Source organism: Buteo buteo, chromosome 4 (genome assembly GCF_964188355.1).
Source record: "Buteo buteo chromosome 4, bButBut1.hap1.1, whole genome shotgun sequence".
Taxonomy (NCBI): Eukaryota; Metazoa; Chordata; class Aves; order Accipitriformes; family Accipitridae; genus Buteo; species Buteo buteo.
In genome coordinates this window covers 15,955,413-16,077,946 of record NC_134174.1, presented here as the reverse complement: position 1 = coordinate 16,077,946, position 122,534 = coordinate 15,955,413, and the positions used below count along the sequence as shown (strand labels likewise).

Here is a 122,534-nt window from a genome sequence, read left to right as displayed (position 1 = left end):
CCCCTTGTCTCTGCCGCTCCTTCCTCCTCAGGGGGAGGACTCCTCACTCCTCCCCTGCTCCACCGTGGGGTCTCTCCCACGGGACACAGTCCTCCGTGAACTTCTCCAACATGAATCCTTCCCCCGGGCTGCAGTTCTTCACGAACTGCTCCAATGTGGGTCCTTCCGCGGGCTGCAGTCCTTCAGTCACAGGCTGCCCCAGCGCGGGCTTCCCCAGGGAGCAGCGGCCATCTTGGGGGGCATCCACCCACCACACAAACCCAAACCACTTGTATGTGGAGTTAATGGGGCCAAATAAAGCCAGGAACCCAGAATGTGCTTAGGAGGGTAAATCTGCTTTCCTTGGAGTACTTTCCCTTCATTTTTCTGTGGAAGGTCAGCGGGGATACAGCAGAACACCCTGGGCAGCTGTGGGTGACAACAACCAGTAGGAGCAAATGGATGAAGCACTTCTCCAGTCTGGGTATTTGTTGGTGTCTCAAAATCTGTAGCAGAGCCAAACAGCTGTGGAAATGTTGCTATGTGCAAGGAAAGAGCAGGGCATGTCAAGGGAGGAGAGTTATTTGTGGCTCCCCAGGCTGGTCATTGCTTTGCACTCCCACCTGGAGGGCAACCTTCATCAGGGGGATGCCAGTTCCATGGTTTTTTGCCGCTTATTATTCAGGTATAATAAATCACCACTAGAAAAATATATCTAAAAGCTCACCATAGCTATCCTGACAATGTACAAAGTAAAAAGGAGGGCTATATCTCAAGCCCTGAGGAACCGTTGTTACTGACACAAGTCGGGAAAGACTATTCATGAGGACTGTGGTAAGGGAACAGGCCCCTTTGGGAGGGCGTCCAGAGCACCTACGAGTTCAGCTTCACCATACAGCTGTACTGATCTAACAGTTCTCCACTGCTGGTGCTCTAGCTTCAGCCTTTGTCCACATACCTGGCATCAATACTGCTATGTCTCTGATCCCATGCAGCATGGCACCAATGGGCACAGTCCCATGGCATCTGGACACAGCAGCCAGAGCTGGGTACTGGTGATGGGGTTTGTCAGTACCCCCAGGCTCGATAAAGGGTGAAGCATGCTTAGGGTTCGTCCAGGAGGTCTAGTTGGGAGTGAAGAAGAGGGAGAGGGGCCAGACACAGCCCTGGAGACCAGGCTGCAACGCCTTGTGGAGGTTGGAAGCTCTTTTGCTTCCTTTTTCTCTTATGTGTCTTCAGTTGTTTCTTCCTGAGCATATTCCTTTTCTTTTTTTTTACTTGCTAGTCCCCTCTGCTGTGTTTTCATGCGCAATAATGATTTTTTTCTCTTGAATTTAGGGAGAATAATTATTTCTGATTAATAGGCCAGTAAAGCAATGAAAAGTGAAAAATTTCAAGCACTTTTGCTTATTGATGTGAGAAGGTTCCTAGAAACAGCCTTGTCCAGTTGTACTGCATGAACTCACTGATTCTGAGTAAACTAACATGAGATTGCAACAAGGTATGTGACAGACTCCTCATCCTGCCATTCGTACTGCCAGCTTGGAAATGTCAAGACCTTAGGAAATAACATGAAACATTCTATCTTGAATAGCACTTTGAAAATCACACTGAGATTTTGAAACAAATCCGCTCTGTCTTTTTTGTCTTTACTGTTGATTACTACTATCAGCAACTCTGTGCCTGCCAGGGAGAGAATATTCAAGCTGAAACTGCATTTCTTGCTTGTGGTGGAAAACCCAAAGACTTCAAACACCTGACTTGCACACAAAAGGTGAAGGGCACCATGGAGTGCTGTGACTGTTAGAAAATGAAGAAGCTTCTCATAAATTATAAATAGACTTTACATCCTTCTGAAACGTGGAAAAGCTCTTTTAAACAGTTATTAAATACATCTAAAAAGTAGCCGTTTGCTCCAGGATGCAAGATATGGAGGAGCAGCCAGCCAGTGGGATGCGGAGGCAAGGAGGCTGGGGGACGGGGTGGCCTCCCTCTCCCCCTGCCCCTGAACTCCTCAGCATATTCCTCTGCTGTCCTTAGCTCTCTCCTGATCAGATATGTCAGATAAAATGCTTCTTTTTATTGTAAGCTTATACTTCATTCTGTTTTTATTATTCAGTGCTACATTCTCCCAACGCATAGGAAACAAAAAAATGCACCGTGTTTGTCTTTGAGAAATTATACTTTAAGCATAAGACACGCTTGAAGAAATGAGAGGAGAAACAAAAGAGGAGAGAGAGAAACATAATAAGATGGTTTTGTTTTTCAGAACATTAGATTTCATTTATGATTTTGGCCAGTTCTTTATGGATGGGATTCATCTCAGTACACTTTAGTTGCTTAAAATACAGGCATCTGTCCTAAGATAGGGAACTGGGCCACCCATAACCAAAGGAAAGCAGCAGATACCTCCAAAGGGGGATTTATCCCTTTAAGTAAGGTACGTGTCCAAAGAAGGTGGTAGGATGGACCCTGTAGGGATCCCTGTCTTTCTCCATTGACTCTAAAGGAAGCCCAGGTGATTTGCTTAGATTAAGTACTTACTTTTCACATGGCAAGAATAATCCCAACCATAAATAATTTTACTTCCTACTGAAACTTTAAAGAAAACTGGATTTAAATTTTTTTTTTTCTTATGTTTTTCACATTTCCATTACAGGGGAAAAAGTCCATATACCCAAAGAGACATTTTTATTCCGAATGTCCATCACAGGGAAAGGTGTACCTATATGGGCTGGTGCCAACTGCCTGTCAGCCAGTATCTCGGGGCCAGGCTCTAAAGCGTGGCTGGTGCCTCTGCTCCTGCCCTCTTCCCTCACTGCTGTGAGGTCTGTGAAGGGAATATATGCTGAAGTGCTAGCAATTCCTGTCCTTTGTGTGTATTACGGATATGCCTTGGGCCTAAGAAATGACAACCACAGGACCTGTGATGACTTGAAATAGCACGCACCAGTGCTATCTACCCTCCAGCCAGCATGGGACGAGTGATGCATTATAAATCCAGATCCTTTACCAGTGGAGAGATTAAAGAAGCAAGAAAGAAGTTTCTTAATCCCTGCCTCAAGCGGTTTAAAACCTCCTTCTTGCTTGGGGTCCTACATAAATCAAAACACAGGACTGTCTATATTCTGCAAATAAATCTTCCTTGATATTTACTTCTCACATAACTTCTCTGTAACAAAATCTGAATTCCCTACCAAATATGGTAATAAAACGTCAACCATTCTATAATTTAGTAGCATCATAATAATAATAGTTTCTTCAGTTATATGTCACTCTTTTAGAGAGCACTTGACATACTGCTTACACATAAAAATTAAAATTAATATCTTAATATAACATCTAGTCTTTTATTTCTTAATATTGAAACCACTAAATATAAACCATCTGTACAATAGTTAATCATGCATGAATACAAACCAAATGCAGATTAAATTAGCCTGAAAAAAAGTCTCACACAAGTAATTTCTGCATGCACTTGAGGAAAATAATTTCAAAAAATGTAAGTATATGAATTATTTCTGCTAGAGTGAACAATCATAGTAATGGCAGAGGACACTTAGTACTGAGCATTGTAATAGGATTGAAGAACATGTATTTTTTTTTTTTTTAAAGAATAGGAACTACCAAAAGAAAAGTGATGATTAGTTTATAAAACATATTTTGCACATATAGAAAACCTTCTGTTTGAGGGTGTGATGATGCTTTACAGACAATCATGAATTAAGCCTTACAAGCAGTCAGAGGAGAACTGGTAACAAACACATCACAACTAAAAATGTGCATCCAAGACAACCTGCCATTCTGAAAACTGGAATCAAAGTGCCACAGGTTTCAACAAAGACACCAAAAAACAGTGGCCAGTTCTGTGCATGAGCTGGTGAGCGCCATTTTGGAGCTGCTCCATCACCACGTTTCCTGTGACTGCACTGTACCCCACACACCACCCTGCCCCGTGCTTGCTGCTGTGGGCAGTTACAGGCAAAGCTTGTGCTGAAATGCAAAGCTGTGACTCAAGTTGCCATGTTGTCTTTAGCTTTAAATTGGAAAAAACCTAGTGCTCACAGCAGTGATCCAGAGCTTGAGCTAATTTGAGGCCGACTCAATACATCCCCATGGGTGGACACAGCTTTCAGGTAGGCATCTTTACAGTGACCTCAAAACCTCAAATCAGCCCTTCCACATCATTTGCACCCCTACTGTAAGGAGGAGTCCTTTCTAGCCCATGTTCAGATAAACCAGTGCCACCAGACTTCTGATGTTAAGTAACTGTAAAGACTTTGACGTTTGGTTGCAAACCAGACCAACTGAACAGTTGTTTAATCAAACAAGTAAAGAGTTGTTTGCCAGCACTTTAAGAATCCCAGTCTTCTCTTTTCAGTGGCATGAACTTTTTCTGCCATGAACTTAACCTGTCACAATTTTCTTTTACTGTGCATATTTGCTAATGCCAGAAGCCCCGGCAGAAAGACTTCACAAATCAAGCCTTTGGCAGGTTGCAGGCTGGGTCTCATTCACACCTACACCTCGGTGCCTCGGGGGACATGCTGTCTTCTCCAGCTGAAGCACACAGGTATGTCTTTGCTTGCTTCCCTCAGTCAGTTGTGTTCATTTCCAGCTGAAACACTTGGCTGTCTGAAACCCAGGTAAGACCTCTTCAGTATTTAATTTTCCTGCTAAGCCGGGATGTCGGGGTTTTGCTGGTCCTTGTTCCTCTGTTAAAGGGAGTCATGTTTAAAGATTATCATTGGTATTGAATATCACAGTGTTAGACAGGGTAGGGACTGGGACGTGCACCTACCAAGATTATTCTTACCGTAGATACCTATATTTCACTACAGTGCTGTCACAGTGGTTGCAAGCTTAAGTCATCTCTGAGTCTGTCCATTATTCTGACAGAGCACAAAATTTTAAGTCCAACACAGCAGGAATTTTTTTGCTCAGTTTTGCCTCAGACATGGGCTCTGCTGCCAGCTCGCTCTGTAGCCAGACAGCCAGGCGCAGCTGCATGTATGATTGCCGGCATCGTCTGCCCGTCACACGCCAGGCTCTCTGCGGTCGTGGCAGGTGAAAGGAGCTGAAGCAGCATGAAAGGCTGGTGACCCTTGATAGCTTTCCCTATCTGTGGTTGCCAAAACAGCCATCTAGGTTATGGCTGTTATGTCATGTGCTGTATAGAGCTGCATGAATCAAGCCTACGTGGAGCCTGTAACATCTGAAACACTTTGAATGCTTTTGCGTATGTTCCCCCTACTCTGGGGGGTGGTATTTCATCTAGCTCATTCAGCACAGCGACAGCTGTATGAAGGCGAGGAACAAGAACAGAGCCAGGAAGCGGCACTTTGGGCTGCTCACACAGGGATGCCGCAGCAGCTGGAGCTGCATCAGGGCGCGCTGGCCCTGCTGGTGCCCGCAGATGGAGGAGGTGGAAGGTGCAAAGGTGGGGGGCAGACTGTGATTTGGGAGCTCTACTTTGTGGCAGGATGATGGGTTTTCTTTTATACCCATGGCTGCCTTCTGTTTTTCCAACAGAGGTTTTGTGTTGGCAAGCCTTAGTTTCCTCCAGGTGAGTAGGAAGAGGAAGGATGTGAAGTAAATGCCACAGTGAACATCCCTTGGGTTCACACAGATTCCCCTGTACGAGTATTTTGCGTTGATACTGACATTACCTGTTTTTCTTCACCGCACTTTAAGATGTGGTTATAATCTTGTTTCTGCCAAAATTCATAGCACCTGTCAGGCATTTCTCAGTGGCATCTTCATTAGGACCTCAGTTGCTGTTTTAAGTTAATGAAAAAAACCAAGAACCTCCAGAGAAGGAGTTAGATCTCTGCAAACAGCCCTGCTGAATCTAGTTAGGATTAAATAGCTTTTATGTGAATACTACAATATATTTGCTGATAGCATTCTGGTTTTATTTTATACTAAGTGTGAATATGTTTTCACAGTCTTCTCCAAAAGCCCTTGTGAGGTGTCCCTCTGCTTTCATCCCCGTTCCAGTGCCAAAATTTCCCTCATGAGAAATTTTCACTAGAACAAAATCAAAGCCAGGATTTCCTTTTAATCTTTATATTTTTATTATGACTCTGACACTTTATTAAAGGCTAGTTCTGGGCAAGCCTACCCATAAGGGGTGCCTTGGTGAGACAAAGTGCTGAGTGACCCACCAGTTCTTCTCTTGCAGTGGTACCAGTTTGAATTTCACAGGGAGATATGAGGCTGGAGCTGGCCATCCTGTTACACCTCAGTAAGTACAGTTACAGTTACTCAGGCCAATTTTGAAATATTATCATGTGATTTACATATTTCTTCAAGATTTTGTTAGAGTGCTTCTTTCAAGTATGCTATTAAGACACATGTGACAGTGAGTCCTTATTCCCCACTCTCCTGCCTAGGAGTCCTGAGTGGTAAGAAACCTTTAAGTACAAAGAAAAGATACATGTTGTAATTGGTTCTGAATCAGGTCCTGAAAGGGGCAATCAATATCTGCTAATGAATAATGAGTGTGTATCTACATAAATAAAGAAGAGCAGGCTAGCCAAACTTAATGCATTGCTTTATACCTAAAGAGTCAAGTGTCACTCACAATCTGAAGTATTGCCTGAGCCATAGACTGAAATCTGGCTGTAAAATACTGTATTTTTACTGTTGTAATTGCATTACTGTTTCTAGTGTTCTGTGGGATCTTCATGTATTGATTGTTGTTTTTTTTTAACTGCACTTTTTATAACAAGTTGAGCCAAGTAAAGCTGAACAGATAAAGCCTCCAAGGTACCCATTCCTGTTCAGGGTTTCAGGACAGAACTTGTTTAAAAGGACAAGCCCTCTAAGGGAAGTCTTAACATAATGAGGAAAATATTTAAAGTTGTTTCAGGCAAAATAAACAAAAAGATCCTGCAATTATTTAGCAAATTCAGAATTATTCTGTTTAATTATTAATGACCCTTCCATCGGTCTGAATGAAGGGTTCTGGGACTAGACCAAGGGGTTCATTGCAAATCATCAGAAAACCTGAGGGATCCCTGATGTCAATCCTGGTCTCAGCTCCACCATTATCACTTGGAAATCAACAGCAATCAGCAGAATTAATGCAAATCTTGCTCTGCTCACAGAGACAATTGAAATACCTATGATTCTGCAGCAGGAGTGCTGGCTATGGGTATGCCAGGATAGGAAGTGTAATAAATTATTGCTCATAGCAGATTGCCATGTTTACTGGGCACTAATGTGCTGAGAATTTAAATTTTAACATAGATTTGCAATATGCTAGCTATACTTTTTGTAATGATTTTGCAGCAGGTGTGTTCATTACCAAAGCTCTTCAAGATTCTACTGAATGGTATTATTAAGGACAAAAGGAGTACAGGCAAAGGATAATTTACTTTTCTGCTGATGTTGGGATTTAACTGATTTTTTCTGGAGGATACTGCTGGGTATACAAAACAATTTAATCTCTCTTTGATATTCTTTTGCGCTCAGTGCTGATAAGACTCCAGCATGCACAGGATGACTGCAATGCTGGGTCCTGCTACCCAGCCACTGGGGACCTCCTCCTGGGCCGCAGCAAGCAGTTAACAGCCTCGTCAACATGTGGAATGAACAGCCCTCAGAAGTACTGCATTATAGGCTACCTAGAGGTTGGTTTGCTCTTTCTTTTTTAATAAACTGAACTCTGCTTACAAACAATATTCTCATCTGTCTAAGGAATTTTCCCAGACTACGAAGTTTCCATTGGAGTTGTCTGAAATATCATCAGACAGTGTGACATAAGTCTGGTGGAAAGCTATGCCTTATTGCAGCACATATGGAGGGTTTGGCAGCAAACAGCCTCCACAGTGATGCATAACTTTTCAAGAAGGAGAAACATCCATGAGATGCAAATAAGCACAGGGATTTCTGAAGGAGCTTTGCTCTGTGAGTCCTTTCCCCACTCATGCCTCAGAGGTTCCAGTTTGCATGTAGGTGAGTGCAGGACGAGTGTGGTCCTGCAGGCTGTAGGCACTGCCTTGATAGACCTTCGTTGGAGGACATTCCTACAGTGTTGAGACCTGAGGCAGCCTGTTAAGAGATTCACACCACGTCCTCTCATGTCTTCTGATCTAAGACCAATGTTGACAAAAGCAGGAAGCCATCTCTGGCAGAGAGAAAACTTAATGGTGTAGTCCAGTCTTTGGCCATGTGGATGGGTAGGCAGATCCAAAACGTGGGTGATCAGAGGGATCGCTCTCATTCCCTGGCCACAGTGATGGGGGCTATGGGAGACCAGTGAGCATGCGGGAGCCACACCAGGCAGAAACAGGAATTCCCTGTTGCACGTCCTGGAGGACTTGGCCCTGCTGAGGCCATAAATTGTTGCAAATAGAAGTATTTTCACTAAATACCAGCTTACACTGAAGAGGAAGTTAATAAAATACAGCATAATTTATAAACAATTGAAAATAATTACAGTTTATGACCTTCTGGCAAAATGGTGTGACACATTTGCAGAGTAAAGCTCTGCCATGCTGAGATGGCACCAAGCACTTCTCCAAGTTACATATTGCAACCATGGTTTTCTGCAAAATGTAAATACCTCTTTCCTCTTCTGAAATAGCCTGAGTCTTGGCACTGCTTGGTAGATGGGCATGAAGACCCATGTCAGAGACATTATCTTTCTGGCCCTCAGCTAGATGATAGCCTTTTATTTTTGCTTTTTAAGAGGAGGTCAAAGAGCAATAAAAAATTAATATTTTCACTTGCCTATACTTACCCTTTCAATTATGTAAATACACACTCATGAAAAGGAACAGCTGTTCTGCAATAATCCTTGTGATTTAATGCTGCTTCAACGTTGCCTTGACCCCTGGTGACTGTGTCCTGAAGAGGGTGAGAACTACAAATTCTGCTGCTTTGCAGAGCTCAAGAGATAGAGGCTTATGCTCTGACAATGTGTTCTGCTTTATCAGCTCAACTTAAATATGTGTGTCACCTATAGTATATCAGAGTCCCACTCAACTCAGTTCTCTTTCTCACTAGCACATTTTGAATGCTTTGCTGGAGGCAGGCCAGGAAGCTTTGGATCTTGCATCTTGCAAAGCAAAGTTCTTCCTCCCTCAGTTCCCCTCCTGATGACCTGTGTCAGGCATCATGACAAGAGCAAACCTTATTTGTGAAAGTGTGTGTTAGTCAACACAGCAAGCTGCCAAGAGCCAAGACTTGGCTGGGATGTCTTAGAGAAAATTCAGTTTGGAAAAAAATTGGAGTTCAACTGCTTGGTGTTTGAAAAGAAGCACTGCAAATCATTTTCAGTCTTTTATGTGTCATTATTTCTAGATGTAGGTTAAATGGTTTTTAGCCCTGTGATTGGATTTACTACTTCCACATTTGTTGAAAGGAAAAGAAAGACGACTCAGTATTGAGGAGAGTATAAAGCTGCACACTTCAGAGGCAAATGGGATCTGCCAGATTTGTCTTATGTGGACATGTACATGCTTGTCCTTTGGGGCACAAAAAGATTTTTATGGAGCAAACTTAAACATAAGTTGACTGAGTATCATATTGTATGCATCTATATAAACCAGAGAGTGGGTGTGCGCAGTCCTTCCAAATGCTTTGATAACCTGAGCTCTCCTTACCAAAGCTTTGTGAAATGAGGTGACAGAGTATTTTTTGTATTTCTGTCTCATCTTCTAAATTGTACTTTCGTACACTTGTCAAGCGTATACGAAGTGTGGTATAGAATGACTGAATATAAATGTTGTGGTTTAACCCCAGCTGGCAACTAAGCACCATGCAGCCGCTCACTCACTCCCCCCCCACCCAGTGGGATGGGGGAGAGAATCAGGAAAAAAAAGTGAAACTCATGGGTTGATATAAGAACAGTTTAATAGAACAGAAAGGAAGAAACTAATAATGATAATAATAATAACAATAATAAAATGACAATAATAATAAAACAATTGGAATATACAAAACAAGTGATGCACAATGCAATTGCTCACCACTCGCTGACCGATGCCCAGTTAGTTCCCAAGCAGTCATCCCTCCAGGCCAACTCCCCCCAGTTTATACACTGGGCATGATGTCATATGGTATGGAATATTCCTTTGGCCAGTTTGGGTCAGCTGTCCTGGCTGTATCCCCTCCCAAATTCTTGTGCCCCTCCAGCCTTCTTGCTGCCTGGGCATAAGAAGCTGAAAAATCCTTGACTTAGTATAAACACTACTTAGCTACAACTGAAAACATCAGTGTGTTATCAACATTCTTCTCATACTGAATCCAAAAAATGGCACTATACCAGCTACTAGAAAGAAAATTAACTCTATCCCAGCCAAAACCAGGTCAATAATATATATTTATCGTAACATTTAAAAGACATGAATTGTACCATACCTGTAAATCTGTATCTCTTTATGTATTTAAATATGAATAATTCCCAGGTGATTTCATAATACACAGATGTGCAAACCATTCCTAATACTTCTCCATAGATCCTGAGCGTGCTGAGTGGGGTGCCTCTCCACCCATCCCCTGCTGGGTCGTTTCCAGCCCAGCTCCTGCCACTGACTTACACTTTCTGTTTTCAGCAGCATCCCTGCCAGCCTCCCAGCCATGGACGCCATGGAGCCATGTGCCTCCTCTTTCAGCTCCCTCTTGGGTGCTGTGTCATCCCCTCTTCTCCCTGCCAGCATTCCTGCCAGCCAGGCACACAGCTTGGGCATCACCTTCCACTTTGGCTTATCTCTGAGTCCTTGCACTCAGGCTCTGCCCAAATCTCGTAGAGTCTGTCTGCATAGTGCAGCCACCCCTCCCCACCCAGGGCAACCCCTGGCACAACCACTGCTGTATGCTTCCTTGTGGCCCTGCCGGCTGCGATCGCATGTTGCTTGGACTTGTCTGCATGACTCAGCACGGGTCAACTCCCAGCCCAGCATGTTAACCTTGTCACCTGTCCTTATGTCTCCCAGTCAATGCCCCTCCTCACTTTCAAAGCCGTTTTGCAGACAAAGGCCTCTCATTCCGCATTGAGATATGGCTAATCATTGCCACCTTCATCTTCTGTTTATCACATTTTCAAACAAGACCCTTTCATCCTATTGACATCCTGATTTTCCTCCTTTGCGTTGTTTTTAAACTTTTCCAGTTTCCCTATGCCTACAAAAGGCACTGACAGTAGTTGGGGTGGAGGTGTCAGCCCAGACCACCTACTTACATTGTGCCTGGATCCAGCCTTGCCTTCCATTTGTACAACAGCAACTGTCTGCTGCTCCTGGCTGGGTCTCCAACCTGCTAGAAAATGTGCAAAAGAGAAATTAAAAAGATGTATAAATGATTTAGTGAGTGTTCCTCTTCAAGGCTTCTTCAGATCTTCAAAGGTCCAGTCCTCTCTTGTATTCCCAGTGCCTCCTCACTGCTGTCTCTTGCTGAAAGTTTCTACAGCCTTTGAGACATGAATAAAAGCTCAACTTTTAAAAAATAGATTTCTCCCAAGAAACTCTTGCAAAACAAACCCTCTGGCAGCTAAACCCAGAATCAACACCTTAACATATTTCTTTGCTCTTACTGAGATCTCTTCTCCACAACTGAAAAAGTGTATTTTTTATAGAGTACCTGGGGCAAACCAAGGCCAACATTTACTATATGCATGCTTTGTGCATATGACGATTTTCTTGGGCTTGTCCCTTATATATGAAAGCCTGGGTGATTACAAGCACAGGCACCCAAAGCAACATGACAGGTTCCAGTCTTGCAATGGCATAAATACATGTATATCCACTGGATCTTTAGAGAAGAGACCAAATTCATCTTTTATTCTGCTCGTTTTGTTTTCTAGGCCGAACAGAAGTGCTTTCTCTGTGATTCCAGATACCCATATAATCCCTACACACAGCACAACAGTCACATGGTTGAAAATGTTATCACAACTTTTGAGCCCGATAGGAAAAAGAAGTGGTGGCAGTCAGAAAATGGTAAGTTTCTTTGAGAAAATATTACTGCAAAATCTTACTGTGAGATTTATTTATGTATTTGGCATTCACCATGTTGCCTTCATGAAGAGATGAAACAAAACCGCATCTATTCTTTGATTCAGTAATACTAAGTGATTTAAATCTATTTGTGTGTAGCAATAAGGACTTCAGAAATTCTATTTTTCTACAGACAAATTTTAAGCACAGTATCTCTAAGAGCTGGCCAGCGGACCTGTGGCAGTGCTGTGTTATGCATGGTGGCCATGTATTTTTCACAGGGTGTCTGCTTTTCAGGGAAATGTGATTTGTGGCAAAAAGTACATTTGCCTATAGATGCATAAAGACAGAGTGGGTAAAACACAAGTATCCATTTTTAAAAAATAGTGCTTGCAGTGTAAAGCACTAATAATTTAGGAAATAATTAAATAAAGGCTGGCTATCAGTACCCTTATTGCCACATGTTAATTTTGTCACAAGCTTCTCTGTAGTCGTTTTTCACTGGTGTCATAGAATCATAGAATAGTTTGGGTTGGAAGGGACCTTTAAAGCTCATCTAGTCCAACCCCCCCCCAAGCAGGGACAACTTCAACTAGATCAGGTTGCTCAGAGCCCCGTCCAGCCTGACCTTGAATGTTCCCAGGGATGGGGCATCTACCACCTCTCTGGGCAACCTGTTCCAGTGTTTCACCACCCTCATTGTAAAAAATTTCTTCCCTATATCCAGTCTGAATCTACCCCCTTTTAATTTAAAACCATTACCCCTTGTCCTGTCACTACAGGCCCTACTAAAACTTTGTCCCCATCTTTCTTACAAGCCCCCTCTAAGTACTGAAAGGCTGCAATAAGGTCGCCCCAGAGCCTTTGCTTCTCCAGGCTGAACAACCTCAACTCTTTCAGCCTTTCTTCATAGGAGAGGTGTTCCATCCCTCTGATCATTTTTGTGGCCCTCCTCTGGACTTGCTCCAACAGGTCCATGTCTTTCCTCTGCTGAGGACCCCAGAGCTGGATGCAGTACTCCAGGTGGGGTCTCACCAGAGCAGAGTAGAGGGACAGAATCACCTCCCTTGACCTGCTGGCCACCCTCCTTTTGATGCAGCCCAGAATACAGTTGGCTTCCTGGGCTGCAAGCGCACATTGTCAGCTCATGTCTAGCTTTTCATCCAACAGTACCCCCAAGTCCTCCTCTGCAGGGCTGCTCTCGATCCCTTCATCCCCCAGCCTGTATTGATACCAGGGGTTGCTCCGACCCACGTGCAGGATCTTGCACTTGGCCTTGCTGAACCACATGAGGTTCACATGGGCCCACTTCTCGAGTTTGTCCAGGTCCCTCTGGATGGCATCCCATCCGTCAGGCATGTCAACCACACCACTCAGCTTGGTGTCATCTGCAAATTTGCTGAGGGTGTACTCATCCCACAGTCTATGTCACTAATGAAGATATTATCCTTACAGCTTCTCTGTGAAGGCATGCTAGAAAGAATTACTCTATCTTATTTGACATATGGTGAATATGTAAAAAATATTTGACTGGTTGAAAATTAAGGCATAGAAAAATTAAGATAATATGTTACCCCTATTTTGGGTATCCAACTAAAACTTCATAAGCCTTGTTTTCTTATGGAGTTTAGCAAGGAACTGTCACCAGTTTTGGACGCTACTGCCAATAAAGCAGTGGGCCAGCTGTTAGAGTATCTTTTCTTGCTCTCCCCGTCTTTCTTCTGGGATGAGATCTCATGCACAGCCTGGTCAGCAGGAGCTCTGGGATGCTGCATGCAGATGTGAACAATGGGGATATCAGCTGAGCTCCTGCAACTCTCTACAGAGAATGTGTGAATTGGGGGGGGGGGGGGGGTGTTCCATACTTGTTGCAATTTTGGAAGATGCCTGGTGCAATAGCTCTGCTCATGACAAATTTCAGGTCTGGGAATATAGAAGGGTTTAACAGATCTGTTTAGCATGAAGAAAAGCCCATATTTTTATTGAGTTTTGTTTTTCCTTAGAAATAAGCAAAAAATTTGGATGGATTTTAAAAAAAATCTATCTGGATACAGGAAGATATAAATCCAGAACCTTACCATCACCATCACCTACAGTCTGAATGATCTGAACAGGACCTTTAACCATCTCCTGCAGTCTCAGTGACATGCAACATTGCCAGTGCCAGTGCTGGAAAGGCAGTGCATCTCATTACCCCCAAGAGAATGATCCAGCTGCATACCAAGTTTGTGCACAGGGGATGCCCTAAAGAGCACAGCTACTGTGCTGGAAAAGCCTCTTGAAATTCCCCACGGGAAAGCTGTCTCAGCAACCCCTCCAATGTGCGCATTGTGCTCTTCATTTTCATTCTCTTTTCAGGCATTGACCATGTCAGCATTAGATTGGACCTAGAAACTTTATTCCAGTTCAGCCATCTTATCCTGACTTTTAAGGTACATCTTTTACCAGAGCTTTTATGTAATGTTATACACTAATTACTTAACCACAGGAATAAATCTGCTTAGAGAGGCAGTGAAAGCTCCATCTTTAGAGGTTTGTAAGAACAGGTTAGATAAACACCTGTCAAGTATGGTTAAGTTATAGTTGATCCTGCCTTAGGGGAGGAGGACAGACTGAATAGCTTCCTATTCATGTGCCTTCTGGTCCTATTTTCTATAAATCTGAGAATTAAAGCTGAAAAAAATTAAATTGCAAAATTAATCCCTAAAAATTTAGGACATCTCTGAACTGCAGTTGCTCTTTCAAATTTAGTTCAGCCTTCTCATGCATATCCATTATGATCCAGATAGTTACAAATTTTTTTTCTACAAAATTCCTACATCGTTATGGTAAACTTCCTTACTTGGAAAGTAATCTTGTATCTATATGGAAGGTTACCCTTCCCTTTTGCTAAAGAGTGGTTGAAACGAAGAATCTGGCTTTTTCAGGGAATCACATAACCAGCACAGTAGCCCTGTAGTGAGCCTACAGGCTCCCAAATACAGAATTTTAATTGGCAGCTGTTGGCATCCCCCAAACAGGAGTGTCAATAAAACAATCCCCGAGATGTCTTATCAATGCCTGGTTAAGGAATTCTTGAAATAATGTTTCTTGCAGACATTTCGGCCTGCAGCAATGCTGGTTGAGCGCTCCACTGACTTTGGTCAGACCTGGAAAGCATTTAGGTATTTTGCACAGGACTGTGCAGCTTCTTTTCCCAACATCTCTTCTGGTCCAGCAAAAAGCGTGGGAGACATCATTTGTGATTCAAGATATTCAGACATCGAGCCCTCCACTGAAGGCGAGGTATTACCAAGTGTTTGTGTTTGTATGAGTTCAGATCATATGTGGCTATTTTTCTGGAGCTGAAGGTCTCTCGTCTGTATCCATCAGATCCACTTGCACAGATTCTGAGACATGAAGTGCTATTGACTTTACTGAAGTAAGAGGGAAAGACAAACACTGTATTTCACCCTCAGTTTCACACCCAAATGAATTCATAAAACAACTTGTACAAAACCTTCTAGTGCTCTTTCCTGGTTTCCAAATTCACATGGAAGTCCCCCTCATAAGAGATCTTGACTCTCCGTCACCCTCTACCGCTAAAGGCAGGGGCCTGTCCTTTGATCCCTTTGGTAGGTGCTCATCCCATCTCTACATCACTCTAGGGCACTGATTTTCCTTCCTCCTGACACATCAATCCACCAAAAGGTCTTTTTGCCTTGCTCAGCCAAGGCCAGGTTGAAAGGGTGAGAGCGCTTGCTGAATCAGGGCAACAGCCTTGTTCTTTTCTTTTATGGGATCAGTAAAGTGGCATTAGTAACTAATGGGTCTCAGGTGACAGTCTTTATATCCAAAAAGAATAGCTTCAGTGATCTAGAGAGCTGTATTAATTTGTTTTGCAGGTTGTTTTAAAAGCTTTGGATCCCAGCTTTGAAATAGAAAATCCATATGTGCCATATATACAAGGTATGGACAGTACAGGTTTTCTCCAGAGATACTTTGCTGTTGTTGCTTATTTTGTACACTGAAAGGGTCAACAGCTCAGCTGGTATAAATCAATGATGTTGAAAATTAGGTACCTAAAGATCTTAGGGAGATATCTGTATTAATAAATAAAATGGGCCAATCTTGTTCTCCAGCCCTGAGGGCAAATGGCACAGCTCTGCAGAGCTCATCCATGCAGCTAAACTGTCTTTTCTTCTGGGATCAGGTGGCCCAGTCCACAATGATTTTTGGGAGCAGTCCCAGAGGTGTACATGAACCCACAAAGGCAGTGGCTGGGAAAATACAGGTTGGCCCCAGCCAGAGCCATACCAAGGAGGGTGCTAATGCTTACGCAGCTGTGTGCCAGGAGTGGGCTCATGCCCTGGCACTGTACGGGTTACTGGTCTCGGCCAATATCAGATCATTTTCACTATTTCTTCAGTATGGGGGAATTCTTGGATAGCTGATCCAAGCTGAAGATTTTACACTGTTCATTTTTGAGTGAACTTGGGCTCTCAATTTCTCTTCTTTCCTTCCAGAGCTCATTACATTGACAAACCTAAGGATCAATTTTACTAAACTCCACACCCTTGGGGATGCTCTGCTTGGAAGAAGGCACAGTGATCCCCTCGAGAAGTACTACTACGCTGTCTATGAGATGGTTGTGCGGGGCAGCTGCTTTTGCAATGGCCACGCCAGCCAGTGTGATCCCTTGCAGAATCTGCGGGGAGATGTTTTCCATCAGTCTGGGATGGTGCGTCATTCATGCTGTCTCCAACAAAGGCAGTCCCTACCTGGTATTTTGGGGAAAGGAAGAGATGGAGGGAGGGAGAGCAAGGAAGATCTCTGATGATCTTTGGATTGACCATTTGCAACTCCAAGTTGTAAAATGTTTCAATACAGCTTCTTCCTATAAAATCCTGGTCTGGATTGCTCAGAAGCTGTCTCTTTGTTGGCACTACTGTGGTGTTTCAAAAGCAACTGGGACAAGACATGTTGATAATAGCAGCAAAATACCAGAGCTGTAATGGTGCAAATGTAATGCAGTAAGTAGCCTGTGGTGTGTGCAGACTTGAATGGCCACTTGTTGGGTGCATTCCACACTCCAGCTGGGCTCCGGGCTCTGCAGCAGGAGAGGAGGCATTGGCACGAAGAATAGCTGATAATGCAAAGCTAACCCATGAAAAATGGATTATTAAAAAATTCAGGAACATGATTGCGAATTCTTTCGCTCTGGGAACAAGAGGGTTTTTTCTCCTGGAAAATGTGTATCTCAGTATAGAGACATGTAGGGAGAGAGAGAGAGAACTTAAAAAGTTGAAGTCTCCTTTGATATCTCTAGAAGTACTTTTTCTAAATGTTGCTCGGTGGTTTTAAAACTATTTGGTTAAAGTTTTCAGGCATTCTCCAGACCTTCTACTCAAATAACTGAGAATTATGTCAGCTGAGGGAGCCAGAGAGCTTTGAATTATCCTGATCTTGCTGGCATACTTCGAGCACGTATCTCCTCTCCTCTCCTCTCCTCTCCTCTCCTCTCCTCTCCTCTCCTCTCCTCTCCTCTCCTCTCCTCTCCTCTCCTCTCCTCTCCTCTCCTCTCCTCTCCTCTCCTCTCCTCTCCTCTCCTCTCCTCTCCTCTCCTCTCCTCTCCTCTCCTCTCCTCTCCTCTCCTCTCCTCTCCTCTCCTCTCCTCTCCTCTCCTCTCCTCTCCTCTCCTCTCCTCTCCTCTCCTCTCCTCTCCTCTCCTCTCCTCTCCTCTCCTGTCACCTTACCTCCTTTCTGTTCTCACCACATTGCAGGTCCACGGGAGATGTATCTGCCACCATAACACTGAAGGTTTGTCTTGTGAAAGATGTAAAGATTTCTACAATGATGCTCCCTGGAGGCCAGCTGAAGGGACACAAGATAATGCTTGCAAACGTAATTCAAACGTATTATTTTCCTTTTTAATAGCTGGGGGGTGGGTGTAGCACAACCCCAGCCCAATGCATAATGGGATAGCTGGGTTTCTGGGAGGGAGATTTTCCATGCCTCATCTAGAAAAATAGATGGATATCCATCGGTGCTGTGTTGCCCTACAAGAAGGAGAGCTGTTTTATGTTCTTATTTTTCATAAAGAGAAAAAAATAATAAAGAGAGGAAAAAGCAACTAATGCAAAAAAGATCATTCATTGGTTTGCATAGGGTATTTCTTGTGAATGAAAGAAGAATTTTGACAAGGCTAAATTAATTATTTCTGCAAGGCTAAATTATTTATTTCCACAATAATGAGTAATGTAGGATATACAAGAATAATGTATTAGGATCTGTAACAAATATTCAGCTAGATCTTTCTTCAGTGGAGCAGTGTTCCCCACTGTGTATCAGGCACACTCACCTGCATGGGCACTTTTCCAAGTGTCAGGCCCAGTTCTGTCTTAAGTCTCCAATATTTCCCCCAGCTGTAAAGCACAAGGCCTGGGAAGCTATAATCTTGCTGGCGTACTGAAATCCTACAAGTAACAAGTAACCCTGTGTTAACGGTAGGCAGCAATGGTGGCAAGACCACAATAATAGGAGTTGTGGTGCAGAATACCCCACTGTTTGTTTTGTTTTCAGGGTGTAACTGCAACGGCCACTCTGGCAGATGCCACTTTGACATGGCTGTGTACCAGGCCAGTGGCGGGGTCAGCGGTGGTGTTTGTGAGGACTGTCGGGACAACACCATGGGGCAACACTGTGAGCAGTGCAAACGTTTCTTTTACCAGGATCCACTCAAAGTCATCTCAGATTCTCAGGCATGCCTCCGTAAGCTTCTCTTTTTTAGCTTCTGTAAGAGTGACTCAAAACAGGGTGGTTCTAGTTCTCTTTGCTCTGAATCCTATGGCATCCCCATGCTTAAACATTCATACAGTTGTAAAAATGTTACCAAACCTGTAATATCCAAACTGCCTTATAAAGTAGCTGCATGACAGCATCCTTGAACCAGCATTGTACAAAGAGCTGCATATTCCAACTCATTGCTAAACTGAGCTTAGAAATCCAGCAGGGCTACCATCTTTCTTGAACAACATCAATATAAATGTGGTTTAACCCAGCCAGCAGCCAAGCACTATTCAGCCGCTCGCTCACTTCCCCCCTATTCAGTGGGAAGGGGGAGAGAATCGGGAAAAAAAAAAGTAAAACTTGTGGGTTGAGATAAGAACAGTTTAATAGAACAGAAAGGAAGAAACTAATAACAATAATAATAGGATTGGAATATACAAGTGATGCACAGTGCAATTGCTCACCACCCACCAACTGACACCCAGTTAGTTCACAAGTGGCGGTGCCCCGCACCCACTCCCCCCAGTTTATATATACTAGATGTGATGTCACATGGTATGGAATACCCTGTTGGCCAGTTTGGGTCAGCTGCCCTGGCTGTGTCCCCTCCCAACTTCCTGTGCCCCTCCAGTCTTCTTGCTAGCTGGGCATTGGAAGCTGAAAAATCCTTGACTTAGTCTAAACATTACTTAGCAACAACTGAAAACATCAGTGTGTTATCAACATTCTTCTCATACTGAACCCAAAACATAGCACTGTACCAGCTACTAGGAAGACAATTAACTCTATCCCAGCTGAAACCAGGACAATAAATATGAATAGCAGTAGTGCTGTTGCTTCTGTGATAGTCAGGGATTACAGAAGAGGTGTGAAATGAAGCCAGAAGTAGTAACTTTTGCTAGATACCTGCCATATGCAAGAAAAATAGTCTTTCAGGCATAAAAGCCTTTCTTCTGAAAGATGAGCTAAATTCAGTACTAACATAGAATGGGAAAAATGCTCTGAGTATAATTTAATTGTAGTAATTGTTTGACATGAGAAGTCCTTAAGGAGCCAAGGGGTGATTACCCAGGGGAGTGGTGTGGTAGATGTCAGCTCTGCTGTGAGAATTGGGTAGTGCCTTAGGGAAAAACAGAATGCATCATGAAGGCAGTGTCCCATGCTGAATCCATTGCTTCCAGTAAATAATTCAGCCGTGACCAACTCAGATGAGACCTGAGGAGGTGGCTCATGTGTGGTATCCCTGCAACCCTACAGCTTTCACGAAAGCATGGGGCCCACTCCTCCCCAGGTACTCTGGAGAGGGTAGGGAATGGATGACTGATGCCTATTTCTACCCAAAGCAAAGGTGTATTTCTACCACAGTGAAGACTGTAACTCTCCTCCAGAGAAAAAGCACATCTTGGAAACATTCTCATAATATTTCTTCACAGTGGCTGTGCATTAACTGTAAAGCATCCAACACAGCAAGCACAGATGAATGTCTCTCATCTTTACAAGAATCCTGAATTTGTGCCTACCAGAAGCTCTATAATTGTGTTTTCATGCTTATATCTAAATGTGCTTTTTTATGTGTCTCCTTGACCATGCCTGTAGCCTGCAACTGTGACCCAGAAGGTACCTTGCACAACGGCGTGTGCGAGAGCCACACAGATCCTGCTCTGGGAACAGTCGCAGGCCGGTGCCCTTGCAAGGAGAATGTGGAGGGTGTCCGCTGTGACAAGTGCAGGGAGAACTACTACGGGCTGAGCAGCAGTGACCCTCTGGGCTGCCAGCGTATGTAAACCACCTCTTTTATTCTTCTTTCCAAAGCATTTTTAAGAGATGGAGGTAGTTGAATGCACACGCTAATGCACTATCTGCTTCACAAAATACCCAGTTTATAATTTAATGTCAATGTAATTTAATGTTCCTAGTGCAGCATCTGAAACTGAAAAGGTGCAAAATCACTTGCAGAATACATAGTATACTATAATAGATCAGTCTGTTGTTAATAGAAGGATTGTTAAATATGCAATTTAATTGAAAAGGGAGATTAAAAGACATGAAAAGTATTTTAGCATCAAAATCAGCATAAGGGTGAACAAAAAGCCACAGACGGGCTGTTAGGATAGTTGGACTCTGCACTGCTCGGTGGAGCGTCAAGATGGCAGGAGCTGCTGCCTTGCCATAAGAGCTTCCAGCCAGCCGTTACTCTGAGAGTGGCTTGCTGAAAAACACATCCCGCCCCTACTCAGGTGCACTGTGGGTTCGTGAGCACGTTATGCCCACAGCGTGGTACGCAGCAACATGCAAGGACTGTGCAGTGCGGACCAGCACACAGCACACGGCAAACCACTGCGCCAGACTTCTGCCAGTGCCCCTGCTCCCCCGGAGAGGAGGGGGGGTCACCCACCGAGGAAACGGTCCATTCCTCAAGGGCGGCCTGAGGGCTGCAGGGTGCCAGGGCACCTCCATCTACAGTCGAGTATCTGTCCAGAGGACAGAGAGTGCCTGTCATGCTGATGCCACATCTAAAGCAAACGTTAGCCCCGCTGCCATTACTGGGGCCTGCAGAGGTAACTGTGCGTTTCTCTCCCTGCAGCCTGCAACTGTGATCCCTCCGGCAGTTTGCCCTTCTCTGTCTGTGATCCTGCCACAGGAGACTGCCTCTGCCAGCGGTTCGCCACGGGGCAACGCTGTGAAAAATGCGTTGTACGTACTCAGTTTTTGTTATTACTTCTGCGTGCGGTTTTGGAAGTCTTCTCTCCCATCTCCCGCCTTTTCATTGCCAGAAAAGTAAACAATTAGTCAAAATTCAAAATTACTTCACAGCTGTATGCACCCATTTTGCATTGACACATCTGGATCTTTTTAACTGCTTGCAAACATTTGTGCAATCGAATTGCACTAGGAGGAGCACTTCCAGGAAGGAAAGGAAATGCAAAATCGTGTTCTCAGGCCATCTTTGCTGTTTACAGAGCAACTTGCTTGCACAAGTGAGTAAATACCTGGCTCTTCTTGCAGTGGCTGAGCACCCGTGCAATATGGTAAGAGAAGCAATCCCCCATGGCCAAGCACAGGCAGCAGGACAGTAGTGCTCTAGAGCATTATTCACCCAGGGGAGTAAGTTCTGATGTGCTTTACATATTTAAATATTTGCCGTAAAAAATCTTTTACTTTATTTTTATCCCAGGTAGGATACTGGGGTCTTGGTAGCAGTTTGTATGGCTGTTCTCCTTGTGACTGTGATATTGGTGGATCCCAGAATAACTTGTAAGTTAATGTCCTTCAAGTTCTTTCTTGGTTTTAATTTTTATAAACTTTTAGGCTAGATTTTCTGATTAGGTTAATAAAGTCTCAGTACAAATGGGAAAATAGACTGTGGATGTAATTTCATCATATACAAACAGTGTAAAGTCGGGTTGGGATTTTGGAAATTTATTTGTGATAAGGGGATTTTCCTTTTTCCTCTGAAGCCAACTTTGAATCAGCTTGAGCCAAGTTTTGTTTAATATAAAATATAAACTGCATGGCTTGAGAGAACCAGAGGCCCTAATATTAATAGAAATGAGAGGTGAGATTTTTAACTTAGCTTCCTACATCTGCTTTAAAAGCTGGAAATATCTTAATTTTTTTCTGACGTACTGGCTCCTATTCAAAATCTATAATTTTAGAAGCAATCTTGGTTCCAATTGGGCTCCTCCAGAAGTCTGTTGGGCAGGGGTCTTCACTACTGCTGTTAGACTTCAGACATAGGAGTACATCGTCCAATGCTGTAGAGCAGCTCCTTGTGAGCAGGTAAATCAAAGCTAGTAATCATCTGATGTATTAAATAAGAGTGTATATGAAAACTACCATATCACATCAAATCAAAGGTCCTTCTGATCTCATGTCCTTCCTCCAAAATTGCAGGTGACAGATGCTTAAGGATAGTGATAGATACAGTAACAGATATAGAAACAGATAGAAGAAATGGCTACAGGAATAGATAGTAATGGATGCTCAGGAAACAAAAGGATCTGTGCTTCAGGTATGGAATGGACAAAGACAAAGCATCTCATGTCTCCTAAGTGATGAAAAAGTAGCACTGAATAAATTCAGCATCAGAAACAGAGGGGTGGGTGGTAGGAAGAAGTTTAATAGGGGAGGCTATCCGACAATGGAAGAAACGAAGCGAAGCTGAAACAACGGTGGAGTTGAGCTGCTCTCGTGCTGTGAGGACCCAGCCATGCCACACTCTGACATCCTCCCTTTACCAACTCTTACCCTAGGTGCTCACCGAAGGACGGTCAGTGCAACTGTCTTCCCAACATTGTGAGCCGCCAGTGTAACGAGCCAGCCCCAGGCTACTTCTTCTTACCCCTGGATTATTATATTTATGAAGCTGAGCATGCAAAGCCCCTTTCTGGCTCTGCACCCTTGGTACGTAGTTGGCTTTTTAGGTGTCATACTGAGAGGGGATTCATGCAGTGGTGGCACAGGAGCCGAGGCTGAGGAGAGGAGCCCTTGTTCAGAGAACAGCTGGAGCAGCTCTTTAGCAGGAAAATACAAAGCAGGTCCCTTGACCGTCCTCCGTTCATCCTTGTTGTTCATGGACATGACTATCCCATAACTGTGGCTGTTACCAAGGGACAGTCGCTACAGCACGGTGTGACCTGCAAAGCTCTGCTTGCTGCTCCTCAAGTGCAGGCTGGTCTAGCATGAATTAGAGAAATTAATTTAATTATTTAAATTAGAGGAAAGTGTGTGACTTGCCAACAACTATCACGAACTATGATATTTCTGGGAATCTCCAACAGGGGAAGAATCAAATTCCTCCCTGGTCCATTGGATGCATTCTTGCTGCCTTATATAATGGCACTGATTGTAGCCCAATTTCCTCAAGAATTTGGCATCCATCTGTAATGTTTTTAGAAAAATTAATTTTATTTTTTTTTCCCCCTCAACATGGGGGTAGTTGTTCCCCATGCAGAGTACAAGTCTGGAATGCATCCCTTCTGCTGCCTATGGTTTTGCTAACATTTCTTCTCTGATGTGTTGTCCAGAAGCTATAGAGAAGGAATAATAAAAAAATGTTTATTTGCAGGTCACATCCGCAAATATTTAGCTATAATCACAACCAGTAATCATCCTTCAGTCCAATAATGAAATGGAAAACAGATGTCTGGGACATAGCTTATGAGAGGAAGTGCAAGTTAATTTTAAGGGAGTGCGGGGAAAGGGTGTCCAGCAGCTGCTGGGCCATAGTTTAGAGTTTCACCCAGCAGAGAATAGAGATTGTTTTAAGAATGTGGATTTTCATTTAGCTCCTTACATACCCCTGCTGCCCCTCTCTCATTCCTTCATAGGTTAAACCAAGCACTCTTCCAAGGTGTGACATCTACTTCCAGAAGCAAGGCTATGAGTTCATGATTGAAAATGGAAAGATTGTGTTAAACAGGAGCAAGAAACGAAGTGTAAGAAAATCTGGACTGAAACAGGTAAATTGGTACTTGAATAATTACTTAAGATTACACCAAATACTAAAATTTTATTTTGCAACAGAGGGCAAGGAAATGTCTGAGCACGTGGGATTTGCAGTCCTAGATGTTACAATCCTGACACAAATGAAATCATTTTTTCTGCTACAAAGTTGGGCTGGACATTTTACAATTCACACCGACAGGTTTGCTCTGCTATGTCCAGTGCCACTGTAAACTCAGGTTCAATGAATTGTTTAGAAGAGAAGACTCCCCATGAGAGGTAATATCTTTTTTTGTTGTTGTTTTGCTTGCAAGATATTTCTAACATTTTCCATTTTCCAACAAGTTTACCAGGACATTAACATGCTACCTACTGCATTTAAATGCTGTCAGCTTTGTCACTGTAAGTATTGATATTTATTTAGCTTATAATGAAAAGTCCAGCCATGTATGAAATCAAACTTCAACTGTTTAAGGTTTGTAGTGTGAAATCTTGGAGATACCAAATATACAGAGATGGATGGATTATTCTAGTCCCTCACATTGCTGTTGTTGCAAAGCTATCGCAAACTTTTCTTTATATGTGACCCTAAACATCCTACATTTGCAACAGTTCTCAGATTGCCAATCTCAAGCTTGTTCAGAAAATGAGGCTGACTGGTGGCCGAAATAAGTAAACAACATGGCAAAAATACTTCCTTTCTTTTTTCTGAGTTTGTTTTTTTGTAATTTGACTGTGTGTTGTTGAAAATGTCAGCAGGGTGCAATGCAATTTGGACAGGACTCGGCTGTGACGGTGGTTTTCCGACAGCCCAGCGCCAGTCGGTCTGTCACATGGACAGGACCTGGCTTCACCCGCGTTCCCAGCGGAGCTGGGCTGAGATTTACCATCAACAACGTTCCCTTTGCTATGGACTTTGATATCACGATTCGCTATGAGCCTGAGGTACTTGTGATGTCTTGTGTGTCTTGTGATGTGATAGATGCAGGCTCTATTTTGTTAATAATAGCATGCAGCAACTTGTCCCACTCTTTATATTTAAAATTAAAATTTTTTGCCTTTTCATCCTTACCAGCCAAGTATCATGCCCTCCACTGATCCCCTTAACCCTTTCCACTGAAACCTGAAAAATCAGCACTACAAGTGTTTTCTAAGCATCAGCCAAGATTTCACCATCAGGAGTTCGTCTTTTGGTACCTTTGCTTGGACTGGACTTCTGTTCACAAATAAGACACATGCAAAATGCAGCTCCTTGTAGATGGGCATCCTGTATTTCTAGCTGGGATTTTCTGGGCAGGAAAATGTGCACAGGCAGGAGTGATCTGAGTAGATATTTATCCAGGGCTTTTGCAGACATCCAGCTTCTCAGTTGCTCCAGCTGGGTTCTGAGATGTGTGAAATTTGTACGGAAATAGCCAAAATCTTATTTTTTGCCTGGACAAAATTTCTCAGTGATGAAGACATGTCTAGGCAAATCTGTTAACCCAAATCTGGTTAAACCAAAGTCCACATGCATGTCTTCAAAAACACAGGCAAGTGTTTTATTGGTAGCAGTATTTGTACATGCGTTGCTCTTCCACTTTGCAGCTCCCTGGGACAATCCCACCACTCAAGATCCTCCTTCCATCTATTGTATTCTGTTCTCTTACTGTCATTCTGAGGCAAACAAAACTCCCAGTGTCTTAAAACATGAGAAAAATTTTTGCAGTGAGCTGGTTTGATGTAGCTTTTTCCTCCTAAGGATTAGATTAAACAGTTGGATTTTAAAGACTTTTATTAAAAAGTCTTTTATGTTTTTTATCCCTTATTGGATGTGAGAGCAGGCAGATAATGAAGAATATCTCCAGGACCACAGTGTGCTAAGAAAGGAAACTACTCCAATGACTTTAACAGAGCTGTTCCCATTTGCACCAGCTGAGGTCCCATTTCTGTCTCTGCTCTTCAATTGGCCATTGCAAATACAATGCCTTTTTCACAAATAACATTATTTTTTTAGTCCTGTAAAGAACAAAGAGAAAATCTGTTTTGTCACTGCAGTGTGCAATCATTCAGATGGCTTTCATTAACCCCGGCAAAGAGAAAGTGGGTTTTTCAGATATGGAAAATTACCATAATTTTTGTCCTTTGTTTATAGTCCTTGGAAGACTGGCTAGCAAGTGTTGCCATCCAACCCACCAGTATTTTGTCAAGTCAACGCTGCAAAAACAAGGACCTTTCACAGGAGCCACAGGCATTGCCTCTCCCAGCTACAAAGAGGTCTGACTATTCCTGTCCTTTCGCCTGTAGATTTTCTGTGTACAAATCTTTTACTGAAGCACTGCAGAACGATAAATGTGTGGAAAAGTGGGAATATTAGAAACACATGTATGGTCTTTCCTGTTGCTGTCACACCACAATACCACATAGCCTCTAAGGAAGAGTCCAATGCTCTAGTCCTCAGCCTGGCAAAGATTTGCCCAAGCCAGGAGAGCAGCCTGAAATCCTGCTGGGGTTCATTGTTGCTTTGGCAAAGATCCAGCTGCAGCTATTTCAGTACAGAAAGGAAATATTGACTTAAAGTCACTGTCCTAGCCTATTTTCAAAACCAGCTTTTCAGCTTGGACCTATGTAAAGAATAGAGAGGACCCAAGAGTATGTGACCAAAATGTTGATCAAACAGGGACAGGAAAGGACAAATATGAACAGTGAGTTGCAAACTCCTTTGCTTGAAGTAGTAAAACCTGCCACTTTCAGTTTAATCTCACCAGCTTTAAATTGCACTTGGTGAATCATCCAGGCAGAAGGCATGCAGCTTTCCCAAAGCCTGCAAACAGTGGGGCTGGGTGTGCTCCCCACAGCAGTAGGGCTTGCTCGCGGCTGCAGGCTTTAGGATGCAGGCACAGAGGGGAGGGAGAGCTTACAGCATCCTGTAAACTTGCCTTGTCCTGACTCCTGGCTATAACTGTGCTTTATTTCTGCTAAACAGGATTGCAGTTCTGCAAACTCCAGTTTGCCTGGAGCCGGGAACAGAGTATTCTGTGGATGTGTATTTTTCTCAGCCCTCTGCCTCTGACCCAAAGGCAAAATCGTTCATCTTGATTGACTCAGTGAGTAGTTCTGTCACAATTCCCTTCAGGCTGTATTTATACCAGTGTGATTTTTTTTTTTTACACAGACTTACTCAAAATGTTTTAAAATCATTTATAGAGTGTTTTAATAGAAATTCAGGGAAGTATGCTTCTGCTTACCTCCATTGGCACTGTGTTTGCATGTTTTTGTATGGAATGACAGAATTGTATCTGTTTTAATTTTCATGGAGTAATACCATAATAGCTCATCAAGTCATACTTGTTGCATACATTAATAGTCAGAGTATGTCTGTTGCTCATCTATTATGAGCACACTCCACATATGCTGACAAGATGCTGTGGTTAGGGATGTAAATTCATGGAGTTCTTCATCACTTAGGTTTTTTAAAAATCTCTATAATTTGTCTGAATCTAATTTAAAAAACATAGATGTATTTAAAGATGACTTTGGAAAAGTAAAATTAGTTCTGTACTTTCCCGGGAATTGGATCCAGACATTTCCCAAGTTTCCACCAAGTCATGAACTGGGTGTTAGTTTTGGGTCTCTCTCTTGAGAAAAATATTTTTAAGTCCATTCCTCTAATTACTTCTGTAGAACTGGACGTGACAAGTGCTGGCCATACTTGGACATAGAACCTTCAGCTGATTTTTCTTTATCTCGGTAATACAAGTAAAAATTTTGGCCAGATACTGCTTTTGGAGTCATCAACATGGCACCTCTTAGAAGCAAAAACAGTTCTGAGTGTGTATCTGAGGTCTCATTATAATCTGACTCTTTTATACACAGTCCCTTTTATTTGAAGAACTCAGGGAATGTCTAGACCTTCAGAATAAATGTGAATGTAGAAGACTGAGCAGCACAACAGCAGATTTGGAAACACAGTGCTCCAGGCCTCTGTCCTTGCAATGCAGAGCACAGCAAGAGAATGTGGGAAATTCTGGTTTTCAGTATATCTAAGCAAAAATATTTTCTTTTCCCTCTTAACGCCAAAGCTTGGACTTATTCCCAGAATCAGCTCCGTGGAGAACTTATGCAGTGAAAAGGATTTAGATGAGTACCAGAAGTATCACTGTATTGAAATTGCATCAGAAGTTGGACCTCACGTCCTGCCCGAAGCGTGCGCACGGCTCATAGTGAGCATGTCAGCCCGTATTCACAATGGAGCTGTTGGTAAGGAGCAACCTGCACAGGCAGCTCTTTTGGACAGTTACTGGTCTTCCCTTGAGGTTGTAGGATATGTTGACTGGAGAGCTCTCAGCCCATGGTGGTGTAGGTAAGTAAAGCCAATCAGCATGTGGTATGTATAGACATGCAGGATACGTCCTGCTGAACCCTGAGTGCACTGCAAACACCTTTTGGTTGCACGGCTCTCAGAGTCCATCACACCTGATGAGCTTCATGGAGCAGCATGACAGGTACCATGGCAGTGCTCGTGTGTTTTCTGAAGAGAATTTAAATCAGATGCAGCTTCACCAGATGGCCAAAGCAGTAACTTTCCTACTTTTCTGGCTGCTGTAAAATGACAGAGGGTTTTTTAAGCCCTCTCCCTGGATGCTGCAGGCCAGCTGGATGCCCTGGCAGGACTCCAGGCATGATGGCACACAAGCTGATGTCCTGGAAGAGATTCACCAAGAAAACCTCAGTGGTGTCCCAGCAAAAGGGCAGTGGCAGGTGGGGTTTAAAGCCCTAGGCAGTCTCCTGGCCCCACTGTGGAAAGGGCAGCTGGGCTTGGTGCCTCAGGAGACTTCCCTGGTGTTGGGCACCAAGAAATGGAGCTTCTCTGCACTTCTAGAAATAGGAGGGGCCTTTCTGGACAACTTTGGTGGCCAGCTTATTTCAGGGAGCTTTGCCTCCAATGGACCTGATAGCATCTTCTTGGTTTGGGCTACTTTTAGAAGGACCACTGCCTCACTCACATATCATATGATGTGGTCACAGCTGTGCAGCCACAGACCCCCCTCATTTAGGTTTATGCTGTGCTGACTCCCCATTAGCCCAATTCCCATAGTGATGGGATTCTCCCAATGAAACATGGCACTTTGGCTTTCTAGTGCCAGCATCTGAGCATCCTGGACAAACACCTTCTGTGAGTTAGCAGACCAGCTTCACTAAACAAGTTAGTCCAATGTGTCCAGAAAGCAGCAAACAATACACATGTGCAGGCTAAGTACTGCTTGCAGGTTATGTCCAATGCTGCAGCTAGACATAGATTTATATCAAACCCTCCCAGACTTCAGGATATCTCCATTTTTTATCTACATTTTGCTATGCCCTCTTCTGTCCTATCCCGAATATGTGCTGAAGGCTGTGGCCTGAATGTGACAGCTCCAACACTGAAACTTGTGCTGGTGCTTGATACACCATCACCATCAACGCTACAGCATCAAATAATCCAAGCCATGGCCATCAGTGGTTAGTGAACCCCTGATGAGAATAATCAAGCTCTTTCCTTCCTACTTTTAAGTGTAAAACCTGCAAGTCTACTACAGCAGTCACACTCTCTTATAACCAAACCTGTTTTGATTTTCTTTCCCCTTGGCAGCATGTAAGTGCAATTCCCAAGGGTCGCTGAATGCCAGCTGCAGTAAACTGGGGGGCCAGTGTCCATGCAAAGCTAACGTCGTGGGACGCTGCTGTGACACCTGCTCTGCGGGCAGCTACGGCTTTGGCTTCCACGGCTGCTATGGTGAGTACGTGGCAGCCAGCACCAGCACCAGTACCAGTATCTGGCTCTTCATGCATACCCCAACTTTTTAGGGCTTTGAATCCATGATTATGTGGGAAGCAACATAAAAAATGTTTCCACGAATAATGAATTTTCCGTCCCTGCTGCTCACACTGCCTTAGAGCAATGTCAGCAATGAGCAGTGTTGGTGGGAATATGTTTAGGACACAGCTTTGCTTTTGGTGTTTTCCAGCATGCGAGTGCCACCCACAAGGCTCGCTGAGCACACTGTGTGACCAGGTGACAGGGCAGTGCTCCTGCCGCCGGGAGGTGGATGGTCAGCGCTGCAGCCGATGTCTGGCTGGGTATTTTGGATTTCCCCACTGCCGTCCTTGCTCTTGTAACGGCTATGCAGAGCTTTGTGACCCTGTGACCGGAGTGTGCCTGAACTGCCACGGGTTTACAGCTGGAAGCCACTGTGAAAGGTAAGTTGATGGGCAGCGCTGCAAAGCTCACCTAAACACTGGTGCTCTCTGAAACACACGTGTAGCTGGGGGCCCACCTACATCCCCATGAATGCATCAATGACCTTAACTGGAAACACATGCCAAAACCCAGGATTAAACTGGGCTTAGCTGCTGAATGGCAGGTACCTATTTGTTTGGCAAATGCATGTGGCAATGTGAGTGTAATGCCTGTGGAAGGACTGCAGGCATGGCATGCATGCAGCATTGCAGCAGGCTCCCTGCAAGAAGGCATTTGAGACATCGGTGCCATGGCACGATGTGCTTGGAGACACGTGTAAGCACTGTGTATGAGATACACTGACTCCTGCCAGCTTTTAAATTGCCAAAAGGCTAACCTTGTGCTGAATACTCATTTTAATACCTGCAATTATCTCTGAGGAGCTTAAATAAACATGTACTGTTTGATGGTTCGTATTATTTCCATATGACCAGCAAATGACTTTTCCCATGTGTTCCAGCTCCGTTCAAAACAGTGCTCCTCTTTTTTATTCTATACACTGGCAGCAGTATCAGAGTTCAACATGGACATCAGAATTAAATTCGTTAGCTGTTTAGTTTAGTTTGGCTGGATTGTACCTTGTCATTCACTTTTAAGAGGATTTCCCCAGGAAACCTATTGAGCTTTTCTTGCAGTGCTTTTGGACAATACAGCCTTTGGCTATTGTGCTTGTAGGTGGCAAATAGATTAAAAAAGGGAGACTGAAATACTTGTTGCCCTATGCCTCTGCAGGAGCTCCAGACCCCAGGGTGAGGGTAATCGAATAGCCAAGACTTTTAGCCTGGCTTGTATACATATAGAGAATTGTGTTCCCATTTGCCATAGTAAAGCAGATCGAAGGCTGAGGATGCTTCAGAAGCCACTGCATTGCCGCAGCTGCAAGGCCACAGGGGGCCGGAACGCAGAGGCAGTGGTGGTGGGCAGAGTGGTGGGGGTGGCTGAGCCTCCAAGGAGCCCCCAAAGCCCCCCAGCTTTCTGGGTAACAGCACAGCCACCACTGCCTCGAAACAGCTGTCACCCTGGGTTTGCAAAATGTGTCAGACAGAGCATGGCTGATTTCAATAAGCATGCTGCATCTAAAATATGCAATATTCTCTGAGTGTTCTGAATGAATCATTGCTTTTTTGCCCATGCCAGGACTTTCTAATGTCATGCCAACCACTCCTTCTGTGTACGTATGGAAATAGATGAATATATGTAGTGGTAGGTGAATATACAGAATTTTTACACGGCAGCTTTTAGCTGTCTATGCAAAACATGTGTGATACATCATATGTATATATGATCATTTAGATTAAAATTGTTCCAGAGTAGGTGAAAGTTTTCAGACTTTCCTTGAAAAGAAAACATACGGGTTTTTTTCTTTTTGCTCCAGATTTTGGAAATGCATCTCCAATTTTCCATTTTAGAACACCTTTGAAGCTTGATATATCTGTACCAATTAATGGGGACAGCATTACAATGACCTGGAATGTTAGATTAATTATACATGCACATAAATTGGTTCACCTGCAGGGACTGAAAGGAGCACTTGACAATTTCTCCTGCTTTGTGCTGACTGCTTTGACAGGTGCATGGATGGCTATTATGGAAACCCTCTGAACGGAGAACCCTGCCGCCCATGCATGTGCCCAGGGGCACCTACAAGCAATAGGTATTTTGCACGTTCCTGTTACCAGGACCCCCAGTCTGCACAATTAGTCTGCAATTGTCTCGAGGGATATTCAGGTATGAAGCAAAATAAGGACTGGGTTTTATTCTATTAAAATTAATGTAAGAGAGAAAAAATACTATCCTCTGCCCATCATCTGTTCAGAAGTGACAAGTGAGGTAATGGTAATAAAATAGGTAAGAAAAGTTAACACTCAAATTTACTGAAATTAGGTGGGGAAGTCCTGATGGAGAAAAGAGGGAATTGTGCAACTACTGTTTGAAAAAGGGATTCACCTATGTGGATACAGTGAAGCCATTAAATAATCTGATGGCATTCTCTGGAAACCTCCTCCTTTGCAGGGGCACTACATTAACCTGGTGGAGAGAGGAGGGGAGAACTGCAGTTGCTCATTACCTCTGAAAAACAAATGTTGGAAGCCCAAATTGGAGAGAACAGAGCATCAAAGAGAGCTGATAAGATTTCCTAATCAGAGAAAATCTTTCTTAGTATAGAGGAATCTTGCTTTGATGTTATGCCCAAAAGTGACTGTTTCACCATTCAAATGGTCACTTTAGAAATGAGCTTTCCATTCTCAGCTGTCTCAAATGCAGATATTTTTGCAGCAAACTGGTGCCTTGTTTCCTACGATCCTGTTGACTTAGCTTGAATATCTGCAGAGAAAACTGAATGGGCTGAATGGTGAATGATTTTCCTCCCCCTGGGCATTAGAAAGATCTCCAGTGATGGAAGCAAACCCTAATGGGAAACACTGCCAAAAACTAAACCAGTGCTGTCATTTTTACTTAGGTCAGGTTCCTTTATAAGTCAAGAGCAGTTTTGCTTGAGTAACTGCTGTAGGGCTAAAATGATCCCTGTTGGTACTCACCTAGGGGACTTCTGTCCTCACAAACCACCACAATCCTCGGTTCTGGACTTTCTTCCTCCTGTTCCTGCCCAGCAAGGCTCTTGGTCACCTCCATGCCACCAGGCTCATTTCCTCAGACATTGTGAAAGGCTCTGGTCCTGAGGACCACAGCGAAGGAGCAGAGTCCTTGGTTGAGGATGAGCCAGTGGATGAGGTCCCAGCAACACCAGCTTGCCCAGAAAGGTTTCTGAGATGCAGAGGGGTAGCACCCCAATAAGGGTGGGCATTGGGATGGCATGCAGAAGTAATTGCAATGCCAGCAAGCAAGGACAGAGTGTCCCAGAGCTCATCTGACCTGGGGATCCTCCACTGGGTTAGGGAAAGGAGGGCAGGTCTGCAGGGCTCTGGGTTGCTCCGGGAAAGAGCACCCCCCACCTTCCTGTGCTGCTGTCGGGGTGAAGGCCCCAGGGAAAATCCTGCAAATATGGCCAACTCTGACTACTGCCATTGAAAGGACTGCCGGAAAAAGATGTTTGGATGTTTTCTCAGAGGGTACCTATTTACTCCTACTGAGAGGATTTCCTTGGCAAAAACTACTTGGGATGAGGAGAGTGCATTTCCATCAGATTTCAGTGTGGGAGATGTAATTTAAGCTGATCGTAGGATTAAAGGGCAACAGTCTCAAACAGGTGGATATTTTCCCTTGGAAATGTGCATTTGAAGAGACAGTCTGAATCTTTTAACAGTATTATTGGAAGTTACATGTTTCACTTGAATTCCCATCAGCCAGCAAATATTTTTACCTTCCTCTCCAACAGGCAATCGGTGTGACGAGTGTCCTAGTGGGTTCTACAAAAACCCAGGCAGCCCTGGGCTTGACTGTGCACCATGTCCCTGCAATAACAACATTGATGTGACAGACCCTGAGTCCTGTAACAGGGTCACTGGGGAATGCACCAAGTGCTTACACAACACCCATGGAGCAAACTGCCAGTTCTGCAAACCAGGGTATTTTGGCTCAGCCCTTGATCAAAGCTGTCAAAGTAAGCAAGCAATAGCACTGTAACTGAGTAACACTACCAAGAAAAGTTTTAAATAAGTTAGGCTATAAGGAGAGGTTAGCCCTTGGAGGGACAGTAAAACTAAAGCAGATCAATGGAGCAAAATATGAGAATACCAAATATATTTCTATCCAGTGATGCAAATAAATGTTAACATGGCATCTATTGAATTCTTTGTCATCCAAGTCTCACTAAATCTCATACTGAATATCACTCCTAGGACATACTCATTTGTGAAATGAAATCAGTACCTCCTGTTAGAAAAATAAATATGCATTCAGCCCATTCAGGAAGGAATCAAAAGTAAAGGAATCAAAGATAATTGTTTATCCATGTTGCTGGCTGATGCCAACTAAGCAATGCTCAGTTAACCAGATGGTCCCTTGCTGAGCTCCCTGCCTTACCAGTTGTTTTCATTAAGTGGCTAGAATAAAACTATTCAGGCAATTTAATAGATTCCATGAGGACACTGTCAATAACTCAGCACTTTTAACAGAAAGGCAGGAGTGTAAGAAAAAGCAAGGCATAAGTTTCTTCCCAACACTTCTCAAAGACTATTTTCACAAATGTGCCTGATCGAGGGTCTAGTTTCTACAGGCCAGACAATTATAGGTATTTTCAATAAACTTTTTTTCTGGGAACATCTAAAATACAGTTCAAGCCCATTCCTTGTTCATTCTTGGAAGATTAGAAATGTCTGTTAGAAATGGTTAAGCAAGGACTTTTGGCTCCTCACAAGCAAGGTTTCTTATCTTACTTGGCTTACTGGGGTTTCCCACGCTGGATAGTGCCTAGTGTAAATCAGCTTCTCCTTACCCAGCATATTTAACATTTCATTCTAATAAGATTCAAAATTCACTACGCCTTCGTTTTTTGTGCCTGTATTAAAAGTACTGAACGTTCCCAGTAAGCTTGCTCAAAGCGATATATAAACTATTATAGAAAGATAGGTAAACTGTATGAAATTAAAAATGTGTTCAAGATTACTGGAAGTAAACCTACAGCATGGGCTTTGTATACAGCTCTGATTGTCCATCAGCTGTCTATATTATCGTCTGATGTACTTATGGTCCTTCTTTTTCCAGGGTGCACATGCAATCCGGCAGGTGTTTGCCCTGCCATATGCCCAGGGGGGGATGCAGCCTGTCTGTGTGACCCAGCCACGGGAGCTTGCCCTTGCCTGCCCAACGTGGTGGGCGTGACATGCAACCAGTGTGCCTCTGGCTACTGGGACCTGGCTAGTGGAAAAGGATGTCAGATCTGTGACTGTGATCCAAAAAACTCCCAAAGCAACCTGTGCAACCAGGCAAGAAAATTCCTCTGCTTTCTAGGAACCAGGGTGGTGGTGTTTTGGTATGGCATGGTGGGGACTCTCTTATAAATGAGGGTAGTTTTTTGTCGTGCTCCCTGAAAACAAGAAGTCTTTGGAATTTTGCAGTTGGTGCGATGACACTTTGAGTCCTTATATCAAACTTGCTGTTCTAATAATGTGGCTCTACTTGTAAGCGATTTCTCTTTCCCTGTGTGTTTCTTTGCCAAGGGGATCTTAGAAATACTTTGTAAGAAAATATCACATAGGAAAAAGCTGCCTTGTAAGTATATGTATAGGGAAGAAGGAAGTCCAGAGTCTTACGAGTATTTTTTTTAAGTGTTTATTTTCATAAAGTAGCAGCTATGCCCATTACATTAATCATGCCTCATCTATCAGAGTGCTAGACTACCTTTTCTCATCTTTAATTCCTGTGCACTTTTTAGAGCTAGAATGTAGAAAAAATAAATCAGCGTTTCAGAATATAGAGGTAAAATTGTGGTCCCATGGACTCACAGCAATTTTGCTATTGACTTCAGAGCACCAGGAGCTTATCCCAAGCTCTTGCTGATGTGCTTTCACGTTTTCCTTTCAATATGCTTTCTATTTGTTCTAGTTTATTTAATGGATTTATTATTTTTCCTAGCAAATGTAGCTCTTAACCTCAAAGAACTACTACTGCTTTTCTGAGCTGTACCAGTTATCAGAGCTGTAATTCCCTGCAGTTTAATTTAATAGCTGAATTCCAAAATAAATTTTCTAGGGCAATGTGCATAATGTACCCTTGAGGTTTTCAGTTACATATCATGTAGTTAAAAGTTGAAATCTTACGATGAGTACTTTGCTGCAGCAAAAATGAGAAATTAATCTGTTTTGCAAAGGAAAAAAATCCTCTCTGAGATCATAGTCACAGGATGAGTTCTCAAAGAGCATCTATAGACTGGAACATACAAAATCTTTCATATTAGTCAAGTAAAGCCACCTCTCAAAGTCCATTTTGTTTTCACAACCTTGAGGAAGATGGGAAAGGTGGGACAATACTGTACAAACCATGGTGTTCAAAGACTGCATGCAAGCACTATCACTGCAGTCCCCATGCAGCCATATGACATAAGTCACAGGGAGAAAAAGAAACTCAGTAAATAACGTATCTCCAGCCATATGACTCTGCAGGAAGTTATTTAATCCTAACTGTCTTTGCAGCTTACAGGCCAGTGCCCTTGTAAGCTAGGTTACAGCGGAAGGTGTTGCGATGAATGTGAGGAAAATTACTTTGGCAATCCCCAGACACATTGCATTTGTAAGTATTACTAAGTGGGGACAACTGGATTAGAAACTGCCTCAGAAGAAACGTTTACCTTTTATATTCATAGGGGAGATGGGACATACATCTAGAGAAGCAGGCTTTCATATATTTGTGTGTATGAGATGGACAAAAGTGTTTATATTATTTATCTATATTGTTCCTTATATGGTTATGATGGGACCATGGAAGTTAGAGATGAAGAGCCATTAGCCAGGCAGTCCACTTTGCTCTAAAACTCAAACACCTGTTTACTTCTTTTGTCTTGAAATGCACAATTGTACCTTTTGCATGCGTTAATCCCATGGAAAAGGAACAACTGAATGTAACTTGCTGTCCCTTTCTTGCAGCATGCAAGTGTAACCTGGAGGGAACCAGCCAGCCCAAGTGTGACAAAGCCACCGGCGCGTGTAACTGCCGTGCTGGTGTCACCGGCCGGTTCTGCGACCAGTGCGGCCGTGGCTTTGAGAAAGACTTTCCCTCTTGCCGTCAGTGTCATCTTTGTTTTGATCAGTGGGACACTGAAATTACTGCCCTCACTCAGACTGTTCAGGAGTTAATGAGGTTTGCTGCAAATCTTGAAGACAAAGGAGGACGAATGCCCAGCTGTGACATGCGCTTCAAAGCCTTTGCAGATGCCATTTCTGAAATTGAAAGAATTTTGAGACATCCTGTTCTTTCACTGAAGGCCCTCTCAGGCATCAAGGATTTTCAGGGCTATGTTCAGTAAGGGCTCGGCTGCTCCTGAAAAAATCCCTTGACTGAGAAAGCAGTCTTCCCCTGGGCTCCACCAGCCATCCCTATACATCACGTCCCACTTCTGATCAGCACACAGATGCTGGAATACTAAGTCACTGTTTTCAGTACATCTGTGAACAAAATAATCTTTATAGATATTATCTGTCACCCACAGGCATATACTTAAATGCTGGAATTTTCCAGTTCATTCTAAGGGTTTTCTTAATAAGCCATTACAAGTAAATGTTTCTGCTTATTTAGAAATTTATCTCTTGTCCTCTAAAATATTGTGTATCTCAGCTCTAGTTTAAGAATTATCCAGTCTGACTTCTGCATAACTGCCATTTCCCTTTCAGACAAGAAGTTGCACAAATGGATCCCCTTCACAGTACACTGTATGAGTTTCCTGACCTTAACCAGAACATAGAAGACATTGGGGAAGAAGCTGACCTAGTGTATGAACTTCTACAACAGAAAATACATCTGCATCAAAGCTTTCATTACTTGAATCTCAAAGGTAAGGCAACCAGCAATTAATTGAAATAGGTGAACATTTTCCATGAAATTTCAGATTTTTTTTCTTACCATCGAACCATACAATATTTCAGAGATCCCTAGATTTTAGTTTCCCATGGTAGTGCAAAAATGTAAATACTAACAACATTTTATACTGACTTTCCAAACTCCCTTTTTTCTTAAAAAGACATGATTTCTAGCATCCTAAATTTCAGATGCATGTGCCAGGGTCACTCCAGTCAGAAGTCTCATGAATCCTGATGTTTACATCAGGATTTAAAAGCCACCCAGTTTCACAGTGTAGGCTCACAGCTCATACAGTAGTACAGCAAAGGACTTTCTCCCCACTTCTGACTCCTCTTGCTCTTAGCAATACTTAAAGAATGCTGTACAGCCATGGTTTGTTTAATTAAAGCAGAGAGTCATAGTGCAACTTCTTAGTGTTCCCATGGGAAAATACATGACTTTATGTGGTAAGGAGCTAGCTCTCCATCATCAAAAAATGTGAAGTCAGAACTGAGTTCCTTGGCATTTTTGAAAGAATTATGCTGTCTGTGCTTGAGCTAAGTATAGTATCCATCAGCTGCTAATAGCAGTAATGACAATGTCACAGACTGGTTCCTGGAGAAAGACAGGGATGCATCAGTCAGAGATCTTGAACAGATGCTAGATCATCCACAGTGGCAGGAGATTGTCATCAGTATGCTCTCCAAAGAGATAGCTGCCAAGATATGAACCCCAGAAGATAAGATGCGCACCACAGAAGACACAAGCTACAGGCAATGCGCTCCCATTTACAGCTCCTCTGTGTCTTATTTGGGTGAGAAAAAGATTGGCCCAGACAAGATGGAAAAAAAAGAAGGAAAAGTCAACAGAATACAAAGCTGAGGGAAAGGAAGAGGGGAAAAGAGGGATTAATTAAGATTTAGGGCTCCCCTGCCCTGTTGTACTTGGCAGTGCCCCCAGGGCCGGCTCTTCCGCTCAGGTCCCTGCGCGAGCAGTCAGCACAGCTCTCCCAGGCTCCGCTTCCCAACTCAGCTGAGTCTTGTGCAGACTCTGAGAAAGGCAGGAAGGCAAAGAAACAATAAATCCCAGGGAGGTCAGTGGATGCACAGCTGAAGCATCCATGGTGCTCTCTGGTCACGTTCCAAACCCGCTTCGTCTTTTGGCCTCAGGAGAGGGATAAACAGCCCTATAAAAAGTACACGGGGGTGTGGGGAGGGGAAGACCTTGAATTTAAGCTGAATTTCTGGTCAGGGCCACAAATACTCATTGGTCCTGCTACCAAGCATCTAAGAGCACAGAAATAACATTTCCATCAAGATAACCAGCTTCTCCAAAATCCAGGAGAAAGCCTGGCTCCCTTACCCCATCTTCCTTTCTGGACCAGCGGCACGTCCTAGGTATGGCTCTGTCTGCTTTTTCCTCTCTCATTTTTGCTGGGGTAGAGCAGGATATGGCCACGTACACCATCTGGGACACATTTGGTACTTGTGTTCTAGACACATGTGGGGAATGGGCTCCCACCTGCCTCTCTTTGCCAAGGATCAGGACTTGGAGGCTTCCTCACAGGCACACATACAGCCGGCTGACCTGGAAATGTCAGTATCTAATAATGAATTAAAATCACTGGAAAAAACAAGATACAAGTGTCCTTAAAACAATGTTTGCAGTTTATGAGATCTCATTAAATTATGGCTTTCCAGCCTTGGCCCCTGGCTTTGCAGCCTCTGTGGTATGGTAATGCAGTGAGTACAGCTTTCTGGGCTGTAAATCAAGCCTGTGCTAAGACTCTGTGTTTAATGTAAAGGAACTTGGAAGCTCTACAGCTCCATCACAAACCAAGCACGAAAAACGCATTTGGGCCACTTAATGGAGAGCTGAACCACTGTAAAATATTCCTGTGATGGAACTGTTGCAGAGAAAACAGTCTCTGGCTTAGATGCGGAGTTACAGCAGCCTCTTGCCAGGTATTTTGTATTAGGAGCTAACTTTAAACTACATTGTTTCCAAGAGCTACAAGGTAAAATAAATAGCCCTGGTTTCACACGATAACTAAACATTGTTCAACTTCAAGCAAGGCCAAGGACTTTAGAGGCTGATTCAAAGCATGCAGGACTTGATGAGTGACTTATCATTGACTTCAACTAGTAACTGAGTCAGTTACCAGCACAAAGAGGGATGTTAATCAATGACCTCTAATGCTTTTTCACTGCTGACACATCAGTTCTGGTTCATTGCACATACTTCTGCCTGGGGATCTGGGGTCAACTTTGGGTTCTCTGGAGACCTGGGAAGCCTCAACAGCAGCAGCTTTAAATTATGTGTTTTGCAAAAGGCCTGAGTCCTTTCCTTAGTCTATTAATCTGCAAAAATTGTAATATTCTCCAACCTTTTTGAGTCTGGTTAAGAGAAAGCTTACACTAAGCAAACAAGAAAGACTCTTGCTGGAAAGTAATTTTTGCCTGGCCTACAAGCTTTACATGGAAATGCTTTTTTTTTTTTTTTAATGCATCAACCCTGAAACTGGATTTTCCAGAGCCAAAGAAAACTCATAAATTCCCATTTGTAATCTAAATTTTGGCCCCAGTTCAGCAGACATTTAACTTTTGGGTGCTATGCTGAACAGACAGCACAAATGCTTTCCTGACTCACAGAGAGCTGATCATTTCATAGGGTTTACAACTGGCAGAAACAGTTCTCCTGCCTAAACTGCAAAACAGCATAAATGGCAGGAACTTAATCAAATCAACAACAGCAGCAATGCATGAGCTACTGATAAATGCAGATCAACAGCAGTTTTTGTCATTAACGGGATCCCCTTTATACTTTTATATCTTCAATTGGCTTTTCATACACCTTGGACTCCGAAGAATGAGATGGGTTTCATTGTATTTGCATCTATTTTAGCAGGTTTTATGAGTATCAATAACTATTCCTGTTTGGCAACTGGCTAAGTAAAGGATTAAAAAGCTTGACTGAGGAAATGACAGCTCCTGTCCCTCCCTGCTGTCCCGAATCAAACACCAGTGACAACAAACAGAATCACCTGTCACTCACTATTTGTCCAGAATTCACGTAAATACATGAATTAAATGCAATGCAAATACAGTCAGTACTAAATCCTATTTCTGTTGCTACAGATGTCATCAGCAACATTAGGAAACACTCTGAAGTATCATTGCTGGCAGAACAGAAGACCAGTGGGACAATCCCTATTGTAAGATACTCAGAGTACACCAGGAACCACGCACTTGCTATGTTGGGCCATCAGGCCTTCAAAGCAAGCAATGTGCTGGAACAGCTCAAGGTGATCAAGATCCCTGACATTCAAAACTTGAATGAAAAGGTAGGTGCTGTGAATTTTGAATGGGAGCTGAACAAAAATCTCTTTTTTGATGCTGTTGGTAGGTTTTATTCTAAAAGGGTGCTTACATGCATTTTTAAATCTGGAAAATGGCACTTCCGTGGCACAGACATGCAGTCACATCAGAAACAGCTGCACTTTTCAGCTGTGGTTACTACCACCCTTCTGGAAGCCATTGCTCCCAGGGCAGACCCAGCACAAGGAACTGTTTAAGCACTCACTAGTCGTAAGAGAACATCAGTGTAAATTCAGAAAGATTAACCCCAACCTCCTCCATCAGTAACTTAATCTAAGCAGAGCAACTTTGCCCTGGAGTGGATGGGGAGTGCTCACATATCCTTTGCATCACCCATGGGAGAGGAAGGGGTTTCTGTCCTTGTGCAGGGCAGCAATGAATACCTGATAGTACCTTCAGCCAGCCCTGCCAGATCTGGAAGAGATCATCCATCTAGGCCTTTAGCCTCAACATCTGTGTCAAACTATATGGAGGGCTAGACATGGTACCATGTTGTGTGAGAGGTGATCTGGATCCATTAGAACAAGCCATTGACCCATGAGCTGGATATGGCCAGGGGTCAGTTTCAGCCCTTTTGCCATAGAGAAGTGAAGCAAGGTCTTAGTGCAACCCACAGAGCCCAACAAATGGCTGCTGCAAGGATGCTTAGAGCCATGGGCTGCCATGGCATCCTTCAAGCCAGGGGCGGGGGACCTATAACTGGCAGCGATATCCATCTTTGGAGAGACCGAGACCACCATCTCTTTGGGAAAAATCCCATCCAATGTTCAATGTTCATATGATGTCAAACATCTTCCTCCCCCCAGGAGTGTATCTCAGGCCCCCAGAGGAGTCCTGACATAAGCATCTTCCTTATTGCAGATCTGTGGTGTGCCAGGACACCAGCCCTGTATCACAGCAGCCTGCGGGGGAGCTTTGTGCTGGGACAGTCACGGACTCAGGCAGTGTGGCGGCCCAAACTGCAGCGGAGCTCTCCCTCTCTCCACTGATGCCTTCAGAAAAGCTGAGGAGACTGCTGTGTTGCTAAATAACTTGACTACTCAGCTACGGGAACCTGAGAATCAGGTGCTGTATATCAAACCTACATTTGTTCAGTGAAATGGATGGAGGATGAGATTTGGGAGGTCACAAATCTACAAAAACTCACCTGCTCCTTGGACAAAGAGCAGTCACATAGTGATGGACCCTGTCCCAACATCATAGACCTATCACGGTTCAGTAATGGGAGTATTACGTGCCAGTCCCACCAAGAGACTGTGGCTCTAGCTATGCCTTCCTCTTCTGCACAGCTGCCAAGATCTCATGGGTCATGGTACCCTGTGCCTATGGAAGTTAGTGGCATCAGGCTAGTATTGCCTATATTTTTATGGGGAAAGATTCAAATGGCACCATCTGTCAGTGGCCTGAGTACGGCCCATGCTTATTGCAATGGGATTACTGCTGTACATAGCGTTAAGCTCTATTTATACAACTTCATATTACTCTTATGTTTGTCGTTAAATAATTTTTACAAATAATTTCAAGACAAAGCTTTTCTACCCCCAGTGATGTTTAGAAGGGCATCAAGTAGTCGGCTGTACTGCACAGTAGCAGTGAAAAATAACTCAAGCGAAGTCTGGCCAATACAACATGTGCCAAGGAAGCAAAATGGACAAATCCCAAAACACCAGTAAAGACAGTTTGTTCTTATTAACAACCAGAGATGATGCCTGTTACAGTTATAGGCAAAACACATTTTCCAACAGAAATGTCATTCTGCTGTGGCTTTGTCCTGTCCCTGCAGGGTGCCTGGGCATCGATTTCCTCTTTATAAAATGCACGCGACACACTGCATCACAGCTAACGGGTTTAGAAATGAGCAATCGGGGCACATGGCTGGAGCCCCAGGACACAGAGGGGCAGCAGCAAAAGGCATCTGCCGAGGCGGTGAGCGCCAGGCTGCCGGGACATTGCCTTTGGCACTCACAAGCCTCAGGCACCTCTGTGATGAGTGAAGTATTTTGAGATGTTTCGGAAGCAAACACATCACCATTTTTCTTGTTGCATGGTGAAACAGCAAATCTCTTCCCTCCACGGACTGCAGAGAGGCAGTACCCGTGCATCTCCTTAAAGCAAAGCATAGCCCCCAGCAAAGCAAAATACTGTTGGAATTCAATGACGAATCTAAAGGTCTCATTTAAATTACCAAGAATACTAATTTAATGGCAAAATGTAACTTTGAAGACAAGCCTTAAACTCTACCTTCCTTATTTGTGTCCTCTAAAGTGTATTTTTAACAGCCAGTCCAACATGAAAAGGCATATGAAATTATGTGCCTTTTCTGTACTGAATCTGATCACTGACGTGCTGCAGTACTGCAATAGAAAATAACAGTCAGCACCTTCTTTTAGAAACAGAAGGGGCTGTGGTTTAGCAGTGGTTGCAGAGAGAAAAAATGCTTGATTTAGGCTTTTTTCTGAGGCTAGAGGAAGGCCATGATGTAGCAACTTCTAGAGTTCCCCAAAGGGGTCTCCTACTACTTTTCAAAGCCACACCAAGTGATTCCAGCTGAGGCTTGGATCAAAATTATTTTTGTGTCAGAGCTCAACTTGCCAAGCAATGATAGATAACGTCCAGAAAATGGCACTGCTATTTCTAATAATATTTCCAGGTTGAAAGCATTAGAAAAATGGCAGAAGACAGTAAGTTGAAAGGCTCACAATTTAACGGGCAACTGGCGAGAGCTAAGAATCAAATTGAAGTTGACAGAGAGATCACTAAGGAGTTCATCCAAAAAGTGAAAGACTTCTTGTTAGGTAAATATGCAAAGTTCTTTTTGACTCATTTTTAATATATATTCCAATATAATATAGCATAATAGACAGCCAGAAAATGATTTAGCTGTATACACATGAAATTTCTTGTCTATCTGCTGATCTGTGCAATCTTTTTCAATCACTTTTTTCCTAGTGCTTCTTTCTCCCAGATGACAGTACTTTGTATTAATTTTCTAATAGATCTGTTATGTTCTGACTGTCATCTTTTATTAATGTGCTTAATTTGAAGCATGCAAGTAATTCTGTCAGTTCCTGGTTTATCTGAGCAAAGGACTACTAATATAATTTCATACAATATATAATGACCAGGCATGTCCAATGCATCCTCAAATTGTTATTCCACCCCCTTTTTCCAGGCCCATAAATAGAGGCTCTCCGTAGGGAGCGTGGGAATTAGGACACATACCACTCCATCATCTCCGTAAAGCTGTAACTCAAGGAATCAAAGGATTCTGGTAGAACTTCACAGCTCTCATAAAAAATAACAAACCAACCATATATACCCTAAAACATTTTCCACCCTCGCGATTGCAGAAAAATGCTGTAAGAAATGCACCCTAAGTTTTTTTTTACCAGAGTTCAAACGCGGTAGGATTTTTTAATCTCTTGAATGTAGCTGATCTCATAAGTTTCTAAGCATTGCATGTTGGCAGTCCTTTGGCATTCATACCTCTACATCCAAATGGGAGCAAGGGCAGAGGACAGAGGACTTCCTTTGTTTGGGAACATTTAAGTTATTTTATTGAATTGGAAGAAAAACTCCATTTAAGTCCTTACAATTCTCATATCTTTATTTGATAGCAATTGAAAATTCCACCTTTGACTCTTCTTTTGTTTCTTAGTAGACATATGGCATTTACTAACAATTATAAAAGCCTTTTTTCATTCATTTTTGCTTTGTAAATTGAAGTTTAAGAACAGTAACAGCTGAGTACAGTTACATTAAATCTGCTGTACTCTACATTGACGTGAATGGTAATTTTAGACGAATATATTTCTACAGAAAATAGCTCTCAGGAATGCACTACTGTTTGCACAGTAAACGTCTTCTATTTAATTCTGGGTGAGTTACTTCAGAGCATTAGCACAAACATTTAATATGTTTCAACTGTTTTATCCCCCAAGGTCTTGTCTATAAAGGGAAGTGATGATGAGACTTCACAAGGCATTTACAAGACTTCACAATACTCTTAACTCTGGGTGCCTGTGCCTCTTAGCAAAGAACTAGGACGAGCTCATTTGTAAGGGGAGTTGTCAAAATACATTTTTTCTACTGTAAATTCCCATCCTATCTGAGTCTGACCCAAGTTCCCTCTTTAGGTCAGCCTTTCTCATTAACTAGTGAAGGAACCACTTTCTCAATATTGTGGCGACTCCAGGGAAGGGATTACACCCACCAGCAGGCTTGGAAAGCTCCATTCACACCCTAGTCTCTCCAGCACCTCTTTGATCTGGGGGCTAACGGAGAAATGGGCTCTGACACATCTAGCTGTGCTGTGCACCGATTTAAAACCTTCTGCAGGCTCAGTTCTACATCAGAATTTTAATAACCCAGTTCAAAGTGGGTTCAAATCCTCATTTTAGCCAGTTCTGACAACACTAACAGCAGTACCTGGAAGCATAATATTAAATTACAAAATGTTGGAGATAATTCTCTTACCCCCTTGCTGTGCTTGTCAGCTTTATTCTCCCACATAACTCAAAGGGTACGCAGCTGTAATGATAATTTACATTTCACTGGGAGGAAAGAGCCGCTTCAGGATGCCCTCAGCTCCATTTCTGTTGCAGATGAGAGCGTGCCTCCAGAAGACATTGAGAAGGTGGCAAACTACGTTCTGCAAATAAACCTTCCCATGACTCCACAAGAGCTCACGGGCATGCTTGGCAAAATCGGGAGCATTACGAACCACTGTGAAAAGTACAAACTGAATGCAAGTAAGAGAAACAGAAAAAGGGAGGAAGCTCGGACACTGCTGGTGGAGGCACAAGAAGCCGAGTGAGTAGGGTATTCTCCTACTGATGTGCCACTCCAGCTGGGGTGGCACTGTGCACGGTAGGACTGCTCCATACCTCAGGCAGTATCTTAGTAACACTGGAGGGAAAGTTCAGCTGATGGCAGATTTCAGCTTGCCATTTCCACAGGGCCTCTTCAGCAGGAACAAGCCATGGCCACTCAGGCTGCAGGAGCCGACGTGCTGCAAGGAGGCAGCTCCCGCCAGCGCTTGGCTCCTCTGCCTGCTGAGTCACAGAGGCCAAAACAGCTACTTCCACATTGGACCCAGTGGAGCGTTACATCTGGTTCACTGGGAGGTTTAAATATGGGTGAGACAGAACCAACAAGAATTGGGGAGGGAGAAAATACATTCACCCATGCATCTTCCTTACTAGCAGTGCACCACCAGGCAGCCTGCAGCATCCAGGCTCACCTTTAATACAGCAGCTCATGTGCTCCCACACAAAGTCCCTTACTGAGGTTTTGCTTTGCCAACTTATGAACCACAATTTTAACGGCTGTTGTTGGATTTGAGGGAGTATTTCTGCATGTGAGCATGGGTGCATTTGAAATGTCTTCTTGCTTTGCTCTCCATGCCATGATACTACACACACTTCTATTTTTCCACTACAGCAAAGCAGCTAGAGCTCTTCCACCTGTGGATGAAATCAATAATAAACTAAAAAATGTTGTGAAGTCCCAAGGACACTCCAAAAACACCTTCATAAAGTTAAATGAAGAGATACGAGGCATCAGAACACAAATCTCACAGGTATCTTGCTGTAAATCTTTCCATTTATTTACTAAATACATTTTAGAAAAAAAGATACTTAATCTCAAAGTTTCCTTAGTGTGAACTTAAATAAATAAAACCAGAATGTGGTGCAGATATGACACTGATTCCATAATATTTAAGGGTCTCTTCTCCTTGATCAGTTGACATTAATCTCCCTCATTACCATGCTCTGCAAGCTGGATGGACGTTGCATAAGAAACCACAGCTTTCAATTGCTCTGTTTTAGGCTGAGAACCAAATGAACAAGACAAATGACAAACTAAAGGACTTGTCAGCAAAACAGTCCGAGATGGAAGATGAAATTGCCACATTGCAGGCAAAAATGCTGATGAACAAGAATCAAGCTACAAAGGCAAGAGCACGGGCAGAAGCAGCACACAAGCGAGCCCAGAATATTGATAATGTAAGCCCTTCTGTCACATGTTAAGGGAAAAAAGATTCCCTCCATGTTTAAAAGTATTTTTGATTCAGAAGTGTAATTGTGTTACACTGCTCTCCTCAAAACTGTTAATGTTTTTCTTATGCCATGCAGTGTAAAATGTCGCAGGTTACGAATAATTTCTTTTTTATTTTAAGGCTTCTGGCAAATAACACTTCTGTTTGCTTGAATGAAAGAAAACATACACATTTCTCTGGCTACTCTGTGACATTTTTCCTTGCACTGTGTGTAAGTCTCATAGTCACCATGGGCACCAGTAAACACAACAGAACAAATCACAAAACCAGATATTAAAATACGTGAGTGATGGAAGCAGCCTGGCCATTCATCCCATGCCATTCTCCTTCAGAGAAAATTGCTGTGGGAGTTACTTGTAGTTTTTGGTTGGCTGGATGCTTTTCAGTAGCTCCAATTTTTGAGAATGCACCTAGAAATTTGCTAAATTGCTAGGAGAAACCAAGCACCCACCGCACAAGCTTGGAACATGACCAAGCTTCCAGGTTATAAGAAACTCAGTTGAAATCTAAACTGCAGCCTCAACAGCAACCTACATCAGCGGAGAATGGATTAGCCAGTAAATATTACTACAGCCAAAAATGTAAAAACGCCAATGTTGCTACAGATAATTCATTAAATTTTAATTAAGCCTCAAGGCAAAATGAAATTTACAGAAAAGCCCTATCAAAAGAAGTAAAAAAAGCATAAGCTTTAAAAATCTTAAATCATATTTTCTTTACATCCTCACCACCCCTTTAGATTGCTCCACTGGCAGTTTGTTTTAATTGATTTCTATCAGGTTTTGCAAAGCATTATTTGATGTACACCCATTATGGATCGGTTTTTTTTGTTTTTTTTTTAAGATTTAAGAGAATGAGAGATTTAAAGTTTGGTTCAAAGAGGATATTTAAAAAAAGTATAAAAATCTCCTTCGGTATGTCAGATTAATTATGAGATGCTCTTAAACTAAGTAATGGCATTTTGTTACAGGAATTTGCCGACATTAAAAGAAAGTACACAATTCTTCAAGAAAAGCTAAAAGCCCAAGGACCTCCAAAAGTAACACTAGAAAAAGTAAAGCAGCTGAAAGAAGCAGCAGAAAAACTGGCTGAAGAGACTGAAAAAAAAATTAAAAGAATAACAGGTGGTGTTCTTACCTCCATAGTGAGCGGTGAAAATTGTGACAGTCATGAATTAAACTGAAGTCCTTGCCCACAGACACTAACAGACTAGGTTAACCTGAAATCAGGTTTAAAACAATTTTACTGGTGAAAATCCCTGCTTGAAGCTACTCAAACAGTTTAAAAGTAGCTGAATTTATTTGGCTTATGTACTTTTTCTGACATGAATTGGTTGCTATAAGCAGAGTTTAAGAAGTGTCCACATAGGGACTTGCAGTGATTTGATTCAGACAGTTTAAAAACAGGACAAGTGCAAAACCTGCATAAAACTTCGCTGCAGATTTAGCTGGAAGCCTCGATTTGTGCACTTGCTTTGGGCATTTGGACCTTAAATCTTCCCTCTGTACTCTGTTTTTTCTTACATTACTGAGTGATGGCTTGTGTTACAGAGCTGCAGGGTAGCTGTTTTCCATCAGTCCATACTTGTTCCCCTTCAGACATTATCTCTGAGCAATGGCAGAACAAACCAGGCACAAATACTGGCTTGTGGAGACTGAAGGCGACATGCCCTCATCCTGCGGGACTGTGGCCATGAGACAGAGGGGTCATGGGCAGCGGAGACCACGGCCGCTGCAGCCATATCGGCACCAGTCCTCACACAGCCCCTCGGGTGCATTTAGAGGGCAGCCAAAGAGGAAGAGCACTTCTCATGCAATTACACACATGAAACCTAATTCTGCTTGTAGTGAAGGTCTGGGCATTCCCACTGGGAATCCTTGGGCCTAGGATCCTGCCAGGCTCAACGTCTGAAAATGCCATGTAACATCAGCAAAACTGAAGCAGAAACTTCATCCCAGGAGCAAATTCTTCAGGACAGGATCCAAATAAAAATTTCGAGCATATACCTTAAGGAGAAGCATTAAGAGCATCCCAGTCTCTCCAAATGCCCAGATGATAAGTGCGTTGGAAACATGCAGCGAATAATGTGGTTTTGACTCGTTACCAGTATATTTACATTGGTGTAGCTTCACAGGGACCAACAGAAAACATTCCTGTAAATAAGGGAGACCTAAGCCCATTACGTCCAAATTGTCTAGGCTTTACACACATTGGTGGACACACTGTTTCTCTGAGTGTTTCCATTTAAACCAGCTCCTTTAGGAGCTCCATGTCCTGCCCCATCCTAGCTGATGGACAAAAGCACATGATGAGAAATTAATTTCTTTAAGGCTGTCATGTTTCTCTTGCCATCCGGAAGCCAGACTTTTTCCTCCAGTTGCATATATAACATTCTCCATTTGAAATGGGCTTATTGCCTCTAAAACTGCTGGGAAAAGAAATGCTGTTAATCCCTGGATTTTACTTACACAACAAATATGAGCATCATTGCATTTCTCTACTCTTCCAGATTTGGAGAAGAAGCTTCAGGACCTGAATCAAACCAAACAAGACAAGGCACAGCAACTGAGACAACTAGAGGAACAAGTGATAGCCATTAAAAATGAAATCACGGAGCAGGAAAGCAAGTATGCAACATGCAAAAGTTAGGGTCTGAACAGACCATCAGGTAAAATGCAACTGAAGCCTCTGTGCTTACCACTGCCTGAGCTTCCTAGCACAGAGGGCTGTCCTCTGTAAATACATCTGAACGTGCCTGTAGTATTTTGGCACAGTGACTAATGTAATTTTCTCTTGTTTTTTTTTGTCCAGTTGAGCTTATATGGAAATAGGAAATACTTTTTAATAAACCAGCTGATTAAGTAATCAGGATGTAGTCTTTGAGGGAGCTCTATAATACACTCCTGTGCACAGCCTAGGGCTTCTCGCTCTAGGGGGTTGGAAATGCAAAAGGAGGATTGCTCAGAGACCTGCAGGTAACTGCCTCAAAGACAGACTCCCAGCACCCTGTGTCTTCTGCTGAACCCTTCAATAACCTGTGGCTGTGTCACGACCCCACACAGGGCCACACAGACCAGGATGGGGCAATGCAGATGAAGGGCTGCAGGCTTCCGTATCCATCCCTGCTGACGACCAGTGGTGTCCCCAGGGTACGGTCACTCCTCCATCCCCATCTCTTCACTGAGACAGAGCAGGGGGGGCACTTGGAACCCCTGACCATGTGGGGGTCCCCCTGTGTTCACTGAAAATGCACAGCGATGGGCAGTGCCTCCCTGCAGCGCTGGGCCATTGGAGGTGGGCGACAGGGAGCCAATTCCCTAGCGCCCACTGGATGGCAGTGCACAGATGCTTAATGCCGAAAGTAACTTCAAAATAATTTCTTTGTCAATGTCCCTCCTGCAATGTCTATTTTTCTTATGCTTATAATGGGTTTCCCACATTTTTCGTTAATGCAACCGACTACTGGGGAATAATTTCAGCTCTTACATTTAAGCAGTTAGTCTAAAGGGCCACAAATGTTGAAAAACAGTTTCTCCAGGTCTTTTCCCACATACAGCAATTCACAGAAGTCAGGGTTCACTCAGTAGTTTCTTGTAGCCATAAAGAACACAGGAATTGTCCTAAATTTTAGTTTATAAAATATAAAGGAGGAGACTGGGGCTAAACAAATGCTACAGAAGGGCTAGGGTTTTAAAAAGCCTGAAGGGAGCTACTCCCCAGTTTCAAAATCCCACCCTTGGTATACATACTCCTGCAGGATGCTGAACAGACTAACAATGGCTTTTCCTCTGTTAAAACCAGTTGTGTCATTCCTGGCAGGACTGTCCCACACCAAGCATCCATCATGGACTTCATTCAGCTGGGGTGAGGATCCCAGCGCTGCTTCAGAGCCCAGACCACATCTGTAAAGCGAGGAATGCTCTGCAGGAATGTAGGGCTCTTAGCATTTACCCGTCCTTATGGCAGCAGCACCTCATGGCAGCAGCACGGCAAAACAATCCTTATCTAAAAGCCAGCATTGTTTTGATCCAATGGAGATAAACCCTCCATGGTTATCACTCTGTGTTTAGGAGAGCTAAAGTAGCATTCCTATATGCGGTGGGGGGCTTGGGTGGGAATTGCTGGCACAGATGAGATTTCAGAGATACTCCTCTAATGCAAACCAGCTGTGCTCCAGGGCAATGTGCAACATGCATTTGCCATATAATAGCTTCTATTGTGAAAATGATGGAATCAAATTATAACTTTGATATAATCTAACAAAGACACCTGAACACAGGTATGCACGTAACTTGTGGTTTAGCTTTTTCTGAATTTTAGCACTTTAAAAAATCATCTGTGAAGTGTGAAACTGCTTTGTAAGTTACTAGGCTGTAATCAGCCGATTGTGTTTAGATTGACTTTGCCATAATGAAATCGAGCATCTCTGTTTTACTCAGAGCACACAACTCACCACGCTGCTCACATGCGGGTCTCCAGGTAATGAAGGGTTTCCTGCAGGTTTCAATGCAGCCCTGCTGCACTACACCTGAAACAGGCAAACTGAAGCACTTAGACAGAAATTCCCAATTGCATATAAACCAAAACTATTTCATTCATGGCTTTAAAAATCTGAATTCACAAGCAGAAAGTTGAAAGAGAACTTCCTCCTAAAATCCACTGTCAGCTGTGAGAGTTGCCATATGGCTTCTGACAAGCTGCGAGGATGAGAAATCTGTAAACACAAGGCAGTTAAACAGGTCTGGAGGGGAGATGTATCCATGGGGGGACACAGAAATTGCTGGAAGAAAAACGGAAACAGGAAGAAGAAAGTTGGCATGGAGTCTAACCTCCCCTGCCTTCCTCCAAGCATGCTCAGACACACAAAGCGAGCAGACCAGATGGAACCAGCAGCTACAGAACACCAAATCCATCCTGTGACAGCTTCTGAGTTTTACAACTGTGCAGCATTCCCCATTGGAAGCGGCGCAAAAACTTTTAAAGTGTTTTTGCAAAGTTAATTTGTGGGAAAATGCTGCATCTGCATCAAAAATACCTATTTTTAGTTCCCCCTGGCTTGCTTTCTTGTGGGCAGAAGTGGCTTCAGAAAACTTTTTCCTGAAAAGAATATTGACATCACAATCTTGCTGTAGAGCATTTTGACTTCAATGACATTAATCAAAATGCAATCAACACTTAAACAAACCCACATATAATCAAAGATATATTTAATAAAAAATGATCTCATCAGCTGTATTTGCTAGGCATTCAACCACTGCAGTGTTATAAGAAAATAGGTGATCAAGTGGGTCCCACTGAGGTCAAATTCTGAACTTTGGTTCTTTGAGAAGACTTCCAACCCAGCACAAACACAGACACCCCAGCACTGTAAAGCTGCTTCACCAACCACAAGGATAGGACATGACACAAAATAGAATTTTTATCATTTGAAGAATCAAATTAAAATACTCCCACTCGCTATTGCTCACGAGCACTGCGGAGAGGGACAGACAGAAACAAGTTCACTGCGCCTAATTACCCACACAGTGAATGCTGGTGGTTTTGGCTACCTCTGAAAGGTGACCACGGTTACGGGTGACGGTGGCCACCCTGGTCCGCGGCTGCAACTCCAACTCCATCCCTGACGCAATGCAGCAGGGTCACCCCCAGGCTAGAACACAGCGCGTTGTCACGCTGTCTGCAGCAAGGCACGAAGAAGCCTAACCACAAGCGGCAAGGAGCTGCGGAGGGCAACTTTAGCCCATTTTAGGTTTAGGGAAGGATAGAACTTCTACAACGCTATGAAACAGAAAAAAAAAGGTGGAGAAAACATCAAATTGAAAAAATATGAGACAGCAAAAAATCCAGTGGCAATGAAACACTCTGTCCCCGCACAGTCACACATGGAGCGATGCTGCTGCCCATCTGCCATGGACAGGAAGAGTTTCTAACTGCAGCAGAGTAAAACATTTTCTGTTAGTGGGACTAAAATGTTTGTTGTACTTAAGCTTTAAAACAAAGCCATGCTGTGATTTACATGACAGGATTGTGAAACTGAATTAGTTTTGTGAATTTAGAAGACCACATTGCAGAAGAGGTTTAGAATTACAATACCTGCTCTGTCAGCTTAAAATGGTTTAATTTCCTGGATATCTTTAATGAAACAGCCCCACAAGTTCTTCAGTTGAGAGTCCTAGGTTATGTTTCAGACCTGGTGTTTAACCTTTAGGGCAAGTCACTTGGTATCTCTCTGTTTCTGCTTATCCATCTGTAAAATGAGAATGAACATATTTACCTACCTCGGCAGGGTTTGCTGGGACAGGCAGACCGCAGTGTTTCCACTCTGGCACTGCAAATAGCGAGGGCAAAGTGTTCTTGAGAGACACCGGTACCTGGTGAAGATTTACACAAGTTTACGTGTTACACCTGTGCCAGCAAAACTCGGGTATATAAACCCAGGCATCTGTCCCAGCCTGTGCCCAGCCGGGGCTGCGCTCTTCAAGTGCGTCTATCCTTCATACCCGCTCCTCGGCGTCTATTTCCCAGTCAGCCTTTCCCCTGGGTGCTGCGGGGACACTGCCGCCAGCTGACAAAGCCCCCGTGTCCCCGGCAGAGCCCAGGGAACCAAAGCAGGAGGCCGGGAGCACGGGGGCAGCTCCAGCACATCCATTCACCCCTCACAGCTGCCCCAGCGCCTCTGGGAAGGCAGCTGCGCCGCACGCTCCCTCCCAGCTAACGAGAAACAGCCTGGCAGCGGCCGCCCAGGCCCAGCGGGCCTCTCTGCCCACGCCAGGGCCAGACCCAGCTGCGTACGGCAGCACAGCCGCCATCCCCAGGAATGGCACTCCTGAGCCACCTGTGTTGGCACCACAGCACCAGGGGATTCGGGGCCGTTGAGCATCACGCGCCGCGGTTGCCAGCGCCCTGGCCCTTCCCTGGGTTTTGGGCCTTGCCGTGCAGGTAGACTCCATCCATCCATCCCTCCATGCTGCCCAGGCTAGGCATCCACCATCCATCGCTCCATCCCTCCCAGGCGCCCAGCGCCACCAGCACCCCCGGCAGAAGGCAGGATTGGGTCAAAAACCCCATTCCCACACTGTTTTCCCACAAACTGGGGCAGGGAGAGGGGTCGCCCCATGGGTGATCCCCCCACCCGACTGCTGCTCCCAAAGCTGGAAAGCAGCAGGGAGGGCACAACCGGGGGGGAGGCAGGCTGGAGTTTCCCCGCTCTCCCCTCGGGGCTCCCCGGTTGCCGCGGGGCGGGCGTCCCCCTCCCCGGCCCGCCAGCCGGGTCGCTCTGCCCCAGCCTCCCACCCCGGCCGGGCTACCCCTCCTCGACGGCAGCCGCTTTTCTGCGCTCCCTCCCCCGGGCCTGGCGCTGCGGCGGGGCCGGGCAGCCCCCGGGCGGGGGGCCGGCGAGGGAGGGGCCGTGTGCGGCGGCCCGGCCCGGCCCCGCGGGGGCGGCGGGGCGGAGGAGGAGGAGGAGGGCCGGGGGGCGCCCGGCGGCGCGGAGCCGCTCCCCGGGAGCGGCGGGGAGCTGCGGCGCCTGCGTGGAGCAGACGGAGCAACAGCTTTCGGCGGCGGCGTGGAGGGGGAGCCCCGTCCCGTCGCGTCGCGTCCCGTCCCGTCCCGCCGGTGCGAGCCGCCCGCCATGGGCCGCCTCCCGCTCTACCTCTGCTGCTGCCTCGGTAACTCCCGCCCCGCTCCGCTCCCCTCCGCTCCGCTCCGGCCGCCGTCGGGGCACGGCGGGCTGGGCGAGCCCCTGCGGCCCCCGCCGGGGCGGCTCGGGGCGCCCAGCCCGCCCGCGCTCCCGCTTTTCTCTCCCTCATCCCTCTCTCCCTCGGCGGCCGCGCAGCGCTGTGCTCCGCGGCGGCGCAGGAACCCGAGTACAGCTACGGCTGCGCCGAGGGGAGCTGCTACCCCGCCACCGGCGACCTGCTCATCGGCCGCGCCGCCCGCCTCTCCGCCTCCTCCACCTGCGGCCTCCGCCAGCCCGAGCCCTACTGCATCGTCAGCCACCTCCAGGTGAGCGCCTCGGGGCGGGGGGGGGAGACACGGACAGGGCTCCCCCGGGGCGCCCCGCCCGGCCGCAGGGCTCGGTCCCCGCCGGGCGTCGCGGCCCGGGGTGAGGAGGCAGCGGGGGCCGCGGTGGGATAAGGCGCTGCCTGCGGGGGGCGGGGGGGGGGAGTGCGGGCGGTGGTCTCCGGCGGGGCGGCATCGTGCCCCTGAGCGGAACCCCCCGCCCCGTCAAAGCAGCCCGCGTCCGGGGAACCCCTCGCGGCTTTCGGCCCCCGACCCCCCTTTCCTCGTCGAGGTTAATAAGGAGGAATGTGCCGCGGTAAGTTCAATTAATACTTTATTTTCAGACTTAGTGGGAGCCGTCTAGACAGCTTCCTGATTGAGAGTGGTCTGTAAGACGCGGGCGATGCTTTGGCCGCTGTTCCCCTAATGCAATTACATTTGTACGGTCTCCGAGTGAAAGGACGCAGATGAGGTTGTCTCGCACATCTGGTGGAAAACACAAAGCTCGTTACTATTTAAGCCAGAAGCAGCTCACCAGACTTAAAATCGCGGAGACAGAAGGGATGGCGGAGAAGAAGAAAATATCGGTTATAAGTGGAACTCTGTTGAACTGAAAGTAAGGGGATAATCTCCGGCCGAATTTACTGCCGAGACAATGGGGCCGGATTCTGGCACTTGGAAGGAAAACCACGGGAAGCAGGAGGAGCCCTGCCCCAGGGGCTGTAGCACTTGGCCCATTTGTGCCCTGAAGTTACCAAATCTTCCCCTCTGCGTCCCCCACCTTTAGTTTTACTGTACTGTTCTGTCTACTAGCGTTAATACTTGATTTAACATGGGGTTTAGCTTCTCTGGAACATTTTCGGCGTATGTCGGGATTGACTTTAACGACATTAGCATCTCTGGTAGAACAAAATAACAAAGGCACTTTGTTATGTTTTCTTACCTCAAAAAATGCTGAAGTGCCGTAGTAAAAAGCATCACTTGAGAAGTTCATGTCTGCCCTTGTGTCTGATCTCACAGCTCCAGTTCAGCATTTGGGATGTCCCTGGTTACTTCTGAACCGTAAGGTGGTGTTGAAGAAATCACAGGAAGGTGCCGAGTATCCTCTTAATAACATGGGGCTTGGCCACCCTGAGCGCTTTGCAGGATTGGGCCTTCTAGGATTCAGTTTTGGTGGGAGAAGGAGCAAGCCGTGGCATGAGGCGGGGGCTGTGGTGCTGGCGGAGAGGAGCCTGGAGCGGACAGGAGGGGATACCTTTCCCGGGACCCCCGTGCTCTCTGCTGGAGGAGTCTGTGGGGGCTGATGGGGGGCAAAGCACGGGCTTGGGAGGAGCTGCTGAAGCCAAAATCGGTGAAATGGAAAGCCTGTGTGGCGTGGACCTGCCAGCCCTCACGTTCTTGGCTGATAAAGCACTGCATTTGTCTCCATAAACCCGCTGGAGGAATGATGCCTGCGTAGCTTTTGACAGTGATGAGTTGCTGTTGTGCTGGGGCTCCCTCGCTGCAGTACGATGAGCTCCTCTCCCTCCTCTTCCCGCTCCAGTCTGCCAAACTGTGAGCTGGTTTGGGCAGGAACCCTCCCTTTTGGTTTGGTTCACATCCTACCTTGCAAAATTGGGAAGTGGTGGTTGTAGGCACCAGGACAATGCAAAAATAGCATTGTTCGTGTAATAGTCACGATGGACTTCAGTCCTCCCGCTGAAGAAGCACCTGGCTTTCCCAAGCAGCATGTGCCAGACTTGCACCCAACTGGTTTTTTTTATGGGCATACCTTGTAGTGTGTGCAGACTGGGTTTATGTGCATAGCTTGGGTTTGCAATCGCAGGTGAAGATGCAAGGTTTAGGTAGGAGCTTGACAAGCTGGATTCAGAGTAAAGTTAACCCTGCGCTGAAAGGGCTCGGTCACTAAATCACTGATGGCCCCTTGACGTGCCCTGAACCTTGCTGGAGGTATCCCTAATGCAGAGAACTTACATCTCCAAGCTAGCTCCCAAAAAACAATGTTATTTCACACAGGTTGTTGAAGATGCAATTTTGCACGTGTACATTTGCACAGAAGCAATTCAGTGATTTTCTGTAGATGCTGCCTTTGGTTCTGACTTCTGCTGGAGAACACGTGCGCTGGAGGAGATTTCCTGAAACTGTAATTTCGATAGAAAACATACTTCTCTTACAAATAAAGTTTATGGAATTCCTGGCATATTTTCCATTTGGCAATTTGCATTAATTCATAAAGGTAAATACACTTATCATTTCAACAAAAAAAATACCTTTGATGACTCCTGCAGGCAAAATGAGTGGAATGTGATATGGATGGAAAATAGTCTTATCTGCAGGAAACAACTATTGCCCCGCGGATAAAATCAGTAATGCTGATTATTTTGTTGTTTCAGGAGGACAAAAAATGTTTCATATGTGACTCTGAGGATCCCTTCCATGATACTCTCAATCCTGACAGTCATCGCATTGAAAATGTTGTCACCACATTCGCTCCAAATCGTCTGAAGCTCTGGTGGCAGTCGGAAAATGGTACGGGGTTTGTCCGGGAGCCATTTCCAGGGCTGGGAGCTGCTTTCCCTCCTTTTGTTTAAGAGTACCTATGGGTTTGCTGTTATCTCTGGCCTGGTGATTACTGCCAAGTGAAGGATCATGCTGTTCGAGGAGGGCTGAGTAAAACTGGCTGCTTTTGTGTGCCCTGGAGCGGTCCTTAATCCATAACGAAGCCCCCTGAGTCCTCCCTCCAGGAGTGTTGGAAAGAGCCGTCCCACCACTTTGCAGGAATCCTTTCCTAAAGAGAAAAGTTTCCCACACTGGCTCCAGATCTCCCTCGTGTTTGGGCAGCGGGAGCAGAGCAGCCTTCCAGGAGTAAATATCCTGGGGCGGCGCTGCCAAGGAAGCACCGCAGGGCTTCCCCGGACGGAGGGTGCGGAAGGAGGAGGTTTGGGCGCAGAGCCGGGGGCTGCCGTCCTGCCTGCAGACCTCCCGTTTCCCTGTCCTACCCCGGGAGAGCAAAGCCAGGGATGTCTCTTACCCTACAAACTGCCTTCTCCCTCCTGGGCTCCCTGCGTTCCTGTATCCGTATGCCAAACAGTAAAATGAACAGCAGAAACAAGCCAGCTAGTTAAAAAAAATATTGCATGTTAGTTTGGTGGCTTTTTTTTTTTTTTTTTTTTTTTTTTTTAAATCCTTCCTCTGCCCTCTTTACTTTTATGGTTATGCTTCTGGCATGCCTTCATACACAAAACAAGGCATTGAGGTTTCTCAAACAGCAGTCCTACCCTGAAGCCTTAAAGCCAGCTGGACAGGATGGGATTTCTGCAAATGCACTGGCAGTAGCTGTCTTGTTACAAATATTACCGTTTTATTTTCATATACAATATTTCTGCTGCCTGGTAAAGAAGGGTTCTCACTAAATCCTTTTTAACCATTTAGATCAGCCTACAAGTTGCTTGTCTCTAGCGGCTCTCTTCTAGCGTTCCAAATAATTCATGTTTTTGCAACAAGCTTGGCAGCATTCACACAGAAAAGTTCTTAGCTCATAAGGTCATGAAAATCTCCTTCAACAATAAAAAACAAATGATTCTTTCTGTCCAATTCGTGTTTTTTTCTATTCAGGCATACAGCAGAAGGGACCATTGCTGCACACTCCACATAATGTTACAGCTGGTTGAAAATTTAAGCTCCTGAATTGGTTTATTATTTTCATTTCTTACCCTTTCTCCTCTCTGTAAATCTTGATTTATTTTTTTTAATTTCTAACTACAGTATAATTAGTATCCAGCTGTTCTGAGAGGTCTTTTCACATGACAAAATAATATTTGTAACTGTTTTTCTTCCTTTTCTGTGTAGAGTCCTTGACCGTAGGTAGTCATACAGCAGAGTTTGGAAAACCTTTTGCTTCTCACCAGTTCCATAGCCTTCATGATTGCAAAGCAGGGCTGTGATAGTTGCTTTAGGGGTATTTCAAAACTAGATTGTAAAGGAACTGTTCCTGTGTCGGGATGGACAGGATCGTCCAGAAAGAGTGAGGAAAGGTGGGAAACAGCCCCCACCAACCATCAGTGAGATTTGGGCTGCAGAAGCTCACAGCTCTTGCTGCCAGACGGACTACAGTGTGTGAGGACAGCCTGGGGTCACCACGCAGTTCTGGGCTCAGCATCCCCAGTTTTACCAGCCACTGGGTGCTTTGGTGCCAGGATCCAGCCCATAGCAGTTCCCATCCTTACCCTACATCTAGTGATGTTAGCCATGTTACGCAGTCTGAAGTAACGGCAGTGCAAGCTCACGCTTTGGGTGTAATGTGTTTGGTGCAGGTGACGCACAGGAATCCCATGTGCGGTACACTCTTCAGCAGGTCCTTGGTGTCTCCCCCGTACCTCAGTAATGCACTAACTCTCATATCCCTTTTTGACAACAGAGACAACTGGCAAAGAAAAGAGTCTCTGTGCTACTGGAGCAAAGAGCTTTGGCAAAATTTAGATGTAGAGGCTGGCAGGTGTCCTCGTTTGCTGCACGACTTCTTTTTGTCTGCCCCTGCAGGTTTGGAAAATGTGACTATCCAGCTGAACCTGGAGGCTGAGTTTCATTTCACTCATCTCATTATGACCTTCAAGGTAAGGAAGCCACAGCCTTACTCCGAACCTTAGAACATGAGGAAATGAGAGGTCTCGTAGTCCTTCACATCTATTTGATATTTGGGCTTTGGGCTTTGCCTGAGCTGTTTTGCCTGATTTTTTAGAGCTGCCAACCATTAACTCCTGTTGAAGTTGCACAGGAAAGCTGAGTTGTGACTTGTGGCTTGAGTTGTGTTTGAACTCCAGTGAGGCTGCAGGAGTCATACTGAAGCTGGGGTTTGTGTTGGTGTCTCTCTCTGGTGGTTGTGTTCTAGAAGATTGTTAGTTAAATCCTATAGTAGCAAGGATTTTTCTTCTTAAAAAAAAATTGGCTGTGGTATTGGTTTTCATTTGGCAAATGGAAAGGTCTTCAGGAAGAAGGAACATCTGTACACAAAGTGTCTTTGTTTCTTTACAAACAGATGTCTTGGAATGGCAGATTATGTCCCGTACATCCTAAATCACAGGCAAGCACTAGTGGCAACCTTCAGCTGAGGTTTCAGGGGCTGCAGTTCCTGCAGGGCTAAATCCCTGCTCTTCGCATGTAGACAAATTAATCCCTCCATTCTTACACATCAGCTTTCTAGGAGAGCTGGTTCCTCTTTCCTGTGGTGTCATCGACTTGGGTTTCTCCCCCTGCCTCAAGGTGGTGGCTGAAGTGGAAGGTGGTCCTTTCTGCTGGACCCTGGCAGTGAGGGACCCCCGGGAGTCCCCTGATGCGATGCGGGTGCTGCAGCCAGCGTGCGCTGGTGCCGCTGGGCTTGGGCCGCTGTCAGGAGGAAGACTGCAAGGGAAAGGTAGTTTTAATGATGGTTTGTTGACTTTGTTTGTGTGGTAGACACTTGAGCTGCCTTACCTCTGGGTTGCTACATTTTTTGTTGGGTGAGATACCAGTTTGTAAGTTGGGTGATATTTTCAGCCAGGAAGCAGAAAGAATATTTCTTTCCAGCTGTGACTGAAATGCTTTTGTGCTTGGCTCTGGGAGGGCCTCCTCTGAATACATAAAACTAATGAAGAGACTGTTGGCGTTTCTTGGTGGGTGCAAGCCAGGTGTTAAGTTAATATCTGCTTTTTGAAAGGCAGCGCATAAACTGAAACAGAAGATTTTTAGGTCAGAGGGATTAAAAATCTTCAAAAAATCTCATTAGCTGGTGGTTCTAGAGTTGAATATGTAAAGGTAAGAAGGATGGTGGTTCGTGTGAAGCAAATGCAGCCTGCCGGAGTCTGGGCAAGGCCAGCTGGAGGAGGGTCAGTGGGGGCTGCGGGAGTCAAATGTAGCAAGAGTGGGTGAAGCCAAACCTCTCAATCTCCTTAAAGAAGAAGGTTTTCTTAATGCAGCGCAGAGGATGGCTGGCACTGGACAGCAGAGATGCTGCAAAAGGTAGTGTGATCAGACAAAGAGAGGTGGGCAATCCCAGGGCTTTTCTGAGCATCAGAGGTGACTGCTCAGCAAGAGCTTCTGGGCGTCAGAGCTGGACGGGAAGCACTGAAAGTGGCCTCCCGGTCCCCGAGGCAGGAGAGGAGGCCCATTAGGTCCTTTGCAGAAGATTAGGCAAGGAGGTACAGCAAGGAAGAAGGCTGTGCTGCTTTCCACAAGCAGTGGAAAAAATCCTATTGTCTCCCTAAAGCCCTGCTTTAACTCCCGGTTTTGAGAAAAGATTTGGAATCCAAAAAACTCAGAAGTTTGCTTATTTATTTAAGCATGTTGAAGCACTAGGCCACTGAGTGCCGTCTTTTTAAAGATGAGTAGTCTGTGGTTTGATGTGTGTTATTTCAAAGATCTGCCTTTGAGCAGAAAGTGGGATATCAGCAGAAAAATATTTCCAATATTTCCAAATCTCAAAGAGATTAAAATCCAGACATGTAGATTGTTGACACTTAAAAGCACTCAATGTAAATGCAAGTAATCATTAACTGAATAAAATCTCTTCTGGTTTTCTCACTATTAGACATTCCGCCCTGCTGCAATGTTGATAGAAAGATCATCTGATTTTGGAAAAACATGGCAAGTATATAGGTACTTTGCATATGACTGTGAGAGCTCATTTCCTGGGATTTCAACTGGACCCATGAAGAAAGTTGATGACATCATTTGTGATTCCCGATATTCTGACATTGAACCTTCAACGGAAGGAGAGGTCAGAGGGTTTTTTTTCCAATTTGTTTATTATATAGGCTTTTTCCGTACAAATTCAGATTCTCTTATTTTTAAAGCTGAATCTTTCATTGTACCATTTTTCCTCCAGGTAATATATCGTGTTTTAGATCCTGCTTTTCGAATTGAAGATCCATACAGTCCAAGGATTCAAAGTATGTATGCAATTACCTTCCAGACTCATTAGAAAGCATTTCTGTACTTAATTTGCTTACAAAAACCAATAAGCCACAAATAAAGTCATGCATTAGCCCCAGTAACAGTTTTGAAGTCATATGAATACATTTGTGGTATGGCTTCTTTTCCTGACTTACACAGTGATCTGCTGGGAAATAACGATCAGTGTTGTCAACTCAAGTGATTGCTCTTATATGCATCATTGTAGCTGGTCCTTTTCTTAATTGATCAGGGATTTACTTTCATTAAGAACCCCCTCTCCCCAAAACACATGCAGTTGCTGAGAGAAACCTTGGAACGTGATCCCATAATTGTACAGTATTCAGAAAGCAAAGAAAAAGAACTACAAAGGTACTTACATCATTTTGCATTTCTAGCTAAAATCAAGGGGGTTGTGGTTTACTTTTTAAAACATTTGAGTCATGACATTAGAACGGTTGCCTTTGGTAGCAGTGCATGGCTAGACCACACAGATGCGGTCATAAAACACAAATTACTGTAGCATTCATGTACGGTCATGACAGTCCAGGAATGCAAAGGTAGAGACATCTGTTGCTGAGCATTGCTCAAAGAGAAACCTTGTGGGGCATTTGCCCTAAGTAGAGAACTGCAGTGCTTGGCCTTAAACTTGACCTCTGGTTTAATATGCATTCTCAGTTTCGGTTCACGTCCTTCAATGTAAAGCTAACTGGAGCAGAAGAAAATATGTGAAGTAGAAGAGTGTCTGCTAGTTCCTATGTCAGTTGGATCTTTTTTTTAACCAACATTTTAAAGGAGAAACTGTGCTTTCATGCGCTTGAAGTGCTTTTTCAAGCCTAGTTTCAAGGCTGTAAGAAATTACACAGGATTCATAATATCAAAGTGAACATGTAGACTGAATTAATTACTGCAATACTGTCCTCCCATGGATTATCCCTCGAGAACTTCTCCTTTGTATTTGGTCAGTGATGGGGTGTTCCTTCTTTCAGCAAAATGTGACTAATTATATTTGCTAGGAAAGTTGGGCGTATAAGAAGAATTATTCGTGTCTTGTTTCCAAGATTTTTTCAAAGGCTGGTAGCTCTTAAAGCTCCTGGCCCACTTGTCAGCAGTTCCTTAAAATCAAGTCCTTGCCCATCTTACATTTTAAAGCCCCAAAGAACCAGTGCCTTTTTTGGTGGTATTGTTGTGTGTGCCTTTAATATTTGTGTTTGTACCTGTGTATGTCTACAATAAGATAGACTAGTATTTTTTAATTAAGCTTAAACTAACTTATACAGTGATCAACCTGTAGTAAATTAATGTAATATTTTTTTAATTTGGGAGCATGAAGTGATGTGATCTGTAATTTGTAAGTGCTGAAATTAAATCTGATCTAATCTGCCCATAGGAAGTGTGCTTGGGAAGTCACTCCTGGCTTCCTCCCATTCAATACAGTATCTGGTAAATAATTCCAAAACGGAGTTTGTGGTTTGGTTTTTTTTTGTGTGTGTGTTTCTTGCAGACCTATTGAAGATCACAAATCTGAGAGTCAAATTCATCAAGCTGCACACACTGGGAGATAATCTCTTAGACTCTAGGATGGAGATCAGAGAGAAGTACTACTATGCCATTTATGACATGGTGGTTCGTGGGAACTGTTTCTGCTACGGACATGCCAGCGAGTGTGCACCAGTGGATGGCTTTAACGAAGAAGTGGAAGGAATGGTAAATACTCACACTTTTCTGCATAAAGCTGTTCCTGTCTGTGCCTCTTAAGTAATTTAAACACTTTCCCCACTCCCCACCCTTAATTTTCAAACAAGAAAAACTTTAAGACTATTCCTCCTCAGCAAACATATCTGTCACTATTGGTGTTAATCAAGCACAGAGAGCTCAGATGAGGTGAAAATTGTTTTAGCATTCCTTTTCTAATTATGTTAAAGAGCTGACAAAATTAGAAGGCTGGAATGCAGAAAGGGGAGTATAATCTTATGGGGCCAGAGACAGGTGTGTGGGTCAACTTGTTTACCCTAAAATTGAAGTGAATAGAGGCATCAAAGGATGAAACACCTTTGTGAATCAAACACAACCTGTGTTTTTATCAGTCGTTATCAGCTGAGAAGTTGAGTCTGTAGCCCTAATTAACAGCAGGCTCTGAAGGAGAATCCTGCTGCCTGCATTGTATGCTGATGCACAAGTGCCACATTGCTTGTGGGTTCTGGTTTTCCCCATGATTTTTGCCTGACAAGCAGTAATAGCACCCGTGTTAATGAGTGAGTTATTAACTGGATGAAAACGTGGAGACATACGAGGAGGTTGTGTGGGTTGTCCCAGGGGCCAGGTGTGATCCATTGCTCTGTGCTTTCGGTGAGTGTCTCCACCTGAGCAGCAGCAAAACTGGCTTTGCCTTTAAAATTATGGCTCCAGTGCTGGTAGTCCCTGTTGTCTATGGCAGCAGCTGTCACACAATCACTGTTGGTGTACTTGGTGCTTCTTCTGTACACGTGTAAGGCAAAGTCTGGGGTTGATGGATAAAACCCATCCAAACTGTTTGTTATCTTTGCTTTGAGAACAAAGGTAGGGCTGGAAAGAAGGTGCTGGGCTAGTGATGTTCTGATACATGTAGATGCACATTAATGGCTAATTAACAGCTAAGAAAGAGCTAACTTTTAGGTCAAAGAGGCTTTTGTGATTATTGAGTTGGAACTGTGCTCTCCTTGTTCATGTCTGAAAGCGTTTATTCAGGCATTAGTTCCAGTAGGGAAAGAAGGACAAATTTGTATGAGGACATTCTTACCTTGGCAGGTAAAGGACACCCCTGTGGCCTTTTATTTCTTCCTACATGCAATTATGTGCATTAAAGTCTCCAAAAGTCTATCCATTATGTACCAGCTATATTTTGCATTAATTGGAGCATGGGGGGGTTTTTTCCCTTCCTGTTTTATAACCAACTATATTCTTCTTCTTTTTTTTTTTTTTTGTTTGTTTGTTTTGTTTTGGTTTTTTTTGTTTAATGACAGGTCCATGGGCACTGCATGTGCAGACATAATACCAAAGGGTTAAACTGTGAACAGTGTTTGGATTTCTACCACGACTTACCCTGGCGACCCGCTGAAGGCCGCAATAGTAATGCATGCAAAAGTGAGTTTGAGTAAAATGCAGAACTAGAGACTGGTGTGAGCATTACCTGTTGTTATTTGGGACGATACCTGTTGTTATTATTGTAACAATATATGAAGTCCTGCATGTTCCTTGGTTGACTTTGGTGTGTCTTTTCTGCAGACTTGCATATCCCCTGGGACCAGACTCTTACTTTGCTTTCTGTCTTTGTCACAGAGTGCAACTGCAATGGCCACTCCAGCCAGTGCCACTTTGACATGGCTGTGTACATGACGACAGGGAATACCAGCGGGGGAGTGTGTGACGACTGTCAGCACAACACCGTAGGACGGAACTGTGAGCAGTGCAAGCCCTTCTACTTCCAGCACCCAGAGAGAGATCTACGGGACCCCGATGTCTGTGAGCGTAAGTGCAGCCCCACTCCTTGGGCTGGGAATGGCTGTGGCATTCTGGCCATGACCCCCAGGGCTTTCCCTGGAGAATTTAGGATTTCCTGGCCTTCTTTTGGCCAGTGCTGTGCTCCCAAACAAAGATCCTTGAGGGAAGGTGGTTGTCTTGGAGGTCTTGAGCGAGCCTGCCTGGGTTTTGTTTTCTCTTTGAGAATCTGGAAATTTGTGTGGTCATTACGTGTTCAACCCATGTCATGTCTAATACTTGCAGGAATGATGCACTCCCTCTACACAGCAGCTGAGTTTAAATAATTCAGTGTGAGACAACCTTTTCTTTTGTAGCAGTTAATAAAACACGTGCAATGTTTCCTTCTTAGCTTGCAACTGTGACCCAGCTGGCTCCCAAAATGGTGGCATCTGCGACCGCTACACTGATTTCTCCACTGGCCTCATTGCCGGACAATGCCGTTGTAAATTATTTGTTGAAGGGGAGCGCTGTGACCTCTGCAAAGAAGGTTTCTATGGCCTGAGTGCCGATGACCCAGCCGGTTGTCAGTGTGAGTAAAAACATATGTTCCTTTATGCGTGATCAAAAGCTCTTTGAGGAGCTGTTAGAGCTGGGAGAAGTTGGTTTGTGGTGGTTTTTTTTTTTTTGTTTCATGTTTTTGCTAAAGGAAAAGCATTCTTGTAGATCTGCCGTAGCTTGGAGTCCACCTGTCCTTAAAACTCAGTTCCCCAGCTGATCCTTGTAGTGTATGCAGTGGAAATAGCAGAATCCTCCTTATTTGTTTTTAATTATAAGTCTCAAAGCCAGGGAAGTTTTACTAAGATGGGTGGTGGGCAAAGTGTGCAATTAATCTCTGTCCTGGGGAATTCAGGGGAAATTTAAGTTGGATACTGTCTAAAATGTAACTCCAGTCCTGTGTTTTGACCTACCTATTTGTATTTCCCAATCTAGCTTGTGAGTGTAATCCTCTGGGTACCCACCCCGGGGGGAATCCTTGTGATTCAGAGACAGGAAACTGCTATTGTAAGCGCCTCGTGACAGGAAAGCAGTGCAATCACTGCCTGGTAAGTAGCTTACTGTAAATTACATTACGAGACACTGGTGTGAGGGAGGCTGGCATGTGGAAAGTGTGGAGCAAGGTGCTGGCTGCTGTCTCTGCCTGCAAGCGGCCATCTGGCATTCAGGCTGGAGCGGGCACCTCAGGATGTCAGGAGCCGTGAAGCACGCCGTGTTACAGGGAGCTGGGAGGCACATCAAGGCAGACAGGAGCATCCAGATTTATTCCTGGGACCATAAGGAGTGAGACATTAGGATACCTGTAGTGGTTGCTCTGTGAAAATGAGTGATGTGGGGCAGTTCTGCTGGAGCCCTTACTGGGGTGAAAGACAAAATGTTCAGAGAAGCAATGCAAAAAAATTGCTTTCTATACATGCCGTTATTTTAGGCAGGGGTTACTTCATATGCATACATTTCCATATAGTGTTTATGCGTGCTGGAGTGTTACGGAGACACGCTGTCAGATAACTGGATGTGTTTGTATAAACACTGGCAGTCTGTCTTATCTAACAATGAACTACATGGAAAAGCTAAACAGGTCTGTCTGTCTAGCAAGCAAGCTGCAGAGTAGTAGCCCTGCAAGGGCAGTGCCCGGCACAAAGCCCTGCTGCCCCACATGTGGCTCTATGCTGCGGTGTGATGTACTGGGCTGTGATTTCCCAAGCCCTTCATGGGTCAGGAGCCCAAACTGGTGCAAATGGTGCAGTAGGAGTGAGGTCTCTGAGCTTGGGTCCTCCTGAATCTTGCTTTTGAAGCTAGGTGGAAAGGTGTGGGTTTTTTCTCAAGCCCTTGAGATGGTCAACAAGGTGGAGGAAAGCAGGAGGGAGGTTGTATTGGTGGTTATGGGGGTAGGCCCACAACCAGGGGAGCAGGATTCATGGGCTGGGGGGCAGTCTGGGGTAACTTATGCTGAGTATTTCAAAATGTACCTTTGGGGTAGATGGGGTTAAATTGGCACTGGGTTACAGCGCTGGTGATGTTTCCTCCCACAGCCTGAGCACTGGGGCCTGAGCAACGACATGGATGGATGTCGGCCGTGCGACTGCGACCAGGGAGGAGCGCTGAACAACAAGTGAGTCTCAGCCCAGTTACCCTCCTGTAATCATTCACCCCAGTAGTTTTGTTTTGTTTGCAACCGCAACATCCAGGGCTCAGTGTGCTCTGGAGGAGGATGTTTGGGACCATCGTTATGCTCCAGAAAGTGTCAGGTCTTGACTGCGGCAAGGGGTGACAGAGACAACCATGTCTTTTCCATGCTGAGCAGCCTCCATTTGTACCACTGGTGCAGGTGAACATGTAGAACTGGTTTTAGTGTAGCTCTGCCTTTGGTCAGCCAGGGTAGGAGCCAGCCATGGATTGAGCTCTGCCTTGGCTGTAACCTGGGTTATGGTCCCTGTCAAAGCTTTGCTCTTACAGGATCAAAGCAGGAATCAGGTGGTAACGTGGGCTGTCAGACTGGTTCTTGGTTTGCTCCTGAATTGGCACTTTGGCCAGTGTGTCTGTCTGTCGACCAGCACTGGGGGAAGCGTGCTAGCCGCACAGCACTGCTGCATTGCCCCAGTGGTGCTGCATGGGATGGGGTGTGGACCTGGAAGTGCCCATTGGGGAGCTGGAGATTTTTCAGAGAAAAGCGTAGGTTTTGGCGATGCATCCATCAGTAAGAGCATGGAAAGTCCTGGCTTAAATGCCTGGTCAGAGGAGTGATGCATAGCCAGACTGCTCCTCTGACCAGAGCAGTTTTCTGTGCGTTAGGTGCACGTCTGACCCCAGGCTTTTCAACAACAGCACGCTCCTTTGTTATTTTTTTTTTTTCCCCCCTCTTTTCCTCCACAAACCCTTTGAAACATCCTGCTTTTGTCTAAAGCCACATAAGTTTCCCAAGAGCGTGGACGAACTGTTTCCCACTGTGCCCATGGGACCACACCAGGGGAGTTTGGGACTGGTCCCGGTGTGACTCCTGTAGGTCGTCACAGCCTGCAGACACCCCATCTGTGGCCGGGATCGCCATGGGAATGTCCTGCGGCCTGCCTCTCCCCTGCACTCCTGAGTGAATTATTACCCCTTGGCAGACAGCGGTGTGGTTGTTAGTGATTGTTTACTCCTCCATGCTTGCTCCCTCCGCACAGATCGGTTACGCCACACAGCTCGTAAGGGTTCCCCCAGTGCAGCCACTTCCAGGGGCTTGGGGTACGGCTCAGCCGCAGCCCAGCAAGGCTTTGCAGCCCGTTTCCCATGCGCTGAGCCCAGCGATTGCAAAACCCTGTGGGGAGGGGACATGCGGTGTCCTAGTAAGGGCAGGGAGCAGCTGTGATTTCCTCCGGCCGCAGGAGAGCCGCGAAGCCTGGCTCCGGCTCCCGGCTTCGCGCTCTAACATCAGCGGGAAGGGGGAGCTTCGCCCTCGCCCGCCGGGGCTCCTCTCCTTAGCTGCCGAATTGCCGCCTCCTGGCTCCCGTTCAGGGTGTGGGATGCAGCGCCTGGGGCAGCCACACCTCGCCCGAAATTCATCCCCGCACTGTAACCAGGCAGTGGAGTCCTCGCCATCCCCGGAGGGGTAACTTCCCAGCTCCCCTTCTGGGGCAGCTAGGGCACTTCTGGCATCTCAAAGTGGATGTTTAAGTGAATCTCTGCATTTTCAAAAGTGGTTTCAGTTAAAAATTACTCTTAGAATGGGACCTTGAGAAGCCTGGAGATTTTCCATGGAAACCAGAGGGGTTTGACTTCACAAATGTTTCTAAATTCCACTCAGATTTAAAGAAAGGGGCCTGTTTTGATGGACCAAAAAACCTTCCTATGAAAAAGCGTGACCAGGCATGTGCAAAAATACAGCCTGCCCAAGAGTTCTTCATAATGCTGGGCGAACTCTCTGGGGACAATAAAACCACCAAAAGGCAGTTTGGGGATAGAGCTCTATTGAGAAAAGAAAATGGCTCCTTATGAAGGAAGTGGAGCTGCTGTATGTCAGCCTGGACAGACCTTCTGCATTCCCCAGTGATGGCTCTGTCTGTCCCATGTCTTTGGGTGTGTCCGTCCTACTTTAAAGCAGGCAGGCACGGCTTTCCCCGATGTGTAGCTGCTGGTGGGCGACCTCTTGGGATGTGCTTTGCAGCCAGACGTCCCGGGGCGTGCAGGGTCATGCACGTTCTTGCTTTTGCCTGAGCCCGTAGAAGCAGATACACTGCTTGCATGGCCTGCAAGCCTGGTGCCGAAGGCTGCCCTCGGCTTGCAGGACAGACATGCCTCTTGGCTACGTCTGTGGTAGTAAGTGAAGCTCTCCCAGGACTGCTGTCTGGCCCCAGGGAACCACCTGCATCCGTAGCATGAAATCTTCTTGCCATCCAAACAGAGGAAACCACATGCAAACTGCCTACTGGAAATGGTCCCTGGCCTGTGCTCACTCCCAGCCTGAGCCTAGGAGTTTTTTGGGAGAATGATAGCTGGGTTGAGCCAAGACTGCTCCTGGGACTGTGCTGCCATTTTAGCAGTGCAGATGGTCCAGCTGCAGAGCCTGAGAACATCTCGTGTCTAGACGCAGCTGTGTCCAGAAGTGCTTCTCCTCCTGTGTTACTTAAAACGTCAAAGCGGAAGATAGCTCTAGCACTGTCTCGGCATAGCCAAGATGTGTTGTAAATTCATTGCTCTTCCATTTTAGCTGCTCAAGTCAATCTGGCCAATGCGAATGCCGGCCCCACATGTTTGGACGTCAGTGCAACCAGGTGGAGCCCGGCTATTACTTCATTTCACTCGATCATTACATCTACGAGGCAGAGGAAGCCAGCTTGGGTCCCGTGAGTAGCAGTTTTAGTGGGCTGGTGTGTCTGGACAGCTGTGGGAAAATGGCTTCACCATTTGGGTGTTGGAAGCCTCTGTTTTATACCCTGAGTGTTTGGCAATTAAAATGTGGAAAACGCAAAACTGAATTGTATCAGAAAACTGTCAACCTGTATTTCTTCAATCTTAGTATCGATAAATAACAGAGTAATTTAGGGGGTGGGAAACTGCCATTTTTCTTTGTAAACCTGTTTCTTTGATCATGACTGTACAGTTAGTTTCCTGTCAGCATCCCTCTCTGTACCCCGCTGCATGCGCACGCACTGCATGCACTTTTCCTTCCGCTCTTATCTCAAGAGCAGTGAGACACCAACACTGGCTCTTCTCTTTGGTGCCACTGAAACCGGGAGGAAACAAAGCACGCATTTAATCACACTGCCGTGGCTTTTAGAGTTTCTCTACATCAGTAGCATTTCTTTTATTAATGACTAAAACTGTAGTTGATTGTGCAAAAAACTGGTTTTGTAAGTGAGGTTGCCTCTAGTTTGTTTTGCCCGCTGGCATGGTACATCAGGGTCTCTGGCTTTTTCTGTTCACCATGGCACAGCCTTGCTTTTAATTCATTAACAGCAGCTAGGTGATTACATCAATTATTTTTGTGTCCAGCAAGGAGCCAGGAGATGAGATAATGGTTTCTTTAAAGCAGCAGATCATTGTCTGCCTGCAATTGGGGCATTTAGTCGTAATTTATTTATTTCAGGCAAAATGCAGCCACTTTGCAGTTTCAGCCAAGGCAGAGGATTTTTGCTCTTAGGTAACCACAGAGAGGGAAGATGATGCAGAGCAGTAGTTGGACTGCAGTGGAGGGCATGTGAGCTGGCACAGGGGTTTTGGTGCATTTGTGTCTGCCTGACTGGAGAGGTGGTACCCGAGGCCTCACTGAGGCTTGGGGATGGAGGAGCCTGGTGTGAAAACCCACCTTGCCAAGCAGAGAGGGGATGTGCCGATGGTTTGCCTTTTGAAACCTTCAGAACAAACCATTTTAAAAAATGGCAATATTGAAAAGCTTTCTTACAAATCTGGCAGAATAAAATGTTGAATTCCCATGTAGGGGCGCAGCACAAGACAAAATGAAGTGGCACAGAGTCGCAGGGATTTTCAGGCAGTGCCAAGCCCTGTGCTGCCCACAGCTGCATGCCCTCACTCATGTCCTGCCTGCAATCCTTTCTGGGGAGCTCCAACCATTTTTGCAAAGCCAAGGGTAATAACTTATAGCAAGGCTCTCTTCAAAGATTGTGAGAATACATGAGGGGACATCCTGAAGTGATGTGTATATATAGAGAGACATTTCCTTATATTTTGTCCCTTTCTACTGAAGCAGCTTCCTTAGGAATGCACAGGATGTTGTTCTATGGAGAGAACTATTTGTGGATGCAGAGATATTTGAAACGGGAAGTTTGAGCACCACACGTTTCCATTTTCTGTTGCCTTTTTCCTCTTCTTTGCTTTATATAAAGAAAAGCAGATAAAAACCTGGCACCTGAGACTGAAAGGAGTGACCACATATTGATTTGGCTATTAAATATCTATCAATGATTAGGATCTCTGTTATTTAGTGACACCCTACTCATGATGGCTGTGATCTGCTTTTCGAATGTTATTCTGAGCAGTGGTTTGGTTTGGAGCAGCCCGGTGTAGTCAGGAAGTAATTAGCACTCAGCTTGGGCAGTTAATAGAGCAGTTATGTGCCACTGCAGTAAATCCTACAAGTATGATGTGAAAGTCCTTATGGTGAACAAGATGTCGTAGCTAGTAGAGTAGTTACTCAAGTTTCTAAATTAAATTCTCCACCATAACAGAGAAAGGATTAAGAGTTGTGCAGCATTGTTTTATTTTATCTTTCTTGCTTTTTGTGTATTAAGTGGAAGGGCTGCACGCATATGGGTTTAAAAGAGAATTCATGTTCACTGGGATGCAAACGATGGATGCTGTGATCCAGAAGTGATCCATCAGCAGAACTCATAACTTCATGCACTTCCATGGGGCTCACAAATTTAATGGATCAGTGTTAAAATTTATGTTCCCTGTTTTTGTAGGGAGTAAACATAATAGAGCGCCAGTACACGCCAGACCGCACACCATCATGGACAGGCATAGGATTTGTAAGGGTCCCTGAGGGTGCATACCTGGAATTCTACATTGACAACATCCCCTATTCCATGGAGTACGATATTCTGGTCCGCTACGAGCCACAGGTAGGTCTGTGAGTACGGGCATTGCTGCCTCCTGGCAGGTGTTGGCTATCCTGGTGCACGACTGACAGGAGCCTGGCGCTTCCAGGAGTCACCAAGACTCAAAGACAAGGATGGACACTCAGTTAAATGTCTGAGATATGTGAAAATCCAAGATGTTGACTATTACTAGTATTATTTGCTTTACAGTTTCTTTCATTATTGCATTGTTTCAGCACCTGTTTAATGAGCAAATTAAAAACTCCTGTCAGGACAGATTAGAATATAAATTTGGCACCAGCCGGACTGCCTTCTAGTGGGTGGAAACCCTGTTATGCGCCTTAGGAGACAAATTGCCCATCTTGGCTGTTGAATGCCTACAGCCAAGAGTTTGCAAGCAGTCAGTTTTGGCTGCGGATAATTCACAGAGTGACGGGAAAGAGAAAAATCCCCTCAGGTCCTTATCTAGAGCTTGGCAGCAATTGACCGCAGTGAAATACTCAGGTGCAGTACCCAGAGGTGGGGGGAGAGGAGGTTGCCAAATCCCCGCTGATGCTGTGCTGTCGATGGGGCTGCTGACCACCTATACCTAGTCACGTTTTTTTGGGAGGGAGGGAGAGAGGCTGTCATGCTGGAGGATGCCCAGGGGCACTTGCCTTGTTTTCTCTCAGTGCAAACCTGCAGCTGGTAGATGCCCCATTGGTGCTGGAGCTGCAAGCCCCATCCTCCCCAAAGCACAGTGACCACCCCGTCTGTGCGCATGCTTTTCCCGGCCTGATCTCTGGATGCTCCCGGGAGCTTACGGCCATTGCGCAATGCTGATCAGCCTTTTTTTCCCTCCAGTTGCCAGATCAGTGGGAAAAAGCTGTGATCAGCGTCTCGCGCCCAGGCAAGATTCCCACGGGTAGCCGGTGTGGCAATACAGTTCCTGATGATGATAATCAGGTTGTCTCACTGTCACCCGGCTCCAGGTAGGTATAACTGGATGGGCCAAAAAGAGAAAAAACACTTTAAAAATTGAAACAGAGTAACATCATGTTTTCAATTTGCAGTGGCCTCTATGAAAATGGATTAAATTTAATTTCCAGTGGGTTATAAAAATGTGCTTAGCATTGTGTCCATAGACTCAAAGCTTTTAAGTTTCTTCTTGTTTTCTGATTTGTTTTGTTCACTGAATAAAGAGGCAGAGAAGTGTTTGCACAGCCTGTGAGCGAACATCGATATGACTCTTTACCTTGCCGATAAGCTTTTCCGGTTCTGACTTGCACAAGCCTCCAAACCGCCTTTCACATGTAGCTTTTGTTCTGCCCGGTCTTGGCTGCTTTCCGTTATCTCAATTGCTTTATAGGGCCATCTGAAATGCTTTATGGTGCTGGACATTTGAAGTAAGAATTGTTTCCTGTTCCTAATCCAGATACGTCGTTCTCCCACGGCCCGTCTGCTTTGAGAAGGGGCTGAATTACACCATCCGCCTTGAGCTGCCCCAGTACTCCTCAGTGGATACGGAGACGGAGAGCCCATACACGCTCATTGACTCTGTGAGCAGAAATTATTTCAGGGATGTTCTGGGGTAAAAGTGTGTTTAAAAGCCTGAAAGTTTGCATCTCTTCTGGCACATGTCTGTGTAAATCCAAAGTAATATTTTACAGTGTCATTGCTTACGGCTGAAGCCAGATTTTAACTGAACAATGTAAAGCAGCGTAGGTTTCTTCAGTCGCAAAGTACGTGGGTTGTTTCTCTGCTAAGAGGCTTTTGCTGTATTTTACAGGACCGTAGCTAGTTCCACAGCCCTTTGGTTTCTTTGGGGAGGCTAATGTGTGCCATGTATGTCATAAATGTCAGCATCAATCTTTTTCTTTTGAATGGATAGAATTTGGTAGATTTGGTAAGAATTTTGTAGATACCAGAACTATTCCACCAAAAACTAGAGAAATACTGTCATTTCCCTTCCAAATTGTGTCTGGCTGTTTGCTTTTTGGCCAAAAAAGGATGATAAGAAGTGGGATAATACTGAATTTTCGTAATTTGGGTGGAGACTATTTATAAATAGTGACACTTTGTCATTGTAAAATTGTTTTGTAGCTTGTTCTCATGCCGTACTGCAAATCACTGGACATATTCACAGTGGGAGGCTCAGGCGAAGATGTGGTCACGAACAGTGCTTGGGAAACTTTCCAAAGATACCGGTGTCTGGAAAACAGCAGGAGCGTTGTGAAAACCCCCATGACGGATGTCTGCAAGAACATCATATTCAGCATTTCTGCGCTATTACACGAGACCGCGTTATGTACGTAACCATCTGCTTCTAGGGCGAACTGCACCTGGAAGCTGAATGGCGCTTGCAGGCAGAGCGGTTTGCATGGGGAAGGCATGTGCATGACATGAGGCAGGTGGTTCATGTCCTGCGCCATGGTACTCACTCCCCCTGATGCTTTTCTCCGCTCAGCATGCCAGTGTGACCCCCAGGGCTCCCTGAGTTCAGTGTGCGACCCCAGCGGAGGACAGTGCCAGTGTCGTCCCAACGTCGTCGGAAGACAGTGCGACAGATGCGCCCCTGGCACCTTTGGGTTCGGGCCGAGCGGATGCCGACGTATGTTAAACCCATGGCTCTGGGCTGCGCTGCGACTGGGGCCCTGCGTTTAGGGTTTGCTGTGGAAACACAGCCTCTCTCACCCTCTTCTTGCAGCATGCGAGTGCCATGCTCGAGGCTCTTACAACGCCTTCTGCGACGCGGAGACAGGCCAGTGCCACTGCTTCCCTGGGGTGTATGGGCGGCAGTGCGACCGCTGCCTGCCCGGCTTCTGGGGCTTTCCCAGCTGCCAGCCCTGCCACTGCAACGGCCACGCTGACGACTGCAGCCCCTTCACTGGGGAGTGCCTGAGCTGCCGGGACCACACAGCGGGGCACAACTGCGAGAGGTACGGTGTGCGCGCCCCGTCCCCAGCCCCTCTCCCTCCTCACAGCAGGATTGGTGTGGCAGCTGTTCCCCTGTGGCGCTGGTGCTCAGGTGGGTGTGAAGCCATGGGGAGAGTGTCTGGACCCTGGGAGCCAGAGCAGCACTGGTGGTCCCGGAGGAGGATGGGAGCGGGGACCCCCTCCTCCCTGCCCACAGCCTTGTGCCTTCCAGTAGTGCCTGCCCAGGCGGCTGAGAGCATGTTGCAGGACCCCAGGGCTTCAGAGAGAATTTTGCCATTGCAAGCCTCTTGAGAGGCACGTGCCTTGGATCTCCCGCTCTTACACTGGTGTAAGCCAGGAAAATTTGCCTCTGAGCACAGCTGCTCAGAGTGTGAGTGGCACGGGAGAGCCATAAGGATGTTTCTGCCCTTTGATTCTTCACAGTGGTTGAAAACCTGACTGTAGTTATGGCGAGGCTGCAGTCTGCTTGCCTGCAGTCCCCTGCATGCTGTGTACCCCATTGTGCAGGTGCCAGGCTGGCTACTATGGAGACCCCGTCCTGGGATCAGGCGACCACTGCCGCCCCTGCCCTTGCCCTGATGGCCCCGAGAGCGGACGCCAGTTTGCCAGCGGTTGTTACCAGGATCCGGTCACGCTGCAAGTCGTGTGTGTCTGTAGTGCGGGATACATAGGTACTTGGTGGGTGTGTGGAGGGGGGCTGGTTGGGTTGGACCTCCTGGTGAGAAGGGGTATGTTCATGTGGGTTGTTGGATGTGACCACAGTACCAGCATCAATGTGTTGCTGCTGGAGGTTGGCAGCACTTGGAACGTGCCAGGGCAGAGTGACTTGTGCAGGTGATGCTGGCACCACCGCTGTGAGCCTCATCCCCGGCAGCATGGCGAGGGATGACTGGTGCTCGGCAGAGGTGGACAGGACAGCAGTGGAACCGAGAGGACAAGCGTGCTGGCAGCTGGGCTGCGGCACCATGCCTTGGTGCCTGAGGCAGTTCCATCCATGCTGCACCAAGCCGCTGCAGTCTCACCAAGCACTGCCTCTGCTGCTTTGAGCACGATCCAATTAACGTTGCCCCCATTAATGGCCTTTATTGTCTTGCCTCAGTCTTGCCGTTTATGGGGCTGTGTGCTAGCGAGCCGTGATGGTAATTCCCACCGTGCCTGTTTGTTCAAACAGGCAGTCGATGTGATGAATGTGCGTCTGGCTTCTTTGGGAGCCCCGACGAGGTTGGCGGCGCCTGCCAGCCGTGCCAGTGCAACAACAACATCGACACCACTGACCCGGAGGCCTGTGACAAGAAGACTGGAACATGCATGAAGTGCCTGTATCACACGGAGGGCGAAAACTGCCACCTCTGCAAGCAGGGCTACTACGGGAGCGCCCTGCAGCAGGACTGCAGAAGTGAGTGGGGAGTCACGGCCGCGACTCTTCTGCCAGCCATGTCACAGGGTGGCAGCGGCTGCCTGAACTCTTTAATTTACCTGGGAGCATTTAGGGGTGGAGGGGAAACCTCATTACCTTCAGCTGGAGTTGTGTGCAGCTGCCCTGCAACTCAGCGGGGCTCCTGGCTGGGAGGGGAGTCCTTTACATTTGACAGGGAGAGCAGGGACAGCATTTACATGTGCTGAAAGGACGAGGCTTTTGTGGGAGGGGGGTTTCTTGCCCTCTTGTTAGCAGTCTTTGTTTACTTCTTCTCCAGAGATGGGGGTGGTGGGGTGAGGGTTTGGCTTTTGTTTACACCACCGTCCCTGCAGATGTGGCTGGATAGCGGGAGCAAGGGCCGTGGTGGGGAGCCGAACCGGGTGGTGGGGAGGCAGACCCTCCTCTCCCTCTGCACCAGACGCAGCCCGGCAAGGCGGGCAGGTTGCTGTGTGGGCGAGCAGAACCCTGCTCCGCTTGGCACGCCGTCGGCTGCTGCAAGCAGATCCGCCACTGTAGCCAGCTGACAGGAGCTGGGCATGCTTGGGCTTCGGTTGTGTACAGAGGAGGAGAGGAGTGGGAAGGGTGGGCCGCTTGAATGAGCGGCTCCTGTCACCTCCTGTGTGCTGGGGCAGAAGCTGTAGAGGCGGCCAGCCTGGGACATGAGGAGGGCTCTTGTGTGGTGCTGGCTGTCATGCAGGGTTGGCTAATCCAGGCCTGGCCGTGGGCATTGGCACGTGCCAGCACCTGCCCACACCTCTGGGGACTCGGAGAATAAACTAAATGCGAACTCCGGGCAGTCTGGTTACGAGAGGACGGGCTGACATCGATGCGCCACGCTCTTTGCCTCACAGAGTGCGTCTGCAACTACCTGGGCACCATCCGGGAGGACTGCGAGGGCTCGGAGAGCTGCCGGTGCGAGGCGGCCACGGGGCAGTGCCGGTGCCTGCCCAACGTGGTGGGGCAGACCTGCGACCGCTGTGCCCCCCACACGTGGAGGCTCGCCAGCGGCGCTGGCTGCGAGCAGTGCGGCTGCGACCCCGCACGCTCCCTCGGGCCTGCCTGCAATGAGGTGAGGGGAGCGCGGGGCGTTCTCCGACAGCTTGGCCTTCGCTCCGGCGCGGGGCCGGGCTGCTGCTGAGGTGGTCACATCTCCTGTTGGGGTTTGTTTTGGCAGTTCACGGGGCAGTGCCAGTGCATGCCGGGCTTTGGAGGCCGAACCTGCCGGGAGTGCCAGGAGCTCTTCTGGGGTGACCCAGGCGTGGAGTGCCGAGGTGAGTCCAACCCCGGCGCCTGCTCCACCTACTCCTTTTGGAAATGGCCTGGTGGCCGGTGGCCAGGCGTGTCGTGACCCCCCAGTGTGCTGGGACACCCCCACCGGGAGCAGCCCCTCCGGTGCCCCCTGCCAGTGCCCACACGAGCCTTGGAAGTGAGGGAGGACGGCATGTTGGGGTCTGTCCCCCGGGGTTTTGCCGTCTCCAGGGATGGGAGGCACAGCAGGAGCCCGACCTGGCGCTTGCTGGACCCTTATTTAGAAACAAACCTCTCTGTGTAGAAACTAACTCTCCTTTAACCATTAAGCTGCAGTGCTCTCGGGTAAGCTGGTGTGGTAAGAAAACACATCACAAGTGTTTGGGTTTGAGAATTGGTCCAGAGACCAGTTTCCTTTGCCTTTCGATTGTAGGTGGTGGAAGACCACTGTCTCCTCTTGCGTCTTGTTAGGGAGACTGGGCCTGAAGAAATAAGGTTTTGGATTTAGTAGGAGACTTTCCTTATATTTCAGCTGAAAATAAAGGAGCGAGCGGAGACGATGCAGCAGGTTAGCCATAGCTATATGCCGCAAAACAGAGCGCCATGAAGTTGCTTGTTTAGAAAACTGGATGCTCTCTGTCCTTTTATTATAAACAAGTCTGTTCATTAGCTGGAAAAGAAACTTCAAACACTGTCCAGACCAGAACTAACTTGTATCTCCGATCTGTTCAAATAGGAGCCTTTGCCAGGAGGGTTTGCAGTAGATTAAGGTATTTTTTCCTGCAGGGAGGAATGTGCTTGCTGTGGTCTTTAATAAATCCCTTACAATAGAGATACCTTAGACCCCATTATCTAACCAGATAGGCAGGTCACAGCTACTTGGTTAGTGCAGCAGATGAAAGGACTGGGGAATTGTCCCAGTTCCTGAGTACATATTGGGTTTCTTGGGGGGCGAGGCAGCCTTTCGGGGAGGCTGTGTGTGTTCTGACATGGTGAGGGGCGCTGACCCTGCTGGCTCCAGGGCAGGGATTGTCTCTTGGTATCAGCTGTCTCCATCAGAGTTTATTGATGGAGTCCATCTGCATACCTTATCAGCAGGATTTTGCAGTGTACCAGCATTTCTGATCTCTGATGGAGTTTGTGCTGCCTTTTGAGCATGTGAAGACCTGCTTTTTAATGAAGTAAAGAGAGGATATATTCTTCAGAGACTGTTTTTACAATGCAAATGTTTTTACGCTCTCCTTCCAACCCGCTGCCCCTAAGTGACATGGGAGACTCGCTCAGGTGGAAATGCAGATTTTCCTTCAGGATTGCATTCAACAGGAGGTCTCTGTGTCGGGTGGGGAGAGCCAGTGTCCAGCACTGAGCTGCAGCAGCCTGTGACATGATGCCCCGGATGGGTTCCAGCCATGTGCTCGTTCATGGAGCACATCCAGCCCTGTGGTGCTGCCGAGTCTCCCCAGCATGATGGGGTCAGTGCTTCCTGCCCTGACTCCCATCCTTCCTCGGCAGGGAAAGAAGCAAGTTCTCAGGCCTCATTTAGTCCCAGCGAGCAGAGGGGGAATGTTCAGGCTGGCAGATGTGCAGCTGCTCTGTGGGCAGATAGCAGCTCTCAGTGGTAAGCAGTTTGCAGGTGAACTGGAAAACTGTGCTGTTTAAGGAGTTGCAGAGCAGTGCCCCTGGAAGATAGCTTAAATATGGCCTGTGGCCAAGGTGCAGCTGGAACTGAGATGGGAATTCATCACAAAGATGTCAGCTCGAGCTGCAGGGGCATATGTGGACTCCTGGCCATGGCATTTGCCACCTGCCCTCAGTGGCCTGCTCATGCTGGCCCAAGCAGCCAATACGGCCACATTTTGTCCTGTGTTCAGGAAGAAAATACAAACCTATCTGGAGAGGGAATGGGAAGAGCTCTGAACCATATGGGTATGGACAGACAGTCTTCACTGTGGGCAGTGACCTGATGTGGAGGTGTGGATGTTCGTCCCGATGACTCCAGTGTGGGTTACTCCACTGGCTGGGGCAAGTGGCTTCTGCTCAAGGTTGGAAATCACATGGTGCTTCACTCAAGGGACAGTAATATGTGATCTCTTCACAAGAGGTCTTCAAGCTGTTGGCACCAAGAGACACAAGCTCCTGCTGAGAAATGGGGACTGTACTGCCCATGTTGCTGTGACACCCTTTACAAATTTTTTAATTGCTAAAAAAAAAAAAAGTGTGTGGTCATATGAACACAAGTGCCTGCAAAAAACCTCCGTACACAGCTATGTGGAGATGTACAAAATGGCCCATCTAGGACAGGCTGGGGGCTGCAGCCCCCCACGGGTTCCTAGGCACTTGCAGCAGCACTGAGCTGTGGATGTGGCCCCAGGGTCCCAGCACTCTCCACTGGAAACCAGGCTCCAGGGCACGCTTCCCTGCTGTCCCCGTTGGTGACAGTGACCATTGCAGGCTGCTGCCTGTGACTTGTTTTGTAGAAATCTTGGTAAGATCAGAGATGGTGAAGCAGAAGCTGGGGGACACAGGTTTTTGCACCTGGTCTGAGTGCTTTGATTTGCAGTTTGTGTTCCCTGCGGTGGAGAGAGAGCATGATCTGATGTCTCCTCTCTGCATGTCCCCAGTGGTTACAGTGGGACCAGACCACTGGGGCAAGCTAAGCTAGGTGCCTATGTTTGGGTAGCATCTCGACTGGTACTGGGTACGCTCCCACCACACACAGATGTCCGTTGGGGATTACACACCACAGAGAGTCTGTAGGACTGGGTCTTCAGAGACTGCTTACTCCATGCTTAAAAAAAATCACAGTTACTCATTTAATTTAACATAATGCCTGAAACAAGCACAGGAGAGGTGTAGAGGATAGGGAAAAGCCCAGCGCATCTCTGTTGGCCTCGTGCAGGTCCCTGTGAGGATTACAGTGAGCAAGGGCATCAAACTCGAGTCTTCCAGGCATTCTGCTGGAGCTTTTCCAAAGCCCGGCAACCAAAGTGCAGGACTAGGCACGCTGAGCGCTGCACCAACTTCAGCCTCTAAAGCACATTTCTGGCAGGAGGCTCCAGGCTCCTCTGAAGCCTCTGAGTTACGGTGTGGCTGCAGAGGCAGCTTGAACAATGCGCTTGCACAGCAGATATTTGAAGTTTATGTGTTTCATGTAATATTATATAAAGGAGATGACAATTTTACTATCATTACTCTTTTAATTGAACAACCAGAACAGAGTGCAGTTAGTAAAAGGCACTATATAAGATTGAAAGTTAGGTTGTATTGCTATCTCCCCTTTACAAGAAGCATACCTTTGTCAATGTTTTTCTGTGTTGGACTTGAGTATCAAGCCCTATTGTAAAAAACAGAATTTAATTGAACTAAGATGAAAAAAAGTCACGTTTTTATCAAATACTCACTACAGGCATTGGCAGAAAGTTGTTTTTCTCAGTTTTTAGTCTTTGTTATGTACCTGGTGCCGAAACATCTGTTCACTGAAAATTACTCTATTGCCTTTTACAATAGGCTTCATAATCTTAATTTAACACCTGGGTCTTAAAACTAGTCACATAGGCTGCTTTTATAGGAGGTGTTTATGGTGCAGAGAGAAAGACTAGCAGATGTTTCTTTTCTGTCTGTGATAAGTGTCTAAAGGAAGTCAGACAAATTCTGTGCTAAAGGAAATACAGTTTTCACTTTGAGTTTCATAATTTCAATTGACCTGTGGTCTTAAAATATTGTAATGTATATTGATTGTTTCCAGAAAATTGCCCTTTTGGCAAAGTCTGCTAGCATGTTAAAATGCAGCACAACTCTAGTAATTCTAGGCTGGGATCTTATCTTAACACTCGTACTGAAAATCGTAATGCTGAGGAGTAAGCAATATGCTTACAGGGTAATTTAAATCAATAGCTGATTATTCAGAAGAAATTTGCTAGCTCTGCAAAACTTTCAACCTTACAAATTGCTGAATGGTTTTCTCATCATAGTGCCTCACTGCCACTGAGAAATGTTGCCAGGAAATCATGTTTGAACAAACCCTTTGTTTTTTTGCTGTGGAGGAGTTAAACATTTGATATTCTCCATCCCTGATCTCAAGCAGTAAAGAAAATATTTCTGAAAAAATGATTTCTGTACTGTGTAGGATGATGCAGGGCACTCGCTTGTTCCTAACATCCTGCAATAAGGCATTACACAGACTGATCTTCATACAGCCCTTTCAGTATCCATTATATCATCTTGGCTGTAGTAGCAACTGCTCTGAGACACCTTAGTTTAAATTAAGTGATATGCAAATATGCCACATACTGAACTACAGTGTTACTGAATTAATAACAATAATTGAAGTAATTATTGAATTAAATGGAAGTGACTTCTAAATATTTAAAATCAGAGGGAAAGGCAGCAGAGCTGTCAGAGTAAGTGAAAGATAAAGTGGTTCATAGATATTTATGTACTTAAAGCAAACCACCTGAGCTAGTCATTTACTTCTTTGGGATTTCTCCCCTTGGGTTTCTACAAGACTACATTTAATAAGCATGTACAAGTGTTACTTTTTATCTTTAAGATCAGGAAAAAAAATTACTGAAAGGGAAAGGCATTGATCAAGGCGGTATAAAAATTACCCATGTATACTCTGTGTGTGCATACACTTATGTGGACATGGGTTTGTGAACAGATGCAGCTACAATCTTTTATACCTGTAAGCTGCTAATCAGCAGATCCTGACTGAAGAATTTGGCTAGAAAATTTTCCTGTCAAAAATGTGATTGCACTTAAGTTGGAGTATGCCACTGAAGAATGTCTGATTGAGTTAAACACTCAATTAAAGAAAACAATACACCCAGTTCCAAAATGATATTTCAAACCAGAAGCCTATTGTTTAATATAGTAAATGCTCCTTTGAAAACCCTCAAATCTTTGGCCAATGATTTCAAAAGACTTCTTTTCCTCCACTCTATTTTCCATAGGAGGTACTGCAGGGTCCTGCTTTGCTTACCCAGGGACAGATTTGATGTCTGTCTAACACTGATCTTCAAAGCAAGCCGCCCCGTCCATGTTAACTGGCAGCCCTTCACCTCGGCCTTGGTCCACCCCTCTGTATGAAGGGAGGGTAATCAACCATTTGTCCTGAAGGCCATTGCCAACCTAAACTGGTTAAGGCATCTAAATCTCTCGGAGTAAACTTAACATCTGTGTAGTTTGGCAGTGCAAAATGAACCACTTCCCAATTTCTAGTCATGTAAGCATAGGCAAGGCGTTTAAAAGGAGCTTACAGGACTTCATGTCTTTCCCTATTCCACAAATACTATGTTAAGTGGAGTATAAAGCCATTGCTAGCTACTGAGTAATACCTGAAACACTTGTGCATCCCTCGATGTGCCTGTGTTTTTCTTGTTCTTCTTGGAAAAAAATTAGATTAACTAGGCATATGCTAAAATTAGATGTGGTATAGCTACTCAGGTGTTACATCAGACTTATGAGTGTGCTGGTTAGAGCCGAAATCTCCAGAGCCAGGCGATATTTTGAAGATTGTGTTTGAGTTAGCCTGTTTGAGTACATCAGAAGCAAAACTGCTGTAACTGAGAGCATCGTTAGCACTGGACTGTATAGGGGTTGACTCACACGGTGGCCATAGGAATAGCTAGCTGGTTGTTAGCGAAGGAGGTGTTAGAGAAGCAAGAACTCCACGGTGGTTAGAAATGATGCTGGGGTACTCTGGCCAGAAACAATGCTGGGCATGATGTGCTGGATCATTCTGACATGGTGTTTGCTCTGTTTCTAGCAGGTGATAGGAATCAAGGTGTCTCCTGTTTTCACATCCCAGTTCACTGGCTGTGATAATCAAATGTCACATGAATCCTTTTGGTGGATGTGCACCCACTATCATGCATGATAGACATGTAAAGTTGCTGTTTTGTCAACTTTAGGACAAAGTTTTGCCCTGAAATCTCAGAGACTGAAGCCAGCGGGCTCTTGGTAGGCAGGCATTGCAGGAGGCAGAGGTGAAACCTGTGCACTGAGCTATTTGCCTCGTGGGCCATGGTGTTCAAGGCGCTCCTCACTACCTAGAAGGCTTTGTATGGTCTTGGCCTGGGCTTGCCTTCCTCCGTTTGAGAACTGCCGCAGCTGAAGTCAGTGGAGGGTCTGGTGCCCACCATGCTGTACAGGGAAGATGCTCCCTGCAATGGCATTGCATGTGCTCCAAATAGCCTGCTGGTGGTGGCCAGGGCACATGATGTGGGACTCATCCACTAGAGGTGTTGGAGATGGTGGAGGTCCTGTTCCACACAACCTTGGAGGGCACTTTCTGTGGGTTTCTGGCTGGCTTAATTTCATTATTAATGCTGTGTCCAGAAATTGGGCCCCAGCTTCTGATAAAAGTACAGTGAGACTGGCTCTAGCAAGGAACAGAGATGGTTTCAATCATCTCTGGTAGAAGCGCTTGGCTAAGGTCATCTACACTTTAATAAAAGACAGTCACATGTAACCAAACACTGGCATGCATGTGCCATTTGTGAGGTGAAAGGTTTGCTTACAGGATGTGAGCTGTAAGAGGAGCAGTGATGCTTTTGTGAGAACTGAAAAAATGTTTCAGTCAGTGCCACAGCAAGGAATTGTCCAAGGGCTGTAGCTAGAGAGAGTATACCACCAACATGTAGAAATGCCTCCCAAATTTTCTAAATGGAAAAAAAATAAAATCGGTTGGAATCTTCTTATTCCACTACTGAGGGAGGCTTTTTCTTGGTTTCCTTTAAACTATGTGATTTTACTTAAAAATAGAGATAAATTTTTCTTCAGTTTTACCCTTTGGTTTGAAAGCTGGTGTGGTCCTGTGCACAGTTAATGACTTGGGAAGATCACGAAGAAAAGAAAGAGCAAATGTGAAACCAGTGCTTTTGAAAGCCATTTTACATATGTTGGATTCACATTACTGAGGTAATGCAGAGCCAGTATTGCCTGTTTCTGGGCTTGATAGAGAATCCTAAAATGGAGAAATAACCCATAGTAATGTTTCTAGCCACCTTGTGCAATTTTCTCATGGGTCCCCCAAAGTTCAGTTTGGAAGTTTTGCAGAATTCTAGAAATGTGATGATTCTTCCAGCTGTTGTGCTGCATTTAGAATAAATTCTTTGCTCTTTATCATCTCCCAGCAGGCAGCTATGGAGCTTGGGCTTTCACTTTGCAAACGAGTTAGTACTTAAATTCTCTTCTCTCCTTCCCCAACATTTTCTGGCTCCAGAGATTTTGGAATTCACATTACCATGTAAATGCCACTAAAGCCATGTCATCTGCCTTTCCTGAACATGCGGGTATTCAGGAGTAGAATTACCAACATGGGCGTTTTTTTCCTCACATTAAGCTTTTTAAATCTGCAAGTAAATATAGTGATTTGATTTGCCAGCAGCAAGTATTCATGTAGCTTGATCAGATCTCAGGATCTTTGAGAAAAATCACATGCCATTTAGCCCCTTTCTATGCAGAGGAATTTGGACAATTCATCATTATATCGAGGGCCTTATTAGTTGACAGAAGGGTTAACTGACCTTCAAACAGGAACTTGACAGTTTGCCTGCAGGGAACATATTCCATGGCAAGTTGACTACTTAAGCACTTTCGATGTAAAGTAAAAACAATCTCTTGTGTCAGGGTATAATTCAAAGAACAAAGGACCATTTTGCTCAATTGTGCAGGCAGCAGAAGTTATTTTTGTCTCTTGCCTATCATATTCACATTGTACAAGAAAGTCGTTTTGTTGAGGAGGGATTTGTTCTGCTGAGGCTCTTTGTGTAATTTTTGAACTGAAGACCACCACTGTGTTTTGGCATTGAAGCAAACAACATACAATCTTGAAAACGGCTTTGTGTTTTGCCCTTTTTTCAAGGGGGCATGTGCTTGGGGTGTGTGAATTGATTTATGGACCTTTTGGAGCCATTAAGCTCCTTCAAGGATGCCTGGTAAATGGATGTGTAAGTGAAGGCTTTTATCGGGTATCACAGTATTTTTCCTGTTTAAGGAACCTGTGCTTGACCTGCTTCAGGTGTACTCTGCCACAATGGTAGGTAGATGACCTACATATTTTCAAGGCCTCTCTTTTTGTTCTTTGCTGCCATCCCTTTATTAAAAGCCTTGCAGGTTGGTAATTTCCTCTGCTGCTGTTGCCTGCATAATTAAGGAGGAGGAGGAGAGGTCAAGTGGCAGCCCCACTGGATGGAAACGTTTCTCCTGATAGTGTTACTGTGTACAAAGTGTGTCTGTGCTTTTGGAAATGACCGCGTATCAGTAAGTTAATTGAGTAACTTCTCTATGGTGGGTTAGTGCCAAAGAAGTACATCCTTATTCTAAAGCTTGTTAAAAAAGGGTGTTGCCCAAACCTTATTGCTCCAATTTGGCAACCACCTGGAGCCCCTGGGTCTTACCTGACTAGCATATAAAGATAGGTAGGTGTTCACAGTTACAAAAATAAAATAAGAATGTAAGTCCATTTCAGGAAGGTGTGAATACTAACCTCTGAATTGGTGCTCAAAGTGTGAAATAATTAAAAAAATAAATCTGTTAATCGTCCTCATTCCCACTTTGATAGTGACAAACAGTGTGTAGGCTCTTTGTTGTTAGCACCCTGTTGGAGAAGACTTCTTTCTTCTCCCTCAGACAGGGCTGCCCATGATCACATTCTTTGTTCTAGTCTACTATTCACTGCCCGATTTTTTTCCCATTTTCTGTATATGCAAACCATCAGCCCCGTGCAAAGCTCCTCAGTGCATGTTGTGGATGTTTTTCCACCATGCCTGGCAGGAGTATGTCCTGAGCCAGGCCCTGTACCTCTGCATAGAAAATCTCTTAAGGGCTGTTACTCCATAAATTTGTCGTGTTCTTCTTTGAAGCCACTTCAACTTTTAGCACTCGCAGTTTCTTGTGGTAGGGACCTCCGCCACTTAACTAAGTGCTGTGTAATCAACTGTCTCCTTTTATTGTGCTGTTTGTGGGATGTGCAGGGGAAGGTGGTTGGTTTTTGATCTGCTGCATTCCTCAGGTGATACCTACACCTGTGCTGGAGGAGACAGTAAATGGTTGTTCCTTGTTCGCTTCTCCCATTTCACTCATGTTTTGTTCTTAAACCCTCTGCTATGTGCCTGCCTGTTGTTTCTTTTCCTGTCTGGAAAGCCTTGCTCTACTTATTCTTGTAGGAGTGAAACTGGGATCTTTGTCTTCAGTTGCTCTCCAACTGATAACCAAACGTTGCAAGAAGTGTCCTTCCTTGCTCCATTATTGTGCCTGATTTTGAGACATGCAAATCCTGGTCTCCCCTAGAGTTATTTCCCTATCTCTCTCCACTTTCACCCTCAGCCCTGGATCCCCCATACCCAAGCAGACACATCCATAACTAGCTTTTTATAATCCAGATAAGGACCACTTCTATACTCATTTCACCACTTCATTATAACCGATTTTTTTTTCTCCCTGCCAATGTCACTGTCATTTCCCTCACCATAGCTTTCACACATGCCTTTTTCTTCTTCCAGCCTGTGATTGCAACCCTCGTGGCATCCAGACCCCGCAGTGTGACCGTGCCACCGGGCAGTGCATCTGCAACGAAGGGGTGGAAGGGCCGCGCTGTGACAAGTGCTCCCGGGGCTACTCGGGCTTCTTCCCCAACTGCGTGCCATGCCACCAGTGCTTCGCCCTCTGGGATGTGATCATCAGTGAGCTGGCTAATAGGACCCAGCAGTTCCTGGATAGGGCTAATGACCTCAAAATCACTGGAGTCACTGGCCCATACCAGCAGACACTCAACACCCTGGAGGAGAAGCTCACTGAAATTAAAACTATCATCACTCAAAATCCAGCTGCCGAGCCCCTGAAGAACATTGGGAATCTCTTCGAGGAAGCAGAGTGAGTACAATTGCGGTTGTCTCTAGCGTGGGAAGGAGTGGGAGTGCCAGTGAGATGGGATTTACTTGAGTGACTGATGTCCCCATGCTGCGCTGGGGACACCCTGGCTCTGCTCCTCCAGCTGGGCGAGGTACACTGCAGCTCTTAGCACTCACTGGTGGAGCACCTCGCCATGCTCAGCACCAGCAGTAAGCATCTGTCCCACAAGCAGAAACCTGGCTGGGGAAGGTAGGAGCAGTGCAGTTACCATGCTCTGGGCAGGGGTTGTCCTGCTCCTGCTGCACACCAGGCAGCTAATTACCACCGAGCCACTCATGCTTGCCTTGCGCTCCCCCGGGGCAAAGGACAAACACTGCTATTCTGTGAGAGAATGAAGAGGGGAGAGATTAAATTCCTGGATTTCCATGTGTAGCTGATGAGTTGGAAGCTTGTGCTCCTTTCTGCACTCTTGAGTGTGTGTGTGGGGAAGCACCAGCTTTATAACAAGGATTGTTTCCATTTTTCTCAGGGTAGGAGGCTTGTATTTTGTTTTAGGGCTAAGTATACAAAAGATGGTAGTTTGTGCTTTTGGAGATGGAACAGTTTAACATCAGGTAGGATTACAGATGCTTTCTAGCCCTGTGTGCAACTGCTTGAACTTGCTTGTGCATTGTAAAGGGGACTGCACAAAGCAGAGGGCCAAGGATTAAAGCACAGATGTCTCAATTAACGATATGCTTGTGTCCTGCTCCTCCCTCCCTCCATCTGGAGAGCTGGGGGTTGCCGCTAGATTTGGGCTCTGTGTGTACTGAGGTAGGTCAGAGCAGGTGAGGAGCTGCTTTTCTCTAACACACGCATTTGTATGTATCTGTTCTTGCTCCTTTCTGCCTGTATAGAAGTACTGGGCTCTGGTGGATTCCTGGAAAACAGCAGGCTGTGGGCTATTGAGAGAGCTGTAAATTGATCATAGAGCTTGAATACTGCCTGATTCTTTCAGAATGAGGAAATGCTGTGTTTGGTGGGATCACCATGGATTGGAATAGCTTCCTATGCCAACTTCTGTTCTGCAGCAGCATTGATGTGTAATATATACTTGCTTTTCCTTTTAGGGTTATCCCACTAGCTAAAGCCTGCTCCGTGGCTCACTGAGGCCATGCTGAATTCTGAGGGCGGGAGGTTTTCCTTCATAGCCCTAAAGAAACGGCTGGTGAAGAGGGATCTTTACAGAGGAGTTAAAAGAATCCATTGTGTTCAAACTAAGGCTTCCTCCCCCCCCCCCCCCCCCCTCCAGTTTCCTGAAGTTCAAATCTGTCCCATGAGCTGGTAGTAATCAAAACTGCATTTGTAGCTGTGTGGGATGGGAAGCAAATTATGTATGGATCATAGTAGTCAACTCTGACCTATGCAGTTGCCATGGTACAAGAGCATTACACCAGTCCTCTGGAATCTGCTTCCAGTTAATCTTACACAAAGCAGCTGTTTTCTGAGCAATTTGGTGCTTTGAGTTTATAAACATGCTGTAGATTAAAAAGTAGTTTTGTATGATAAAGCAAACAAAACAGTGTTCTAGGTAGGCATGTTGTTACAAATCACTTACAGCTCCACTGAGGGAGGACAAGTCCTGCCGTGGGAGAAGCTTGGCACAGCTCTAACCACCACTCTTCAGTGAAGTGAAGCACCAAGGCTTACTACCCTTCCTCCTCCCCCTGTTGAGTCCTGTGCCTCTGTTTTACAGAAAACTGACAGCAGATGTTACAGTTAAGATAGCTGACATAGAAGAAAACCTGTCAGCCTTAGCAGTGAAGAGCAATAGCACAGACACTGACCTGAGCATGCTGGAGACAGATGCCAAAAGCCTAGACCATGTGGTGAAAGAACTTGCAGAACAGCTAGAGTTCATCAAGATCTCTGATGTTCGGGGTAAGTGTCGCAGGGAGGGGGAGAAAGCAGTGGGGTAGCTAAAGATTTAATTAGTGTATGGTTTTAAATACCAGGTTAATCTTCTGACTTGTAATAAAACTCAGTTGCTAGGAGGGCGGCTTCTTTCTGTCCATGGGCAGAGTTGCTGATGCAGCAGGAATTCTATTTTGCCCCCTCGCCCCCTCTCTCTCCCTCTGCACATTGCAAAGCCAGCTTAAGTTCATGGGGCACAGAGTTGTCTTAAAGGCTCTTAATACATTTTAGATGAGACACAACAGCTGAAAGTTCCAAGTTCTGGGAGTTCCAAGATCTCCCTTGCTCTCCCCAGTCTGTGAAATTGCTGTTTCTGGTTGGAAAAACTACCTGGGTCTTGGTGACTAAGAGCACACTGTAAAAGCCCAGTTCTTCTGAGCCACCCAAGCCTTGTGTGCCCATCAGCACACTGAAACATGCCAAGAGTCAAAATTTGCTGGAGAAAGAGGAATGTCACTGAATTCTTTAGAAATTTTGAAAGCTGACTTCATTGCAGCTTGAAACAAATGATTTTTTTTTTTTTTTTCATTCCTGCTTTGCAGGAACTCTGAGATTTTTTCCAGTGAATGTGGCATTTTGCAGAGTGAGGCAAGTAGGATGTAGAACAGGGGAGTCCCCAACTTACTTGTGGCATTCTGCAGAGGAAAGCTGCCCCAAGGTGCAGAGTATGACCACCCTGGCAGGGTTCCTCACACCCTCTCAAGGCCTCTTCAGGAGTTGTCCAAAACTTAACAGTTCCATAAATCAGCATCTTTCGTCAAGCAGTTGTTTCTTGGGAAAGCTCTGACCGGTTTCCAAGCAGTGACTCCATAAGCCAGACATCCTAGGGCTAGCAATAAGAACTAATGGGATAAGTGAATCCTTAGAAAACAGGCTGTTGCCCTATAAACCTAAAAGTGTGGATCTTCTTTTGCCCTCAGGGCAAGCAGAATTCAGTCAATAGGGTTAGAGAAAGGCTTAACTTCAAAATCTAGCAAACTTGATACACTGAACCAAGCAAAAAAAATAACTGCCCCCCCACCCCCCAAGAGGGCAAATTCTGTCATCCTTGCAATGGCATGGAATACAGCTGCAGAGGCTAGCATTTCATTTAACTTGATATTCGTATCGTTAACCCTGATATGTCATCTGCCAACCTCCATAATATAAATTACTTTGGGTTACTTAACACATTTCTGAGCAGCTCCATCTGATTTCTGCAGGGGCTTTGGATAGTATCACCAAGTATTTCCAGATGTCCCTGGAGGCAGAGGAGAGGGTCAATGCCTCCACTGTTCACCCTGATAGCCCCGTGGAGCTGTCAGCGCAAACGCGGCAGGAAGTGGAAGACTTAATCAATGAGAAGGAGGCCCAGTTCAAGGCTAAACAAGAGGAGCAGTCACGCCTTCTGGATGAACTCGCAGGCAAGCTGCAGAGCCTGGATCTCTCCGAAGTGGCTGAGAAGGTACGCGGCTGAGAATCATTGGTATAAAACCTGTAGCAAAAATGAAGTCAGGTTTGTGAAGAAGCAACAGGTGGGGAAGAACTGTTTAGGGCTTGATAGTGTGAGATACAGTTTGTTCATGAAAAATGCACATTTCTTGGATGATGGGGTATTTTGCAGGCTAGAACAGGGCTGTTTAATTGGTGGGCTCTGAGACCTACTGGCTTTCAGGCACCAGCCCTTCATGTTGGTCTCCCCCCTACCCTTCCTAGCCCAATACAGCACCCATCTTTTCTAACACAGAGCCCTTTGCTGTAGACAGAGCTCCCATGTGCAGAAAAGTGTAGCACTGAGAACCATCCTCTTAAGCCTGTGTGCTGCATTCTCTAGGCTCCTCTCTTCCTTTTAGCAGCTCCACAGGGTACATGCTATGCCTCTGCAGTGCCCAGCCAGGCAGCACTTCACTTGCACTGACGGGCCACCCTCCTTGGCATCACCACCCTCCCATCCTCGTTTGTGGGACAAAATAAAACTTGCAGAGAGCTGGAGTCAAAAGGGCATTTTCTCTGTTGAAGCTGCCTGCTCATCTGTAAATATGATCAAGGGTGGCTTTTTCTCGGGAGAGGCTGGGTGTTCCCTCGGTTTTGCTTTGAAGTCAGCCAGCTGCATTCAGAGAACAATCCTGCATGAAGGCAGGCTGCAGGGGACTGCTCATTAACTCCCCTGGGCAGGCCAGGCCTGTGTTAGAGGATGAGTTCTTCACATGCTGAATTGTCCCATCCTTTATAACTCTGGGCATCCCTCCTGACTCCCCCAGCCCTCCTTCTTTCTTGGGAGGGAAGAAAGAGGCATTTTTTTGTTTGTTTCCCTTCCCCTGCATTCCTGCCTAACTGTTCTTGAGGACTGAAAATCTTGGGTAGATGTTTATCAGGGCCATAAACACAGAGTTGCTTGGAGGTGTAATCACGGGACACCAAAAAAAGTCTTTGCTTTCTAGCTACTGCTGGGTTGCATGCCAAACAGGTAAGAGGGACTCATTTACACTTCACAGGAGGCAGCTGCAGCTAACTTGGCACAGCCCCTAGGTTTTCCCACAGAGGTTTTTTGGCTGGAAAGTCTGTCGGTTAGTGACTATCATTTGGCAAAAGGGGTGGGGTGAAAAGGGAGAACCACCTCAAAAGAATGGGGAATTTTCCAATTTTCTCTCTGGCTAAAACAACTTCTAGTGATTTCATTGTCCAAACAATTGACCAAGTAGTGGATAATTCTCCGTACAAATGTTGCTGATTTAAATAGTTTTGCTTTAAAAAAAAGTCTACCCTGATACTTTCTATGGGAACACAACCTTGACAACAATTCACAAATTGCAAAGTGTTCTGGAAAGATGAAATTGGAGCAAACATTTGGTGGAAGGGAATGGGACAGCTTTTTAAGGGAGATGAAAAAAAGTTTCCTGTTCAATATGGAGCATTTCAGCTTCTTTAGTATTTCATTTCTAGGGCATTAGAGCAAAGGAAAGGATAGATACTATTCTGCACAGAACACTTACTTACTTTCTTCCTTATAAAATAGCTTCTTGGGATGGCCAGTTTTTCCTCCAACAGTACTGAAGACTGATTGCAAACAAAAGCCATACAGACAGTAGTAGCTTCCAGCTTGAAGCCAAAGCTTAAATGCAGCTTTCCAGTGAAAGATGACGTACAGGAAAAGTAGATGATGAAGGCACAGCAAGGCTTCTGTCATAACCTCCAGCTACTTCAGCATCAGGGAGTTGCCTATTTGTAACCAAGTTAAAGGCAGGAAGGTGCAGGGGCACAGAAGAAAGATTAAAGTTGTGCTGGTATGGCCCTGCTGCAGGAACCACCTGCTTGCAGCTCTACTGCAAGGGGCAGAAATAACATAGTGTAGAGCAGAGTCCGACTCCATCCCCCTCACAGCTCAGCAATGGAAATAAAGCTGTGACTGTTCCCCTTGGCTAATGTGTCTCTGCAGACGTGTGGCACTCCCATGGGAGCCTCTTGTGCTGAGTCCGAGTGTGGCGGTTTAAACTGTCGGACAGATGATGGAAAGAAGAAGTGTGGAGGACCTGGCTGCAATGGGCTGATGACCGTAGCTCACAACGCCTGGCAGAAAGCCATGGATTTTGACAGAGACATCCTCAGTGCATTAGCAGAAGTTGAGCAACTCTCCAGCATGGTAATATGCCAAATTAATTGTTAGATATTAAAAAAAAAATCTTTTTGTTGTAACACAAGTTTAGACACTAATTGACAAAGTATGTGCCTGGCTTACTTCAAAATACTTGTCAGTTGCATAACTTCATCGTGCTTGTAAAGATCCTAAGACAGGGAGCTTGCTAAAGTGAAGCTTCATGGATAACTCTAAACACTAGCCTGAGTTGTTTAAACTAGCATTGGTGGTATGGAACATAGCCAGCTTTTAAAAGTGTTGTGTGAGTTTTATGCAAAAAAGTATTTCTCATTACTATTACCTCCGACTCCAACTGAATTTTTGTTTCAAAACAGGCCTTAAAGCATACGCAAATATGTAATCAAATCTTCCGTTTTCCTCTCTTTAGGTTTCTGAGGCGAAACAGAGAGCTGATGAAGCAAAACAAAATGCACAAGCAGTTTTGCTCAAAACCAATGCTACAAAAGAACAAGTGGACAGAAGCAATGAAGATCTGAGGAATCTTATTAAACAAATTAGAGACTTCCTAATGCGTAAAAACCTTACATTTAAATTATGTTTTAATTCTGGGTTCGTGAAAACTGTCTTTAGCTCTGAATCATCCTCTAAGGGGTAATGCAATAGTTGTGTTTCCTCCACCACCACCCCCTTTCAGCCAGACTTAGTGTGTATGATAAAATCTGGAAATAAGAGAAAACCAAGACAATAGGAAAGGGAGAGCAAACTGGCACGTTCTTGTGTTCGTTTCAGCTGAGGCTGTTGTACTGCTGTAATTTGCCAAATGCATTCATAAGTTCTGGCTGGAAAGACAAAGTACTATTAAAGGGGAGGAAAGTCAGAAACTGTGAGTTTATCTCTGTAAGAAAGCAGGTAAAGGTTAAATGAGAGCCTTGTTCGCTAGCAAGCGGCAGCACGGCAAACCCATTCCTTCCCTGTTTGCACAAGGCTGAGTATACTGTTAGCACAAATACATTTATGTGCAGCTGTTGGCTTCGCTTCCTGTGGGCTCAAGTCTCCTCCCCACAGCCCCAGCATGGTGTAGCTAATCAGAGAGATCTTCAAATAGCTTCCAAGAGATCTATGCCAGCACGGCCTATATGCCTGCTGGGCCTCTCCTGAGAGAGGTTTCACCCTAAGGAAGCAGTTTTAATACCTTAATTTTCTGTAAGTCAGTCAGGGGGAGGAAGTTTTCCCATGATTCTCCTTCTTAGAGGAGCAGCTGGACAAGAACTTGAGTACTGAGACTTGACAGAGGGAAGCTTTTACTCACATCTTTGTCATTTGTGTCCATCTACTAGAAGACAGCGCTGACCTGGATAGCATCGAGGCAGTGGCTAATGAAGTGCTGAACATGGAGATGCCAAGCACTCCCCAGCAGCTGCAAGCCCTGACAGAAGATATTCGTGAGCGTGTAGAAAGCCTTTCTGATGTTGAGGTCATTCTGCAGCAGAGTGCTGGAGACATTGCCAGAGCAGAAATGCTACTGGAGGAAGCTAAAAAAGCAAGGTATGCAACCCTGTTCTGTATTAGCTGTTTTCCATCACTGGGAGCTTGTACAAGACTTTCATTTTATTGTATCAGAAAATGCATAGTTTAACTTGCCCTGATACAGATTCTCATTCCTTTGCAGTGTATGACTCGTTCTTTTTCCAGTTCCAAAGTAAAGGCACTTTTAGCATTAACATAGTTTTGCTCCACAGCAAAGGTGCAACAGATGTTAAAGTCACTGCGGACATGGTGAAAGCAGCACTGGAAGAAGCTGAAAAAGCTCAAAATGCAGCTGAAAAAGCCATCAAACAAGCTGACGAAGATATTAAAGGAACTCAAGACCTGCTGACCTCAGTGAGTTCTTCATGAATATTTCTTAAGATATAGAAACAGCACCGAAACTGATGTAAGCCTATCTGGGAAGGCTCTTGGGTATTGCAAATTGAAGACCACTTAAAAATCACATCAACTTTTGAGTTAGTATGACAGATGCTAGGGGATCATTTGCTCTTAAAAAAAAACAACCACAAAAGGCTTTTCTCATCCCATATCCTGCACCACTGAAGATAGAGGGCTACGTCCTGCTTATTTAACACAGCAGGTGTACCAAGATCCCTGGAAAGTCATACCTGTCAACCACATGGTTGTGTATTGGTGTAGCCATGCTATCAGTGTCATCTACCACTGCAGCATGAGACTAATAAACAAATGCTGGATTAAAGCGGCAGTTGCTGTAGACTTGTCAGATAAAGTATTTTCAGACTTCATCTCAAAGCCCTCATGAGACCATAGTGCTAACTTACATGATGGAGTCAAATGTCTGAAGTTTTTCCCGTGGATTAGGCTACTCTTGCATGTGTAATAAAATCAAGTACTTTTTAACTATGTCCTGTAATGCTTCTGCAGCCCCGTATGTACCCCATCTTCAAGCAGCAGGGCTCTTTCACCTTGACTGCAATTGGCCATTTGTAGCAAAATTAAACCACTGTTTTTTGTATCAGATCTATGGACATGAACTAATTAGTTGATCAGGGCTTATCCAGAAAGTTTAGTTATTATATTCAGTTCTTTTGAAAGTGTTAACTCTCATCCCTCTTTGTTAGATTGAATCTGAAAATGCAGCATCTGAAGAAACACTGAACAACGCTACCTTACGTCTGTTTGAGCTAGAGAAAAGTGTGGAAGACCTTAAGCAAAAGGCTGCTACAAATTCAGAGAATGTGGACAATATAGAAGAAAAAATTGTTACTGCAAAACAAAACGCTGAGGAAGTTAAAAAGGTGAGAAGCTCAGGAAATCTGCTAAGGGAAAGCCAAAAAAACTCACACCCCACATTTGGCTAAAGGAACATTAGTGAATACATGCAATCCGTTTCATTTATTGGTCAAGTACTAGGGACAACAAAAAAAAAGCACTTAATGCACTTACCAAAGATAGCTGCTTTTTACTTTCTTTGATACCAGATACAGGGAGAAAGAAGTATTGGGAAGTTTTCAGGTTCTAAAATAGCTGCAGGAAACCTGTCAGGCTGTCACACTGTCAGCCTTTCACAGATTCATTTCTGTCCCTCAGCTTTACTATCTGCCACAGGAGAACTTGTAATTTTTTTCCCCTCATATAGAGTATTTATGCTTCTATGACAACGATAGGTTCAGGACACACAACCCAGAATTTGGCATATACAGAATCAAGCAGCAAGAAAAATCATTAGCTCAATATAAAACCAAAGTCATTTCTAAATATCAGAGATGCAAAATTTGCTCTGTGACCACATGGCATTGCTCCCACTGTCTCCTACATACCTTCGTAATAGCAAAAGAATGCTCATTAACAAAACAATTGACAAATCTACCCAAGGAAGTTTCATTGCTCCTATCTGTTGTCTATAGTTAGCCCACTAGTCTCCAGAGAGGCATTTTCTGCCAGGAGAGATGTATTCTCCATCAAATCAATTATTTCTGACCACTAAGTAGTATTTCAGGTGGCTGTCAAGTAAACACAAGAGACTTCCAGTACTGCTGCAGCTTGTTAACTTGCTTATTGGTTGACTTCAGCTGGGTCACAGGACTTCTTAATCTTAACCTTGCAGGGAAAAGCACAGCTGAGAAACCAATGTCATGACTTCTCCAGCACCTTCACCTATGTAAACTACACAGCTGTTCCCATTAGTGAAAGAGTGACAAGGGTATTCCTCCCCAAATGCAAGCATTCAACCAGAAGCAGTGCCAGTTCCTTACCACATGCAGCCTTCCAGCTGTACTAGGGGCCATGGCTTCCATTAGTTACAGAATTGTGTAACTGAATCCCATAAATCCCTGCCAAGTGTCAGAATTAAAGCTGTAAAACAGCCACAGCCCTGCAAAAGGGCCACTGATGAGTCTTCACCCCAACTCTTCAAGTCTTGACTATTAAGTAGGAAGTACCCCAACACTGTTCTGCTTTTGTTAACCGAGCTAACAGTGTAGTGTAGTCTCCTTACACCCGGATTAGTGAAGAGAGAGGAAGGAAATGCAAGCTCCCACTGTATTGTCTTTTGAATGAGCTCCATCTTGTGCTTGAATCTGGAACAACAGGTCCTCAATACCGAGCTGAACGACAAGTATAAAACAGTGGAAGATCTCATTGCCAAGAAGACAGAAGAGTCAGCTGATGCTAGGAGGAAAGCCAGCATGTTGCAAGATGAAGCTAAAGCCTTGTTGGCTCAAGCAAACAGCAAACTCCAGCTGCTCAAAGGTAAGGCTGTTCTGAGGAGGTAAGTCATCATCTTAGAATATGAAGCAATTTGATGCTGTTAAACTGGCTATTCATTAGCAGTAGGGGAAAAAAAATGGAAGTTAATTCTTTGTTACTGAGGTTTGATCTGCTCTGCTTATTCTTATGGCTGCAACATAGTCTTCTGAATTAAAGATTTCTATAAAAAAGCTGAAACTTAGCAGTGAGACACAAAGTTCTGGTACGGCACCTATCACTGCTCCAAGAACCGCTACAGGGAAGGAGCGTAACTACTACTATGCTTAGGACAAGGACTAACCTGTTCAAGCAATACCCTATCTTCAAACAATACTCCCCCCACCCCATCCTGGAAAGCTATTAAAACAAAAGGTAATCAGGATACATCAGTTCCAGTTTACAGATTAATTTAACATTTAGTATTGACAATTAAAGTTGGTTGAAACTTTAAGGAGGGGGCAATCTGCCCATAGCTACCAGGGAGGGAGCTAAGTTTTCCTGCTGTTTTTGCCAGGCCAGGAACTCATTCTTCCCCTGCACAGTTACAGTGACTCACTGAATAGTCTTAACCATAACAAGCCAAAATGTTTCACTGTTCTGTAAAAGCCACCATAAAGAAGAGAATGACAAATTATTTTCAGCATGAATCAAAGTACACTTTTGGATTTCCACTTACAGAAAATTATTTCCTTGTTGTTTTATGTCCCAATGTTAAGGAAACAAAAAGGTGCCATTCCAGCGTTGGCTTTTTTTTTTCCTAATCAGATTCTCTTCCACAATAAAAATAAAATTTGAATAGTAGTTTGTCTGTAACCATAATGATTTACACTTATCTGTATTAAAACACCCCTAATTAAGCTGGTTTTCCCCTTCCTTTGCTGACAGACTTGGAAAATACATATGAAAACAATCAAAAAGTTCTGGAAGACAAAGCCAAGCAGTTGGTGGAGCTGGAAGAGACAGTTCGCTCCCTCTTACAGACAATCAGCCAGAAGGTTGCTGTTTATAGCACTTGCTTATAAATGGCAGCAGGAAACGCTTGTGTTCAGGATGGGTTTTACAAGTATTACACTAGTTCTTTTTGACATTACACTAAGACCTGATAAAACGAACAGGTTTTATATTGACTTTCAAGTCACAGAACCAAAGACAAGTAACTTTTTGATGTTGAAAATAAACAGTACTTTTGTATCACTGTATGTACCTAGTATGACTCATTAAGTTCCTTCCTATTTTCAGTAGCTGAAATGGTACATCAATTAATCCTTTAGCAAGTCTTGTTTTTAAAATGGTTAGAGATCTAATAAACTCTTGGCTCCAACTATGTAGCTCTAAATAAGGGCTCCAATTACTATGAAATATAGGGTGCTCACTCAGAACAAAATTACAAGTGAATGAAGAAATACCATCCTTGTGGGGTTAGCTAGCATTTATGCCACAGTACTCAAAAAGGATTATTTACCCTCTGCATGATATCTATTTAGGCTTAACACTAGTTTCATGTCACTGATTAGGAAATACTTGATACATGAAGTGGAAACAGAGGTCAGCACTGAAGGGCTGAATATGGTTTACATTGCAAGTACCAAATATATGTGATAAACCAAGCTTGGAGGATCAAGCCTCTCTGCAAAAGGAACTACAAAAGTTCACAGGGCACTCATGTGACTCAGTTAAGGAGCTGTACACAGCTCTCTAAGAACAGCTTGCACTTAACAAAACACAAATAAGACTTTCAAGGTGCAAGAGTAACATCCAGTTCACCATACTTAAGCTCAAAGTTGGCTGTAGAACAGTGCACCTTCAGACAATTGTACAGTACTGCACAAACTGATTTACAGCATTCATCAGCTACACAAATTAGCATTCAAAACTGCAACATGCATTTACACATCCTGACTGCTAACTCTGACCTGAGGAACACAACTATGTCTATAACTTTCATCAGCACCTACCTAACCTTGACTAACATCATCAGGAGTCAGTCAGAACAACTATGGCAGAATATATCACCACCTAAGCAATCTGAAGAACAGTATGTTTAAATAAATACCCCTAAGCTCCATAGGTTACAAATGCTACAGCAAAAAAAAAAAATCCATCACAGGAATTGACAACCATACCAGCATCACACACCATTTCAATGCTACTATCTTAGCAGCTGTTAAAAACACAATTTGCAAATTTTGCTATCAGATCATTGACAGGTGGCTCAGTAGCTCATCTTACTTTTACCTTTACAAACACTCTTTGTATGCTTAACTAGAACAGGAATGACAGTGAGAGAAGTAATAATACACTAACAATTTTAAGGCCTTGAATTTTATTTGCAAACGTCTGGGAAACTAGTCTCCAGTGTAATTTTAGCAGTATTCTTGATTAAAGTTTCCCTGACTTTCCAAACTTCATTTAAACACGGACAAAATGAGATAGAATTTCTAACTCGTGAACCTCAAGGCTGAACTGCAATTAGACTACCACAAGTATTGAGGGAGGTGGAGGGAATAGACACAAAAGCTGCTTCTGAAAGAGCAGGGCTTCTAGGAAGAACTTGCAAAGGGCAAGATTAACCCTTAATAGCATTTACCTGCAGCAGGTAGAAGTGATTCTGAAATGCCAAGATCTATTGGAAGAATCAAGCTTTTCTTCCCTCACTATTGTCTCACCTTTGCATTCCCTTCAGCAACTTCCTACTAACACCTGAAAGCAGATGCACATTAATTCACTTTTAACCCAGCATATCCATGAATTGGATTATCTCATATCCTGGTGATAAGCTTAATGAGCTGTCATGGTTTAACCCCATCTACATTTAAAACAGGAGTTAAGCAAACCAAAATGAAGAACAGTATCACTGGTGTTTGTTGATTAAATGATATCTTAATAAAATAGTAATGTTGGCATCTATTTCCATCACTCAGTACAGATAATGGATCAATACTTGAATAAGAAGCTCTGAAGAAAGGTAGAAGGATATAACAATCTTGTCTATACACAAAACCAAGTACCTTTTGCACCATTTTCTGAATGTACATTTCTCATTCCATGGGCATAATGAAAAAGGACTTGCACAAGACCAGCAGATAGTAAGGTTTTCTGCAAGGCAGAAGAGCCTGACAAAAACAAACAAACAAACAAACAAAAAAAACCCAAAAAACCAAACAAACAGCACCCTGCAAAATGAAACTTAAAATAAGCTACTGAAATTGGGCACATTCCATATACATCTTGGGGCTCTTCCCAAGATGCCATTTGTTTGTAAGTTTCTTCATGTATTTGACAACCTAGACACTAAAAGGAGTAACGGGGCCTATCAGCAAACAAACCCAAGAAGACCCTCCAGCCATGTTAAATATTTATTAAGCTCTCTTGCTACAGAAGAGACAGAAAGAGAGCACAAAATAGAAAACAGAAGAAGAGAAGAAAGTATGTCTTAATTGTGTGGAGAGCTGATACTGCAGCCCTTATGTGTGGAAGGTGCAGAATAACCCTCATGTCATAGCACTTAACAGCAAGTGCTGCTTCACTACCCAGTTTCAGTCTTTCAAGTTTAAGAGAATTGGACAATGGAAGCTTTAAAAACAAAAAAGATTTAAGTTGCAGTAAGATTAATTTTTCTTCAGTCTCACTTCTCTATCAGCCCTTGATTTTTCCCCTGATGAGTTTTCAATATGAAAACATGACATGTGGAGATTCACACACACACAGAGTAATTTTCTCTTTAAAAAGTCAATATAGTTTTAATTGATCTATACAAGACCCTCTCCTCCCAACATCCTAACACTACTAGGTCAAAACAAGTTTTGGTACTTGTATGTAAGAAGTAGGTTAAATACTAAAGTTAATCCTTTCAAAAGGAAACACATTTTTGTGCGGAAGTGACAGTGGCATTTTAAGTGCCAGCGGCATTATAAGTGCCAGCATTCAACTGGTTTAGTCTATCACTACTTCAAATAAGAAAAACACCAGGTATGCTGGACACTTATCCAGAGTTTTGACCAGCACACCTGATAATCCCATGCAGCAGCGAAATGTTTGGTTTTGAAAGAGAAGAGTTCTGTGAGGCTGTTTTTCTGCAACATTCATCATGTAAATAAACATGTAATTTTAACTATTTGATTTACAGAGACTGGACAATTCCACTTGTTCCAAACTCTAATTGTTTAAATATTTGATGTTTAAAATGAAGAGATTCACTTAGTTCGTTCCTAAAATCCTCAGACTCAGCCTTCCATAAGGGCCCACAGTCCATTTCAAAGATGTACTATACACGTACAAAGATCTGCTCTTTCATTTTAGAAGTTGATAGCTTTGCCAAAAGATGCTGCTAGGTTTGCTTCCCTGAAGGCTTCTGACACTGTCTGTAGAGAACAAACACAAAAAGGTACAAGTCATTAATAGTCACATGCAATTACAGCATACCTGTGTAACCCTGGTGTTCAACAGTCTGTTTAGAAAAAAACCTACTGGATGGGCATGGCAAACTCTGGCTACATCTTCGCATGATGCTCCATATTCCATAGCAAGGGCAGCTTCATTAACCATTTCACCAGCACCCTGTAAATTTAATGGTATTTGTAATTAGCACAAATCTTTATGCAGTTGTCCAGGTTCTCCTGAATCAGTAACAGCTTGTAAATAAGCATCTTTTGCTAAAAAAAAAAAAAAAGTTGTATTATAACTAGCAATTCAGCTGTGTTCTAATGTAAGTAGTTAATCTATTTGGTGACTGCTCAAGCCTAGCATAAATCTAAACATAATTCTTAATGAGAGTATTTGTTCTCTCATTGCTGAGAGTTGTGCAAAATCTGGGCATTTTTCCACTACAAGATACTGGTCAGATAATACCCACATTCTCAAAGCTACAGTATACATTATCACTGCTGAAACCTCCCCAAAACTTCCAATGCCCTCTTAGAAAGTTAAATAGATAACTAGGTAAACAAAAACATGTTACTACATCTGCACCCTCATTTTTGTTTGTTGTATTTATGTGCATTTACTCAGAGAACCTTTGAGGAGTCAAATATAGTGAAATCTCCTGTTACATTTTTAGCATTCAGATATACAATCGTAAGATCTTCCCCCAGCCCTTTCCCAATGAAGAAAATTAGTCTATCTCACACCAATAAACTAAAGTTGTGCTTCCTTTAAGGCATGTTGATTTTTAAATGACTGGCATTATGAGAGAAAATAACTAGTGTAACATCTTATTATTCCTATAAGAAATTATGAGAATCAGATTCAGAAACAAAAAGCCTATCCACTAGTGTTGACATTATAACCATTCATAGGAATAAAGTTTCCTTCCCAGGAAAACAGAAAGCAGTTTTAGTGTTCTTACTTTTAAAAGAAAGCTGTATACAAAGATGCATGGAAGTGTTTCTGCATAAATCTTTAGAAAAAAAATTATTTAAAAGCTAAGAAACAAAATAGAGAAGGTCTAACTTTGGAACGTGTGGAATAGGAAAATGATACTTTAACCAAATAGAAATTTCTGATTTCTCATCTTTACAAAGGATTTTTAATCCAAGTTCCATAAGTTACCGACCCCAGATTTGGTGACTGTAGCATAAGGTTACCAGCTTTGCTGAAGTCTGAAGTTCAGAGAGGGGAAAAGAAAACACCAATGAAAGAGCCACAGTCTGTTCAGCTCCCTCAACTTCCAGAACTTGAGTCAACAATTTCTGCTGTTCTCTCAAGTATTTGGCAGTATTCATTAAAAAAAAAAAAAAAAGTCAGAGAAACCAATTAACCCTCGCAATTCTAGGGAGAAAAAAAAATGCTGGGTCTAACAACAAATAGAAAAGTTGGAAGGATGGTGGGGCTGCAGAAGATAACAGTAAATAAAAATTACTATGGTAGACTCAAATCTTCCTTCTTTTTACAAGCACCACTTCTCCTAACTTGCCAACTACTTTGCGACTGTGCAACACTAAATAAAAGACCCTTACAAGGCGAAGACAACAGCGCAATTTACAATACTTACTGCGCCTAAAATGTGAGCACCCAACATCCTGTCTGTTGATTTTTGACTAAGTATCTTCACCATGCCATCTGTGTCAGCATTTGTCTTTGCTCTACTGTTCGCAGCAAATGGAAATTTCCCGATTTTGTATTCTATACCCTACAAAACAGGTATGTGTTACTGAGTTAATGACCAACACAACAATGTAACCATACAGACAATTTGATAAGTACAAGAACAGAAGCAAAAGAGACACACATGACACAGAGCAATGCATAAGAACAACCACCAAAAGGGGCATAAGGGGGTATTAAAAAAAAGATTAATTAGCAAATGAACAATATTAACTTCACAGGATAGAAAACATTAAAGAAAACTGTGACCCTCAGGAGAGTGGCATGCAGGAGGAGATCACTCAGTCATACACCCTAAGCAATAAATTCAGATGCAGAAATTCTCCTGGAAAAAGTAGCTAGATAAACTACTAGACAATGAAACCATGCCCAAGATAGAAAAACAGTTTTGTCTGAGAAGAAAACAAACAGTACCTCTTCTTTCAGCTGTTCTTCTGATTTGCCAACCCAGGCTACTTCAGGGTGAGTGTATATCACAGAGGGTACGCAGTTATAGTCAATGTGAACTGCTCCCCCAGCCATCCCTTCTACACAAAGAATGCCTTCATCCTCAGCTTTGTGGGCCAGCATAGGTCCAGCAACTACATCACCAATAGCATAGATGCTATCAGACCAATGAAACAGAATAAGACACTGTTTTAAAAACATCCTAGCACACCTAGGCTACCTTATATAATAGTCAGTTTAAAACATGTTACTGAAAATTCTAATCAACACAAATTAAAATACTAAATTTCAAAATAAATACAAAGTACAAGAGAGCAGTTTCCACAGAATGACCACACTTCAAGAAGTACTAGTAACATGAAATACAGTGACTTTTAAATTACAAAACTTCAAAAGTTGACTAAAAATCTTCAGCTCCTGAAATACAGAAATCTTAAGTTTTCCTTTCAGAAAAGAAAGCTATATTCTGCAAATAAAAAAAAAAAAAGTGCTTTAGTAGGTTAAACTTTTAAAAATAAGAGTTCTGCTTAAAAAAAGTAAAATATTTAGTCTTACTTACTTTGGAATTTTGGTTTGGAATCTGTTATTGACTGGGATTCTCCCCCTCTTATCAAGTTCAATTCCAATATCCTCAAGACCTAGATTTTTTGTAAAAGGACGTCTACCGATGCAAACTAGGAGCACATCACAAGTTATTACTTCTGCCTTGCCACCAGCAGCAGCTTCAACACTATAGAAAAATAAGCAGCAAAAATGCTAAGCTGTAAACTTTCAGCATTATATTTCTCTGACTAGTAACTAATATAATCCAGATGGTGACCTACTGGCTGGATCTGGCATCAAAAACACTTGCATTCAGCCTGCCCCACTCTTCTTCCTTGCAAGGGTTGAGGAGTAGAAGATGGAGGAAGGGACAATAACTCTTACTACATTTGTTAACAACTCTTAGATACAGAAATTCAGGCTATATATCCACTAGCAAGTAGCATGACCCGATAGGATCAAATCTGTACAGCAAAATCGACATCCAAACTATATATATTTTGCAGTGGGGTAGGGCCATGTATTCTGAGCAAGCTTTCTTCTGGCCCAAGAACCAAACACCTGCTAGCAGCTGCCCTGCATCAGCTGCATCCCTCAAGTGCGTCTTCGTGTTTAATTGCACCCAGAACAAGTTCAGTTCACGTGCTCTGAGAGTGCAAGAACCAAAGCATGGTAAGTGAGCGTAAGTAGGAAGTGTGTTTCAAAAGCATACTCCTGAAACAAAATGAAACTCTAAATGTAAAAACAGACTAGAGAAGAGCTCTAACCAGCATCAGCGTGGGACATAAAGAAGCCCAAATCTAGTGTTTCCTGTCGGTGGGGTGTGTACTGCCACATCTAGGACCTTTACAGTGGAGGAGGACAGACTATCCCGAGCTACAGCAATACAGCAAATACAAGTCACCATATTAAGATTCCTGTGAAAAAACATTTAAGCTTACTTTTGTTAAGTAACATGAAGCTTTTTTCTTAAAACTCAAGCTACAGTTTCTGCATAGAGAATACATTAACAAGAAAAAAGAAGTATACGTATGGACTTTTCCAAAGCAAATTTGCTTTATATGTTTCTATAATAGCTATTCATCTCTAAGTCTTCAAAGGGCTTGACCGTGGCCATTAAGAGACACTCTGGGGTAGTTTCATTTATTTCTGCTCAAAAGCAATAAAACCTCTGCTATGCTTCTTTTGAGGCAAGAGGAGGTATGGACAAAATAGCCCTTCCAGTAAGCAGTCAAGAATTAATGGCCTGAAAATGACTGTATGAACAATCATGATATTTATGTTAATTATACCAGAAGCAAAGATCTTCCATGAAAACAATGATTTAGGGTTCTGTTTTTATTACTGATCTCACTATAACAACACTGATTTTATACTAGCACGCCTTCAACTCAAGTCAACAGAACCTCTCCTGTATAAGCAATCTAGGATTCGGACCCAAAATTACAAGCTCTGTAGGTTACAATACAGGATAAAAATTAAGTTTCACTAAAGAATTAAGTTTCATCCTAAATCCATTTTTTCCTGTTTAAAAAAAAAATATCAGACTGTATTTTTAAATAGGTTTGATGGATTGGGAAGAAGAATATATATGGCACTCCTTTAGTTTTATGTTAAACACTTACGCTACATCGATTTTTCCATCTGGTTTCTTGGTAGCACCAGTAACTTTGGTGTTCAGTTTAAACTTAAGTCCCTGTTTCTGAAGAATACGTTGGAAGTTTTTAGAGATCTCCATGTCAATTCCCATTCCACCAACGTGGCCCATGAACTCAACCGCTGTCACATCTGCACCAAGGCGCTGCCAAACTGAACCCTGCAGTCACAACAATATAGGTAAAGTTTTTGAAAAGCAAACTTCAGATTTCTTTACTATAATTTTTACCACAGACTGTAAACTTTTCAAAAACAGGACAACACATAACAGCAAACTGATCAGTTTTTGCAAATGTTACAGTGTAGAATAAAACAACTCCAACTTTCCCCAGCCTTTCCACAAAAAATGGATTTATCACTGCTTGCTTGCATACCCAAAACTTTAATGATTGAATTCATGGAATTAAGCTTTTGAAGAAATAGCTAACAAAATAATTAAGTATAAATTAGGTATGGTTTAGGTTATAGGTATAGAAAAAATTCAAAAATCAAAGAATCAAATAGCTCAGAAAACCCAAAGGAAATTGCTTGTGGTGTTCTAATACCACTACAAACTACATCAAGACAATACCACATTAAGGCAATATTATGCAATAAAATGGAACCACTGCTGCTTCTGTGTATATTTATGACCATAAGCACTATCATCAGCTTCACCAACAAAACCCATATACACCCTATTTACCTGCAGTTACCCACATCCATCCAGCACTAATTCACTGCGCTTATTCTTTTCCTGCTTAACAGTCAGCAGGCTAAGCAACCACTAAGCAGATGTGCAAATTTTCAAGCAGTTGCAAAACCAGCAAATATACATTCTTTTTTAAACACGTAGGTACGAGGCAAAAGGACTCAGACCAAGATGAACTATAGAAGTCTGCACTCCTTTGGTTGTTAGATAGAATGTGTGCAATTGTATCACAAAAATTTCTTGTGATTAACTCTGACACACAAGAATTTATCCTGGCTTAAAATGAACTTCCCTTAAAAAAGGAAGTTCTCTCATCTCTACAAAGAGCAGGTATAAACCTCAGGGAAAGTTAACACCCACCCCCACCAAAAAAACCCTGTATGTGAGGCCCTGTATGTTCCTCTCATTTCTCTGCTTAGCTAATCAGCTGCAGGAGTGCTGATCCTACAAACACTTATCACAGCTCTTCTGGTAGAAAAAGGGGTTAGCAGGCTATGGAGTCTGAACAGTTTCATTACAACTCACTCAACCAAACATCTGCTAAACCACAGCAAAACAATCAAATATAACACAAAAAAAAAACCCCACCCTGTTCCTTTTAAATTAAAGGCCAAGTGGTTTAAATATCCTCTCACCAGTTCGACACCAATGACTCCTGCACCAATGACAACCATCTTTTCAGGAACTTTCTTCAGTGACAGCGCACCAGTGGATGACACGATATTATCTTCATCAATCTAATGACAAAGAAATCCACAAAGGGAGGTTTACAATCTCTTTTGTAGGTTTTATATAAAACATACAGATGATGAAGTGCAATCAATCAGATGAAAAAATTATTATACATTAAATTATGTGAATATAACACATTGAAAAAGAGTACAATTAAGATTTCAAATACGTACAGTAATTCCAGGGAAGGGAGCAACTTCTGAGCCTGTGGCTATAAGTATGTTCTTTGTATTGATAACTTGTGTGCTGCCATCTTCTTTGGTTGCAGTGACTTGGTTTTTGCCAGTTATTTTTCCAAACCCAGGTACATGTACAACCTTTAGTAATCAAAACACAGTAAATTCAGATTCAAATTACTTTTAAATAAGAAGTTAGGCTACATTTAATCTGAATCTCACTAATGCTTTAGGGAAGCTGCTAACATGTACCTTTACATCACCCTCGAGTACAAATCACAAAGTAATTGTATACTATTCTTTTAAGTAGATTAAGAATGAAGGAACTGTTCATTTAAAAATTTCCTAGAAAAGAAGCATTCAGATTCTGCCCTTGCCAAGTCAGTCACTCGAATTAATTTATGTGGCAAGAATATGAAAAAGTAAAAAGAAATTCAGATCAGAAAAAATTATGGATATACCTCAGTATATAATCCAAACTAACCTTGTTTTGTTTAAATAAATGAGCAATTCCACCTGTTAAGGCCTTCACTGCACCACTCTTCTGTTCCATCATCTTCTCTAGATTCAAACGGATTCCTGTAACTAAAATTAAAAAACAACTTTGTCAAGCATTGCAGTGTTTTTATTTAAAGGAGCTAACCTAAACACAATTAACAGTTCTGACATAGTAAGATGTGTTGAATGGCCCTACTAAATGCTAAAGGTTACATTCAACAACTGCTGTGTTAAACAGTATTGGTATTACACTTTTCAAATATAACTTATCTATCCATGATTCAGCGTTCAAGGAGCAGATGCATGTCAGTAACCTTCCAACTGACAGATAAAGGATATTATTTAGAAGTTTAAAGTTTTCTGACCAGAAAACTATAGTAGTCAGATCTGAATGATTAAATTTCTTGTTGATGGAAACCATTCTTGTTAACAGGCACTGACTAGTTGCTCTTCACACTCACTTTCAATTCCTCTATTAGCGAAATCTTTTCCATGGGCCAAGTGATACAGATGCGAGTTGTTCAGCAAGGCCTAAAATACACAGAAATGTGAATTGGGACATACATTCACAACTGAATTATTTATTATATTATCGGGGAAAAAAAAATCTGATGTTATTTGCAAAACATTCTCACTATTAAGAAAAAGCCTGACACATACGTATTTAAAAAGGTATATTTCAAACACAGAAATCGTACACAGTAGCTCTTACTGAAGTGTTTTATAGTTACATATTTAACATAAAAATAGGAAATAGTTAAATTCACAGCTATCCTTTTTGCTCATTTCACCAGAGAAATTGGAAATGACTCCATGGGGATAAAAAAAATAATAATAGTAAGACTTTAATTAAAGGAAAGAAAAATGATTTTGACTGACTCATAGGAGAATTTCCTTATTACCTCAGACAAGACATTGCTTGTCAACAAAGAGGATACAGAAAAACTGGATGAGAAAAATCTATACTGAAATCCCTGTTAAAATTTTAGCCTGTGTAGACATATGTGAGTTAAATTTTGTAGCTGAGTTGTGTGTGGAAGTTACTACAACTGCACAGCTAGTTGAGCTGAAGCTAGGTGGCTTGGAGCTATCTCAGATCACTGGACATGCAGAATTCAAAGATAAAACTAGAATAGTTTTTATAAGGATGTCTATAAATCAGCAGCTTGAAATACAGAACCTCTATAACTGTATTTTTATTAGAAATAGCATTATAGTTAGGGAGGGTTCTTGGTAAAAAAATCCTGTCTTTCACTATAGCCATCCCAAACATGAAATTATCAATATCTTTGCAAGAAGGACAACAGTGCAAGACTGCACAGACTGAAGTCTAAAGCAGGCACAGTGAAAGATTCAAAGCACATTTTGAGATATGTGCCTTAGATACACATGATTGAGTAAAACTAATACTGTCAGAATAAGATAATTCCATTTAATTCCATTTTTATGAATAAGTCTTACCAACTCTCTTTAAAATTCATTTGCTCATTTCACGTAACTGTCAGAACCCTGAATCTCTAACATCCAACATTAAAGACACAGCCATCGCTTAAGACTTCAGCAATTAGAAAGGAAAAAAAATTCCACGTACAATGTATTATTTTGGGTGGCTTTTGGAAAGGAATATTTGAATAATTTGTTACTGCCTCAGTGTATGCAGCCTACGTATCCACTTCTTAAGAAGTTTACTGCCATTCAAAAAAATTCTGGATAGCATCCAAGTTTAGCCTTGAGTTCAGAGGTATTTTCAGAAGAACTTCAAAGGATTAGGGGGAAAAAAAAAAAAAGACTCAAGAGGTTAGTTAGATCCTAGCAGAGTTCCAAACTTTTGAAGTAACACTGTGTTGATTGACATCTCATTTTTGAGTTTTGCTTCAGTATATTAAGATATTCTGAACTTCATCAGAACTATTACTAAAATGTTTAGGAAAATTAATATATAATTTTTAAAACTTTGTATTTAATACATACTGTATTTTCTCCTACCATGCTAATGGAACCTCTCTGAGTAAACAGATTAGAAATAGCAATACAGTCAGGAGGGATCTTGGTAAGAATATTATGTCTGTTACTATAGCCATTAAAAACCTGGCATTTCCAGTGTCTTCCTTCACCTGCTACGTGCTGATGAGGCAGACTCCTTTCATCTAGCAATAGCACTGTTCTTACAAGGCCCTAGTTCTGAAATTACTTAAAACTGGATTGACAACATCAAATATTAGGTTCTTCTGAATTTCTTCTTACTTCTCCTTTCTTTCAGAGTGCATGCCTTGGACTCTCCCTTTTCTCTTCCCGCCTGCACTACTCCACACAAGCACTACCAGCCCCACCCTCCAGGCCATCTTTTGGGGCTGGTGAGAATACTAGTTTAGCTCAGATGAATATTTTGAGAGCTAATCAACTAGGTTCTTTCTACAGTCAATGGAGAGAGACAGCTCTCTCCAGAGCATGGTGCATCCAACCAAAACGAGAGTTCATGGTTTTTCAGGGGTGCCTCTCTTCCTCTAATTTAGATTTACTTTCTCTACCTCTAGTGACACAGTTCAGCATTCCTTTAACGTAAGAACATAATCTTCGACAAAACTACAGGTTTATTTTGAACAAACTGATATGAGGCAATCAAGAACTTCACACAGTACAAGAGATACAACCATCTGAAACAGTAGTCATTACTGGTTACAACACAGACTCTCACTCAGAGTGAGAAGATACATCTCTATGTACTTCTGGTTTTCATCCTCTTCTTCTCTCTCACCTGGGAAAGCCCACAAAACAGAGTTTGCAAACAAAACATTTCTGGTGAGCAAATAAAATTATAACCCTTTGTGTTACTTATATTTATTTGGATCCTCAGCTCATTTGCCTTACAATTTCAATTTTTAAAGAAAGTACATCAACCTTGAGAAACCCCTTCTTAACCTTTTCCCAAGTGATGTATACAATATCTGTTGTTTTAATGAAGTTAAGACAAACTATGTACACTTACCTTGGATGGAATACAACCAACATTCAAACAGGTTCCACCTAATGTTGCATTTTTTTCTACACAGACAGTCTGAGGAAAAAGAAGAGGCGGGAGGGAAAGAATTTTTTAGCAGACTATGCTACCATTTCCTTACAGGATATCTCACAAATTAGAATTAATGACAAAGACCAGGCATTTATCTAGTAAATCTTCCTCTACAGATGTCTCATTAACTTCATTCCTAGATTTATTTTGAGGCTCAGATTTCTCCTCCCTCTTTTTTTTTCCTAACTTAAAACCCACAAAATGGCTCTTCGCAACAAAATTCTCTACCAGAAGACAGCCACATTCCCCACTGCACCACTTATCCTTTCATACAAGTTTAAGTGCTGTTCTTCTACTTCAAAAATCCACAAAGTTGCCTCAATTAAATACAACACTCAGTTCTGTGAAAGATGTTCCCCTTACAATTAAAAAAAGAAAACCAAACCAACCCTGCAAAAAGCAGAAAATGTGTATCATGCACAAGATTCCTAAAAGCAAGTAATCACAAGCAAACGAGATAAATGAACCAGCACAGGTTAAAATTGCATGGAGCAATCTTTTCTTTAAAGAAAACAAAACAGGACAACACCCCCAAACCACAAACATTTCCCTCTCTAAACACACTATCCCGCAAGACCCATTGATATAAAGTTGTGCCAATACCTGTAAAGAAAGAAAAAATAAAAATCAAGTAAAGCAAAACCAAGCAAAAATAAGGTCAATACCAGCAGGGATGGAAAATATTTCATCTCCTCCTCATCAACTTGCCAACATCAAAGTGCGCAAAGGAAAAAAACAACTCACAAAACTTCAAGTAAAAATAGATCACTTGGGGAGGCTGGGGGGAAGAGAGTATCATAAACCTTTTTTACAGAAGCAAAAGAATTGGCATTCCTTCTTTGCAAGGTGCACACATGCTCAAAATAATAGTTCCTTGGTTTATACTCTAAGAGCTCCAGTCTTCTGAAAAGTGACTACCCAGGTGAAAGCATTTCATTATTTCTTTAAATTGCTGCTTTTGTGCTAACGTAGAGGTGATGGTAACATGAAGAACAGAATTCACCATATCAAATCACAGAAACAGAGACACGCTGATCCCCTATCTACCCTTCCTCCTGGTTTAAGCATATGAATGCATGAAAAATGAACCAAGGGCTTTAAAAGCTGGACTATGGATCAAACAGCACCAGACTGCTCCTACCTTTACCCAGTAAGGAGGTTCTGCCTCATCCACTTTTACATCAACTTCACCAACAAGGCCAAGCAAAGCTGTTGAAAAGCCAATGTCCAGAGAACATTGTTGACAGTAATGTGGGATGCTGTGGTGGTGATACAAGGACTTAACCCTTGTGCTAGCAGACACAGCACTAAAATTGAAGGTTAAGGTTCAGTAATTCAGTAGAGCACACTCAGGTCCTTCCATGGATGGTGTAACTATAGCATCTATCTTTTTGCTAGTCTCACAAAAACATCTCCTTACATTCCTCAAGGACAGCATAAACATTATGTTTATTCAGTGCTACAGGTGACACATGCAAGCATGTCCAAGTACTTTGCCAACTCCGACTAGCTGTGAAGCAGTGTAACAAAATTACTTCTTGCTATGATGAAAACCAGAATCCAGGGCACTTTTTAACCTCCTTGTATATGGTATCCTATTGTTAATCACAGATATGAAGGGCCTGAGGACAGCGTTGCTCCAGGAAAAGTAGGCATACAGCCACAAAAAATAGCTTTAGAATAAACAAACATGAACTTACGTGGCAAAAGGCCTCAATCTCAGTTAAAACCTGTAGCACTAAGCACCTGTTTTCTCGGGTACTAATAGCTCAGTAACAACATACATCTAAAAGCAAGAGTATTTATTAAGACAAAGTAAGTCACGAACACGGATAAAGGCAACTCAATTATGTGCACTAGGTCACAGGTAGATGTAAAGCTTCTTAATGGAATCTCAAACATTTATATGTACAGTTACACATTAGAAGGCTGAAAGATACCCAAAAAGACACCACTGAAACCCAGTTGTGGGAGTAATGACCAATGAGGGACAACACTCAGAATTACAGAAAAGTTTAGGATGAAGGGACCTCCTCTGGGGGCCATCTAGTCAAACCTTCTGCTCCAAACACAGGCAACATCAAAGATGTGTCGGGTGGCTCAGGACTTCCTACAGCCAAGTTCAGAAAATACCAAGGATGAAGACTACACACTATCTGGGCCCCCATTCCAGTGCATTCATCAACAGGAGTTCCTGTCCTTACCAGGTGGTCTAATCAACTCCTTTTTGTCATGAAGTCCAGCTGTCATTCAGAAGCATTGGGACATATCAGCCAGCAGGAACATGCTCAAGACTGCTAGCACCACCTTCTCAGGTTTCAAAATAATTAAGAGAAGAATAGTGCAGTGCCAAGAGAGTAAGTTGGTCTCATGTTAAGGAGTGAAAGTAAAAAAATATCCTGCTGAGGTCATACCCACTATTTTCATAAATTTAGAAAATCTGAAATGCATTATGCACATACAACTCTCACAATACTCAATTAAATGACACATTATTAGTACATGTCAGATAAAAGTGGCCCCTTTCAAAAGGCCTTCAAAGACAACAGACAGAACAACAGAGATGAACATAAATAAATGTAAAATTAGATACGATAGTATTTCTACAGACATATTTTTGCCTCTAAAATTCTTACCTGGCAATGGAATTCCTCTACTCACATTCAAAAAGCACATCAGTTGAATATTGTTTTTTCCTCTTTTGAGTTCCCTGTCTGTTCTTCAAGACAGTTTTTCAGTGGCCTTTTTGCCACTATCTTTTTTTTTTTTCCCCACCCTGCCCTTTTTTTTGTTGGGAGAAAAATTCCTTCCTAGCATTCTTTTCCCACTTTCTCTTCCATAAGAGTATAAGCCCACTTCAATTATCACTTCCAACCAAAAGCAAGCTGTCCTGAGCAGCTTTGTCAGTAGCAGGGCTATAGACAGTAATACCTTCACATTTCCATTTCAACTTCTGTGTAATCTGGGTAAGCAAGGTAAAGAAAGATTACCAACATGTCAACAGCGTCTGGTCGCCCAAGATGTGACAAAAGAATTTCAGTTTTTCAGTATCACACAAACACCTTTCAAGTTCATCTGGATGAATATTCTGCTATCAGAGTGAGGTCTCATCTTACCTTAAATCCAAGCTGAGCTGCTTTGATAGCAGCAACATACCCTCCAGGACCAGAGCCAATAACTGTGACATCGGCATCAACTGAAACAGAGAACATTTGCGTTATTTTCGTTTCCACAATTAAAATTTTACTGCAGGAATATCAGTTTATCATTTCTGAAATAATTCATGTTTGAAAATATATATTTTTTTAAAAAAGCAAAATAGCTATTAAAAATGATGCAACTTAATAAACTAGGTTTAGATAAGTAAATTACACCTCACATCTGAAAGTAACTTTCTGGACAAAGGGAAAGGTTGTGTAGAGGTATTCACTCTGCAATAAAAACAGCCAGTCTTAAATTTTACAGGGAAAATAATGTAAAATGAAGTGAAGAAACTGACTTCTGTCTGACCCATCCCTCTTGCTATAAATCCTTTAGGAACTTAACCCAAGATGTCTGGATAGTTTCCTACAACATTTTTCCAACATGGCTTCAATTGATGTTTAGTGCAAAAGATAAATGCTTACCGAATGCCATAAGATCAGTAGTTTATAAAGGAGAAAATATGGCTGATATAGATATCTGTGCAACCCCTATTGATTACAAATGCAGCAGAAGCAGTGAACTTTGTACCTAATTCATATCTTGTAACCACAATCTCCTTTGGAATAATAATTACCATCTCTGTTCTTATGTTATATAAAGTTCAACTTTTATTTATAGCTTTTGCTTGATAACAAATAAAGCAAATAAGCCATTATTTTTTCATCTAAATCTCCATGCTGACGTGGATTCCACTGTCACCTGCAAGATTTGAGTTTGAAGCACTGCTTTGGTTTTTTTTTTGGGGGGGTGGGGGTGGCTTGGGTTTCTTGTCCAAACAAATTCCTCACAGTTAATTACCTTGATCAGCATAGGTCCTTTGTGACACTGCACAAATTCCCTGGAGACCATGATGAACTCGGTCAAAATGGCTTCTCTAGAAAGGGAAAAAAACCTTAGTTTTAAAAGTTGAAGTCTACCCTCGAAGAAAAATAAGCATTCAGCCACACACAGGCGAACACATAGTTACAGTCGCCAGTTAACCAAAACAGGAGCAACGCGACTGAGGCAGACACGGAGGGCGCTGACTGGAACAAGAGGTAGAACTCCCTCTGCCATTTACCTGCTCTGCAACCTCAGCCGATCCGTACACCTGTTTTCACGTCAGCCTCGCCTAAGGCTGCCTCTGACTACTCAAACTTTCAACCCTTCACACGGGGCTCTCAAACCACTTAATGACAATAAATTAGACGCCCACAGGAGCTGACGAAGAGTCTTGTTCTATAGCCATCCCCTTCGGCCACTTCCTATGAACAGCCAACATCTTGAGGCGGTTCTGGAGAGCAAGATTTTTTAACTGCAATGGGGCAGCACAGCGCAAGCACCTGACGGCCCGGTGGCCCAGCGACTGGAGCACAGGATGCTCCCCAAAGTGTTCCCGACGCCCCCGGTGCTGCCCAAAAGGCGGGAAGGGACCCGCTGCCAGCCGCCGCTTTTTCCACGGCCACAGAGGTGTCGTGCCCGTCCCCGCTCCCGGCTCCGCCCGGCCGCTCCCTCCGGCCGGGGCCTCCCGCGGCCCGGGGCACCCCTCCTCCGCTCTCGGCAGGTCCAGCGCCCAGGTACCCGGCAGCAGGGAGGAGAGCCCGAGCCCACCCCTCCCGGGGCGACACCGCCGGCACCGTGTCACCTCAGCCGCGCCGAGGCCGCGCTGGGCGGGGAGCGACTCCCCTCCCCAGCGAGAGAGGCGAAAGCAGAGAAGGCGGGGAAGCGCAGCCAAGCCCCGCACCCGCCCCAGGGCGCCTGCTCCGGCTCCGCCCGCCCTCACGCCCGCTCCCGGCGAAGGGGGGGGGGCCGTGAGGAAATCCCGGGCCCGAGCTCCCAAGCGCGGCGCGGCGCGGCTCCCCCCGCCCGCCCCGCGGCAGCGCCGTCCCTGCCGGCGCCGTACCCGAGCGAGCGCGCAGGAGACGCGTCCCCAGCGCTGCATGTCCGCCGCCCTCGGCCTGCGCCCCGCCGCCGCCGCCGCTCCAAGGACTCCGCGGACGCGCGCAGGCGCAGTGGGCCGGGGCGGGGAGCGGCGGCCGGGCGGCGGGAGGAGCGGGCGCCGCCGAGCGACGAGGCCCCCTGGCGGAGGCGGCCGCCCGGTACAGCGCGGAGGGCGGGGCTGGGGGCGGGGCCTGAGGGGCCGGGGCGGGGACATGCAGATGAGGCTCTTAAAGCGGCAGGGCGCTCCCGGGGCGGGTCCGCCCCGCGTAGCCCCGCCCCACCCTGCCTTGCCCGGCGCTAAATGAATATTCAGGGCAAGCAAAGCAGCTCACAAGCCCACATCTAATGAATCGAAATAAAATTTGGGAACAGGCGGAGAAAGTCAAAATGCTTCATTTTTCAGAATGGAACCTCCTTCATCTCAATGACAGTGAAACGTACATAAATTCGATTTTAAAATACTCAATAGTATAAAATCTAAGATATTTCATTTTCAAAAGGATTTCAAGTGACTTGGAATAATTACTTTCAATTTATTTAATCAGGAAAAAAAAGCGAACTAGAGTACTGAGACATTTTTATAATTGACACAGTTTAATTTAATGCTATTTACATTCTTCCAGACTATTTGTTCTCTAGAACAAAGGGTGCATGGCCCACGGTCCTCTGTTATTTGCACTGAGCACACCAGTATTTGAAAAACCTAAATTCTTCATCACCTGTGGGGGAACAACATGCCAAGGCCGTTTTCCTTCTACGCTGAATTCCACCTGGCTTAGAACATGTGCAATATCCTGTTCAATTTATGCTAAAAACATCTATATGTGGCTTTAGGTGAGTAATATGCAAGATAGTTCATAATACGGATTGTCCATCTTTCCCAAAAGTGAAAATATTTTCTGTGAAAAAGAGTTCCCAAGTTTTCTGGATTTACTTTCTAATTTCTTGCATAAAATCAAGATTTCCACCAGGTGGCAGTGTTCTGTTATTTTCCATACAGAGAAGCACATCACTGAGCACAAATTTTGGAGACCCCTTAGAGGAGAGGCATCAAACTCCTAAATGCTAGGCTTTCTGATTAGAGCAGACTTAAATTATTTAGAAGAATCACCTGGGAGAAGAGCAATTCACCCATTAAAAAAATACAGTCAAATCCGTTGAAAGTGCATTAGCTAGTGAAGGAGCCAGCGCATAGTAACACTGTGTGAAAGCGCCTGGGTTCAAAATGAAAGGCCATATTCAGAGGGCAGAATTCCTCTTCTGTCTTTCTACATGAGGATTTCTCTGATTGCACCTACAGCAACACTGGAGACTGGCTGTGCCTGATATTTTTACATTTAAATTCTTAACTCTTAGGATGGCTAATGAGAAACCAGCCCGGAGCCCCCGATGCTTGCAGTGAAAGTATCATGGTCCCATCATTTCCTCCCATCCTCACTAATGAGCAGACCAAAAAGAATAAAAAGCAAAAATCCTACAGCTGTACCTAACTGAAAGTATTCAGCCAACACATTTGAATTCCCCATGGCCTTTCCCCCAGCCTCCCAGCCCTGCTGAGCAGCAGGGTACCAGAGCCCACCCCTTTGCACAGGCAGTGCTTGGCAGTGCATGAGCACTTCTGGGGAAATTAAATTTTTTTCAGACATAGATCTAAATGCACACGTTGTTATTGCTAGCAATGAATGAGACCATCTTCTGTGACAAGAAATTACTTGAAGCTCTGAAGGACGTGCTTTGGGCATGTCATGTCTTGCTAAGAGTGCGATGTCTGGGTAGCAAGTGCAAGAACAGGATGGGGCAGAGCAGATGGCTGCCCATCCCTGTCCCCCTCTGAGGGGGAAGCCGAATCCCCAGCAGAGCTGCTGGAAAGCCTCATGGGGAAATCTCCGCAGAGATGCAGCATCTCTTTGCACTCCCTGTGTCCCAGCTGGAGGGCTCAGCTGTGGGTTCATGCTGCACCATGAAGTTTTCCCAAATTAGAGAAGATGCTGATGATTACTCTGGCCACCAAAGGGAAGGGGGCTTGTGTGGCGATTGCTTCAGGACCCAGGAGTAGTGAGAGGGTGTAGAGGACCTGGAAAAATGCAGAAAGCATCAAAGTGTGTCTTGGTAGATGGAGGAAGCCGGGAGGCAAAGGGGCACAGCAGAGCGCAGGGCCAGACCCTTCTGTCCCATTCGCCGCAGGCCTGGCAGTCACCTCCCAACAGCCTTGCCCATTAACCATTTGTCACTTGGGGTTGAGGTGCCTGGGACTGCCTTTCTCAACCTTCCTGGGGACTTTGCTGGAATACGGAGGTAGTTAAAATATTTTCTTGAGGTTTTACATCTCTGAGTGATAAAGATCATAAAGATCAGAACCTCAGTGGATTGCCTTTAGGACCGTGGTAGTTGTAAACAGCTGTCACCCAAGTGCTTTTTGTTCTGTTGTTCCTGGCACGACTCTACCTCACCTTTTTTTGGTTGTGGCACTCCTTTTGTGAACACTGAGGTTACGGTACCTGCGTACACTCCTGCTTTTTACTGCATTCATTAGTACGCATGAAATGTCCCCTTGCAGCAAAGCAGGCTCTCAAGGATCCCAGGCAAAGTTTTGCCAGCCAGCACATGGAGGGAGGTGATCCTTCCCCTCTGCTCACTGCTGGTGAGGCCACAGCTGGAGTGCTGGGTCCAGTTCTGGGCTCCCCAGTACAAGAGAGACATGGACATACCAGAGAGACTCCAGCAAAGGGCACAAAGATAACGGGACTGGAGCACCTCTCCTGTGACGAAAGGCTGAGAGAGCTGGGACTGTTCGGCCTGGAGAAGAGAAGGCTCAGGGGGATCTCAGCAATGTATATAAATACCTGAAGGGAGGGTGCAGAGAGGACAGAGCCAGGCTCTTCTCAGTGGTGCTCAGTGACAGGACCAGAGGCAACAGGCGCAAACTGAAACACGTGAGGTTCCCTCTGAACATCAGGAAACACCCATTTGCTGTGAAGGTGACTGAGGACTGGCACAGGTTGTCCAGGGAGGTTGTGGAGTCCCAATCCTTGGAGATACTCAAAATCCATCCAGAGAGAGTCCTGGGCAACCTAGTCTACGTGACCCTGCTCGAGCAGGGGGTTGGACCAGATGACCTCCAGAGGTCCCTTCCAACCTCAACCAGTCTGTGATTCTGTGTCAGGAAAATAAACTGCATCATGAAGTCTTCTGGTTAGCTGCCCTGAGAACAAGTCAGCTCAGACTTGGAGCTAGAAGAGGAAAGCTGCAGGCACGTTCTGAAGTCAACAGAGGGCAACATGACCGCATAGACTAACGGAGATCTGCAAGGATGTTTTTGAAAGTACACATAAAAACCTAAAGCATTATATTTCTTTGAAATACCGACTATTTCCTTGCATTACAAATGGCATTTTTACAAATATGCCTATGCACACATGTTTATTTGTACACATGAGGATTATCAAATTATCAGCCTAGAAGGAATATTACACTGGCTCTGACCTGGGAAAACAGAACTGAAAGACCTACCACACTGCATCCAAGGTTTGGATGGTGACCATCAGTGTCTTGTACCTTGCAAAGCCATATTTCACAAAACATGTTTTGAGATGATTCCTCCTATCATTGGTAAATCCTTTTGGTAAACTCCTCTCTTTGGTGAGAGTGTGCACCATGGCAGGGTAAGGTATATCTAGAAAGAGGCATGGGTGGCATTTTGTTCTGTACCCTTGTCCAAAGCAGGGTACTGTACTGCTTTCCAAACTGCTCAGCTTACTGCTCTGCTTGCAAAAGCTTCCTATCACTTAGGCATTAAAGCAAGATGAATAGAGTAGTGGAGAGAAAGCTACAGCAAGTCCATGACCTCTGTTTGAGGTTCTGCCCCAATCTGTGGGCAATATGGGATAAATAAGACGGAGGAAGGCAAGTGGAACAGGGCCAGATGTAAAACAGCAGCATACCTCAGATTCACCAAAGAGACAGGACAAGCGTCTTGAAAGCGTATCAGGAGTCCTGGTATGCACTCTGTTCTGCAGGTATTTTACAAAGATCTATGGCTCCCAAATGCTTGCAGGAGAGTTAAGTGGTCGGGACGTTCCTCGGCTAGCCGGAGCTCTGAAGGAGCACACGTAGGCAAGCAGGGGGTCGGGGAGGCTGAAGCGCTGCATTTTTGAGCCAAAAGGAAGTTAGACAGGAGTCCCGGACCCTACAAAGGGCACCAGAGCTGGGTCTGGTGGCAAGACACATTTGGGTTCTCTCACACCACATGGTGACCACAGAAAAGGCCATCAGTCCAAGGTGTAACTATGACATACCTAAGGCCTCATCACATACCACGGTTAAACACCCTGCCCCTGGCAGGTGGCTTGTGAGTGAGGTGCAATGTAGCTGCCTCACCTGAGGGAGTGATGACTTTTTGCATTTAAATGTACCTGGTGAACCTAGTGAAGCCATCCTCCTAAAGCAAGTACCTAAATTCCCTGGGTGGTCAGCAGATGCCTTTGAAAATAAGCACCCGTGAGATCCTGTCTGTCTATCTTATATGCATGCACCGAGGCCAACACAATCTTCCTTGGGGCCTTCAGAGATTCCTGCTTCTGCTTTTATTACACAGGGAAAGTGAGCAATCAGGGCAGGACTTGCTTCACCTCACTGCAGCTGTCAAGGTTGGACATCTGGTTTAGCAGGTCTAAGAGAAAGCTAGTCTTCTGGAGTCCCGTGGGAGACGCAGAAAGACTGGCAAATTGAGAGGGTTATTCATCCTATCCCAAGGTGGGTGTCAAGGATTGCCCTCCAAGGGCTGACTGTAGCGCTGCCATCAGCTGAGCAGAGAGGCGACTCAGGTGACCTGTGTTAAAAATCTAACTTTGAGATAGTCAAAGCTGGTGGGAAAAAAGCTCACCCCATTTACAAAGGAGTGCCTCCATAGACATGGAGAACTTGGGTTGCTGTTTGGGCATCTGGGGCAGTTCAGCTGGGTCCTGCCCTGGGCGTCCCAGGGACACCACTGCACTGCTGCCCCTCAAAGGAGGCAGAGATGGATCTCCCTTTAGTCATCGGGTTGCTTAATTTTATCAAGTCTGTGCTGCAGAAAGAAAGTGAGAGCTCTCTGTCTGATGTCCTTCCCTCTGATTTCCTTCCATCCTACTTCCTCCTGAGTATTAATTATTTCGCAATAGCCGTGAGTGGCTTTGCATATCAGTAACTCGGTGTACCCTGTAAAATTCTGTTCCCTGCATATTACTCAGTTATGAAAATTTGTGACCTTCTAGTTAGAGAGGAGATTATAGATGAGGCCAATGCGGCATACGAAATCCTGGTTTGAACATGGGAAAGTCTGCGTTATTTCTAGTAGGTTATGCAAAAGAAAAATATTATTCCCTGCAGGATAAAATTGTGCAGTGCCCATAATTCAAACTCTTTGCAATGAGAATTATGATAGGATTATGTATTACTGATGTATTCCTTTTCCTGCTCTCAATTTGTCATTGTCCATTTAAACTTCTTAAGAAACATTTATACCAGAGCTGA

The 122,534-nt window shown here is 44.3% G+C and overlaps 3 protein-coding genes and 1 long non-coding RNA gene across 4 annotated transcripts; 2 read left to right on the top strand and 2 right to left on the bottom strand.

Annotated features, from left to right (window-relative positions):
* The first annotated feature begins 6,192 nt into the window (after positions 1 to 6,192).
* LAMB4 (laminin subunit beta 4) lies at positions 6,193 to 50,235 on the top strand. The gene is made up of 34 exons (XM_075026783.1): positions 6,193 to 6,226; positions 7,459 to 7,616; positions 11,792 to 11,927; positions 14,283 to 14,356; positions 15,021 to 15,209; positions 15,809 to 15,872; positions 16,430 to 16,644; positions 17,687 to 17,807; positions 18,486 to 18,674; positions 20,289 to 20,468; positions 21,277 to 21,386; positions 21,868 to 21,947; positions 22,946 to 23,096; positions 24,023 to 24,154; positions 24,897 to 25,082; positions 26,272 to 26,393; positions 27,103 to 27,223; positions 28,199 to 28,376; positions 29,749 to 29,892; positions 30,125 to 30,356; positions 31,967 to 32,124; positions 33,734 to 33,958; positions 35,062 to 35,282; positions 36,489 to 36,585; positions 36,939 to 37,314; positions 37,683 to 37,843; positions 40,986 to 41,191; positions 42,087 to 42,290; positions 43,876 to 44,020; positions 45,830 to 46,037; positions 46,668 to 46,806; positions 47,057 to 47,233; positions 48,257 to 48,410; positions 49,796 to 50,235. The coding sequence occupies exons 1-34, from the start codon at positions 6,193 to 6,195 to the stop codon at positions 49,933 to 49,935; spliced, it is 5,427 nt and encodes a 1,808-aa protein (XP_074882884.1). The 3' UTR covers positions 49,936 to 50,235.
* LOC142030541 (uncharacterized) lies at positions 46,596 to 53,654 on the bottom strand. Its single transcript, XR_012650208.1, has 5 exons — positions 53,565 to 53,654; positions 51,740 to 51,814; positions 49,755 to 49,818; positions 48,424 to 48,505; positions 46,596 to 46,690 (listed from the first exon to the last, which is right to left on the bottom strand). It is a non-coding gene; the product is annotated as an uncharacterized LOC142030541 (long non-coding RNA).
* Positions 53,655 to 54,774: 1,120 nt separating this feature from the next.
* Positions 54,775 to 99,183, top strand: LAMB1 (laminin subunit beta 1). Its single transcript, XM_075024864.1, has 33 exons — positions 54,775 to 54,953; positions 55,121 to 55,290; positions 57,681 to 57,816; positions 59,827 to 59,900; positions 61,850 to 62,038; positions 62,147 to 62,210; positions 63,716 to 63,918; positions 65,214 to 65,334; positions 65,530 to 65,718; positions 66,080 to 66,259; positions 66,661 to 66,773; positions 67,758 to 67,837; positions 70,415 to 70,550; positions 72,630 to 72,788; positions 73,608 to 73,735; positions 74,179 to 74,302; positions 74,847 to 75,051; positions 75,211 to 75,354; positions 75,451 to 75,682; positions 76,188 to 76,351; positions 76,852 to 77,076; positions 77,949 to 78,166; positions 78,272 to 78,368; positions 87,852 to 88,221; positions 89,936 to 90,120; positions 91,356 to 91,597; positions 93,569 to 93,772; positions 94,155 to 94,299; positions 95,065 to 95,272; positions 95,467 to 95,608; positions 96,358 to 96,534; positions 97,828 to 97,987; positions 98,870 to 99,183. The coding sequence occupies exons 1-33, from the start codon at positions 54,917 to 54,919 to the stop codon at positions 99,004 to 99,006; spliced, it is 5,358 nt and encodes a 1,785-aa protein (XP_074880965.1). The 5' UTR covers positions 54,775 to 54,916; the 3' UTR covers positions 99,007 to 99,183.
* A 2,144-nt stretch (positions 99,184 to 101,327) lies between these two features.
* DLD (dihydrolipoamide dehydrogenase) lies at positions 101,328 to 117,136 on the bottom strand. Its single transcript, XM_075024865.1, has 14 exons — positions 116,986 to 117,136; positions 115,902 to 115,977; positions 115,016 to 115,095; positions 111,816 to 111,884; positions 109,291 to 109,360; positions 108,816 to 108,916; positions 108,329 to 108,472; positions 108,059 to 108,160; positions 106,702 to 106,892; positions 105,093 to 105,263; positions 104,501 to 104,690; positions 103,974 to 104,111; positions 102,452 to 102,541; positions 101,328 to 102,345 (listed from the first exon to the last, which is right to left on the bottom strand). Exons 1-14 carry the CDS (start codon positions 117,022 to 117,024, stop codon positions 102,280 to 102,282), a joined length of 1,527 nt encoding a protein of 508 aa, XP_074880966.1. The 5' UTR covers positions 117,025 to 117,136; the 3' UTR covers positions 101,328 to 102,279.
* Between the last annotated feature and the right edge of the window lie 5,398 nt (positions 117,137 to 122,534).

What these genes read in the sequence shown, in the direction of transcription:
- DLD (XM_075024865.1), bottom strand. Translation starts at nt 117,024, where the DNA reads ATGCAGCGCTGGGGACGCGTCTCCTGCGCGCTCGCTCGG. An exon ending in CAGCTCAGCTTGGATTTAAG is followed by an intron (nt 111,885 to 115,015) that starts GTAAGATGAGAC and finishes CTTTTTCCTCAG; the next exon opens with ACTGTCTGTGTAGAAAAAAA. An exon ending in GTGCTCACATTTTAGGCGCA is followed by an intron (nt 102,542 to 103,973) that starts GTAAGTATTGTA and finishes TTAAATTTACAG; the next exon opens with GGTGCTGGTGAAATGGTTAA.
- LAMB4 (XM_075026783.1), top strand. Translation starts at nt 6,193, where the DNA reads ATGAGGCTGGAGCTGGCCATCCTGTTACACCTCA. An exon ending in GGCCATCCTGTTACACCTCA is followed by an intron (nt 6,227 to 7,458) that starts GTAAGTACAGTT and finishes TTTTGCGCTCAG; the next exon opens with TGCTGATAAGACTCCAGCAT. An exon ending in AACGCTGTGAAAAATGCGTT is followed by an intron (nt 21,387 to 21,867) that starts GTACGTACTCAG and finishes TTTTTATCCCAG; the next exon opens with GTAGGATACTGGGGTCTTGG.
- LAMB1 (XM_075024864.1), top strand. Translation starts at nt 54,917, where the DNA reads ATGGGCCGCCTCCCGCTCTACCTCTGCTGCTGCCTCG. An exon ending in GCGGGGCACAACTGCGAGAG is followed by an intron (nt 75,683 to 76,187) that starts GTACGGTGTGCG and finishes CCCATTGTGCAG; the next exon opens with GTGCCAGGCTGGCTACTATG. An exon ending in AATTAGAGACTTCCTAATGC is followed by an intron (nt 94,300 to 95,064) that starts GTAAAAACCTTA and finishes TCCATCTACTAG; the next exon opens with AAGACAGCGCTGACCTGGAT.